At 43.1% G+C, this 144179-nt stretch overlaps 1 protein-coding gene and 1 pseudogene across 1 annotated transcript; both read left to right on the forward strand.

The window, feature by feature from the left end:
• The first annotated feature begins 533 nt into the window (after positions 1 to 533).
• LOC148540814 (calcium-activated chloride channel regulator 1-like) lies at positions 534 to 66985 on the forward strand. The gene is made up of 15 exons (XM_088482193.1): positions 534 to 620; positions 8907 to 9135; positions 9986 to 10126; positions 12725 to 12872; positions 19823 to 19931; positions 22060 to 22243; positions 25664 to 25888; positions 44083 to 44307; positions 45812 to 45989; positions 55534 to 55640; positions 57400 to 57621; positions 60415 to 60685; positions 62992 to 63156; positions 65630 to 65857; positions 66427 to 66985. The coding sequence occupies exons 2-15, from the start codon at positions 8977 to 8979 to the stop codon at positions 66783 to 66785; spliced, it is 2721 nt and encodes a 906-aa protein (XP_088338319.1). The 5' UTR covers positions 534 to 620; positions 8907 to 8976; the 3' UTR covers positions 66786 to 66985.
• Positions 53519 to 53637, forward strand: LOC148540815 (5S ribosomal RNA; annotated as a pseudogene).
• Positions 66986 to 144179: the final 77194 nt, after the last annotated feature.

Raw genomic sequence — 144179 nt, forward strand, 5'->3', positions numbered from 1 at the left:
GTCCAGTGAGTACCAAGCTTTAAACTCTACGGGGGAAGGAACACTGTAAATGATTTGATGTACTGCAAATCTCTGTATAGTATTTTGGTTCTTCCATATAAATGTTTTAAAATGTTAAAAACAACAATAACAAATCCCTTACAAATAACATCCTTAATTGGCTTTATGTCACCTAAAATCCAAACACACATATATTTATATAAATTTTTTTTTTATTCTTTCTTTCTTTTTTGGGGGGGGGGGCAGTGGACAGACATACTTTTTTGTCTCATTACAGACAAACTTTTTTTTTTAACTTATATTAAAATTACAACACATAAGTTCAGTTTTCTATCTTTTTTTTTTTTTTTTTTGCTCTTATAGCTCCTCAGGAATTAACCTTAACTTGAGATAATCTTGTTTTAGTGAATGTTATTTTCATTTTCATTTTCACAGAGGAGTTATTTTCACAGAGGAGTTACCCTCACCCCACAGGCAGGATGGAGATACAGAGGGGGGCGTGTACTTTAGGAATGCATGCTGCCTGGTTGTAACTTGTATCAAGTCAGATATATAACCCATTTCATGACTGAGAGCAGCTCTGTACCCTACACAGCAGCTTCAGAAGAAGACTTGTTGAGGTAAGAATAAAATGTTTTACCTTAGATCACTTTATTATTGGTATTATTATTATTATTATTATTATTATTATTATTATCATCATCATCACCTAAACATTTTAAAACTTGTTTACATTAAAGTTATACATTGTTTAAGAACTGCACGTACCCTATCACAGTAATTAGTACAGTTTACAATGATCTCCACAGATCTTTATACTAATGAACAGTGCTGAGAGAGAGGGAGAGGGAGAGGGAGAGGGAGAGGGAGAGAGAGAGAGAGAGAGAGAGAGAGAGAGAGAGAGAGAGAGAGAGAGGAGAGAGAGAGAGAGAGAGAGAGAGAGAGAATGCAATTTGCCAGCAGCACTCTGAATAACATCCAACAGCGTTTGGGTCGGGAGACCTCTTTTTACAACTACTTTGTTTACTGCAGAGGGCACCCATGATATTGTTATCAAGAGGAGGAGTGCATAGTCTGTGCTAATCCATATATATATATAAATATATATATATATTTATACACATATATAAAAACGCAAGCAGAACTCATATGGAAATTAGTGGAATTCAAAAATATATGGCATATGAGGACATTCAATGTGAACTTGAAATAATAGAGAATGATATTAATTTAACAACATGACTTGCAAATAGCAAACAGTGCTTATTGGTACCCCCCTTCCCTCCTCTATAGCAAGAATGCTGAAAGGGTGGTTTGATTTATTTCTAAAATAAAACACCCCCTGATCAGCCTCAGTGCTGGCAGTAGCAGGGCAATTTGTACCATTTTGCTTCTCCTGCTGGAAAAGTGCTGGTATCCAAAGAGCTCATTCACTACAGTGCTGACACATGGAAAGTGCAAGCGCTCATCACAGAGGTGTAATTACACTACTGTAAGAGAAATTTGAATGTAATGGGATGAGTATTCCTCCTTTAATACATTGTTCTAGCATGAGACCAACTCTGCCCCCTTTTAAAGTCAGTATCTTCATTTCCAGAATACGTGTGGGATATACCCCAATCTGTATTCCATTCTAAGACAACATGCAAAGTATTGTACAATGCATGTAAAGGTGCGGTGCCCCCTTGTACATGTAGAGGTGCTCCTATTACAATTTGTGTAATTTAATGTACAGAAGTTAGTAAATGTCATACAAATGTTAATTTCATTCAATGCATATTTTTGTGGTTTATTTATACATTGTAGCAATTAAAGATGCTGCAAATTTAAGTGTGGAGATTTCATAGAGGTGATGGACCTATCACCATTACATTTCACCATATTTGTCACCTGTGTGTATACAATTTAATAAAGGTTTCAGACAAACATACAGTATGGACTCCATGTGTGTGCTTTTTGTCATGTCTAATTCTGAATTTGTTAACGTATGACAAGCAATGAGTTCTGATAATTGCATTTATCCTTATGTTCAATTGTACCCGTGTACCTGCCATGATTATTGTTATTATTCTGGGGCCGTTGTATCATTTACCCCTGATAAGCATGATTTCTTATGGATGTTTTCAGGGGAATTGACCACAAAACTGCTTTGAGACATTGGACATGCTACTGTAGAATAAGAAAGGAGGGCATCACAGAAACTGCACGAGCCCCCTCCTCACTTAATCTGCCCCTCATTTGAGGAGAGCAGGGTCTTTCTTCTGCTACCCTTCCATGAAGCCATAGTTGTTCAGTTTTTTCTGGTCACATTTCCCTGTTGTCAGAGGCAAGTATCCTTTTATACCTTTCCAGGATCCATTGTTCCTCTGAAATCATTGAGTAAATACTTTACATTGTGTGTTAATATAAGCCTCAAATGACCTTCTTTATTGGTATTGAAGCAGTAAAGTTATACCTATATTTTAACAGACGGCTTCCTAGTGTTGGCTTATTTTTGTTTCAATACAAATTCATTAAGAGTGATAGCTGAATTTTGCTGGTTGTTTTAACAGGATTATGGCAAAATTATATAATAAGCTATTTGTTACCTCTATAATACCATAATACTATAATATTTATTACCTCTATAATACCAGAGATATCACAGATATTTCCACCACTGACTAAAGTACTTCATCCTTGCCGACATTCTAGCTCCCCCCTTCGGGAGGGGGCAGCCAGGTCAGCATAACAGGTGTATGTGTGTAGGGGGGGGGGTGATGTGGCATAGGAGGCATGACCGGGAGATTACTCAAAATTAAGGGTGGAGCAGGTGGCCTTACCGAGTGATCACATCCTTTTGGCCCTGCGCCCTGCTACACCATGCAGGGATTACCGGCATTGTGAAGCAGGGCCAAGATGATGCAATTCAGGGCAAATCACGTTATCGCCCCCTGCTTTTCCAGGGGGGCTGGGAACGTCACCTGATTTTTGAGAGGCTCCCAGCTGTCCCGGGAGAGTGGGCAAATGTGAAGTAGTGCGAGCCCCATAGTTGTTTATGGGACTAGCGATACAGGGGTATTTAAGCTAGCTTGTGTCCAATAACATGTTTTCTCTATAGTTAAAATAGATCTGACCCCCCTGGTCAGGCTGTACGCTCTTCCCCTACCTCCTCTGACTAATTATTATTATTATTATTATTATCCTTTATTTATATGGCGCCACAAGTGTTCCGCAGCGCCTTACATAGTACATAGAACTAATAAGTGAACAAGAAACAAGTAACTTACAGTACATTACAGTGCAGGACAAGGACACAACTTATATACATTGCTGAAATAGTGATTAAAGCACTCACAATAAGCTGCCGGGAGTTGGCGGTCCCGTGTTAGGTGCCCTAATGGGGAGTAGAGAGTAGAAGAAAATGTAAAGAGAAGCACATGAGGGAAGAGGTCCCTGCTCATGAGAGCTTACATTCTAAGGAGAGGGGCATACAGACAGGCGTGACACAGAAGGGGAAGATAGGAAGGAAAGAGCATGAGGTGGGTTAGGAGGAGTGCTGGAAGGCCTTGATGAAGTAGTGGGTCTTGAGAGCCCGTTTGAAGATTTGTACTAATGCTACTGCATGATGGCTGCACATACACCGAGTTATGACCAGAAGTATAGTGATAGCGATAGTGATAGCTATCACTATACTGTACTTAACTCTTCGCCGGCATCACATCTTATTGGACGCACTACTGTCCTGGCACGAGTTCAAGGATAGCTTTGCCCAGAAGGTTCCCTCTTATTGCTGCGAATCATGCCGACAGCAGATGATACTTAGGGCACAAATGCAGGTAATGGCAAATAGGCCCCTTGGTGAAGACACGAGGATTGACATATTACATACCTCCCAACATGACCCTCTCCAGGAGGGACACAATGCTCTTGTCCTGGACTTCCCTGGCAAGAGGTGGGGCTGCAGCGCAGTTCAAAATTCAAATAGGGGAGCCACACCAACTGCCATTTCAACCGCTGCGACTCACTGGCAGTTGGTGTGACTCCCCTATTTGAATTTTGGACTGTACTGCAGCCCCACCCTTGGAGCCTCCACCAATCATAAATTACCAGGGAAGTCCAGGACCAGAGCATTGTGTCCCTCCTGGAGAGGGTCATGTTGGGAGGTATGTAATATGTAAAAGCACTGGTCTAGTAGAGGTACTCACATTACAGAAAATGTATTGCTAGACAGCCATTATTTATATAGCGCACACATATATTCCGCAGCGCTTTACAGAGAATATTTGGCCCTTCACATCAGTCCCTGCCCCAGCGGAGCTTACACTCTATGTTCCTTATCACCTGCTCACACACATACATATACACTAGGGTTTAATTTGTGTTGGGAGCCAATTAACCTACAAGTATATTTTTGGAGTGTGGGAGGAAACTGGAGTATCCGGAGAACTCCCACGCAAGCACAGGGAGAATATACAAACTCCGCACAGATAGGGCCGTGGTGGGAATCGAACCCATGACCTCAGTGCTGTGAGGCAGTAATGCTAACCATTACACCATCTGTGCTGCCCTCATTCACAGGTTCCAACACTGGCTCACATAGACCTCTTTAGTTATTTTTTAAGCTGATCTGGGAACATTTTTATGTAGATACCGTAAGATCTCCTTTTTTCTTGAGCTACACTTTACATTCTACTTTGTGAAAAGGTTCATTCATTATGTTCAATGTTCACTGGAGGAGACATATTTCACTAGAAAAAAGTACAAACAGGATGTCTGTAATAATCCGCAGGGCTAGAAAATACGTGTCCATAGCTATTTCTCAATATTTATTGCTTTAATACAGTGGGGTTAGGCAACATGAAGAATAGTATGTGGTTGTTATACTAATTTACTGTGGCACAATACCTTTAACTGTAAAGTGAAGTAATCACGCAGAAAGATGAATTGTTACAGAATGATTATTGCAACATTTCTTAAATTAGTATAGAAATCCGCAATCTAAAGGTACCTATGCATTAGGCGACCAGAAAGTCTGAACGTCTAGCGTTCAGACCTTCAGGTTGCCAAGGTGTGGTGCCCGCACTGAACGGCGTTCACTGAACATCATTCAGTGAAGGAGCCCGACCTCCTATCTCTGTACATGCCGAACCTGACGACCATCGTCAGGTTGATGGGCATGGTAAGAAGACAGTCGGGGTCGGCAAGGATCCAGCGTGCACGCACATCGCTGGTCCTTGTCAGCTACCCATTACCCGTCTTTGTGAACGATGATACCAAAACCTCCTGGTTTTGATCGGATTGTTCACAAAGTCGGGTAATGGATAGGCCCCTTTATGCTGGGCATATACTATACAATTATCTGTCAGATATTGTCCAATCTGGCTGGTTGGAATGAAAACCTGGTAATGTGTGGGAGCAAATAACAGTCGACCATATGGTTTTAATAACTGGAAAACTAACTAAAATCATTGTTCAAATTGGTTACATTTGTTTGTTTTAACCAATTTGTCTGAACAACCATTTTTGACTGTTTTCCGGTGTTTGTGAGCAAATGGTCGATTGTCATTTGCTCCCATACATTACCAAATTTTTATTTCAACCAGCCAGATTGGACAGATATCTGACAGCTAATTGTTTAGTGTATGCCCAGCATAAGACAGAAAACAACTTTAAATATTTTAAATAGTCAAAGAACAACACTTAGAGGAAATAAACTGCAAATAACATCATTTCATAAATATGGTTATTCATGTTTTTGCTATCTTAAGACAATGGGCCTGATTCAGACCCACTCGCGAGCGGCTGTCCGCTCGCAAGTGGGTCAATGGTCTGCACTGAGCATGCGCACGACGGAGGGAGCTCTGTCGTGCGCATGCACCAGACACGACGAGCGAAGGACTTTCCTTCGCTCGTTGTGTCCGATCAAAGGGGGCGTGCTGTCAATGTTGATTGACAGCACGCCCCCTTTGGTGGGCGTGCCGGGGGCGTGCCCACGGGAATGCCTCCCGTCAGAAGCCGGCCCACTGACATCACTAGTGATGTCAGTGGGAGTGATTTTGGCTCTGATAGAGCCAAAATCACTCCGGAGTTTGCGGTTGAAAACCTCAACCGCAGGCTCCGGCTCGCAATTTCGATGGTCGCGATGGTCTCGACCATCGCGGCCATCAAAAAGCACGCTCGTATAGCCTGTGGGTGGTGACCCACAGCTATACGAGCGTCCAGGAGGACGCTCCATGAAAATGGAGCCCGGCCCTCATTCAGAGCGTGCGCTCTGCTCAGAGCGTACGGCTCTGAATGAGGGCCAATATTTATTAATATGCGGCGATAGGATGGTGCCACCACCCAGGGTGGAATCCGTAATGATCACCGCAAAAAGATAAAGGCGACCCGATCCCAGACTCAATAATCACACAGATTTTTAAATAAATTCAGATATTTTGAGCTAGATCGCTTCCTCAGTCGTAAACTCTGTATGGCTTTAATCACCATATATTTGTAAAACAAAATAACACAATTTTACCATACAATAAGTAAGCATACATCACTGTTTCCTTTTGTGATATGTATAATAATCATTCTCCAAATATCCTATACACTAGGGGGTAAATTTACTAAGGTGCCGATTTCTATGTCATCCGAGATCAATCTTGGATAACATCGTCTGTATTCATGTGTTTCATTTTTCGAACAGGTGACTGAATATACTAAGCTACCGATTTGTTGTCATTCGTGTTGATTGATGGTGTATTCATTCGTAACCATTCGTAATTTTCATTCGCATTTTGTATTCGATTTTGATCATCTTGGCCGAACATGGCAGGATTTTGCATCCGTTTCTTATTGTGCCAATGCGAACACAATCACTCTAACTCGGCCGATTTTGCAAGTTTCGAAAGAGACCGTGTGTGATTGGTTTAAAGTGTCATACGTGGGGGTGGCACACATTAATGTATGATGTTAGTTTGCTATTGTATAATGTAATGTTTTGTTTTGTTGTTAAATTAAAAACTGTGGGTACTTACAGATGTGTCCATATACATCTATCATCTGTGCACTACAATTTACGCTACACATAATGCGGGAGCTCCGTGTGCTTCGGTAGTGCTGAGCGTCTTCTTGTACGACATTTTACCTTCAAATGCATAATAGGTAGCACAAGCAGCTTCTGCTGATTAAAATGATATGCAGCATGCCTATGTTCTGTGTCGCTCACCTATTATGCATTTGAAGGTAAAAAAAGACGCACGGCACTACCGAGTCACGCCACCGCATGTATGACTTTGCCATCAGCCAATGCTGACCATGCTCAGTTTCATGACCTGGTTTCTTCCAGCCTGGTGGCAGAGCCTCAGGTATCTCTCAGGCCCCCACAAAGATCTCCATCCAGCACAGAAAACTCTGCCATGCTTTGTTTCTCTTTGTAACAGGAGTGAAGTGTGTGCATATGCTTAACCCCCTTTTAGTGACCACAGATTTGAGTTGTCAGTGATGGTTTAGTATGTTCAGATGTCAAACTCGAATTGAAAAAGGTGTTCTATTTGAGATTTCTATTTGGGTTTATTTTAGCGTCTTTTGCGGCCTATTTGCACTATATTTCGGCCGTGATGACAAATTCTAATCCTTAGTAAATTTCCAGCTCCTATTGATGTCTATGGCAAAAGGCTGCCGAGTTGGATCGATGATCTATTTGTCCGAAAATATGTTACCATCCGAGTTTCAGGTGTTCTCGACCGATTTTTCCCTTTAGAATGGAACAAACACGGTCGATTTTAGCATTTAGTAAATTGCGAATATGCATTTAATGTGCGATTTAGCCACATTCGAATTCATTCAAGCTTTGTAAATTTACCCCTAGTAATGGTATACTCAAATAAAGTGAAATACAAAGGAGAGTGTTTTTTTTTTTACAGAGGAATGGTGCTGTCAGTGAATTAACCATCCAACCTGGCCTCTAAAAGTTATAAGATCCTTACAGTTTTGCTATAGAGTACTGATGATAACAGCATCATATATGAGATTGTACAATCTCGTACAATTTGTATTAGGCCCAATACTTAAACCCTCTTTTGGGGGTATCACATCTCCAGCACCAAAAAGTCTATTTATCAAACAGTGAAGATCTTTTTTGCAGCTGAAAACGTGTTTTTGCTAGCAATAGAGATTTTTATCACCCTATACATCAAAGAGATTACCGCCAGCTACAACAACACTTTCGCCACCAATATCCTTGCCAGCTTATCAGTTTCATTAGCCTTTGCAAGGGGAAGGCTACTCACTATATATTGCAAGTGATACATGCTTTAGCACAAACAATACCTATTCATGCCAGCAGAAGGTCTAAAGGTACGTAGACAATAGAACACGTGCTCACATGCTCACAATGCAATATAGTGAACGATTTCCCATGAACTCTCACCAGCAGCTCCCCGACACTCCAGGACACTATATGGTGCTAAACAGTGTCCAGTCTGACCAATGATCTAATGTTCTATCGTGCATCATTAATGATTTGGAAATTGTTAGATCGTACACGATATATCGTTAGCTTACCAAACACTTGACGATGATATTCAAGATTTCAGCAAAATGTAAATACTGCAAAATATTATCTAGTGTGTACGCACCTTAAGTGAGATGGGGTTAGGAAGTGCTATCCCTCCTCCTCAAATAATAGATAGATAAATATGATTGTGAGGGGTATTACATTTCCATGCTATGCCCGTCTGTAGCTACACCTTTTTCGTTTCCTTTTACACATCAGGCAACAGTTTACATAAGCCATATCATAGCAAACTGTAACTGATTCATAGTTTGGTTGTGCACAGACAGACAATATACAGTATTATTGAGAAATTTGTATCAGTACCAGTTGCGAAATTGTTGACCAATTACATCATGATAACATTGTATGCACAATTCAACAGGGTTCGGCTGTACAGAAACTTATATTAAGAAAGGCAACCATAAGAAACTGGCAATCCGAGAGAGTCAACAATGAAGATTATTGGTGTATTCATATTCATTTCCATACTTCAATTGACACTTTCAGCAAGAGACTCATTGGTGAAAGTCAAAGATAATGGATATGAAGACATTATTATTGCAATAAGCCCAAAGATTCCTGAAAATCCAAAGTTAATTCAAAGAATAAAGGTATGTTATTTTTATTATAATTTATAGTACGTGAATGGACAAAGTGGACATATTCGTTGATGGGATTTAGTCGACATCCTGGCGTGCGGGATGCCGACGATCTTAATACCGGCACCAAAATCCCGACAGGTCAGGATCTCGACACCAGTATCTCCACCGTTGGCACCCCGAAGGTAAGTATCGGGGTGCAGGGGGAGGGTAGCGTTAGCTAGCGGAGTTAGGGTTAGGAACTAGGGGGAGGGTTAGGGTTAGGCACCGGGGAGGGAGGGTTAGTATTAGGGTGCAGGGAGGGGGATGTTAGGTTTAGGCACTAGGGGGGGAGGGTTAGGCACTGGGATGGGTGGGTTAAGGTTAGGGTAGGGGATAGAAAATGACTTACCATTCACTACTATGGGTGTCGGGATGCCGCTGTCGGTATTCTGACTAGTGGCATCCCGACAGCAGGGATATCATACCCAACCCCTCTCAGAAGGCTGATCCTGGTCGCAGCCTATGGAGGTATGAGCAGAATCAGCCAACTGTACTGCAACTGCGCAATGCATGTCATCAAATCTGCCCCTAATTGCACATTTATAAATGATACTGAAAAAGTAAAACGTATAAAGAATGATATATTTAAAACACATGTCGTCAAAAGCCGTTCCAGCACTTGCACTTTTAATTGAATCTTCCCTTTAGTGTGTGTGGCTTTGAGTCACACAAATCAAAATCTATATGATTAAAGGGAAGAATATTTTATTATGTTTAACTGACCTGACAGTCCTCATATATCACTGATCAAACTTCTTCCATTTGTTACATGTTTTATACTGAAAAACAGGATATATTTTGTTTTCAAATGTGTCAACAGAAAATGGTGACAGACGCTTCTACCTACATGCTGCAAGCTACGGGAAACAGAGTTTTTATTAGAAGTGCAAAAATTTTAATTCCCAACACTTGGTCAAGCAACAGCACGTATGGAAGGCCAAAGGCAGAGTCCTATGACAAGGTAAGTTATATGTCTCTCTCTCTCTCTCTCTCTATATATATATATATATATTATATATATATATATATATAATATATATATATATATATATATATATATATATAAATTATATAGTAGAATGCTATTTAATTTACATAGAAAAGTATGATTCCCAAACTTCACAGGACAAGGGCGGTACATAACATTTATATGTTGATACTAGAGGTAGCAGAATTACTGGAACAAACACAAGACAAATTTTTGTACAGACAAAAAAAATTGGAAACAGGTTCTGAAAGAGCGTATCTGCATGCAAAAGGTTACGTTACAGTGTCAGCGGCTGTAACACTATAACGTAGCGTTTCCCATGCAGATACACCCGCAGTCGCACACAAAATATAGACATGTCACATAATCATTTTAAAGTCGTACAAAAAGACGCTCGGCGCTATGGAGTCACGGCACGGCATGACGCGACTAGAAGGGCTGTTAAGCGTACAAGGAGGCAAGATGTATGAGGACACATCTGTACATTCAGCTATGCATCCGCCCCCACAATAAATTGTTTTAATGCTACATAGGATAATTTAAGTGTACTGCAATAAAAACATATTGTAAACAGGGTAATAGCAACAGCACCAAAGATGAGGCGCAGTGCAGGAACCAGGGACATAAAAGTATCTCACACACTATACCTGTCCTGCACCCACCCCATATGTGTGTTTTCAGGTACATTTTGTACTACAATTAGTTCGAAAGACACTCTTGTCATCAGTGGCATAAATTCATCCCAGACGCCCGGAGGCAAGTTACAATTTTGTGCCCCGCCCGTCACAACCGCTAACACTGTAATGTAACAATTCGCATGCACACAGGCTATAGATAGATGAAGGCAGCAGCTGATTGTCTGACATTGCGCTCTCCACTAGCTTATGGTGGCTTCTCAGGTGACGGGAAGGGGTGCCATGTATTGGGCGGCCGTGACGATACACTCCGGGTAGGTGCAAGGTTTACGGGCGCCCTAGGCAACATTTCATTAACCACCCCTGCTCCCTCCAATTCAAAATATGCCATTCATCAGTCTCCCCAGTTAAATAACATGCCCCACTGCAGTGTCCCAAATTCATAATATACTATATAGAATATTACACACAGCAGAGCGAAAAAATCATAATGTACCTGATAACACTGCCGTAAATTCATAATATGCCACAAAGCTGTGCCACAAATTCATTATATGCCACTCAGCCATGAATTATGCCATTAATTTTTTTTTTTGTGGACTCAGTGGCACCCTCCAGTGGCCGACGCCCTTAGGCGGCTGCCTAAGGTTGCCTAATGGTAGCACCGGCTCTGCTCCGGGTACATAGTTACAGTTCTAAGTGAGGCGAATATGTTGTGGACAATGGAGGAGGTGCCCCTTCAGAGCTGGAGCCTGGCGGCAGGCGCCTCCATTGTCTCCCATAGCTCTGCCCCTGCTTGTCATTGAGACCTAAGGAAATCACCTGTATCCAATGCTATTGTTTTACATTTCTATTTTCTACATTTGGGCCCTTAAAGCAAATACTGTAAACCTCATAAAATAATACAGCAACACGGCAAGCAGTTAAAATGTAAATTAAGGTTAATGCAACAAACTAATATAAACTCCCATTCTCAAGACAAACTGAAAAAGTTCTGCCGCCCTTCTCTCCTTGCCTCATGCATACCTCTCCAACATTGTGACTGTCCATTTAGTGACAGGAGGGTTACATTGGTTGTAGGACACTGGGAGCGTGACAGCATTAGATTGTGCGGAGACACCTTGCAAATCACAGAAGGTTGGGAGACATTCTCACAGTCAACACATCCCTATTTGTAGCCAGGGGTGCCGAGAGGGGGGGGGAGCGGGTACTAATTACCCAGGCCCGGGCTTGCTGGAGGGGCCCAGCACCGCCCCTTACATCAAAGCAGCCCAGCACACGCTGCTGTGTGCTGGGCTGCACTGGGAGACTGCAACCACAGCAGTCTCCAATGCCTGTGGGGAGAGCGATCACACTGATGGCGCCCCCCACTGTCTATGAGAAGGTCGTTATAGTCGTTGGTGAGTTGGTGGTGTGCTGGATGATAGATATCAATCATCCAGCACACCAGGAGGGTGCAGGACAATCAGACAGCGATATCGTTATTGCTGCCTGATCGCTCCGTGTGTATATGCACCATTAGACATATGTGTGTGCTGCACATCATCTTTGCCCCAATTCTGTTATAGGAATGTAACGTTCGTATGCACTACGTATCTATTAAATGAAAGGCATTTTTTTTATGAATGCTTGGAGAAAAGCGCTATATAAATAAACTTTTATTATTATTACTATTAGTATTACTACTACTATAATAATTTGTCGCTCAATATGTGCTTTTAACTGGCTTGATATTGCAGAAATTATTTCGGTGTATTGAGATAGCATAAACCTTTGTGTAGTAAAAGAATAATATGATAAGTAGTATACATTTTGCACCATTAATGGTTTAGGCTCCTTCACCAGTATGAGATCCAGGGGCTCCAGCTGATATGTACACTGGAATTTGCAGTCGGGGAACAATGACTTACAGTACTGTTTTACTTTTTCCCCTTAGGCTGATGTTATCATAGCTGATCCTTTAATTGACAGAGATTTCCCATACACTTTGCAATATGGTGGCTGTGGGGAAACAGGGAAATACATACATCTGACACCTAATTTCATACTAAATGACAACTTGCTGAGAATATTTGGACCCAGAGGTAAAGTCAATTATATATATGTATATTTCAACCATGTAATTCAATGAAACATTCTTGACATTTAAAGGAAATTTACATTTGTAAACCAGTTACTGCCAAAAAGTACTCGCAAATCATATTTGAAAAACTACATATTGTAATTGAACATATATTATATTAATATTAGTCTAGACTAGCTCAAAATTGCAATATCTCTGGCTTTTGTCTGCTATGGGGTCCAATTTAGTCATACTTGCCTACCCTTCCGATTTGGTCGGGAGCCTCCCGAAAATCAGGTGCAGCTCCCGACCTCCCGGGAAGCACAGGCAAGCCTCCCGGCTGCCGGCGACCCCTCCTATCCCCCCGCAATTACATGTAAAGCCCCCGCAACGGGGGACGGCAGTGACGCGATTCACGTGGAATCACGTCATTTTGGCCCCGCCCCCTGCTTCACACTGCCTGTAATATCGGCAGTGTGTAGCGGGGGCAGGGCCAAAATTACGTGATTGTGTGGCTCCGCCCCCCGTCCCACCCGCAAACACTCGTCGTCTGTCCGCCCCCGCCCCAGTTTGCTGGCCACGCCCCCCCTTCTCGGAAGGGGCAGCTAGATAGTTGGCAAGTATGACTTTAGTGACCCGGTGGACACACATGCTGACATTTGTTGATGAGCCTGAATGTTCAGAATGTAAAGGGGAGCTCCTCCTTCAAATAAATCAGTAGTTCAGTTTGATCTGTAGCTTTTTTTACCACCCTTAGCTACAACTACAGATCTGCACTGTATATACTGTAAGCAGAAAACAAATTGTACATTTGCCTGGCAAATCAGGTCTTTACATATGGCAACAAAGACACTTTTGTTTTTTTGTTTCTGAATAAATGCATTTATGTACAGTCACATCAGTATATAAGCAAGATGCTACATTACATTCTCCTTCTGTTTTTAGTCTGTTCATTTTGAAACAGGGTATAAATAAAAGACTGGTCACTTTATAACCCAAAGAACAGTTTTGATATAAGCAGCAAGACAGTGCATGTATGTTGTATGACCATTACGTTTTATTTGTACAGTTATAATATCAACACTTTAACCAGATTCAGTCTGACCTTTTTGAATGAAACACCTAATCCAATTGGATTATCAAGTGATTTGGCTATATACATTTTATTGTAATTAATCTGTGACTGCCTAGGTGTTGAACATTTAACAATTCAAATAGAAAGCTTTTGGATTGAATAGGATATTCTCAAAAAGATTCTGTATACTTGTATTCATTTCTACATCAATTAGTCTATTTAGTATAGGGAGAAAACCCTTTTCTCATTTTCTCAGACGCAAATGGATTTTTTTGCACTTTACAATTTATTATAACCACCTGGCTGCTGATTATTATTATTATTATTTTTCTTAAATATGTATGTCTTCTTAATTCTTTTATTTTTCGTTGGGGGGGGGGGTATTGAGTAAGATGTCTAAATCCGAGCTCTCAGTCCACCAAACCGGCAGAGGGTCATGCATGTGTAAAATGTTTCCGGGACAGATTGCCAAAGTAGTAACAGCTGCTGGGGAAAAAAAAAAATCTATACAGTAACTGTGACAAGCAGAGACAGAGAAAACTTTTGTTTTCACCAGAAACTAGAGATATTTTTTGGGTGTGGTGATCGGGTGGGATAAGTAAAGAATTCCTCAACTCTTGCTTCTCAAATTTCCAACTCAAAGACTTGCAGCTAATCCCTATAAGGTATTGTGGGGGAAGAGGGGGAGTGGGAAAAAGAATAGAAGTAGCAGTAAATACATACTAATGTAACACTACACCCTTTTAGCCTTTTAACAACACTACATCCTTTTACCTTGACACCATTGGTTCCAACTAGCGTTTGACAAAATGCAGATGTTAGAGATGTCAGATAGGAATCTACTGGATCTAGTAACGTAATGCGTTTAATATACAGTAATGGTGTTAGCTTGTGGATTATGTTTGTGCAGTTGAGCAATGTTTTGTCTGGACGCACAAACTAATATCTGTTATGGTGTATACACTTGTGTACGACATCGCTATGACTTGAGACATAAATTGCGATCCATGGGTGTTTCAGGGTGGAGACTAAAAGGTGAGCAAATGTGATCACAAAAAGAGGAGGTGGCAAGAGCGTGTTATGGCATGTGGCTGCTTTCTCTTTCATAGCACCGCACACACAGAGGCCATGTTCTGTTACAAGGGAGGCTGTTCACCAGACAGGGGCCGCTCAGGGAGTCGATGTTGTGGCCGATGGTGCATCGATGTTGGAGATATTAGAACCACCATTGCAAAGATACGAGAGAAAAAAATAGAATCTATTATCTTGTACGCCTTGCTGTGGCTAGTGGCTTACCATATATTTGCAAATGTATGCAACTGAGATCTCTGCATTACTATTATCATGTTGGATGTAAATCACTTTTGCTGACCTATTTGCTATGTGCTGGGGGTATCTGTTTTTTTTTCCTGTCTAGAGTGGGGTTACTCCTTTCATGCACCTGGTGTGGGCTTATAAATTGATTTGAACATTATGTGTGTCATTGCTCAGATATGCAAAGTGGGCCTTGCAGGATCTGCTCAGTCTGTCGCACAGTCTGTGTAGACAAAGTACACAAGATAAATGCTCAAGCTGACATTTGCATATTTTCACACTTGTGAATCCGTGAGAGCATCCGCACATGAACTGCACCTCTGAATTAGGGTTACCACCTCATTGCTTTAATAAGGAACACGTGAATTACACAGATTCTGTGGCTGGCTGACTTCAATGGGAGAATTTACAATGCAGCGGCTTCTGTAAACCGCTGCTTCCCGGCGGGTTTCAGTTACATATTTAAAACGGCACCCCGGAGTCAGTGTAAAGCCCAGCATGCTTTACACTGACTCCGGGTGCAGTTTAAAATATTCACCTGCAACACGCGAGGAAACAGCGGCTTACGGAAGCCACTGCTTCATAAATCTCCCCAAGTCTCTATTCCACCTGTTTTTTTTGATCAACCACAGAACTTGTGTATTTAAGTTGTGTCCCTTTTTATGGTTATGTTCTAGCAATCCTTCTCCGAATCAAGCCCATTATTAGCAGCAAAAAACATACCTATTTTGTACTACAATTATAATTAAGTTATAGTGCAGCATGTAGTGTTTCTATAGCTTAAGGGGCCTATCCATTAGCAGATCTTTCTCTACGATGAAAGACAAAAGATTTATCCCTTGAAAATTCCTGGGGCTGCGGTGACGGATATCTGTCATGTACATGACAGATTTTTGCAAACGACGAACGATGAACGATATTGCATGACATCATTCAGGGAGTGGATTTTTTTTTATGTTTCAATTAATTTTCATTAAAAATATCGTTCGTCATTCGTCATTTACCGCTTATAAACTGACAGATATTTCTAATATCTGTCAGCGATAAGCGATAATTGACCAACATGTTGGAGAGACAAAAGACAATTTATCGGCCGCGGGAGTGTGCATCTGTCATCGTTCAGGGCCTATCCATGACAGATAAATTGAACGACTGAACGATATATCGCTCATCGTTCAAATTTATCTGCTAATGGATAGGCCTCTTTATTTATTTGTTTTAGTGGCCTTTAGTTAGTTTAACGATAACACACAGGAATGGGAGTAACCCTTCTTGCACATGTAGTTTATTCTGAACTAAGTCAAAAAGATTTGAAGAAAAATAAAATCTGATTATCCTGCAGCGCCCTCTAATGAACACTTAATAAACAGCAGCCAGTGTATTTATTGTATTTCCAAGAACAAAAATCATATACAGAGAGACTAAGACCGGGTACTCATCTAAACCACAGGCAATCTTGCCAATGGTTGGGACAAATTCCCTTTGCCCCGGACCGTCCAAGATAGCCCATACACACTATGCACTTTAATAAATGACATAACTATACCTTGTTCCATCCTTCATTAAACTGCACAACCCTGCATGGCCAACCACAAGATCTCTTATGTGACCCACGGGAGCAAGCCATTGCATGTACACACTAAGCGATCTTCATGATTTGTAATTTCAATATGGCAAATCGTGAAGATATCTTTCTAGTGTGTAACCGGCCTAACACAGTTCCACTAGATTTTTTTGTTCAAAAGTAAACATAAATTTCTTTCCCTAGGCTATAATAGTGTAGGCATTAGATTGTAGATTGACAACATGAGTATAGGTTTCTTTTAGTCGTTTGGTACGAAACCCTTTAATTTTCTTAAAATGAACTTTCCAAGATTGTTTGTCAGTTGCGTTTTTCATTTAGCATTTTCTATATTTCTGTACAAGAAATAGTGGACTTTCATCAATACCTTTTGTTTGAGCTTGTTTTGACATAATTGAAGTTTCCCATCAATGAACTCAAATCTCCCGACTTTAAAACTCTATGGGGCAGATTCAGTCAGCCCTGCGCTATTCAAATAAGCACCTTATCCCTGCACATTAAGCCCCAGTGGGTGCTCTTACTGTGATCTTTTTCTTGCAACCTAAGGACATACAAGCCTACCCTCCCTCATTGTCAGGGAGACTCCCTGAAATAGCAGCAATCTCCCTGTCTCCCTGAAGAGTCTAGTAATCTCCCTGATTGCACCTTACCCCCATTATGAAGCTGTTATATTAAAAAAAACACAGATATATACATTCAAATGGGATGATTAGTATGATTTCCCTGCATTGGTTATAAGGCACAATGGGGTAGATGTATTATAGCGGCATGTACCGTGCCGCTATAAAGCTTCCCGCTTCGCCTCTTTACCGAGGCGAAGCAGGAAGCACTACCGATGAGATGTATAAACATCTCATCGGCCGGAGAGGGGGAGCGTTAACTCCCCCCTCCGGCGCTACCCGTTAGAGACAGCAGTGCATCAGCTTACTGCTGATGCGCTGTGTCTCTTCCCGGCCGGCTCCACTGAGCATGCGCGGGATCTCGCAAGTATCGCGAGATCCCCGCGTGGAGCCGGCAGCCGCCGCAGCAGGGACAGCACTGTCCCTGCTGTGGGGATAGGCTAACGCCAGGCTGTAGCTGTCGGTACATAGCCCAGGCTATCGGTGCTGCTATCTTGTAGATAGCAGCGCCGATAATGACAGGGGCGCATAGCGCCCCTGTCATTTACCGCCCAGACCCCCGATCATACATCGGGGAGAAGAGGTATCAGCGCACATAATGTGCGCTGATACCGTTTCTGGGCTTCGTACATCTCCCCCAATGATCCCTATGGCTACATGCATTCTATGAGAAGTATCAGTGTGTTTTCATCAACAAATAGATCTTACAAACTGCTTTGGGCTCATTTACATTTGGATGATAGTCAACTTTATGACACGCCTCTCAGATGTAGCAGTACACGTCCACTGTAACGCGCGCTCATAGGTGGTGCTTTCACAATCTCCCTGAAATGCTTCTTCAAAAGTAGGCAAGTATGCCTAAGGAGCTGTGAGGAAAAATCTGCATTAAATGCACCCTCTGGGGCTTAACACACAGAAAAACCCATAGATTCCAGAACTTAATGTGGAATCTATAGATTAACACATGCTACCTGCGTGTTTACCGCGTAGGCAAATTGACTAATAATTGAATAGCTCTGGGCGTTAAACCCGGACCTTTACTCGTGTGGTATACACCGTGGGTGATTGAATCAGAAAACCCCCACAGAGGTACCCTGGCATGGTAAATACAAGCACAACTTTAATCTATATCTCTGTGATAAGTGGTGATACAGATTGTTAGTTAGCACTTCATATTGTTTAATAGACCCCCTGGATTTTAAATGTATCTCAGTGTTTATTATTGTGAGTGTGCTTTCAGTTCTAAATAGGAAACCAATAATAATTCTTTAAAATAGGTAACATTTTATTAAGAATATGTAAACACATTTCTGCATTAAAAAATACTTTATGCAAAGATACGAGATAATTATGTAAACACAATGTTATCTCCAGTGGTAACCTCATTCATGTATTGTAAAACAGAGCAATGTCATACAGACTGATAGAGGAGTAGAAGGGGCACAGTTGTCGGTATTCTCATTTGACAATACATTGAAACGCATCCTACTGTCTAATGATGTCAAAGAATGTTCCTTAAGAGCACAGTGAGCATTCTCCTGCCTGTACCCGGAGTGTACAAACTCTCCTTAAGGGTCCTATTTACTAAGACTGTGTGATAGAGATTTTTTTTTGCCACTTGCTGCAGTGGTAGAAAATCTTTTTTCATCCAAGTTAGCAATAAGCCGAAGCCTTTGTGCATCCATGTCCCAGCTCTGCTAGTTCATGCACATGGCACTGGAAACCAGGACTTTCTCTTTCATTCAAAAAAAGCTAAATAAAGTAAGAAATATATAAAAAAAAATAACTTATCAATTATAATAAAAACAATTATATATTTGCTGTAAATATATATATATTGTTTAAATAATAAACAATTTTTTATTTGTCCTGATTCTCTGGTGGTAAATAGTATGCATGCAGAAAGCCTTAGCCAGAGCAGACAGGTGGAAGCAGCCATCGGCTGTGGAGCATGGTAAATAGGGAAAACCCCTATTTAATAGGTGTTCTCTCTATAATAAATAGACCAGTTATGCTTAGAAATATCTTTATCCTTACCCAAAAGCTGTCTAGCTTCACACAAGCATGTAACACGATGGAATTTAAAATGAGCTATGTACCTGCAATACACAGTAAATGTAACATGTTGCCTACATATGTGACAGATGCACTAAGAATTGTGTCATACTGTAAGTACAGCTGGTGTGCTGCTCTGTATGACCTAATACAACCATGAAAATGTGTTTTCTAGGGAATGGAATCTCATTTCACATTTATGTGAATAGCAAAATGCAAATGTATGGCAATTACAAGGCAATCATAAATGAAGATGCAATAGTGGGACATGAAATAATTGTTTATATGAATTGATGTTCTTGTAAACGTGTTATTTCTATTTGCAGGAAGAGTGTTTGTCCATGAATGGGCTCACCTGAGATGGGGAGTTTTTGATGAATACAATGAAGAGATTCCCTTCTACCACAGTAAAGTAGGCAAAGTGGAGGCAACCAGGTAAATCTGAGATCTGTGAAACTTATATTCAGTGTCTCCTGTATAGTAATAAGTGGCTAGAAAATTATAGATAAAAACTAATACATCTCCATACTAAGGAACTGTATTTAGAGTCAGTTATTCAGTTCAACCCTGCACAATGATACTTTCCCAACAGGGTATGTTTTTTTCAGACGTCATCATTTCATCACGTCATCATTTCATCATTAGTATAGAGGCGTCATATTATTGGGGGAGGGATCAGTCACAAAGGTGTCATTGGAGACCATATGATCATGAAAAGGTTTAAACTTAGCGTTATAGTCCTTACATTCTTTGGTTTAGTGAGAGGTGGTCCAATCACGCATGAACACTTTTGATATCTTCCAAAACAGTATAGGTGTATCTCAATACTCAAGTTTATCATCCACAAATTCATTCCATTTGTATTTGTTATACAATTTAAAATCATCATTTTGGAACAAATGATACTGGAAGGACTAAAAGTGGTTGAAACATCTAAGCAAAATATGCAGATCTAACTGTTTGGATGCATGGTCAGAAATCACAATAGGACTGACAGAGGTGCAACAGATCCTGGGGAAAGAGACTACTTGCAGCAAGGAAATAGTCAATATGTGAGAATGTTTGATGTACATTGGAGTACAACATATATTCATGGCTATTTGCATGTGTAAGCCTCCAAGGGACAATCAAACACATCCTATTTTTTAGGAGGTGTATCCCACCCATGGCATGCGGCACAGAACATGAGGAGGTAGAGAAATCCAGATTGGGCTGACCCACCACTTAAATTCTCCCACAATTATTAGGTTTCCAGTAAAGGGGGTAGTTTGGGGATATTGGGAGCATAAGTAAATCCCCCCCTCCTGAATAGTAAGATGTAATAACATATCTACTTTCTGGGTTGAATACTATTGTTTTGATATCCTAGCGTTTGCTATAGATTGCAGATTACATAACGACTGAAAGATTGTAGATAACAAATATGAGAATGTTGGGTGAGGACATGGCGTGAGCCCTGCCAACCCTTAGCACTGAGTGGCATAGTTTGATGATTCAATTGTTTCATCATTGTCACTGCCACTCTGTGTATTACTGAGGAGGACAGGACTTAATTTCATACAGTAACTGAGCCACTCACTTGACAAGTCATCCCCTGCCCACATTTTCTTTCCTGTCTCACCTCCACATCTCCTAGAAGTGAAGAAGAAATATTAGGCACACATAGGGAGACCATATGTAGTGGCCAAACCCATTGAAATAAAGGACAATTAGATGAAAGTTAGTTAATAAGCCACTGACATGAGTGGGAAAAAAACAGTTTACCACTGGTGTAATCACTATTGTTGTTACTCATAGAGGGTAATAGAGGAGAAGGAGGTTTATTTTTATATCCGGTTGAATAGTTTACACAAGCATTATAAATGGTAGTCAGGCTCAACAATTAAACATCAGTGGATGAGGTCCCTTATTCTTTATTGCTGCCTAGAGAAATGTAGAATTATTGTGACTGCTTTACAGGAAGGCAGAAATTAGATGGATGGGACTACATACCCATCCAGTTGTTTATCACTATTCTGTGAGGCACGCCCAACAAATTCGAACGTTGTTAATACAGCTGTGCCCTTGAAAATGCAAAGTTACACAGAGAACAGGTAATTCTGTAATTGTTGTTATGCAGGTGAGGCCATAGTGGCGGATTCAGAGGTGGATCCTAATGTATGCGCAGAAGTGATTTTGTGCAGAGACGCATCGGCGGTAATATGCAAAAGCTAGTTTCAGCCTTCCCTTGTGTTCTAGTATGCGCCAGACAGTGTAAGCCTTGAGACGCCCTCTTTCATTGCCCAAATCCACTGGTGGTTCCAAACACTCCACCATCAGTGCACCATCGTGTTCACTATCGGCACTTGCACCAGCTTAAGCCCTTGTATTTGTCTCACTGGTTCTAATGCCAGCACCTACGTATGCCACAGTGGTCTCTGTGTACACTCAGGGGAATGCATGCGCATATCGCTAATTAAAATATAGATACCTTTCAAAAGTGTTTCTACTGCAACTTAGTGAGTTCTGTAAAGGAGAAAATACAAATTGTACTATGTAACATTTGTTTCTCCTTCCATTACAGGTGTCCTCTGAGCTTAGGTGGACTAACTAAGATTGATGAATACAAACCTCTAGAGAACGAATATGTTAAAGTAGATTGTGAGATTGACCCTGTCACTGGCCTCTATGAGGAGTACTGTCAGTTTTATCCAAATATGGACCCGAATGTGCATGAATCTGTTATGTATGGACAAGCACTGGAACCTGTAAGTATCAAAAGTAAAATGGTTCACTTTGCTGTAAATCCTAAGGAACCTTCTGTTATACAAATAGGAATATATTCATCTGTATAAGTATCTTCCCTTACATTTTGTTATGCTTTCATTTATATTATTATCATTGACTTGTAAGGTAGAGAGCAAAATGGGATGTATACCAAACAGAGACAGACAAGACAGACAAATCAGTTCAAATATAATTTTCAATCATTTTGCAGCAAATTCCCATTACATGTTTGTATTTAATTGAACCTACAGTAAGTAGTACTTTTGTATTTGGTTATTTACTGTAGAGCCTGATTCAGAGATCTATGCTAATGCCACCGATATTGTGAATTTGTACGCAGAGGCTGTGCGAAAATATGCAAATGTCGCAGCCTCCAGGATTTATATTGAGATGCCCACCAATGGCTTCGCAAATACAAGTGACTGCATACAAAGATGCAGCATCGGTCGCAGATCAGTCGATTATCAGAATTCTGAGTAACTCTATGGTCAAATAACACTCCTAATAAGTAACTACCAGAATACTCTCCTATAGTTAACGTCACTGCAAGCTAGTAACAAACAAGGTTTCAATTTATCTAATAATATTAAGCAGCTAACAAAATGCAATGCAGTTAAATTTTCAGTACATTGATAATATATGCAATCTTAAGCAATAGTAACAATTCCAGAATGATAATTCAATAAACATGAGAGAAATTGCAAAACTCAGTAATTTCTGTAGATATACAGCAAACTGCAAAATAAGACATTTCAGAACACATGGACTATCCAGAGTAGTATATAAGCCAGGTGTACATCTGCTAACAATAATATGTAATAGAATGTATCCAAGATACTTAGTAGATGAAGAAATGAGCAGTCCTTCATTGGCAGCTTTCAACAGCTAGAACCAGGGACCAGGCAGGACATGGAATCCTGTGGGAGACTCAGCCAGAACAGAACTACCCACACAGGCCAAAGAGCCAACTCCTGATTAAAACTGATGGCAAACAAATCACAATCAACCAGGTCAATGCCCAGGCTGACATCATCATAACAGCTGAACAAGTCAGCAGCCATTCCAATGATTCAGTCTAGTTTTAACACAGAGAACAAAAGGGAACTTCAGAATGGGCATATAGGCAGATAAAAAAATTATAGAGAAACCAGATAGGAATCAGAGAACTGTGGCAAGTCAATCATCAGGGTCAGTAGTAGGTGATTAATACAAGTTAAATGGAGGAGAAGGGGTCACTGCAGCAGAGTCCTTAGGAGGAGCACCTTTATCCTCTTTCACATATATGTGCCACGAATACCATTTCACGATAAGGGAGGAGGGGGCGGTGGAGTATGGGACCTCCCATTTGTACATGTCAAAATGGAAGTGGATAACTTTACCGAATGGAGGGGGGGAGAGGATTTACAATGTGAAGCGATACTAGCTTTGGCAGATAGTAAAATATGGACGAGTACATAACGGTCAGACTTAGGAGTTTGAAGCACGTGGGCCATATCCTATGTACAGAAGGAGTCAGGTAAAGTCTATTTAAAAGTTTAATGTGCATCTCAGTGTGGTTACTGAATTTAGATAGGAAAAAAGAGGAAAGAGTAACAGATTCTACCTAACATTTAACTAGCACCTTCTAGAAGATAATGGTTGCTATGGCCAACATCTCCACTTCTAAAACTCTCACTTTAGTAAATATACCCCTAAGAGTTGACAGGGAATTACATAAGAAATAGCACAAAATAACTATATCAACTTTGATAATATCATAATTTAGAATGTCGCCAGGTGGCATAACCAAGAGACCTTGTGATTCATCCAAGCAGTAGCCAAAGTTGTCAGCTGAACCAGTGAGGGGATATAGTTAATATCATGAGCATTCTTAATAAAAGAGGAAATATACATTTCCAGGTGGGTTAGAGAGGATTCCTTCCAAATTAATGGAAAATGTTTCTTCAAGCATTGAAGGACTAGGGAGGAAGAAGGGATGTTAGTAGGGAGAGCCTCAGTTTTGGTAGTATTGAGTTTGTAATATGAGGCAGCACTATAGAAGTCCAAGATAGACTGGAAAGTGGTCAACGAGCTCTCTGGGTCAGGTTTATAAGAAGTGTTATATATTGAGAGCCCAGGGAAGTCAGGAGATATATGAAGTGTTTGGTCTAGATGCTCAATTATCAATACAAAAATCAAAGGGGAAAGAGGTTACCCCTGTCTGGTGCCATTGGAGATTGGGAAAGGAGAGGAAAGGAAACCATTGCTAAGTATTCATGCTTTGGGACTATCATAGAGGGTAGAAATGGAGCATATTATATCCCTGTGAAAGCCAAATTTAGAGAGTACTTTCCTCATATATCCTCAGTGTAGCCTATAGAACGCTTTTTCAGCATCAAAAGAAAGAAGCAGTAATTCTTTGTATGTGAGCAACACCCTCTCAATCGATCTAAGACTCTGAGTGTTTTTGGGGTTTTGAAGTCCAAGAACCAAGTCCACTTTGTTGGGTATTATTTGTCTTTTAAATGTTAAAAAAGTATTTATCAATAATACTGTCCAAAGTCAGACTGTCTTATATTTACGATACGTCATTAAAGTAACATACAGTATTGTGTGTGAATTGGGCACTGTACCATTACCATTACAGTGCTACTATCACTGTCAAGACATATTGTGTGGCATACACCAAGTGCATTTACTACAGGTTTTTCCTGGTGTAAAACTAGCGCATAAAACTAGCATTTAAGCTACCCTTGCAGAGTATGATACATTGCATCCTGAGATTCATGAAAATCTGCAACATGAACTTAATGTGTTTGTTTTGTTGTTGTTGTTATTTTTTAATATACTCATTCCCTGCCTGCAATTTTGACGCAAAATGCGTCCAACTTCACATCAGCCCCATGTTCAGCAGGCTATATCCTTTGTATTTTTATTAATTGTACTGCATTTTCCTGTAACAAGGCCTGGATTTGTGTATGTAGGCCATATTTTCCTTATGAACGCCTGCCTTAAAAATCTTTTTAATTACTAGTAGAATGCATATCTTTGTTTTGTACAGTTACTAAGAGGTTGTGGTTTGCGGCATGGAGCTGGGGTGGCAAATGTGTCCTAGCTGGGTATAATGCTGGTGAGCAGGATGGCATGTGGGTGGTACAGTAAATATCAGACACTGGAGAGACTACACTGTCACATATGCACACTGCTATTACCTTGCTATTACCTTGTGTCTTTGAGAGATGTCGGGAGAAGCAAGCAAAACACGATTATAGACCCTGGTCTCGTAATGCTGAAGTTCTCCAATAATCCTTCTTTAGAAGAGACCACTTCCCAATACAATAATACTAGTAACCTAGAATAGGGAGGGCATTCTCTAAGCAGCAATCATTTAAAATAATGAACTAATAAGACCATTTCTCCAGGTGCATGCATTCTGCAACGAAAAGACCCATAACAAAGAAGCTCCAAACCAACATAACAGATTATGTAACCAGCAGAGCACATGGGAAGTGATTATGCAATCTCTGGACATATCACAGAGCGCTCCTCTACCTGACACCAATATCTCCCCACCTACTATCAGCCTGCTGCAGTATAAAGACAGAGTGGTCACCTTGGTTCTTGATATTTCAGGAAGCATGAATGGGGTAAGTTCTTTTTCCATTTACTAATTTCTTTATGGGACACTTGTGCATATTTACAACCACACATGATGAACAATGGTCTATTTTAAATTTTAAAAAGTATTTTTAGCCACTTTTATTACATGGTGCAAGTACGACTAATTATTAATACCCTCAACAGCTCAAAAAATAATAATTTGATTACATGTGAGTGGTGTGAAATTTGTATAAACAGTTGTGAAATATATACTTATTTTGACCTACCTCTGGCACACTAATCAAAGATAATATGATATCTTTCTCTATTTTGACAATATTAGGACATCCTACATGCATGCTAGACAGTCACAAAGATTTATAGACTTTACATTTGTCAATACACTGAATAATGTGTACCCTTCATTTCTATCTTTGTTCTTTATATTTACATTTTTTATTCATGTTTTTATATTATTATTTTTCGAGGGTGGTTCAGTAAGTAAGGTAAAAAGACATCTCATGTGTGTAATGTTCTCTATTTCATTCTGAATTCCCACCAGGCCAGAGCCGGTATGTCACTGCTTCCCCTCACGGCCATTAGACTGCACCTCATATCAGTCACACTGTCTCAACATCAGTAGATGTGGGATGGTGGGGCTGGTGGAAACATGGTCAAACATTGAGGTACGCATTGTGATCAGATTTCTGTGTCTAAAGGGCACATTAGCAGCTGAAATTCATTACCAGCTTGTCGAGGTGTACGGTGATAATGTCATGTAACAAAACAGGTTTGGTGCACTGCTTTTGATAAAGGCAGGATAGATGCACAGCGATCCGGCAGGACAAGCACATCCAATGACAATTTGTGCCTCAGTGAAGGTTTGATTCAGGAGGCGTGATACTGCTGATTTACTTAACATCTCAGTGGGTACTGTGCAGAACATCGTTTATGAGCAACTGGGGTACAGGAAAAAGTGTTCACCCTGGGTACAAAAGCAACTCACAGGAGTTCACAAAACCAATAGGATGGGATTGTCTCTTGTGTACTTGATGTGGTACCATGAGGAGGGAGTGCAGTTCCTGTAGCTTATTATTACAGGTGATGAAATGTGGGTGAATCATGTGATACTGGAGATAAAACAAGCATCCATGACATGGAAACACGCATCATCCCCACTTTTCAAAGAAATTCGACACAATTCCATCAGCAAAAAAGGTCATTGTGACCGTGTTTTGGGACCACAAGGTGCATGCTTCTTGTTGATTTCTCACCAAAGAGCTCTCTTTATTATCATTTAATTTCTACAAAAGAAGATGAAAATGTACAGTTTTCAGGCCTTTCATTTAAAATGTAATGCACTTACCTTTCTCCCCCAAAATGGCCCACTGTCCCCATACACTAGTATGGGGGCAGAAATTCATCAAGCTCTGAAAATACAATACTTTCAGAACTTGACTGCAGGAGCTTTCGCCATCCCGCAACCTGCTCCTTCCCTATGGATCCCCCCGCCCATTTCCAGCTCCTTCCACCGGACGCCATAGCTTTTGTGTGCCTGCATGAACTCTAGTTCTAGTGCAATAGTTTCACTGCTCCAAAAAGACTTGGAGATAGCTGATTTTCAGATGGTGTTAGTCTGCACATTTCAGACACTAGATTTTCGGATCAGCTGTCTCCACGATGGAGCAATGATGAATTGCTCCGGCGCTCCCCACAAGTTGAAATGTTAAGTATCGGGGTCCGAGCTCGGACCCCCGATAATTAACATAATGAATAGAGCCCCAAGGGAGATATTGTGAACGCTGTTCGCTATCGGACCCCCGATAAATAACATAATGAATAAAGTCCCAAGGAAGATATCTTGAATGCTGGCTGCTATTGTGACACGTTGAACTGGTTGCAGATTGTAATTTGTCAAAAACGACATGGGTTGCTGCAAAGAAGCTTTTTACTGCTGCATGAAAATGCCAGGCCACACTCAGCCAGCACATGCGTGAGTTGTTATGGCGCTACCATTGGGATGTACTTGACCATCCTCCCTACAGCCCTGACCTGGCTCAGAGAGATTTAGATCTCTTTGGACCATTGAAGAAGCACCTGGGTGGAAGGCGATTCACAACAGTCGGTGAAGTTCAGCAAGACATCATGTCCTGGCTTCATGCACTTGACACTGATTTCCTCTATGCCGGGAGAGATGCCTTGGAGTACTGTTGGAACAAATGCTTACAAAAGTAAGGGGACTATGTGGAAAAATAATCTGTACCAAGGCCATACTATTGATTATTCAAAGATGGACAGGTTGAATAAATTTACACAATGAGAGGTCTTATTACCTTATCCATTAAACCACCCTCGTATTATACACATCCACTATACTGGGAAAGGAGTGTGACTGTAACCTCTGTATATTAAGGGTCGTATATAACTTTCCCACTGCTATTTCATATATGGATAACAATGCTACTTGGATAATTACATGAAAGGGGTATATAATATATGTACATTATATGACCATTTCTTTATTACCTGTCACTCTATGAATACGGTGTTAGTCTGCACATTTTTTGAGGCACTGGAGCTGCAGTTCATGGCAGTCTGTGTGGCCATACATGCTTTTCTGCATATATACGGCCTCATTTATCAACGAGTTTTATCATTCACAACAAGAGATAAATCTCATTGCGTATGATAAATGGTGCTCCATCCAATCAGCTCCCAAATGTCAGTTTTCAAACAGATGACAGTAGGGAGCTGATTGGCTGAAGCACCATTATCGTATGCAATGAGTTTTATCTCTTGTTGTGAATGATAAAACTCGTTGATAAATGATGCCCATAGATTTTTATTTGGGAAAAAACAGTGAATAAAAGGTGAATATGCCTCATACTATAACAGATTTTTTTCTGTATAATAAGGTAAATAAAAAAATGATCCATTACAAATGTCGCCATTACCTTAAACACTAACAATATTGGTATGCCATGATTATTTTAGTGTGATATTACACACTGTTAGTACGCACATGCAGGTTAGGTGCAGTGAGTTATTTTTGCTCTCTCTGGTCCCCAATATCATAAGAAACATACCACTTTACAGGAAGGGATACTTCAGTTAGATTGAATGACATCTTATGGGATGTTTTGATAATATTATTTTGTGGACTTCAATAGGAGGATAGTAGATGGTTGTTATCTCCCTAGAAGCAATCATCATTCATACAAAAATTTGTAATGGGAGAACATAATCAGAGACTCATTTATTTAACACAATTTATGAGCATTTATTAGAGATGTGCACGGACCCCGTATTTTGGTTTCGACAAAACTATCCTCAGGTGTTTTGGTTCAGATTTGGTTTTGGACTTCTTTAAAATTGATAAAAACAGCTAAAATCATGTAATTTGGACCTGTTTACATGCAGTTCAAAACCTAGATATGTTTTTTAAATCCGAGTACTGAATTTACAGCTGACCAGAGCTGGGTTTCGGTTTTACTCGGAACCCCAAAGGTGATCCGAGCTGGGACTTGATTTGGGATGGTAGTCATGTGACCGGCAGCCAGAAGGCTGCTGGTCACAATCCCGACAGCGGAATGCCAGCTACGGATTATGATAGGCATCGAAATACCAATGCCTATCATAATCCCGATGCCGGAACGCCGAGGACGCCATCCAGAAACGAAGGTAAGTCTGGGGTGCCCTTAGCGTTAGCCGTGGGAGGAGGGTTAGTATTAGGGAGTCTAGCGAGGTCAGTGTTAGATTTGGGGGGCGAGATTAGGGTTAGGTACCCCTAGGGGGGAGGGTTAGCGTTAGGCACCCCCGGGGGTAGGTTAGGGTTAGGCACTGAGGGGAGGTTAGGGTTAGGCATCACTAAGGAAGGGTTAGGTTTAGGGGGGACAGGGGATGGTTAGGGTACTTACCTGCCCTAGTCAGGATCTTGAGCCTGTCGGGCATCCGCTGTCGAGATTGAACCAGTGGCTAAACAGCTGCCCGCATTTCAATCCCATTTCCTCGATTTGACTAGGAACCCCAAATTTTGCGTGTGTTCCTTTTTCAGGAAAACTGAACCGCACATTTCTAGAATTTATACTAGAGTCTGTGCTCAAACTGCATCTATTATAAAGCCCCCAAAATTAGCTTACCTTAGTACTACATATTGCAGTGATCTGGAAAGCTTTTTCAGCGTCATTTATTAGGGTAATGTGCTGGGACACAGGCTCAGAAAGGAGCCTTCTCCAAGGCTGAATGGTAAAGTGACAGATAATACAATCACTATCACTTTACTTCCAGGTTTGTACCCCCATTGCCTAATGCACATGCACAGTGAGAGATCCAAAGTTGAGCTTTGTTGCAGGCTCCATAGCTGCAATCGTTAAGAAGGGATCTCAGCAGTTATCTTTGAGTGATGTTATTTGATATTTGCTATAAATTAGTACAAATAATGCAAGTTGAGACACAATTCCAAACACCTCCAGCGATTATAATCAAAAATGCAAATATCAGCCCATTTTCAGAGTTTTATGTATCTATTAGGGGTGAGCGGGTTCGGATTTCTGAAATCCGAACCCCCCCGAGCCCCCCCGATCCGAGTCCGATCCGAGTCAGGCTCGACTTTTCCCGCCTGACTCGGATCTGAAATCGAGGCAAAACGTCATCATCCCGCCTTCCGAGTCTCGCAGGTTTTGGATCCTATATAAGGTACCCGCGTCGGCGCCATTTTCTCACTCGGCTGTGGACAGTGAAGAGGGAGGGTGGGAGTTAGGGCTGGCTGGGCTGTGTAGTGTAGTGTAGTGCAGAGTAGTGTTGTGCTGTGCTGCTGTTGTCCACTACTTCAAAGTCCATAGGGGCTGGCTGTGTTGTGCTGTGCTGCTGTTGTTAATAGGGGCTGTGTCCACTACTTCAAAGTCCTTAGGGGCTGGCTGGACTGTGTTGTGCAGTCAGTTCTCCATAGGGGCTGTGTCCACTCCAAAGTCCTGTGCAGTGTCCCAGTCCTAAAGGGGTGCTGTAGTGTTGTCCAGGGGGTGCTCTGTCCATCAGGGGTGCTCCCCCCAAGTGCTAAAAAAATATTATATTTCTGTGTTTGTGAATTGTGTGTGCAGTAGCCGCACGTGCATCAACAAAGTAGTGCCAAGCGTGCGTCTGTGTCATAAGTAAAGGACCGGCTGGCTTGACCGATAAAGGGTGCTGTAACCCCCAAAGTACACTCCAGTCCAAACAAAAAAAAAAATTCTTTTCTGTGTTTGTGAATTGTGTGCGCAGTAGCCGCACGTGCATCAACAAAGTAGTGCCTAGCGTGCGCCTGTGTCATAAGTAAAGGGCCGGCTGGCTTGACCGTTAAAGGGTGCTGTAACCCCCAAAGTACACTCCAGTCCAAACCAAAAAAAAAATTATTTTCTGTGTTTGTGAATTGTGTGCGCAGTAGCCGCACGTGCATCAACAAAGTAGTGCCAAGCGTGCGCCTGTGTCATAAGTAAAGGGCCGGCTGGCTTGACCGTTAAAGGGTGCTGTAACCCCCAAAGTACACTCCAGACCAAACCAAAAAAAAAATTATTTTCTGTGTTTGTGAATTGTGTGCGCAGTAGCCGCACGTGCATCAACAAAGTAGTGCCAAGCGTGCGCCTGTGTCATAAGTAGGGGTGTGCACCGGCCACTTTTCGTGTTTTGTGTTTTGGTTTTGGATCTGGATCTTTCTTCGTGTTTTGGATCTGGATTGGTTTTGCCAAAACCACCCTTCCGTGTTTTGGGTTCTGGGTTTTGTGTTTTGGATCTGTATTTTTTTTTAAAAAAGCATAAAAACAGCTAAAATCACAGAATTTGTAGGTTTTTCTGCTCCTATGCTATTATTAACCTCAATAACCTTAATTTCCACTCATTTCCAGTCTATTCTGAACACCTCACACCTCACAATAGTGTTTTTATGTCCAAAACGTTGCACCGAGGTAGCTGGATGACTATGCTAAGCGACACGAGTGGGCGGCACAAACACGTGACCCATCTAGGCGTGAAACTGCAGTGGCAGACAGGATGGCAGTTTGAAAAACTAGGCCCCAAACTGTACATAATGCAAAGAAAAAAAAGAGGTGCAAGATGGGATTGTCCTTGGGCCCTCCCACCCACCCTTATGTTGTATAAACAGGACATGCACACTTTAACAAACCAATAATTTCAGCGCCAGGGTCTGCCACACAACTGTGGCTGAAATGATTGGTTCGTTTGGGCCCCCACAAAACAAGCTGGCAATTAATGTGTCCCTGCACAAACTGGCTCTATGGAGGCAAGATGTCATCCTCATCCTCCTCATCCACCGATTCCTCACCCTCTTCAGTGTGTACATCCTCATCCTCACAAAGTATTAACTCGTCCCCACTTGAATCCACCACCACAGGTCCCTCTGTACCTTCTGGAGGCTGGTCTCCCTGGAAGAGCTGATAATTCATTTTGATGAACATCATCTTCTCCACATTCTGTGGAAGCAACCTCCTACGCCTTTCGCTGACAAGGTTCCCGGCTGCACTAAACACTCTTTCGGAGTACACACTGGAGGGGGGGCAACTCAGGTAAAATAGAGCCAGTTTGTACAGGGGCCTCCAAATTGCCTCTTTTTCCTGCCAGTACAGGTATGGACTGTCTGCCATGCCTACTTGGATGCTGTCACCGATGTAATCCTCCACCATTCTGTCAATGGTGACAGTATCATATGCAGTGACAGTAGACATGTCAGAAATTGTTGCCAGGTCCTTCAGTCCGGACCAGATGTCCAAACTTGGTCCTGCCTGCCCTGCATCACCGCCAGCGGGTTGCTTAGGATACCTAAGTTTTTTCCTGGCAGCCCCAGTTGCAGGAGAAAATGAAGAAGGAGCCGTTGACGTGTCACGTTCCGCTTCAGCTGACAGTGTGTTCACCAGCAGGTCTTTGCACCTCTGCAGGCTTGTGTCGGCCGGAAAGAGAGACACCACATAGGCTTTAAACCTAGGATCGAGCACGGTGGCCAAAACGTAGTGGTCTGATTTCAACAGATTGACCACCCTGGAATCCTGGCAAAGCGAATGAAGGGCTTCATCCACAAGTCCCACATGCCGAGCGGAATCGCTCCGTCTTAGCTCCTCCTTCACTTTCTCCAGCTGCTTCTGCAAAAGCCTGATGAGGGGAATGACCTGACTCAAGCTGGCAGTGTCTGAACTGACTTCACGTGTGGCAAGTTCGAAGGGCTGGAGAACCTTGCACAACACGGAAATCATTCTCCACTGCGCTTGAGTCAGGTGCATACCCCCTCCTTTGCCTATGTCATAGGTGGATGTATAGGCTTGTATGGCCTTTTGCTGCTCCTCCATCCTCTGAAGCATATAGAGGGTTGAGTTCCACCGCGTCACAACCTCTTGCTTCAGGTGATGGCGGGGCAGGTTCAAGAGTGTTTGCTGGCGCTCCAGTCTTCGGCACGCAGTCGCTGAATGGCGAAAGTGGCCAGAAATTTTTCGGGCCACCCAAAGCGTCTCCTGCACGCCCCTGTCGCTTTTCAGAAAATTCTGCACCACCAAGTTTATTGTGTGAGCAAAACATGGGACGTGCTGGAATTTGCCCAGATGTAATGCCCGCACAATATTGGTGGCGTTGTCAGATATCACAAATCCTCAGGAGAGTCTAAGTGGGGTAAGCCACTGGGCGATGATTTCCCTCAGTTTCTCTAAGAGGTTGTCGGCGGTGTGCCTCTTACTGAAACCGGTGATACACAGCGTAGCCTGCCTTGTAACGAGCTGGCATTTCTGAGATGCTGCTACTGGTGACGCTGCTGCTGTTGCTTCGTAAGGTGATACATCTACCCAGTGGGCTGTCACAGTCATATAGTCCTTAGTCTGCCCTGTTCCACTTGTCCACATGTCCGTGGTTAAGTGGACATTGTGTACAACGGCATTTTTCAGGACACTGAGGACACTTTTTCTGACGTTTCTGTACAGTCTCGGTATCGCCTGCCTAGTGAAGTGGAATCTAGACGGGATTTGGAACCGGGGACACACTACCTCCATCAATTGTCTAAATCCCACTGCACTAATGGCGGATACCGGACGCACGTCTAACACCAACATAGCAGTCAAGGCCTCAGTTAGACGTTTTGCTTCAGGATGACTGCTGTCGTACTTCATCCTCCTCGCTAAGGACTGTTGGATGGTCAATTGTTTAGTAAAAGTAGTGGTGTTCCTACTTCCTCTCTGGGATGATGAACGACTCCCAGCAGCAGCAACAGCAGCAGCGGCAGCAGTAGGCGTAGCAATGCAGGATCCTCCAGAGGAATCCCAGATAGGAGAGTCAGTCATGCCAGTGACATGGCCTGCAGGACTACTTCCGATCCTGACTAAGGAGGAAATTGACGAGGAGGGAGTTGACGGTGTGGTTTGCAGGCGCTTGGATACAACAGGACAAAAGGATTTAGGTGTCCCTGGACTGCTTACGGTCTTAGCCAAAGTTTCTGAACTTGACAGTAACTTTTTATGAACGCGCTGCAGGTGCCGTATAAGGGAGGATGTTCCTAGGTGGTTGACGTCCCTACCCCTACTTATTTCACCTTTACATATGGTACATATGGCAAGACAGTTGTTGTCCGGATTTGGATAGAAATATTGCCAGACCAAAGAGGTGGAATGTTTGGTCTTCTGCCCAGGCATGACCGTGATGGGCTTTTTCATCCCACGGACAACAACTGTCTCCCCCGGAGACTGATTTAAACAAACCACATCACCATCAGAATCCTCCTCGCCAACTTCCTCCTCAGCGCCAGCTACACCAGTATCCTCATCCTGTTGTACTTCAACAGTGACATCTTCAATTTGCATATCAGCAAGTGGACTGTGGGTGCTCCTTTCAGCACTTGCAGGGGGCGTGCAAATGGTGGAAAGAGCCACCTCTTCCCGTCCAGTGCTGGGAAGGTCAGGCATCGCAACCACCACCACACTTGGACTCTCCTTGGGAATTTGTGATATCTTCTTAGAAAGCACAGTTCTTCGCTGTGCTTTTGCCAGCTTAACTCTTTTGATTTTTTTAGTGGGAGGAGGGCTTCCATCGTCATGTGAAGCTGAACCACTAGTCATGAACATACTAGGGATCGACCTTAGCCGTTCCTTGCCACTCCGTGTCGTAAATGGCATATTGGCAAGTTTACGTTTCTCTTCAGCTGATTTAAATGTCTTTTTCAAGGTCATTTTCCTGAACTTTGCCATTTGGGATTGTATGTGCCCTCTACTATGACATTGGGCATCGGCCTTGGCAGACGACGTTGATGGCATGTTATCGTCTATGTCATGACTAGTGGCAGCAGCTTCAGCACTAGGAGGAAGTGGTTCTTGATCTTTCTCTATTTTATTTTTATCGGAGAAAGTTTGGTCCTCCATTTATGTTATATCGATTTGATATATACGTGCGGCTAAACACAGAAAATAATTTTTTTTTTGGTTTGGACTGGAGTGTACTTTGTGGGTTACAGCACCCTTTAACGGTCAAGCCAGCCGGCCCTTTACTTATGACACAGGCGCACGCTTGGCACTACTTTGTTGATGCACGTGCGGCTACTGCGCACACAATTCACAAACACAGAAAATAATTTTTTTTTGGTTTGGACTGGAGTGTACTTTCGGGGGTTACAGCACCCTTTAACGGTCAAGCCAGCCAGCCCTTTACTTATGACACAGGCGCACGCTTGGCACTACTTTGTTGATGCACGTGCGGCTACTGCGCACACAATTCACAAACACAGAAAATAATTTTTTTTTGGTTTGGACTGGAGTGTACTTTCGGGGGTTACAGCACCCTTTAACGGTCAAGCCAGCCGGCCCTTTACTTATGACACAGGCGCACGCTTGGCACTACTTTGTTGATGCACGTGCGGCTACTGCGCACACAATTCACAAACACAGAAAATAATTTTTTTTGGGTTTGGACTGGAGTGTACTTTCGGGGGTTACAGCACCCTTTAACGGTCAAGCCAGCCGGCCCTTTACTTATGACACAGGCGCACGCTTGGCACTACTTTGTTGATGCACGTGCGGCTACTGCGCACACAATTCACAAACACAGAAAATAATTTTTTTTTTGGTTTGGACTGGAGTGTACTTTGGGGGTTACAGCACCCTTTAACGGTCAAGCCAGCCGGCCCTTTACTTATGACACAGGTGCACGCTTGGCACTACTTTGTTGATGCACGTGCGGCTACTGCGCACACAATTCACAAACACAGAAAATAATTTTTTTTTTGGTTTGGACTGGAGTGTACTTTCGGGGGTTACAGCACCCTTAACGGTCAAGCCAGCCGGCCCTTTACTTATGACACAGGTGCACGCTTGGCACTACTTTGTTGATGCACGTGCGGCTACTGCGCACACAATTCACAAACACAGAAAATAATTTTTTTTTGGTTTAGACTGGAGTGTACTTTCGGGGGTTACAGCACCCTTTAACGGTCAAGCCAGCCGGCCCTTTACTTATGACACAGGCGCACGCTTGGCACTACTTTGTTGATGCACGTGCGGCTACTGCGCACACAATTCACAAACACAAAAAAAAAATTTTTTTTTTGGTTTGGACTGGAGTGTACTTTCGGGGGTTACAGCACCCTTAACGGTCAAGCCAGCCGGCCCTTTACTTATGACACAGGCGCACGCTTGGCACTACTTTGTTGATGCACGTGCGGCTACTGCGCACACAATTCACAAACACAGAAAATAATTTTTTTTTTGGTTTGGACTGGAGTGTACTTTCGGGGGTTACAGCACCCTTAACGGTCAAGCCAGCCGGCCCTTTACTTATGACACAGGCGCACGCTTGGCACTACTTTGTTGATGCACGTGCGGCTACTGCGCACACAATTCACAAACACAGAAAATAATTTTTTTTTTGGTTTGGACTGGAGTGTACTTTCGGGGGTTACAGCACCCTTAACGGTCAAGCCAGCCGGCCCTTTACTTATGACACAGGCGCACGCTTGGCACTACTTTGTTGATGCACGTGCGGCTACTGCGCACACAATTCACAAACACAGAAAATAATTTTTTTTTTGGTTTGGACTGGAGTGTACTTTCGGGGGTTACAGCACCCTTAACGGTCAAGCCAGCCGGCCCTTTACTTATGACACAGGCGCACGCTTGGCACTACTTTGTTGATGCACGTGCGGCTACTGCGCACACAATTCACAAACACAGAAAATAATTTTTTTTTTGGTTTGGACTGGAGTGTACTTTCGGGGGTTACAGCACCCTTAACGGTCAAGCCAGCCGGCCCTTTACTTATGACACAGGCGCACGCTTGGCACTACTTTGTTGATGCACGTGCGGCTACGGCGCACACAATTCACAAACACAGAAAATAATTTTTTTTTTGGTTTGGACTGGAGTGTACTTTCGGGGGTTACAGCACCCTTAACGGTCAAGCCAGCCGGCCCTTTACTTATGACACAGGCGCACGCTTGGCACTACTTTGTTGATGCACGTGCGGCTACTGCGCACACAATTCACAAACACAGAAAATAATTTTTTTTTTGGTTTGGACTGGAGTGTACTTTCGGGGGTTACAGCACCCTTAACGGTCAAGCCAGCCGGCCCTTTACTTATGACACAGGCGCACGCTTGGCACTACTTTGTTGATGCACGTGCGGCTACTGCGCACACAATTCACAAACACAGAAAATAATTTTTTTTTTGGTTTGGACTGGAGTGTACTTTCGGGGGTTACAGCACCCTTAACGGTCAAGCCAGCCGGCCCTTTACTTATGACACAGGCGCACGCTTGGCACTACTTTGTTGATGCACGTGCGGCTACTGCGCACACAATTCACAAACACAGAAAATAATTTTTTTTTTGGTTTGGACTGGAGTGTACTTTCGGGGGTTACAGCACCCTTAACAGTCAAGCCAGCCGGCCCTTTACTTATGACACAGGCGCACGCTTGGCACTACTTTGTTGATGCACGTGCGGCTACTGCGCACACAATTCACAAACACAGAAAATATATTATTTTTTTAGCACTTGGGGGGAGCACCCCTGATGGACAGAGCACCCCCTGGACAACACTGCAGCACTCCTTTAGGACTGGGACACTGCACAGGACATTGGAGTGGACACAGCCCCTATGGAGAACTGACTGCACAACACAGTCCAGCCAGCCCCTATGGACTTTGAAGTAGTGGACACAGCCCCTATTAACAACAGCAGCACAGCACAACACAGCCAGCCCCTATGGACTTTGAAGTAGTGGACAACAGCAGCACTACACTACACTACACTACACAGCCCTAACTCTCACCCTCCCTCTTCACTGTACACAGCCGAGTGAGAAAATGGCGCCGACGTGGGTACCTTATATAGGATCCAAAACCCGCGAGACTCGGAAGGCGGGATGATGACGTTTTGCCTCGATTTCAAATCCGAGTCAGGTGGGAAAAGTCGAGCCTGATTCGGATCGGACTCGGATCGGGGGGGCTCGGGTGGGTTCGGATTTCAGAAATCCGAACCCGCTCACCCCTAGTCATAAGTAAAGGGCCGGTTGGCTTGACCGTTAAAGGGTGCTGTAACCCCCAAAGTACACTCCAGTCCAAACCAAAAAAAAAATATTTTTTGTGTTTGTGAATTGTGTGCGCAGTAGCCGCACGTGCATCAACAAAGTAGTGCCAAGCGTGCGCCTGTGTCATAAGTAAAGGGCCGGCTGGCTTGACCGTTAAAGGGTGCTGTAACCCCCAAAGTACACTCCAGTCCAAATCAAAAAAATTATTATTTTCTGTGTTTGTGAATTGTGTGCGCAGTAGCCGCACGTGCATCAACAAAGTAGTGCCAAGCGTGCGCCTGTGTCATAAGTAAAGGGCCGGCTGGCTTGACCGTTAAAGGGTGCTGTAACCCCCAAAGTACACTCCAGTCCGAACCAAAAAAAAAAAAAATATTTTCTGTGTTTGTGAATTGTGTGCGCAGTAGCCGCACGTGCATCAACAAAGTAGTGCCAAGCGTGCGCCTGTGTCATAAGTAAAGGGCCGGCTGGCTTGACCGTTAAAGGGTGCTGTAACCCCCAAAGTACACTCCAGTCCAAACCAAAAAAATATATATTTTCTGTGTTTGTGAATTGTGTGCGCAGTAGCGGCACGTGCATCAACAAAGTAGTGCCAAGCGTGCGCCTGTGTCATAAGTAAAGGGCCGGCTGGCTTGACCGTTAAAGGGTGCTGTAACCCCCAAAGTACACTCCAGTCCAAACCAAAAAAATGTATATTTTCTGTGTTTGTGAATTGTGTGCGCAGTAGCCGCACGTGCATCAACAAAGTAGTGCCAAGCGTGCGCCTGTGTCATAAGTAAAGGGCCGGCTGGCTTGACCGTTAAAGGGTGCAGTAACCCCCAAAGTACACTCCAGTCCAAACCAAAAAAAAAATTATTTTCTGTGTTTGTGAATTGTGTGCGCAGTAGCCGCACGTGCATCAACAAAGTAGTGCCAAGCGTGCGCCTGTGTCCCATAAGTAAAGAGCCGGCTGGCTCATTTCTTAAAGGCTGGTGTAACCCCCAAAGTGCACTACTCTCCAGCAAAAGTAAAAAAATATTTTCTGTGTTTAGCCGCACGTATATATCAAATCGATATAACATAAATGGAGGACCAAACTTTCTCCGATAAAAATAAAATAGAGAAAGATCAAGAACCACTTCCTCCTAGTGCTGAAGCTGCTGCCACTAGTCTTGACATAGACGATAACATGCCATCAACGTCATCTGCCAAGGCCGATGCCCAATGTCATAATAGAGGGCACATACAATCCCAAATGACAAAGTTCAGGAAAATGACCTTGAAAAAAACATTTAAATCAGCTGAAGAGAAATGTAAACTTGCCAATATGCCATTTACGACACGGAGTGGCAAGGAATGGCTAAGGTCGATCCCTAGTATGTTCATGACTAGTGGTTCAGCTTCACATGACGATGGAAGCCCTCCTCCCACTAAAAAAATCAAAAGAGCTAAGCTGGCAAAAGCACAGCGAAGAACTGTGCTTTCTAAGAAGATATCACAAATCCCCAAGGAGAGTCCAAGTGTGGTGGTGGTTGCGATGCCTGACCTTCCCAGCACTGGACGGGAAGAGGTGGCTCTTTCCACCATTTGCACGCCCCCTACAAGTGCTGAAAGGAGCACCCACAGTCCACTTGCTGATATGCAAATTGAAGATGTCACTGTTGAAGTACAACAGGATGAGGATACTGGTGTAGCTGGCGCTGAGGAGGAAGTTGGCGAGGAGGATTCTGATGGTGATGTGGTTTGTTTAAATCAGGCTCCGGAGGAGACAGTTGTTGTCCGTGGGATGAAAAAGCCCATCACCGTCATGCCTGGGCAGAAGACCAAACATTCCACCTCTTTTGTCTGGCAATATTTCTATCCAAATCCAGACAACAACTGTCTTGCCATATGTACCTTATGTAAAGGTGGAATAAGTAGGGGTAGGGACGTTAACCACCTAGGAACATTCTCCCTTATACGGCACCTGCAGCGCGTTCATAATAAGTTACTGTCAAGTTCAGAAACTTTGGCTAAGACCGTAAGCAGTCCAGGGACACCTAAATCCCGTTGTCCTGTTGTATCCAAGCGCCCGCAAACCACACCGTCAACTCCCTCCTCGTCAATTTCCTCCTTAGTCAGGATCGGAAGTAGTCCTGCAGGCCATGTCACAGGCATGACTGACTCTCCTATCCGGGATTCCTCCGGAGGATCCTGCATTGCTACGCCTCCTGCTGCCGCTGCTGCTGTTGCTGCTGCTGGGAGTCGTTCATCATCCCAGAGAGGAAGTAGGAACACCACTACTTTTACTAAACAATTGACCCTCCAACAGTCCTTAGCGAGGAGGATGAAGTACGACAGCAGTCATCCTGAAGCAAAACGTATAACTGAGGCCTTGACTGCTATGTTGGAGTTAGACGTGCGTCCGGTATCCGCCATTAGTGCAGTGGGATTTAGACAATTGCTGGAGGTAGTGTGTCCCCGGTTCCAAATCCCGTCTAGATTCCACTTCACTAGGCAGGCAATACCGAGACTGTACAGAAACGTCAGAAAAAGTGTCCTCAGTGTCCTGAAAAATGCCATTGTACCCAATGTCCACTTAACCACGGACATGTGGACAAGTGGAACAGGGCAGACTAAGGACTATATGACTGTGACAGCCCACTGGGTAGATGTATCACCTTACGCAGCAACAGCAGCAGCATCACCAGTCGCAGCATCTCAGAAACGCCAGCTCGTTCCAAGGCAGGCTACGCTGTGTATCACCGGTTTCAGTAAGAGGCACACCGCCGACAACCTCTTAGAGAAACTGAGGGAAATCATTGCCCAGTGGCTTACCCCACTTAGACTCTCCTGGGGATTTGTGATATCTGACAACACCACCAATATTGTGCGGGCATTACATCTGGGCAAATTCCAGCACGTCCCATGTTTTGCTCACACAATAAACTTGGTGGTGCAGAATTTTCTGAAAAGCGACAGGGGTGTGCAGGAGACGCTTTGGGTGGCCCAAAAAATTTCAGGCCACTTTCGCCATTCAGCGACTGCGTGCCGAAGACTGGAGCGCCAGCAAACACTCTTGAACTTGCCCCGCCATCACCTGAAGCAAGAGGTTGTGACGCGGTGGAACTCAACCCTCTATATGCTTCAGAGGATGGAGGAGCAGCAAAAGGCCATACAAGCCTATACATCCACCTATGACATAGGCAAAGGAGGGGGTATGCACCTGACTCAAGCGCAGTGGAGAATGATTTCCGTGTTGTGCAAGGTTCTCCAGCCCTTCGAACTTGCCACACGTGAAGTCAGTTCAGACACTGCCAGCTTGAGTCAGGTCATTCCCCTCATCAGGCTTTTGCAGAAGCAGCTGGAGAAAGTGAAGGAGGAGCTAAGACGGAGCGATTCCGCTCGGCATGTGGGACTTGTGGATGAAGCCCTTCATTCACTTTGCCAGGATTCCAGGGTGGTCAATCTGTTGAAATCAGACCACTACATTTTGGCCACCGTGCTCGATCCTAGGTTTAAAGCCTATGTGGTGTCTCTCTTTCTGGCTGACACAAGCCTGCAGAGGTGCAAAGACCTGCTGGTGAACACACTGTCAGCTGAAGCGGAACGTGACACGTCAACAGCTCCTTCTTCATTTTCTCCCGCAACTGGGGCTGCCAGGAAAAAACTTAGGTATCCTAAGCAACCCGCTGGCGGTGATGCAGGGCAGGCAGGACCAAGTTTGGACATCAGGTCCGGACTGAAGGACCTGGCAACAATTTCTGACATGTCTACTGTCACTGCATATGATACTGTCACCATTGACAGAATGGTGGAGGATTACATCGGTGACAGCATCCAAGTAGGCATGTCAGACAGTCCATACCTGTACTGGCAGGAAAAAGAGGCAATTTGGAGGCCCCTGTACAAACTGGCTCTATTTTACCTGAGTTGCCCCCCCTCCAGTGTGTACTACGAAAGAGTGTTTAGTGCAGCCGGGAACCTTGTCAGCGAAAGTGTAGGAGGTTGCTTCCACAGAATGTGGAGAAGATGATGTTCATCAAAATGAATTATCAGCTCTTCCAGGGAGACCAGCCTCCAGAACATACAGAGGGACCTGTGGTGGTGGATTCAAGTGGGGACGAGTTAATACTTTGTGAGGATGAGGATGTACACACTGAAGAGAGTGAGGAATTGGTGGATGAGGAGGATGAGGATGACATCTTGCCTCCGTAGAGCCAGTTTGTGCAGGGACCAATTAATTGCCAGCTTGTTTTGTGGGGGCCCAAACGAACCAATCATTTCAGCCACAGTTGTGTGGCAGACCCTGGCGCTGAAATGATTGGTTTGTTAAAGTGTGCATGTCCTTTTTATACAACATAAGGGTAGGTGGGAGGGCCCAAGGACAATTCCATCTTGCACCTCTTTTTTTTCTTTGCATTATGTACAGTTTTGGTTCCTAGTTTTTCAAACTGCCATCCTGTCTGCCACTGCAGTATCACGCCTAGATGGGTCACGTGTTTGTGCCGCCCACTCCTGTCGCTTAGCATTGTCATCCAGCTACCTCGGTGCAACCTTTTGGACATAAAAACACTATTGTGAGGTGTGAGGTGTTCAGAATAGACTGGAAATGAGTGGAAGTTAAGGTTATTGAGGTTAATAATAGCATAGGAGCAGAAAAACCTACAAATTCTGTGATTTTAGCTGTTTTTATGCTTTTTTTCAAAAAAATACAGATCCAAAACACAAAACCCAGAACCCAAAACACGAAAGGGTGGTTTTGGCAAAACCAATCCAGATCCAAAACACGAAGAAAGATCCAGATCCAAAACCAAAACACAAAACACGAAAAGTGGCCGGTGCACACCCCTAGTATCTATGTGACAGTACTTCACACAGCACTCCGGCTGCGAAATCAGTTGTCATCACTATTAATGTCACTTACACATACCCCATGCTTAGTGCAGAAGATGCCACTGACATTGTCGTGCAACTCTGTAAACCAGTGGTTCCCAAACTGGGTACCGTGGCACCCTGGGGTGCCTCAGGACATTTCCAGGGGTCCAAATCCAAATCAAATTATTTATGGTCAATGTGATAGGCAAAACCAGTTCTGCTAGCTTCCAATCATAAAATATATTACCAAAGGGAGGACAGCCCTTTACCATCACATTACTGAACCTAAGGAAGACCTAAGCACAATTAGATTAAAAAATGTTGCTAAATTTCTCAGTGAAAAAAACTTTGGGCCTAGGGATGCCATGAAAAAAATATTGATACTCTAGGGTGCCGTGATTCAAGAAAGTTTGGGAACCACTGCTGTAAAGTTGTAAACACATAACTCTAGAATAGGTCGCAATTCTAACTACACACCCATGAAACACTCACAGGATGTTTCTCCTCTGTGCAAACACCCCGTTACCACCCATTCTCTGTTGCTGAGAAGCTTCTAAGATGTTTTCGACTCAGAATCATTCGTAGCTGCTCTAAGTTGCTTATGTTGGAGGCAGAACATGCACAGTTTGATCAAAATTGCAAGATTTGGCCACATCCAGGATCAGGGCCAGTGATTTAACAACGTAATTCATGTTCCATATTTCATCTTCTTAAGATTTTTTTTTACTGTATAAAACATTATTTCAACAAACTGCTTTACGCTTAGTATAATGCAAGTATATCCCATGCTAAAAACATTGTGAAATTTATATAGTCATTATTTTTTTTCTTATTTACAGAACATTTAAAACTGTCCCTTTTACTTTGCAGTTCGATCGAATCTCCCGTATGTACCAGGCATCTGAAGTGTACATCATGCAAATCATTGAATCTGGATCATATGTTGGAATTGTTACTTTCTCCAGTGATGCCACAATTATGACCAACCTAGTTAAGATTGTTGACACCTTCCAGCGTGAACAGCTTAAAAAGTATCTTCCAAAGACTGCTACTGGTGGTACAAACATATGTGCTGGAGTTCGCAAAGGATTTGAGGTATTTCCTTTATCAGTAGATATTGTTAGGGAAAATGTTTATGCCGTACCTTAGTGCCTTAGTGCCAATACCTGTATCTGACAGTACTTGCAAAAGGCTTTCTAATAGCATTTGCTCAAAAGGTCCACTAAGCAGATAGTGAGGGGGATGTAGACGTTGAAGGCATTAAATGCAAGTGGGGTAGCTAAAAGGCGTGGATGTGTTGCGGACGTGTTGGTGTCTTGTCTTTGTACGCACATCGACTGAATCAAACTAAAGCCAGTGGGCATTCTCAATAGGATACCCCTTGGCTGTGCCATTAAGATAAAGGTGCAGTAGCGGCTATGCCAAAAGATGCATCCGCAAGACGCATCCGCTACTGCAACTTTTTCTACCTCTGAATCCCCCCAGAATGATTCATATAACTCTAAACAGAATGATACAGTTCCAAAATTCAAAAGCCCATCAGCAGGACCAGAACAGCTGCATAAATACAATGAGAGACATTTAAAAAAAAAATAAGAAAAATTCTATGCCCTGTATGATGGTCATATAAATGTTGCTGTTATTGAGTTATAAGTACTAATGCATCTACTCAATACTAGACCTGAAATGGATTTAGCTGTGTGCTTTATCACAGGGGGAGGGTCCAAAAAGTAGGCAAGTCTGAAATTAATATCTACCAAGTTATACCGGATATTATGATCAACACCAATAGAGAGAAAATGAGCAACCTAAAATCACTTTGAGATATCTTCACCTATGGAGCCACCTTTTTTATAAAGCTGGATATGCTTACTAGGACTTGGATGCCCCAGGTCTTCAACTCCAATTATAACAACTCATAAGCCCAGGGTAATGGCTACTGAGTTATATATTAGACAGAACACTAGACAGTGGTCTATGTGGTGATCAAAGGACAAGGTTTGGTGGAGGATACTGCTGGACTGAGGACAAAGGGTAGAATGGTGCATACTGAGGTTATATTCTAATAGCAGACTAGAATAATGAGTACTCAGCCAGAGGTCAGGGTTGGCGACAGATAAGCAAAGTCAAAGTACAATCCAGGGTCAGGGCAGAAACAAAGCAAGGGAGATCCAAAACTAGCCAAGATCAAGACATGAGAAAACAATGAAATTCAAGAATAATAATCAACTGGAACACAGATACAGTATACAGCATCTGGGTATAATAATAAACTATAAGGAAGGGAGGTTATTTATACTTGAACTACCCAATGGAGAGATGTCTGAAAGATCAGCCTCCCCCTACTGAACAACTGACTTGTATAAAGTGAGCATCCTAGCTAGTGGTAAATATAATTCAGTGGAGAGGTGGATCTGGAGGAAGCTGACGGCCACTTCTACAGTAAGTGGCAGCTGGATCTTCAGTTGATGCGTAGCGCTTACAGAGATCAAGTTCTAACATCAGAACACCCCAAACCCGGTGTATTCTTTGCAGTAAGGCCTAAAAGCAAAAATATTATATTGGATAATGAATGTTTCTATTTATGTTGTTTGTGCAGGTAAACAGAGGTACAGATGGAAACACATATGGCACAGAAATTGTATTGTTAACAGATGGTGAGGACCCTGGTATTAGTAACTGTTTAAATGAAGCAAAGAACAGTGGAGTGATTATTCACACTGTCGCTCTTGGAGACAAAGCAGATCCAGGACTAGAACAGTTATCTAGCATGACAGGTGGGTTATGCTTAACTAAGTACTTCTTTATCCATAATGACAGCTGATTGAATCATTGTGAATGTATTACATTGTATGCGATAATCTCTGTTTGTTGCATTATTATTAGCCCATTAAGAGCAATCCACTCCCAGGAGAGCAGGTCGCCCTCCCATATCTAGCCCATTTCCTAGCAAAATGGGTGGGAGGGAACGTGATGCTGTGATTCCTAGTAAATTGCGTCATCTTGGCCCCACCCTACAATGACAGCATTGAGCTAAGGGAGTTTGGCCTAGATGGTGCAATTCGCTCCATCACCCACAGAGGCCACCAACAGAAAAATAAGAATGAAAATGAAATCATAACAATCTGTATCAAATACAATTGGGAATTACTAACAATGAGGAAATTAAGTGGTTTAATTGGGTTAATAATACATAACATGAATGCACAATAGGGCTTATGGGTTTTTAAGTACATTGTAATATATATATATATATATATATATATATATATTTATATTAGAAAAAGGAAAATACTGGCACCAACTTAGAGATATTAAGAGGATTCTTAAAAGTTGTGTCAGTATAAGTACTCCCCAAATAAAAGGGTGTCTGCTATACACAGAGTATTAGGATTTTTTGGTGAAACCCTTGCGTGTAAATGTTTCAAGTGTACCAGGTAATTTAAGCGACTGACGTATATATAATGCAATTGTGATATAATTGTGAAATGTGCACTATTAGTTGTAAGTATGCTACATAGAAAAACATGTTTTAACAAATAAGTAACACAGTTTAATATTTAAAACAATACAGACAATGAATAGGTCTGATGAAGTACAGTAAGTGCAAATGGTGACGCTACACAAAGTGCAAAAGTGCTAATAAATAATTAAATATACAAATAAATAAATGGCCTTGGATGGAATTCATACATTCATATGAATATATAAAAATAGGAGGAATCTATAAAAATATATATATGCACAGAAGAATCAAGACAAATCAACAATTTAAAACTAATATTAAAAGAGTTCTTAAATTGTTAAAAAGAGATGTAAATAAATAGTCCAAGAAGTTGCTTTAAAATGTATAGCTTATCTGTGGCAGTTCATTCAGGCAAGGCAGCTCTCCAAACGCGTTTCGTCTACATGGGGACTTCATCAAGGGGTACAGATAGTCAGGGGTTGCTGCTTTATATACCCACTGTTAAACAGGACTGTTGAGCTCATTTGTGATGTCACTTCCGGTTAACTGAGACCGGAATCATGATCCTTCCTTTATATTACATTTACTAGTATTAGTAGTAAGAGCTTAAGGAGCGACTCATATTCATATCCAAGTATTATAAAATAATTATAAAAGTAAGTCCGTTTCCTGGCCGTTTGCCAGCTTCCATTCTACCCTGTTACTGCTTCTGCCCACCGATGTTGTCACTTCCGGTTTCGGTGCGTGCATCGGTGGTAAATGGAGTTGCAGGGATGCGTTGCGACGTCTCTCCTATTGTCCGCATCTGTGGCTACTAGGGTGATATGGCCGCCATTTTGTTGTAGTCCATCTGGAGCCTGATCCAAGGTGTTTCAGGTTAAACCTCCCGGCATTAACGTCTTCTGCCCTTTCTCCCACGGCTTCCGCCCGGGCTGACATCATGTTTCCTTATCATATGACACTGTATCACATGACTAGTTCTCAGCATCATCGTTGCTATGGTTACCCGGCTGTCACCATTTTCAGGTCCATCCACAGCTAATAGTGATTAAAAAAGAGGGAAAATGATTTAAGCAATATAATTTATTTTGAGTGCCGGACTTCCTAGTACAAGGATCAGATTAATATCAAGTAGGATATGAGTATGAAATACGTGAGCGGACTTCAGTAATCTTCTAAAATCATATTTGTATCAGGATGATTAGTATGAAATGGCTTCAATATGTTGTGAGAGGAAGTGCTAATTATGTAAATGTATAGCCCATAAGGGGGTAATAGTCCATAGTAGGAAATAAGTTCAGAACAGTAGTCAAATTCTTCTTAAATATCTAGGGAGTGAGTTGGATGTAAAGGTATCTCTAACATAGTTTATGATTCTTAGGCTCATAATTCTCTTCATCCTCTGTAGCTCATCTGCGCCCTGCTGTGGATATCATCAACTACAACACTGAGTATTCCCAGGAGGTCTCCCATCCAAGTACTGACCCAGCCCAATTGTGCTTAGCTTTCAAGAGCAGACGAGACTGGGCATCAGTACAATGGTAAGGTTGTAGGTGATACAAGATATCCACAGCTACCAACTCATCCATCATAGGAATGGGGCAATCTCGTAACTTTCGTTAAAGCCGTTTGGAGCCATCTTGTTCAATTGAAAAATCCAAAACATATCACGCTATGAAAGTTTCTTGCCCAGGTCTCTTCTTCTTTCTCCCAAGTATACTTGTTCTATAGCTTTGAAAGTGCATTCTTCAGGATTGGATCCGTGATGACTGATGAAGTGTTCTAGAGACTGCATGTCCTTCTACTTTATTCTTGATATGTTCTTGAATTCTTAATTTTAGGGGTCTTTTGGTTTTTCCTACGTACTTCAAACTGCATTGGCATTCTAATAAGTAGATGATTGATGTTGAATTGCAGTTCATGAAGTGTTTTATCTTGAATTCTTTGGAGTTCTCATAATTGTAAAAGACCTTTCTTCATGGATGAAGGTATCTACAGATATTGCAGCAGCCACATTTGTAGCATCCCAGACATGGAGGAAGAATATCATTTCTTAGTTGATTACAGTATCTAATCATACTTGGCACCAAGGTATCTTTTAGGTTTTTGCCTTTTTTAAAAGGAACAGTTGGTTTAGGAGGAAGAATGTCCTTAAATATTGGGTCCATGAGCAACAGATTCCAATGTTTCTGGAAACTCCCCTTAATTTTATTCTCATGTCCATTATATCTGGTCACAAAAGGTACAAAGTTCTTTATATTTGTAGTTTCCTTATATTTCAATAAATCTTCTCTCTTCAAACTTTTTTTTCTTTCAGCTGCCTTATTTAGGAGTACCACCAGGTATTCTTTCTGCGTGAACCTTTCAGTGTAGATTTGGATCTGGTCTTCACAGTCACTTTCTCTGGTACAGTTCCACTTGACTTTGTGAAATTGGGAGTAAGGAATTTTGTTTTTCCATTTCCTTAGGTGTCCACTCTTATAATGTAAATAGCTGTTAGTATCCACCTCTTTGATGTTGGTTTTGGTAGTCACTCTCTCTTCTTCTTGTTTAAGAACCAAATCCAGAAATTCTACTGAAGTATCACTAAAATGAGACGTAAATCTTAAAATCATGTCGTTGGTTTCAATATGTGTTAAAAACTGTTTAAAATCTTCCTCTGTTCCATTCCAGATGATGAGGATATCATCGATGTACCTTTTGTACATGATTATTCTGACTTTATAATGATTGTTGGTATACACATATTCTTTTTCCCAGTACCCCATAAAAATATTGGCAAAACTTGGCGCAAAAATAATGCCCATAGCTGTGCCACACACTTGACGATAGAACAGATCTAAAAATTTTAAATAGATGTGGTTAAGTATAAAAGTCATAAGGTCACATAAAAATTTGCAATGTGTGGTGACCATATGTTCATCCTCCTCCATCGCTGCCCTGCATGCATCTACACCTTTTGTATGTTCAATGCAGGTGTACAAAGCTTGTACATCAATGGTGATCCATTTATAGGTATGTTTCCATTCAAATCCTTCCATATTTTATAGTAGATTCATGGTATCTTTTAAATAGGAGTCTAGTTTAACCACATATTTCTGCAAGAATACATCCACATATTCTGAAAGGTGTGAAGTTAATGAATCGATGCCTGCCACAATAGGTCTTCCTGGTGAATCATTGACTTATGAGTCTTCGGTAAAAAATAAAAGATGGGGGTGGTGGGATTGGTTTTCATCAGGTATTCTTCTTTACAGAGGGTTCCATTATGGAGACCCCGTAGAAGTAATGTTCTGAGTTCTTCTGTATATTTATCTAGATGATCCTGTTGCAGTGTTACATTTGTTAAAACATGTTTTTGTATGTAGCATACTTACAACTAATAGTGCACATTTCACAATTATATCACAATTGCATTATATGTACATCAGTCGCATAAATTACCTGGTACACTTGAAACATTTATATGCAAGGGTTTCACCAAAAAAATCCTAATACTCTGGGTATAGCAGACACCCTTTTATTTGAAGGGAGTACGTATCTTTTAAGAATCCTCTTAATATCTCTAAGTTGGCGCCAATATTTTCCGTTTTATAAAAAGCATTCACTTTGGTTTACTGTACCTCGGCAGCCTCCTTAGGCAACAGTCAAAACACACAAGAATGTTCTGAATTAATGAGAGAGCCAATAGAAGGAATTACTTATGCTAGAGGATTTTCAATGAGACTAGCACAACCCCTGTCCCAGAAATTCCAACAGAGAATTTGGATAATCACTTCTGGGATATGGAAAAACTGTTAAGTAAAGAAATTAAAGCATGGTGGGACATAAAAGGCTTGAGCACTACATATCCGTTAACAGGGTCCCTAGAGGGCTAAGAATTTTGAAGAATCCAACATTTGGGCTCGACAAAGAGAGCTTTATTGAGAAATGGGACAAAATTCTACATAAATGTTCCATAGATCTCATGCAGTTAATTATTAGTGAGAAGAATGCTGTGATGACACAGCTGGAACAGGAGATCAAAAACAAAGAAATAATCATGGAAGAATACAAACTGGAGGAGACTTATAAGGAGAATGAAAAAGTGCTCACAAAGAAGTTAGAGAAAATAGAGGAAACAGTCATTAAAGGCAAAGAGAAGAAATTCTTAAGAGACAAACAGGACTACGCCACAAACAAAATTAAGCAATGGAGCAGAGTCAATACCACAAATCATATGCAACAAACAGACCAGAGCAGGAATGAACAGTATTGGAAACAATTACCACAGAGGAATTTGAGCACTTTTAGTGGTAAAAATTCCAGAAAATCACCAAGATATAGAACAAATGGAAGGAATAGATTTTCCGCATTACAGAGACTTGATTCAAACAGTGATAATGAACACCATTTTTTATCACCAGGCCCAAGCACACAGCACGACCCATTAAACCCCTCCTTGAGAGAAACAGCTACAGTAGCATCACCACTAAAAAGAAGAATAAGAGAAGGAGCGGAAAACGGGGCAGTGGGAGGAAGAGTTTTCAAAAGGAGGACCCTCCAGTAGACCTCAAAAGTAAGGGTATTTTCAATCTTTCCTCACATACCCTCATGAAACCAGAAATAACTTTACTCCGTAAAGGACTGAATTATGCACCAACCACAAACATGAATAAGTTGAAGTTTTCATAGACTTGAACAAGTATGTGAGAAATCTGACCTTGAAAAGGCATTTCTTAAGGAAAGAGACTGCACCAGTCAAGAATTTTGAATCAATGTCCAAATCTGGATTGAAAGGAAAATCGACCAACTACCCCTTGGAGTCTAAATGCAGCCACATAGAGATTTTTTTATGAAAAAGTAAAAAAGGACTTGTGTGAACCAGACGTAAAAAGGTATCTAGGCAGAACCTTAAGAATGATTTAAAACTTGCCCTCAAAGAACTACAAAAGAACAAGGGGATTGTTATCAAACAAGCTGACAAAGGGGGGGGATTGGTAATTATGGACAGACAAGCTTATCTGAAGGAAGCAAATAGATTGCTGGGGGACAAGGCCTCATACGTAACACTGCAACAGGATCATCTAGATAAATATACAGAAGAACTCAGAACATTACTTCTACGGGGTCTCCATAATGGAACCCTCTGTAAAGAAGAATACCTGATGACAACCAATCCCACCACCCCCATCTTCTATTCTTTACCGAAGATTCATAAGTCATTGATTGATCCACCAGGAAGACCTATTGTGGCAGGCATCGATTCATTAAATTCACACCTTTCGGAATATGTGGATGTATTCTTGCAGAAATATGTGGTTAAACTAGACTCCTATTTAAAAGATACCATGAATCTACTACAAAATCTGGATGGATTTGAATGGAAACATACCTATAAATGGATCACCATTGATGTACAAGCTTTGTACACCTGCATTGAACATACAAAAGGTGTAGATGCATGCAGGGCAGCGATGGAGGAGGAATGAACATATGGACAACACACATTGCAAATTTTTATGTGATCTTATGACTTTTATACTTAACCACAACTATTTTAAATTTTTAGATGTGTTCTATCGTCAAGTGTGTGGCACAGCTATGGGCACTATTTTTGCGCAAAGTTTTGCCAATATTTTTATGGGGTACTGGGAAAAAGAATATGTGTATACCAACAATCCTTATAAAGACAGAATAATCATGTACAAAAGGTACATCGATGATATCCTCATCATCTGGAATGGAACAGAGGAAGATTTTAAACAGTTTTTAACACATATTGAAACCAACAACATGAATTTAAGATTTACGTCTCATTTTAGTGATACTTCAGTAGAATTTCTGGATTTGGTTCTTAAACAAGAAGAAGGGAGAGTGACTACCAAAACCCACATCAAAGAGGTGGATACTAACAGCTATTTACATTATAAGAGTGGACACCTAAGGAAATGGAAAAACAACATTCCTTACTCCCAATTTCACAGAGTCAAGAGGAACTGTACCAGAGAAAGTGACTGTGAAGACCAGATCCAAATCTACACTGAAAGGTTCACGCAGAAAGAATACCCGGTGGTACTCCTAAATAAGGCAGCTGAATGAAAAAAAGTTTGAAGAGAGAAGATTTATTGAAATATAAGGAAACTACAAATGTAAAGAAATTTGTACCTTTTGTGACCAGATATAATGGACATGAGAATAAAATTAAGGGGAGTTTCCAGAAACATTGGAATCTATTGCTCATGGACCCAATATTATAGGACATTCTTCCTCCTAAACCAGCTTTTCTTTTTAAAAAAGGCAAAAACTTAAAAGATACCTTGGCGCCAAGTATGCTTAGAGAGTGTAATCAACTAAGAAATGATATTCTTCCTCCATGTCTGGGATGCTACAAATGTGGCTGCTGCAATATCTGGAGATACCTTCATCCACGAAGAAAGGTCTTTTACAATTATGAGAACTCCGAAAGAATTCAAGATAAAACTTCATGAACTGCAATTCAACATCAATCATCTACTTATTAGAATGCCAATGCGGTTTGAAGTACGTAGGAAAACCAAAAGACCCCTAAAATGAAGAATTCAAGAACATGTCCATAATATCAAGAATAAAGTAGAAGGACATGCAGTCTCTAGACACTTCATCAATCATCACGGATCCAATCCTGAAGAATGCACTTTCAAAGCCATAGAACAAGTAACCCTGGGAGAAAGAGGAGGAGACCTGGGCAAGAAACTTTCACAGCGTGAAATGTTTTGGATTTTTCAATTGAACACGATGGCTCCAAACGGCTTTAATGAAAATTACGAGATTGCCCCATTCCTATGATGGATGAGTTGGTAGCTGTGGATATCTTGTTTCACCTACAACCTTACCATTGTACTGATGCCCAATCTCATCTGATCTTGGAAGCTAAGCACAATTGGGCTGGGTCAGTACTTGGATGGGAGACCTCCTGGGAGTACTCAGTGTTGTAGTTGATGATATCCACAGCAGGTCGCAGATGAGCCACTCAGTCCCCACAGAGGATGAAGAGACTTATGAGCCTAAGAATCATAAACTATGTTAGAGATACCTTTACATCCAACTCACTCCCTGGATATTTAAGAAGAATTGGACTACCGATCTGAACTTATTTCCTACTTTGGACTATGGACTTTTACCCCCTTATGGGCTATACATTTACATAATTAGCACTTCCTCTCACAACATATTGAAGCCATTTCATACTAATCATCCTGATACAAATATGATTTTAGAAGATTATTGACGTTCCCTCACATATTTCATACTCATATCCTACTTGATATTAATCTGATCCTTGTACTAGGAAGTCCGGCACTCAAAATAAATTATATTGCTTAAATATTTTTCACCCCTTTTTTAATCACTATTAGCTGCGTATGGACCTGAAAATGGTGACAGCCGGGTAACCATAGCAATGATGATGTGGAAAACTAGTCATGTGATACAGTGTCATATGATAAGGAAACACGATGTCAGCACCGGGTGGAAGCTGTGGGAGAATGGGCAGAAGAAGTTAACGACAGGAGGTTTAACCTGAAACACCTTGGATCAGGCTCCAGATGGACTACAACAAAATGGCGGCCATATCACCCTAGTAACCACGGATGTGGACGATAGGAGAGACGTCCCAATACATCCTGCAACTCCATTCACCACCCATGCACGCACCGAAACCGGAAGTGATGAAATCGGCGTGCGGAAGCAGCAACAGGGTAGAACGGAAGCTGGCAAATGGCCGGGAAATGGACTTACTTTTATAATTATTTTATAATACTTGGATATGAATATGAATCGCTCCTTAAGCTCTTACTACTAATACTAGTAAATGTAATATAAAGGAAGGATCATGATTCCGGTCTCAGTTAACCGGAAGTGAAATCACAAACGAGCTCAACAGTCCTGTTTAACAGTGGGTATATAAAGCAGCAACCCCTGACTATCTGTACCCCTTGATGAAGTCCCCATGTGGACGAAATGTGTTGGGAGAGCTGCCTTGTCTAAATGAACTGCCACAGATAAGCTATACATTTTAAAGCAACTTCTTGGACTATTTATTTACATCTCTTTTTAACAATTTAAGAACTCTTTTAATATTAGTTTTAAATTGTTGATTTGTCTTGATTCTTCTGTGCATATATATATATTTTTATAGATTCCTCCTATTTTTATATATTTATATTTATATACTGTATGAATGTATGAATTCCATTTAAGGCCATTTATTTATTTGTATATTTAATTATTTACTTTGTGTAGCTTCACCATTTGCTCTTACTGTGCTTACTTCATCAGACCTATTCATTGTCTGCATTGTTTTAAATATTAAACTGTGTTATTTATAGTGCACATTTCACAATTATATCACAATTGCATTATATATACGTCAGTCGCTTAAATTACCTCGTACACTTGAAACACACACACATATATATATACTTATTATACACAAATATAGTGAGACCCTTCTGGTCCATTATACAATCTGACATAAATATATGTTTAAAGCTGCACAACTACTGTACCTGTGCATTTTGGTTTTTAATAATGTGCTAGTGAGAGCTTCATGGAGCTACAGTACAGCATACATATAGCTGGTATCCAGAGCTCTGCAGTTCTGTAATATAGAACCATCAATTTAATTTAGTTCATCAATTTCAAATGGTGGCAGAGGGGATGTGTGAGTAGGAGAACCAATCATAAGCCACAAATCATCTTGCCATCTCCCATATAAAGCATTGTTCATTGCACTTTTCCCCATATATTCATTATGCTGTACCAGCATACTATTTACAATTTTGTTATTTCTTTCACCATGATTTTCAATTGAATTAATTTAATTTTGTGCACAGGTGGTTTACAGCTTTTTGCATCAGATAAAGTTGATGCAAATGGTTTGATTGACTCCTTCAGTGGGATCAAATCCAGCAGTGGAGATGATATACAGCAGTCTGTTCAGGTATGTTATAACATGTAATTAAAACATATCAATAAAAAAATATAGCTGTTAGGATAATTTAGGGTGAGAACCAAGTCCCATTTTGAACACAAAGGGCCAAATGTAATAAGGTGTCTGTTTTGGTAAATTGCGAGTTTTGTGGTAAACTTGCACTTTTTTCACAACTCTCCAATGTAATAGGGTGTCAGTTCAATAGAACTCGCATTTTTTCAGAGTTACTAAAATTCGCCATTTTTAAATTTGCATCCAGATGTTTTCCCATTTAAAACATTCAACTCACCCAATGTAATAGGGTGAGAGTTTCAAACTCGCAAAAAAACATTTACTAAAATAAACCAAGTAATAGACAAGCTTCAGGATAGCGAGTATATCCTGAGCAGATCACAGTAACACAGAAACATGCACATATCCATGTGATACGTGCATGTTTCTGTGTGTACTTTTCCCAGGGATCCCTGGCCTTGGTTGACTAGCGGTCAGGGTTAATGCTTTGGCTGGGAAAACCTGTGAAAGGTTTTCCCTGGCTGTGGCATTACCCCCCAGCTAGAAAGAGTCCGGTGCTGGTTATGGAAATTACAAGGGACCCCCTACTCATTTTGTCACCTGTTTTTCCAAAACCAGGACCGGCTCAGCAAAGCCCTGTGCTGATTCTTAAAATACAGGGGCCCCCTATGCATTTTGGCCCCTGTATTTTTAGAACCAGGACAGGCTGGACAGAGTCCGGGGCTGGTTGTGCATTTGGGGAGGGGCTGCACGTCTTTTTTTTTTTGTTAGCACAGACAGAAACCGTCACGGATCTCACTGATCTATGATGGCTTCTGTATAACTCGCACCTTTTAATTCTAGTCACAATTAAAGGTGTCAGTCCAAAACTCGCCTAGATTCGCATAGTGTGGTAGCCTTGAGCTGAAAAGTTTGCAGGTCATTACATTTGCAAGTCTCAACACAAACACGCACCTTTAAAAAATGCGAGAAGGTGCGAGTTTGTGCTGTTACTAAATCAGACACCCTATTACATTTGGCCCATTATGTGCTTTTACGTACTTGGCATGCCCATTAAAAATGTCCTTGTTAAGCTTTTATGTATCTATGATTTGTCCCTCTGGGCCTGATTATGAGATAGGCAGAATTGCAGAGCCGCACACAAGCGGTTGTGCAATTCTGTCCATCTAAAATGCTAATACTGCAAGAGGCGCCTGAAGAGAAGATACTCCTCCTGTCAGCATCTGCGATCCCAGCGCTGCGACGTTAGCACATACTTTACAATGGAAAGAGAATCCAAAATTTGAAGTGGGATCCATTTACATTCCTCTGTCTGTGTTGCATATGCAATGATATTAGTGTTTATAGGGCTAACGTAGAGATGTGCGCTGACCCCCAGGTTTTGGTTTTGGATCTGGATTCATCTTCATGTTTTGATTTTGGTTTTGCAAAACCATCCTCAAGTATTTCGGTTTTATATCTTTAAAAAAAAAAATTATAAAAGATTTTAAAAAACAGCTAAAATCTTGTAATTTTTGCAATCCAAATCCCGAAATTTGGATTTAAAATTCGAATTCCGAACTGCTGGAAGATTAGAACCGCGACTCAGATCTACCTGTATTCACGAAATTCAGGTATATTCGGATTTCTGTAGAACCAAACCGCACATCTCTATGCTAAAGAGATACAAAACTGCCTTTCTGTACTTTTTTTTGCCTTTACAGGGATGGGGTTATATTTTTACATAATGTTAAACTTGTTTCTCTTCCTTGAACAGATTGAGAGTACTGCAACATCAATACAACAAAATCAATGTCTGACTGGCAAAGTTACCATCGACAATTCCGTAGGGAATGACACTTTCTTTTTAGTGACATGGACCAGCGCAATTCCAAATATCAAGCTAACAGATCCAAATGGGAAAGTCTATATAAATGACCAGTTTGCCAGTGATGCGATCTCAAAGTCGGCTCGTCTAACGATCCCAGGTACCGCAGAGGTATGGTACCAAATTTTAAATGACAATAAAATAATTAGCAAAAAACCTTTATGTTTCTTCAACTAAACATATAAGCATAGTTCCTTCTACCCAGGCGTCTTGTCTTCCCTTCATATTTTGATTTACAAATTATTTGGAGCTGCCATATTTTTTACTTTATCCATGTTAATATGTACACATATAGGGCCTGATTATGATTCGGACACATCAGCAAAAACGTATGCATCTCCTGTTTCTGAGCCGACTGTTTATGTGTCTATATCACAAACAGTGTCCAAAGTCACAAATAGGTGCATGAGTGCAGTGTTTGGTGCAAACAGAGACCAGCGTGAAGTAGGCGTTTCTGAGTGGTAACTTGGTGTCGAGTAGTAGGACACGTGGAGAGGCTACTTCTGATGGGAGTGTCCTGGGATTGTTGTGGGTGTGTATGTGCAGCTCTGTGTGCTTCTCATACATACAGAAAAGGGAAACCAGTTTCTGATGGATCTCATGCACCTCTCATAGGGCTGGAGCAAGTGCCGGTACTAATGATGATGGCTGCATCTGCAGATGCTAGGAAAGTGAGCGGGATAGAATTGCATATTCAGATCATACCTGCCGACTTTCTGGCTGCTCCTTCCGGGAGGGAGCAGCCAGATCGGCAGGCCGGGGGGCGTGGCCGGGACAAGGGGGAGTGGCTGGGCGGGTGACAGCACTTGTGGGCGTGGCAGGGGCGGGGGTCACGCGACCGTGTCAGTTTGGCCCCGACCCCGCTACACAATGCAGATAAAATAGGCATTGTGAAGCAGGGGGCGAGGCCAAAATGACGCGAATCGCGTCACGGGCCCCCCCGCTGCAGGGGTTATTGCGGGGGGGATACGAGGGGTGGGCGGCAGCCGGAAGAATTGCTTGCCTTCCCGGGAGGTTGGGAGCGGCACCCGATTTTCGGGAAGCTCCCGACTAAATCGGGAGGGTAGGCAAGTATGATTCAGATGTACAAATTTGCAAATTAATTCAGCCTATTATCACATTAGCATATGAATGTCAGTACAGTAAACGCTGCAGCCATAGGGTAAAGCGGCCACAGAAACATGCAACTCAGATACAGGCCTAGAAGACCTTATTCAGAGTTAAGAGTAAAGCCGCATACACACTAGAAGATTTTTCTGAACGATATGAACGATAACGATATTGTTCAACAATATATCGTTCATATCGTTCAGTGTGTATGCAGTGAACGACCAGCGATGCGCGCTCCCGCGGGTCTTTAACCATATCTTTGGTTGTCCAAACATGCAGGCCAATCTGACGATATCGTCAAGAATTGCCTGATCAGAGATGTGGCAGGATGACTTCACTGAAAGATATCGTTAAAGACATTTTTCAGTGTGTACACACAATATTGCTTGTCCTGCGCTACAGAAAGTTCAAGGGAAATCTTTCACCAATATCGTTCATACAGCACATCGTCTAGTGTGTATGAGCCTTCAGAGCAAAAAAGGAGCATTTTGCTCCTGGAATAGACAATGTTGCAGTGCAAGGGGTGCAAATGTATTTATATTTATTTTTTTGCATGCAGGGAAAATACTGATTTTGCATTTAGCAAATAAATACTGAGCAGCTTTGTTTTACACTGAAATGTAGTATTAAGCTAGGACATGCCCTTCCTAACTATAAATTTCTTTGCACATTTTATCTGTCTCACCAGCAGTGAAGCATGGTTTTACCAAGATGCAAATAGCTCAGGGGCGTATTTATAACAGAAGCAGGGTGTGCTGTGCACACAGGCCCCTGGGTCCAGGGGGGACCCGCACCGCACACCCTGCACCCACATTATACTTACCTCTCCGAAGTACCACATCGATGCCGGTGTCTGGGCTGTAAAAAATGGCTGGAAAATGGGCACCGCTGCAATTTTCCCATCGTTTTGCGCATGCGCAGTACAGGGAAAATGGCCGCCTCACCCATTTTCCAGGTGACCTGCGCATGCGCTATAGACTCTGGCCACACTCTACTGCCCAGAGTCTATAAGTGTGGTGCTGGCCACGCTGTGCTCAGTGCGCTGCCAGCCCCGGACTGAGAGGAGGGGGCCTGTGACAGAGACTGCACACGGACCCCCTCCTCTCTAGAAATGCCCCTGCAATAGCTCCTTGTTTTTCTATTACTCCTAACTCTGAATGAGGCCAGCAGGGACCATAGTGCAAACTTGCCTATTCTCCAGGAAGTAAGAGGTTTGATTGTGTGATTCATGGTGAGTCACATCGCTGTGGGCCTGTTCCTCATTGCACAATACCACAAATTTCAGCATTATGAAGAACTTACAGGTCAAGGTAGGAAAGGCAGGGGCATGGCGCTATAAATCATGTCATTGCAATGTCACAATACATTGCAGGGAGAGGAGCTGCTATGACATGATTCATAGTAAGAGAGGTGTCTTCTCCTGCGAGTAGGAAGAACTCCGCCAAGTTTGTGAGTTCCCTGGAAATTTGGAAAAGTAGGCAATTACAGTTATACATTTTATAGCGGTTAAGCGTAATAGGGCTTAATAAAATATGAAGTTGGTCTATAGTACTACAATAAAAGATGATCAAATGTATTAACTGCTGCTTAAAAAATGTAAAACAAATATTATCTGACATATAGACTACTTCCAATTATTTTTGAAAAAGACTCTTTTGGAAACAGGTCTGGGTGACATCAGTTGCTAATTTCTTTAGCATAAAACAATACAATATTTTTTTAGAATCTTATAGTTATGCTTCTAAATTTTCTATCACCTTAAACTATAACCACAATGTGTGCATTTCATTACAGAGAGGTGCTTGGGAATACAGCTTATGTAATGCTCAACCAGCAGAGCAAGTTCTTGGTTTAACAGTGAATTCCAGAGCAGCCAATACAAATGTGTCGCCAATTGTAGCTGAAGCATACATGAACAGTGACACAAGCCGGTACCCCAGTCCACTGATTGTGTATGTGACGGTAACCCAGGGGTTTGCTCCAGTTACAGGAGTAAAGGTTACTGCTTTTATTGAAGCACAGAATGGAAATGTTGTTACACTGCAGCTTTTGGACAATGGAGCAGGTGAGGATTTATTATTTTTAGTGGGGTATTTGAAAATACAATGGGGGAGATGTATTACACATTGCAGAAAGATAGAGTGGAGTAGTTGCCCAAAGCAAACAATCAGCGTTTAACGGTATTTTCAAAAACTGTGCTAGATAAATCACAGTTAGAAGCTGGTTGGTGGATTTGGGCAACTTCTCCATCTTTATCACTCTCCACGGCTTGATACATCTCCCCTAAAGAGACATGAAACTGTTTATTCTTTCAAAAGGGGTTCTTTCATCTGCAGCAGAATGCAATTTTAGACTTGCTCATAAATTATATTGGTTTCTATCAGTTTATTATCTGACCCTGAGCTTATATTGACACCACACAGTCATGTTGCAGACAGTGGACTTGATTCATAAGGATCGCAATTGTGATCCTTACTGAATCAGGCCCACTGTCTGACTGCGATGATATGCTAATGATTGCAATCGCAGTGCCATACGCAGCCTAACATAAGGACGCCCCCCTTATTTTATATACATCCGTAATAATTAGAAAGACTGCAAAACCATTGGTAACATAGAGTACAATCTGAGCCTCACACACACACTTACACAAGGTCTCACCTTAATCAGGAATTGCTAACCTCAGCGCACGCAGTGCAAGCCCAAGATGCGTATGGCATCGCAGTGGTTAATTTATGCATGCCCCTGCACCGGCGTTCAAATGCACTAGCACGCCTGCGTTTTGCCGCCCCCCCCATCACCACCCCTAAACGGTGCTTCCTGTCAATCACTCTCCATTGGGTCTGCGTAGTCACTGCGTTTGCAGTTCCGATTGCAGTGGAGTGTTCGTGCATGTGCACTGCGATGCATACACATGCGCAGAATGCAACAATCGGCCGACTGCGTGTGTAATCGCAGATGCGATCTTTAGTGAATCAGGCCCAGTATCAGCAAATTGGCCAGATATGACTTATAATGTGTCTGCATGTGTGACCATTATTAAACTACACACAGTCACATTCACATTTTTAGATAAAGGGGCTTATGTAATAGGGTGCGAGCTGAGGCCATTGCGGGAAGTCTTGCGAGTCTTCCCGTATTTTTAAATCAGCAGTCATTTTAAATGCAAAACCAACTTGGTTTTGCCTTTAAAATGATTGCCTCTTTAAAAGTATGGGAAGACTCGCAGAAGTTCCAGCAGCGGCTGCAGCTCGCACCCTATTACATAAGCCGCAAAATGTTATTAGAATTTATCCTGCCAGCCAAGGACCACATTAATGTGTTTGTCCAGTCATTGGGTAACATGGGTTTTCTTAAGATATCTTTGTGCAGCCCACCTACTAAACAATTAGATCTTCATAATTAGATACTCTTGTATTAAAATTTACCCTCTGATTATTACAACTTTTTGTTTATATAGTTGCAGTATATTATGCAGCATTTTATATAGTGTATATTCATTCACTTCAGTCCTAGAACTAATGGAGGTTAATCTACTTTCCCTATTAGAGATACACAAACACACACCTACAGCTGCATGGACAACTACAGCAGCGCCTAATACAGTTCTATACAGTAGGGGTTAGAGTTCCTCCTTAAGATATTGAGACAATCAAATTATTGTTCACTCATTAATTCAAACATTATAGGGCCTGATTTTGAGTCAGACGCAGCTGCTCCCCCATGTCTGTTTTTTTTTGCCGCAGTCACGTCTGCAACTTTATGCTAATGCCGCTACAAAGCCCTTCCCTGGTGTACATCCGTGTGCCTGAATATGCCAGGACTGAGATGCCCACTGTCAGTGTCCTTAGACACTCAAAACATCTTAGTGCGACTTTAGATACATCAGTTGCACCATTGAAACTTGCTCCAGCCCTTTGGCAGATACAGATTATCCGTCTGGGCACCTCATTTATCAACGAGTTTTATCATTCACGAGTGATAAAACTCATTGCGTATGATAATGGTGCTCCAGCCAATCAGTTCCCAACTGTCATCTGCTTGAATAATGACAGTTGGGAGCTGATTGGCTGGAGCACCATTTATCATACGCAACAAGTTTTATCACTCGTTGTGAATGATAAAAATTCATTGATAAATGAGGCCCTGAATGTGGCCTCCTATGTGAATGGTTCTGCATCTCTGAAGGCAACCACTATCATCGACACCCCCGCTACACTCCCATAAGACGCAACATCTCTGTGCGTCTGATTAGCCACCATCGTTACCTTGCAGTCACTGCCCAGGAACGCCCCCTGCATTAACGCCCCATTACTGCTGTGAGCAGTGTAACAATTCATGTGTTTGCTTTACATTTTGCTTTCCTTTAAGGTGCCGATATTTTCAAGAATGACGGAATTTATTCCAGATACTTCACTAAATACCAAGGAAATGGAAGATACAACCTGAAAGCGCGTGTTGAGAATCAAGACAAAGGTGGAAAAGTTGCCTTACCAAATAGTCGAGCACTATACCTGCCTGGTTATGTTGAGAATGGTAATAATATTTTACAATAATGAAATACCAATATTTATAACATTTCTTTTGGTTTGTTATTTTTTCAAATGCATACTATATTCAGAGTTGCCTACCCTCCCGACTTTAGCGGGAGGCTCCCGGTTTTTAATGAAGCCTCCCACTCCCCCGCAAACTTTACTTAAACTCCCGTTTTTTAGAAGCAATGGGACTGCGCATGCACGATTCCTCAATGTCGGGGTCAGGGCCTGCGGATGAGACCTCATGACATCACAACGGCCACCACGGGGTTGCGGGTACCAGTGGCCGGCGCTAGTCAGCAGGGTGCACTGTGCACACGGAGTGTGATTGTGCGCGGCAGCATCAGGAGGAACGGACCCTGGTAACAGCAGCACTGCACTGATCAGTAGCGCTGCACTGTTTGGGACAGCAGCGCAGGTGTCGGGCATCAGTGAGTGGTGTGTGGTGGCCTTTTCTCCCCCCCACGTTGGCCTCACTAAAATGTAAGTCAAACAGAACTGTGTCATATATATGTACAGTACATGATGGGAGCTTGGTGCTGAGTGTCACAGGTATTATTAACTCCACTTCGAAAGAACACTCGCTGACAACCAATAAATGGATGGCTGTCAGTGAGTGCCCTTTCAGAGTGCAGTTAATAATGCCTGTGACTGACTGGATATATCACAATAAGGAAGCTCTAAAAATACAGCTGGCCCCTTTGAGCACATTTATTCAAACAGTAAACATTGACTACTATTACTAACTTCTTTGGGGCTCATTTACATATGAATATAAGTGATTTTTATGGCACGCCCCTCAGATGTAGCAGGACACACCCACTTTACCACCGCGCTCATAGGTGCTGCTTGCACAATCTCCCTGATATGCTTTTTCAAAAGTAGGCAAGTATGACTATATTACTTGTCTGTCTTTTTCTTTATTAACTAACTGTAGATGTCACTTGATAAGTGTAGTCAGGTCCGCAGAGAGTAAATGGGTCTCCAGTGCAGGGGCTTCTTGGACTAATTAGTGGTGTATAACCTCACAGACCTATAGGAAGCTATTGGTATTTGCAGATACCTGTCCTCAATCTTCCCCTGTGCCAATTGGCTGACACAGGACATCCCTAGGGTGGATGAGGCCAGAGCTGAGTACTAAGGTAGGCCCAGGGACATTGGTCCACCTTCACCCTCTGTTGGCTACCTGATGGTATAAGAGTGTTTTAAAAATAAAAACATAACACAATCATAAAATATGTCAATGCCAATCATTCTTTCCTTAATATTTGTATTTCATGCTATTTATGTTTTTTGGTTTTATGAACATTTTATGGAGCATTCCCTACATTATTAGGTGAACTCCAAATCTTTATCCTATGCTTGTGTTACCCATAGCACAGTAGTTACCAAACTGGGTGCCGTGGCCACAGGACACTTGCAAGGATGCTACATGTTGGTGGTCCAGTATTAAATCAAATTATTTTTGGTCAATGTTATGGGCAAAACCAATGCTGGTGACTGCCAATCACAAACAGAAGCACAACCCTGTGCACCACCACATAACTGAACCTAAGGGTGACATATAAACACAATTTACTTAATTTAATAAATTTTGCTGAGTTTCACAACAAGAAACTTTTGGCCTAGGGGTGCCATGGGAAATAAATACTGATACTATTGGGTGCCATGATTCAGGAAACTTTGGGAACCACTGTCCTAGCATATTGCTATTGTCAAGTATTATTTATTCTACAAATTACTAGATATTTGTTCTCCGAAATATACTATAACATTGTAAATTAATCTACTGTAATTTAGCCTTCAGTGGTCCTATGTATTGAGAGAGAGAAAAAGTTCTGGAAATATTAATATTTTTACAGTAGTGAATGAAAACATTCCTTTCCATCGAACAACTTGGACAGTCTGACATTTCATTTACAATTATTATATGAATAAATGTAAGCCATTGTTCTCTGTCTGCCTGTAGTGTATTTCATTATTATTTAAATCAGGAAATCTAGAGGAATTAATTTTTTCTTAATTATCTCAACTTTTTATGAGATATGGTAATATTCAAAACTTTTACTAGTTTAGCAGAAATTGTTGAAAAATAAATAAAGTACAGAGAAATTCCAAAAAGTTGTGGAGTGGTACACTAAGTTTATTTGCCATGTTCAAAATGGTTATTCACAATCCACAGAGAAATGTCATTTTGATTTAAATAGCATCTTATTGTGTAATCATTTAAATATCAAAAATGGTATCATTTACATATAACATTTATATAAACTACAGTTGATCAGAAAGAAAAGGAAAGCAGAAATTTGTAACTTTGAAATGGCCTTTAGGGCTTCCTTATTAACAAATTTGAATAGTGAAACATTTAAATTTTTAAGTGGATTTGTCTTTTACTCATCTTACAACCTACAGCTTATATATTCTACCACACTTCATCATCTAAATAATCACAATTGACTCATTTCTCTTGATAGGTACTATAATCAGCAACCCACCAAAGCCAAAATCTACCTCTGAACCTCAGAATTTGGGAAATTTCAGCCGTACATCTTCAGGCGGTGCTTTTGTCATATCAGATGTACCGGAAACTAAAACAGATGTCTTTAAGCCAAGTAAAATCATTGACTTGACTGCAGTTATTGAAGGCCAACAAGTCATATTGTCTTGGACAGCAACTGGCGATGACCTGGATCAGGGAAATGGTATGTGCTATATTTAATTATTTACCTGGGTGAAACTAACACTAACATTCTGCTTGATTAAACTCAAAACCCTAAAAATTTATTTAAGCACCATAGGCTGTGAAAATATGAAAGCTCTAACTAACCTGGAACCTGGAGAGGGCCCAAGAGGGTAACTTGGTCTTTTGGGCCATCTACTGCCCAAAATCTGTTTGGAATCATTCATAATCTGGGTAGAATGATTGTAACTGCGATGTGTTAGCTATGCTGGCTATCAAGAGATGCCCAATATCACAGTGTGTGGTACCAAATACTAGCGCAATATCAGAAAACCACATAAAAACTGATCAGATGGCTAGTTGGATAATGCATTTGGAAGATGACCATTGGTCATCTGTTAGTACGGTAATTCTTTAGCCACAATAACAGGCCAGAAATGATCCACCCTCTTGACCTGAGTAACAGATCCAATTTGGCTGGCCATGTGTGGGGAGGTGAATGTGGGAATGAAAGTAGAATTTAATGAACTACTGTATATATGCTTTGGTAAATTATATGACCACTTATGTTTTATATTTTTCAAATTTCAGCTTCAAGTTATGATTTACGAATGGGTTTCAACAGCCAGGCATTAATAGACAACTTTGAGAATGGCACAGCTATCAATGTCTCCAGTCTTATACCACTAGAAGCCGGCTCCAAAGAACAGTTTAGCTTTACTCCCAAAAATATTGCTATTCAAAATGGGACAGTCTTTTATTTTACATTGGTTGCTATAGACAAGAGCAATCAAAAGTCAGAACCATCTAATTTGGCACGGGCAGCACTGTTCTTACCACCACCACCTCCCACACAAAAGCCAGGCAATTCAGGCATTGGCATATCAATAACAATGAGCACACTGCTTCTGACTCTTGTGGCAACATTATCTACTGCTTTCTATGTTTGAGACACAGCTGGAAAGTAATCAAACAAGGATTTGGAAAACAAAAAGATAATGCTACTTGAGGTCAACTAAGATGCATGCATAGTGGGAAAAATAGCAGTGTCAGTCATTTTGCACTATAGTAATTGATGGCAATATATAATCGTGCTTGTGAAAGGCTAATACTGTAGCTATGCAAGTACTTAAAAAAAAAAAAAAAACAAGATTGCAAACAAACAACAACAAAAAAACCCATAGGAAATGTAGTACAACCACTGGCTCATCTCACAAAACTTGTGAGTTATTAAAAATGTAACTATTTAAAAAGGGAGGGACAAATGTTTTAGCAGGAGGACTTGCTGGAAAAGTGGGAGGAGTTAACACTGAAACTCAGGTATACAGCTACTAATTATTGTCAGTGACAATATCTTTAAAGACTACATTGCTTCATAGCCGGTAATGGAGCTCCACACAGATATAGTTTTGTTATAATTGACTATTAATTACATTATTCATTGTGAAAACTAGTTGTAATTTAAGAATCACTGGTCATGATCAAGTCTCTAGTCACATCATTTATAAAAGACTGATGGCAAATGCCAACTAATACCACGTTCTGTGGCCTTCATTTCCACAGTGACTTTCAATACACTTCACAATATTTTCTTGTCTTAACACAATGCATTCTGTAAATGTGAAAATAAAACATAGTAGGGACCCTCATTATGGAAGGCTTGAGCTGTGCTGATTTAAAACATATTTCCAACAGGCATGGGTAGCCATCATCAATATCCCTGTCTTTGTTGCCAGCTCATCCATGACCAATTGCTAGCTAATCATCATCGGAAAAGGGGTTCAGTCACACTTTTATAACCGGGGTGTAGTCAGCATCCCTGGATGCGGGATGCCAATGGTCGAAATACCAAGGCGCGAATCCTGATCACCGGCATCCCGAAGGTAAGTATCAGGGGTTAGGGGAGGGTTAGGTTTAGGATTAGGGATTAGGCATTAGGGTGATGGTTAGGCCCTAAAGGGGGAGAGTTAGGTTTAGGGTGTGGGGAGGGGGAGGTTAGGTTTAGGCACTAGGGGGGAGAAGATGTAGTCAGGATACCGGCGGCCGCTATCCCGGCCACCAAAATCCCGACACTGAAAACTCAACATGGGACTAAAGATAGACATCGAAATCCTGACACCCGGCATACCAAACGAAGGTAAGCTGGGTGTCTTAGGTTCTAGCCGTGGGGGGGAGGGTTAGTTTTAGGAGCCACCGGGGGTACTTAGGGTTAGGCACCTCCCCGGGAGGGTTAGGGTTAGGCTAGAGGAAGGGAGGGTTAGGGTTAGGCACCTCTGGGAGGAGGTTAGGGTTAGGCACTAAAGGGGGAGGTTAGGATTAGGTACCAGTAAAGGAGGGTTAGGGTTACAGTAGGGTTAGGTTACTTACCAGCCCCCCGTTGGAATTTCGAACCATGGGTCTTCTGCTGTTGATATTTGATCATTCCGGGGAGAAGTTAGGTTTAGGGTCTGGGGAGGGGGAGGTTAGGTATAGACATTAGGGGGGGAGATTAGGGTTAGGCACCAAAAAGGGAGGGTTAGGTTTAGGGTAGGGAGAGGGGGGGGTTAGCATACTGACCAACAAATGTCGGTATGTTAACCCTGTTGGGATCCCAGCATCAAGATTCTGACCATTGGGATCCCGAATGCCGGTAACCCATACCTAACCCTTTATAACCAAGCATTGGCCATTGTATGTCTACTCTATATATTTACATAGACATTATAAGCAATTTAATAACCATTACATCTACTGTATAATGTTAAATTATTGATTAAGCACATGGATCAGTCTGGGTTTTTTTGTTTACAGACATCTTTATTTTGTTTTCTGTGACATCTCAGCACAGTAATCCAATGGACAGATAGATAAAGCATTTATCGAAACACAAATGTGCATTTATTGAGTATATAACTGTTATGACTCTGAACTAAAAAAGTACTGGAACATCTCCAATAAGTCTGAAGGTACTGTACTGTACTATATAAATGGTAAAAAATAATAAAGGTGGCTTGTGTTCTCTGACTAATTAGAACTAGCTTAATTTAGCAGTGACCAGATGAGATCAGTTCATCAAACAATAACAAAAATTAAGCAACACAAAGATGCTTGTTGTGTGATGTCAAGTAGATGACCACATATAAAATTACATTATTAGTACTATTTCATTAAATTGTCAGTATAGTACTATTACATTAAATTGTCAGTATAGTTCTATTGCATTAAATTGTCAGTACTAGTACTATTGCATTGAATTATCAGTATAGTACTATTACATTAAATTGTCAGTATTAGTACTATTACATTAAATTGTCAGTATAGTACTATTACATTAAATTGTCAGTATAGTACTATTACATTAAATTTTCAGTATTAGTACTATTACATTAAATTGTCAGTATAGTACTATTACATTGAATTGTCAGTATAGTACTATTACATTGAATTGTCAGTATAGTACTATTACATTAAATTGTCAGTATAGTACTATTACATTAAATTGTCAGTATAGTACTATTACATTAAATTGTCAGTATTAGTACTATTACATTAAATTGTCAGTATAGTACTATTGCACAAAATTTAAAATATGGGAAGCAGATACACAGACTGTTAAACTTAAAGTTATTTTGCAAAACATACACTTCAGAGTAAACTTACCAAAGTGCGGCTTTACAAAAGTGGAGATGTTGCCCATAGCAACAATTTAGATGTGAGCCATTTTTCTAGAATGGACCAAATAAATGATAACACGTAAGTTTACACCTTTATGTACATTCACCACTAGCACAATTAGCTCTAACTAGTGGATTGGGCTGATCGTGTTCACTAATGTAAACCGCAAATATGATATATATTTTGTTGCAGTAAATTAATGAATTATAAAGAAAATAAAGGTATGGAAGACAAAGAAAATATGTATATTTTTGTATTTTAGGTTTTTGTTAAATCTCTGTTTCATAATGTCAGTTCGTAAAAATCTGTTTCAAAATGTCTGTTCATATAAATCTTAATAAAAGAAAAAAAGAGAACAAATACTGTATATGATTCTTTAATTACCTTATTTGGCACACTTTCGGAAATGGCACAAGTGCATAATAAGTACTTGTCCCTACTGTATTTGATAAATATTTATATCATGTGATTGTGGCAAAACTCCTGCTGTAAGTTGTGAATAAAGCAATGATAGCCAATACTGTATATTAATTGTGACTTGGAGTTCTCCACCACCTGCCAAAAAACTTAATTCCAGTTTATTCAATCTTCTGCTATAAAAAACAGAATTCCAATGGACTGATGAAGATTAAAGATGAGCAGTTCCACAGAGGTTAAATTCACTCAAGCTGGCCACACACTAGACCAACTTTCATCCAACCATCCAACTAGTTGATTGGTTGTAATGAAAATCTGGTAAGGAATGGGAGTAACTGATGATCAGCAATTTGCTCCTAAATGCCAGAAAACAGATGGAAATGGAAGTCAGACAAGTTTATTAAATGTTTGATCTAAACAATTTGTTCAAACAACTGTTTTTGTCCATTTTCCGGCGTTTGGGAGAAAATTGCTGATTGTCATTTGCTTTCATACCTTACCAGATTTTCATTCCAACCAATCAACTAGTTGGACAGACAATCTTTAGATGTGTGGCCAGCTTAACTCATGATGAGGTGGTAAACTCTGGATACTGAGACACATTGAATTGCAGTGAGCTGGAACACACTGAAGACTTGGAAATCACAGAGAGCTGGAATAGCACTGGAGACTTGGAAATTGCAGTGAGCTCAAACAATACTGGAGACTTGGAAAACAGTGAGCTGGAATACACTGGAGACTTGGAAATCGCAGTCAGCTGTAACACACTAGAGATTTGGAATTCATAATATGCATGAATCATAAGAGCCAGGGAAATATACAAAATTGATTCAAACCAATGGCGCTGCACTCAGAGCCTCAGAGGTAGTAAGATGATAAGTCACCACACTTATGACAAATAATTTGAACAAATAAAAAAACAAACGACCTCTCTTGCGCTCCAAACTTGTTCAACTCCAATTAAATGGCAATTTCTTTCTCCAATGATGGAACCGCTCTCACATGTAAATAAAAAATGAAATTGCCCCAATAGTGTAATACAGTTACTGATATAAAAGTTAAATCCTTATCAAGGTGCTGGAAATAGGAATGGGTGCAGGCAACAAATCCTCTCCACACTCATGATACTTTAGAAAGGTTTCCCAGCAGATCTTCAAATCCCAAAACAGAACACCATAATCGTGAAGATATAGGACTTAGCAGATGCTTACATGTGTGCTTACTTCAAATAAACTGGGATGAATCACATAACGGTTTCTTTAAGTCCCCAATATATCCAACAGGTACAGTAGACAAATGGTTTTCATAAAATCTCAAAGAACCAGAGAGATATATACTTGTATTAAAAACATTTATTAAATTATATTAAAACAGAAGTTTGTATGCAGCCGTACCATAAGATGTATTTTTGACTATTGGATGTAGAGTGGGAAGACAATTATTTTCTTATTACTGCAGATGTATCATTACTCTATACCATTATTTCTCATGAAGATGGTACAAATGCTATAAAAAGTACATTGCAATATAGGAATGTGGATGATCTTTTAAGTAAATTCATTTTGGAGGGTATTTCCTTCATACTTAAGAATTATTATTTTAACTTTGATGGTGTATATTACAGGCAACTCGTCGGGACCGCCATGGGCACCAGGTTCACACCCAGCTATATACACAAAGAAGAAATACAGGTGCACAACTCCAAATTAACTGATTATATATAAATAAATACATTTTGCAGTAAATACAATAGAGGTATTTGGCATAATCTTGGCCAAGCTTATGGGCCTGCCCACCATATCCGGGTAACCTCTTGTCGGGCAGGACAAGAGGTTTTCTTCTTTGTGTATATATCAATGGTCTCCACAGGTAGCACCTCCAATTATATATATATGTCCAGAATGTGCAGTCTGAGATCTATTTTCTTCACACCCAGCTATGCCAATTTGTTCATGTCCAGATGGGAGGAGTCCCATGTCTGGGCAGGACATGGCTGGAGTGCAAACCTGGTGCATTGGTGGCGGTATATAGACGACATCTTGTTTATATGGAGAGGTGATGAGACCAATTTGAACCAATTTTGTGAATACTTGAATTCAAATTCAAATTGAATTTGCAGTAGCAAAATATCAGTTAATTTTTTAGACCTCAATATAGAAGTTATAAATAACAAGATTGTCACTAGTAATTTTAAAAAATCTACAGATTGCAATACATACATTAATTTGGATAGCAGTCATCCTCCCCTTTGGCTTAATAATGTTCCAAAGGGTCAAATATTACGTTTAAGACGAAATTGTTCCAATGATGACAAATTTAGGGAACAAGCACAGTGTATGAAAAACATTTTGTTAGTAAAGGGTACCCACCTATGCAGTTACAAAGGATTATAGAGGATGTAGAGAAAACTGATAGAAGAGATCTATTAAAATCAAACAATGTTGAGACAAAAAAAGATACGAATTTTGGAAAATGTTTTAATACACAGTTCAACCGGAGATATAAAAGAATTGAAGGGATCATCAAATGAAATTGGAATATTTTATTGAAAGATGATGTTTTAAAAAATATTTTACCTGTAAAACCTAAATTCATACACAGAAAAGCCCCGACTATTAAAGATAAAATCATTTCCAGTGCCCTTCATATGGATGGTACATGATTTTTACCCAGAAATAAAGGCTTCTTTAGATGTGGCGATTGCAAAATGTGTAGGGCATGTTATAATTGTAACTCAAAAATAACTGAATTCATTATCCAAGATCACACAGTTCAAATCAAAGATTTTATCACATGCAATACAGATTATTTAGTCTATGGCATTATATGCACATGTGATCTGATGTACGTTGGAAAAACTAAGAGACAAGTTAAAATTAGATGGGCAGATCATGTCCGCAATATCATTAAGGGTAATGACAATCATCCCCTTTCGTCACATTTTAAAGATAAACATGATAAATCAGTTAAGGGGTTAAAATGTTTTTTTGGGATAGCTTGGGTCAAAAACCATTGGAGAACTAAAGATAGAGAGATGAAGTATATTTATGATCTCAATACTTTGAAACCTAGAGGTCTCAATCATGATTTTGAGGTCAGATGGTTTCTTTAATCCAGTTTTTTAATATTCTCTTATATATATATATATATATATATATATATTTTTTTTTTATACAATATATTTTTATATATTCCTATGTATATTCATATATTTATTATGACTATATAGGATCTAGAGTTAGGCTAGGGGGAGGGAGGGTTAGGGTTAGGCTTCCCCCCGGGGGACTTAGGTTTAGGCAGCGGGGAAGGGGGGGGTTAGGTTTAGGCACTTAGAGGGGGGATTAGGGTTAGGCACTTGGGGGGGAGGTTAGGGTTAGGCACCCCTAAGGAGGGTTAGGATTAGGGGGTTAGGTTAGGTTAGTTAGTACTTACCTATCTACGATCAGGATTTCCAGCGCTGTTGGTCTTCCGCTGCCGGGAACTCTGCTGTTGTCGGCCAGGTGCTGCCGGGAATCGAACCGCCGGCCACACGGCCAGTGGTATTTCATACCGATTCCGCTGGTAATGGCGCCACAATGGTTCCCTTATTACTTCTGGGGTGATATTTAAAAAAAGTGCCTGCACATTATTAAGACCAGTGGTGCAAATCTTCCTATGTCACTTTTGCTCTTCCCCTCACCTCTACCACTCCATGAGTACACTACTCTCTTATTGTATTTCCTCTGAATCTCTGCACAGTGGCGTAAGTTCATTCCAGACGCCCGGAGGCAAGTTACAATTTGGTGCACCCCGTCACAGCCACTGACACTGTAATGTAGCAATTTGCATGCAGACAGGCTATAGATAGATGAAGGCAACAGCTGATCATCTGACATGGAGCTCTTCACTAGTGTATGGTTGCTTCTCAGGTGCCGGGAATGGGTGCCATGTATTGGGCGGCCGTCACGGTACACTCCGGGTATACAGTTACAGCCCTAAGTGGGATGAATATGTTGTGGACAATGTAGGAGGTGCCTCTTCAGAGCTGGAGCCTGGTGGCAGGCTCCACCATTGTCTCCCACAGTTCTGCCCCTGTCTCTACAGTTGCTCCCCTCTCTGCTGTCATGGCTCAGGCATGTTCCACCTGAGCGGCTGCACGAGTGCGCCACTTACAGTGGGCATGCTGATTTTCAGTCACCATTTTCCCTGGCTGGCCCGGCCCTGTCACTGTCATGCCATGCTCTGCCCAGCCCATCCACCCCGCTGCTGCACTTTCACCCAGCGTGTCTGCAGACTCTGCACCCTGGTCCCTGAGGCTGAGCACTGGGTGGACATGGAGGCCTCTATGAGGCGACGAGGGTATCCATGCGGAGGAAAGATGGTAAGTGAATGGGCTCATCTTATCACATCATCATGGGCTTAGGCTGGCTGCTGGCACTGGCAGGGCAGGCTGTGTGTGTGTGACTATGTGCCGGCATGCCACACCCCACCACATACAGCCTGCCTGTCAGTGCCAGCAGCCAGCCCATGAATAAAAAAACGGTGCTGGAGCTGAATGGATGGTGATCGCATGCGTGTGGCATCCATTCAGTGACAGGAGAGGGCTGGGAGAAGCCCAGCTTGTGAGGCTCCCCCCAGCCTGACATTATTTGGAGGCATGCCGTGCGGGTACGCCTCCAAATAACGTCACATAAGGGGTGTGGCCAATGGCAATTAGGCCACCCCCCATTTTCGGCCACGCGTGGTGAAAGGGCACCCTCTAAGCAACCAGCACCGGGTGCTCCGACCCCTGGAACCGGCCCTGGTCATAGTAGAGGAGCACACAAGCTGATGCTAGAAGTAGGCTGGCTGCTTCTAACATTGGAAAGTGTTGCTGGTGCAACCAGGTTCTTTGGATACACAGGTGTTAATGAGACACTCAAGGAAGCACTAGTCCAAACAATTAAATTTTATTGAGAAAAGTATTCATTGAATGTACTTAGCGTGGTATGAGTGGCAGTGTAATTTTCAGTCTGATATTCCAGGAAGCCCCTGCCACTTGCTTCAGTGTCTGGAATCAGTTAGGTCTTCTTAGTGTGAACACACTGCAGGCTATTGTCTCAACAATGCGGCTGCTGTTAACTTGCAAATGGCACCTTATATATCCTGCTCTTTGGAATAACTCCTGAAAAAGCATTTCAAAGGTACAAAGTTCAACTAGAAAATATACAAGAATATTAATAGACAATAGGGGGCAGTGTTGCCTCAATGATAGGCATAAGCAGTAATTTAATCTACAATTATTTACCTGGGTTAATAACAGGGCTATTCAATATTGACTATGCTTGCAATTTTGAATGCAAAACCCCGATTATCGGGAATCTGCGCATGCATAGGACCGATTCTGCGAGTGTGCAGAATGGGTCCTGTGTAATCACATACAGCCCCTTCGATGCCTCTGCCTGATTGACGGGCAGAGGCATTTAAGAGGTGGGGCGGGGTGGGATCAGCCAGTGTTCCCAGAAATGCAGTTTCCTGGCCTTACAAGCTGGCCAGTCTGAGTAAGCTGAAGTTGCAATGGTGATCCCAGGTGTCATATACCTCCTGCTGCTTTTCCATAATAGGAAGAACGGAATTGTAAAGCCGTCTTTGCGTGTAGCTTTGCAATTCCATCTGATGCTGTATCACCCCCTTTTTCCTTTCTTGTGAAACACACTTTTGAATCAGCCTTTGGTATATAAGCATCAAACTCTAGCTGTACCATAAAAACACCATTGTGTATCCATATGACAGTAAATTAAGCCAGCAGTATTTTTCTTAAATTTAGATTCAGTGGACATTTGACTTGTTTTTCTATTTTAAGGAATGCATGTTTTATCATATTGCAGCAGCAGGTGGATTTCTCTTGATTGTGTGAAGTATTAGCTTTATATAACCATTCCCTTACTCCTTCCCCATATGTATATGCATAGGCAAACACAGGGGGGGTTTCCATCTGCCTGGAAAACTCCCTCCCCAGCCCACACCATGACTACAATAGAAATAATAATATAATAGAATTTGACAAGTGCTGCGTGTTATTCTCACTATCACAAATGAAATAATTAGCACTACCTGTGGACCTTTTAACATGTATCAGCTAGTAATAAATAACCTGTGCATCAACTAGGAGATCTGGAAAACATTCACTGTTAGGGATGTGCTGCTATAAAGCCCAATATGTACATATATGTCCAGGGCAGTGCTAGGTTATTCTGCTGCTCCCCCAGACTCACGTTTTGCTCTAATGCTCTGGAATGGTGCCCGCATCTAAAATAAAAACATCCAGCTCAGGCAGGATAGCCATACTGCCGCATTTAATGGCTTATTGTGATCGCTGGTCCTGTACATGCTGGAATTATGACACACACTACACTTTGTATGACGTATATTAAAGCTGAATAAGTACTAATTATGCCCTCTTCATGGACTGGCCACACTCACTCTAAAATCAAGCATTTGGAAACCCCCCTCTAGAAATCCTGCGTTTGCCACTGATATGTCTCTATGAACCCCCTCTTTTTGCCCATTTTTGTTTATGTACGGGCACATCAGCGTGTGTCCATGTCTTTCTCCCTCTATAAGTCTTTCTCTAATTTGATGTGTTTTTATTAGGGGTGAGCGGGTTCGGATTTCTGAAATCCGAACCCCCCCGAGCCCCCCCGATCTGAGTCAGATCCGAGTCAGGCTCGACTTTTCCCGCCTGACTCGGATCTGAAATCGAGGCAAAATGTCATCATCCCGCCTTCCGGGTCTCGCGGGTTTTGGATCCTATATAAGGTACCCGCGTCGGCACCATTTTCTCACTCGGCTGTGGACAGTGAAGAGGGAGGGTGGGAGTTAGGGCTGGCTGGGCTGTGTAGTGTAGTGTAGTGCAGAGTAGTGTTGTGCTGTGCTGTGCTGCGCTGTGCTGCTGTTGTCCACTACTTCAAAGTCCATAGGGGCTGGCTGTGTTGTGCTGTGCTGCTGTTGTTAATAGGGGCTGTGTCCACTACTTCAAAGTCCATAGGGGCTGGCTGGACTGTGTTGTGCAGTCAGTTCTCCATAGGGGCTGTGTCCACTCCAAAGTCCTGTGCAGTGTCCCAGTCCTAAAGGGGTGCTGTAGTGTTGTCCAGGGGGTGCTCTGTCCATCAGGGGTGCTCCCCCCAAGTGCTAAAAAAAAATATTTTTTCTGTGTTTGTGAATTGTGTGCGCAGTAGCCGCACGTGCATCAACAAAGTAGTGCCAAGCGTGCGCCTGTGTCATAAGTAAAGGGCCGGCTGGCTTGACAGTTAAAGGGTGCTGTAACCCCCAAAGTACACTCCAGTCCAAACCAAAAAAAAATATATTTTTTCTGTGTTTGTGAATTGTGTGCGCAGTAGCCGCACGTGCATCAACAAAGTAGTGCCAAGCGTGCGCCTGTGTCATAAGTAAAGGGCCGGCTGGCTTGACCGTTAAAGGGTGCTGTAACCCCCAAAGTACACTCCAAACCAAATAACAAAATATTTTTTCTGTGTTTGTGAATTGTGTGCGCAGTAGCCGCATGTGCATCAACAAAATAGTGCCAAGCGTGCGCCTGTGTCATAAGTAAAGGGCCGGCTGGCTTGACCATTAAAGGGTGCTGTAACCCCCAAAGTACACTCCAGTCCAAACCAAAAAACAAAATACTTTTTCTGTGTTTGTGAATTGTGTGCGTAGTAGCCGCACGTGCATCAACAAAGTAGTGCCAAGCGTGCGCCTGTGTCATAAGTAAAGGACCGGCTGGCATGACCGTTAAAGGGTGCTGTAACCCCCCAAAGTACACTCCAAACCAAATAACCAAAATATTTTTTTCTGTGTTTATGAATTGTGTGTGCAGTAGCCGCATGTGCATCAACAAAGTAGTGCCAAGCGTGCGCCTGTGTCATAAGTAAAGGGCCGGCTGGCTTGACCGTTAAAGGGTGCTGTAACCCCCAAAGTACACCTCCAGTCCAAACCAAAAAACAAATTTTTTTTTCTGTGTTTGTGAATTGTGTGCGTAAGTAGCTGCACGTGCATCAACAAAGTAATGCCAAGCGTGCCCTTGTGTCATAAGTAAAGGGCCGGCTGGCTTGACCGTTAAAGGGTGCTGTAACCCCCAAAGTACACTCCAAACCAAATAACAAAATATTTTTTTCTGTGTTTGTGAATTGTGTGCGCAGTAGCCGCACGTGCATCAACAAAGTAGTGCCAAGCGAGCGCCTGTGTCATAAGTAAAGGCCGGCTGGCTTGACCGTTAAAGGGTGCTGTAACCCCCAAAGTTACACTCCAAACCAAATAACAAAATATTTTTTTCTGTGTTTGTGAATTGTGTGTGCAGTAGCCGCATGTGCATCAACAAAGTAGTGCCAAGCGTGCGCCTGTGTCATAAGTAAAGGGCCAGCTGGCTTGGACCGTTTAAAGGGTGCTGTAACCCCCAAAGTAAACTCCAGTCCAAGCCAAAAAAAACAAAATTTTTTTTTTCTGTGTTTGTGAATTGTGTGCGCAGTAGCCGCACGTGCATCAACAAAGTTAGTGCCAAGCGTGCCCCTGTGTCATAAGTAATGGGCCGGCTGGCTTGGACAGTTAAAGGGTGCTGTAACCCCCAAAGTACACTCCAGTCCAAACCAAAAAAATATATTTTTTTTCTGTGTTTGTGAATTGTCGTGCGCAGTAGCCCGCACGTGCATCAACAAAGTAGTGCCAAGCGTGCGCCTGTGTCATAAGTAAAGGGCCGGCTGGCTTGACCATTAAAGGGTGCTGTAACCCCCGAAGTACACTACAAAACCAAATAACAAAATATTTTTTCTGTGTTTGTGAATTGTGTGCGCAGTAGCCGCACGTGCATCAACAAACTAGTGCCAAGCGTGCGCCTGTGTCATAAGTAAAGGGCCGGCTGGCTTGACCGTTAAAGGGTGCTGTAACCCCCAAAGTACACTCCAGTCCAAACCAAAAAACAAAATACTTTTTCTGTGGTTTGTGAATTGTGTGCGTAGTAGCCGCACGTGCATCAACAAAGTAGTGCCAAGCGTGCGCCTGTGTCATAAGTAAAGGGCCGGCTGGCTTGACCGTTAAAGGGCGCTGTAACCCCCAAAGTACACTCCAAACCAAATAACAAAATATTTTTTCTGTGTTTGTGAATTGTGTGCGCAGTAGCCGCACGTGCATCAACAAAATAGTGCCAAGCGTGCGCCTGTGTCATAAGTAAAGGGCCGGCTGGCTTGACCATTAAAGGGTGCTGTAACCCCCAAAGTACACTCCAGTCCAAACCAAAAAACAAAATACTTTTTCTGTGTTTGTGAATTGTGTGCGTAGTAGCCGCACGTGCATCAACAAAGTAGTGCCAAGCGTGCGCCTGTGTCATAAGTAAAGGCCGGCTGGCTTGACCATTAAAGGGTGCTGTAACCCCCCAAAGTACACTCCAGTCCAAACCAAAAAACAAAATACTTTTTCTGTGTTTGTGAATTGTGTGCGTAGTAGCCGCACGTGCATCAACAAAGTAGTGCCAAGCGTGCGCCTGTGTCATAATTAAAGGGCCGGCTGGCTTGGACCGTTAAAGGGTGCTGTAACCCCCAAAGTACACTCCAAAACCAAATAACAAAATATTTTTTCTGTGTTTGTGAATTGTGTGTGCAGTAGCCGCACGTGCATCAACAAAGTAGTGCCAAGCGTGCGCCTGTGTCATAAGTAAAGGGCCGGCTGGCTTGACCGTTAAAGGGTGCTGTAACCCCCGAAGTACACTACAAACCAAATAACAAAATATTTTTTCTGTGTTTGTGAATTGTGTGCGCAGTAGCCGCACGTGCATCAACAAAATAGTGCCAAGCGTGCGCCTGTGTCATAAGTAAAGGGCCGGCTGGCTTGACCGTTTAAAGGGTGCTGTAACCCCCAAAGTACACTCCAGTCCAAACCAAAAAACAAAAAAAAATTTCTGTGTTTGTGAATTGTGTGCGCAGTAGCCGCACGTGCATCAACAAAGTAGTGCCAAGCGTGCGCCTGTGTCATAAGTAAAGGGCCGGCTGGCTTGGACCGTTAAAGGGTGCTGTAACCCCCCGAAGAACACTACAAACCAAATAACAAAATATTTTTTCTGTGTTTGTGAATTGGTGTGCGCAGTAAGCCGCACGTGCATCAACAAAAATAGTGCCAAGCGTTGCGCCTGTGTCATAAGTAAAGGGCCGGCTTGGCTTGACCGTTAAAGGGTGCTGTAACCCCCAAAGTACACTCCAGTCCAAACCAAAAAACAAAATACTTTTTTCTGTGTTTGTGAATTGTGTGCGTAGTAGCCGCACGTGCATCAACAAAGTAGTGCCAAGCGTGCGGCCTGTGTCATAAGTAAAGGGCCGGCTGGCTTGACCGTTAAAGGGTGCTGTAACCCCCAAAAGTACACTCCAAACCAAATAACAAAATTATTTTTTTCTGTGTTTGTGAATTGTGTGCGCAGTAGCCGCACGTGCATCAACAAAATAGTGCCAAGCGTGCGCCTGTGTCATAAGTAAAGGGCCGGCTGGCTTGACCATTAAAAGGGTGCTGTAACCCCCAAAGTACACTCCAGTCCAAACCAAAAAACAAAATACTTTTTCTGTGTTTTGTGAATTGTGTGCGTAGTAGCTGCACGTGCATCAACAAAGTAGTGCCAAGCGTGCGCCTGAGTCATAAGTAAAGGACCGGCTGGCTTGACCATTAAAGGGTGCTGTAACCCCCAAAGTACACTCCAAACCAAATAACAAAAATATTTTTTCTGTGTTTGTGAATTGTGTGCGCAGTAGCCGCACGTGCATCAACAAAGTAGTGCCAAGCGAGCGCCTGTGTCATAAGTAAAGGGCCGGCTGGCTTGACCGTTAAAGGGTGCTGTAACCCCCCAAAGTACACTCCAAACCAATAACAAAATATTTTTTCTGTGTTTGTGAATTGTGTGTGCAGTAGCCGCATGTGCATCAACAAAGTAGTTGCCAAGCGTGCGCCTGTGTCATAAGTAAAGGGCCGGCTGGCTTGGACCGTTAAATGGTTGCTGTAAACCCCCAAAGTACACTCCAGTCCAAACCAAAAAACAAAAAAAAAATTTCTGTGTTTGTGAATTGTGGTGCGCCAGTAGCCGCACGTGCATCAACAAAGTAGTGCCAAGCGTGCGCCTGTGTCATAAGTAAAGGGCCGGTTGGCTTGACCGTTAAAGGGTGCTGTAACCCCCAAAGTACACTCCAGTCCAAACCAAAAAACAATTTTTTTTTTCTGTGTTTGTGAATTGTGTGCGCAGTAGACGCACGTGCATCAACAATGTAATGCCAAGCGTGCGCCTGTGTCATAAGTAAAGGGCCGGCTGGCTTGACCGGTAAAGGGTGCTGTAACCCCCAAAGTGCACTCCAAACCAAATAACAAAATATTTTTTCTGTGTTTGTGAATTGTGTGCACAGTAGCCGCACGTGCATCAACAAAGTAGTGCCAAGCGTGCACCTGTGTCATAAGTAAAGGGCTGGCTGGCTTGACCGTTAAAGGGTGCTGTAACCCCCAAAGTACACTCCAAACCAAATAACAAAATATTTTTTCTGTGTTTGTGAATTGTGTGCTCTGTAGCCGCACGTGCATCAACAAAGTAGTGCCAAGCGTGCGCCTGTGTCATAAGTAAAGGGCCGGCTGGCTTGACCGTTAAAGGGTGCTGTAACCCCCAAAGTATACTCCTAACCAAATAACAAAATATTTTTTCTGTGTTTGTGAATTGTGTGCGCAGTAGCCGCATGTGCATCAACAAAGTAGTGCCAAGCGTGCGCCTGTGTCATAAGTAAAGGGCCGGCTGGCTTGACCGTTAAATGGTGCTGTAACCCCCAAAGTACACTCCAGTCCAAACCAAAAAACAAAAATTTTTTTCTATGTTTGTGAATTGCGTGCGCAGTAGCCGCACGTGCATCAACAAAGTAGTGCCAAGCGTGCGCCTGTGTCATAAGTAAAGGGCCGGTTGGCTTGACCGTTAAAGGGTGCTGTAACCCCCAAAGTACACTCCAGTCCAAACCAAAAAACAAAATTTTTTTTCTGTGTTTGTGAATTGTGTGCGCAGTAGCCGCACGTGCATCAACAAAGTAATGCCAAGCGTGCGCCTGTGTCATAAGTAAAGGGCCGGCTGGCTTGACCGTTAAAGGGTGCTGTAACCCCCAAAGTGCACTCCAAACCAAATAACAAAATATTTTTTCTGTGTTTGTGCATTGTGTACGCAGTAGCCGCACGTGCATCAACAAAGTAGTGCCAAGCGAGCGCCTGTGTCATAAGTAAAGGGGCCGGCTGGCTTGACCGTTAAATGGTGCTGTAATCCCCAAAGTACACTCCAGTCCAAACCAAAAAACAAAAATTTTTTTCTGTGTTTGTGAATTGTGTGCGCAGTAGCCTCACGTGCATCAACAAAGTAGTGCCAAGCGTGCGCCTGTGTCATAAGTAAAGGGGCCGGTTGGCTTGACCGTTAAAGGGTGCTGTAACCCCCAAAGTACACTCCAGTCCAAACCAAAAAACAAAATTTTTTTCTGTGTTTGTGAATTGTGGTGCGCAGTAGCCGCACGTGCATCAACAAAGTAGTGCCAAGCGTGCGCCTGTGTCATAAGTAAAGGGCCGGTTGGCTTGACCGTTAAAGGGTGCTGTAACCCCCAAAGTACACTCCAGTCCAAACCAAAAAACAAAATTTTTTTTCTGTGTTTGTGAATTGTGTGCGCAGTAGCCGCATGTGCATCAACAAAGTAGTGCCAAGCGTGCGCCTGTGTCATAAGTAATGGGCCGGCTGGCTTGACAGTTAAAGGGTGCTGTAACCCCCAAAGTACACTCCAGTCCAAACCAAAAAATATATATTTTTTCTGTGTTTGTGAATTGTGTGCGCAGTAGCCGCACGTGCATCAACAAAGTAGTGCCAAGCATGCGCCTGTGTCATAAGTAAAGGGCCGGCTGGCTTGACCGTTAAAGGGTGCTGTAACCCCCGAAGTACACTACAAACCAAATAACAAAATATTTTTTCTGTGTTTGTGAATTGTGTGCGCAGTAGCCGCACGTGCATCAACAAAATAGTGCCAAGCGTGCGCCTGTGTCATAAGTAAAGGGCCGGCTGGCTTGACCGTTAAAGGGTGCTGTAACCCCCAAAGTACACTCCAGTCCAAACCAAAAAACAAAATACTTTTTCTGTGTTTGTGAATAGTGTGCGTAGTAGCCGCACGTGCATCAACAAAGTAGTGCCAAGCGTGCGCCTGTGTCATAAGTAAAGGGCCGGCTGGCTTGACCGTTAAAGGGTGCTGTAACCCCCAAAGTACACTCCAAACCAAATAACAAAATATTTTTTCTGTGTTTGTGAATTGTGTGCGCAGTAGCCGCACTTGCATCAACAAAATAGTGCCAAGCGTGCGCCTGTGTCATAAGTAAAGGGCCGGCTGGCTTGACCATTAAAGGGTGCTGTAACCCCCAAAGTACACTCCAGTCCAAACCAAAAAACAAAATACTTTTTCTGTGTTTGTGAATTGTGTGCGTAGTAGCCGCACGTGCATCAACAAAGTAGTGCCAAGCGTGCGCCTGTGTCATAAGTAAAGGGCCGGCTGGCTTGACCGTTAAAGGGTGCTGTAACCCCCAAAGTACACTCCAAACCAAATAACAAAATATTTTTTCTGTGTTTGTGAATTGTGTGTGCAGTAGCCGCATGTGCATCAACAAAGTAGTGCCAAGCGTGCGCTTGTGTCATAAGTAAAGGGCCGGCTGGCTTGACCGTTAAATGGTGCTGTAACCCCCAAAGTACACTCCAGTCCAAACCAAAAAACAAAACATTTTTTCTGTGTTTGTGAATTGTGTGCGCAGTAGCCGCACGTGCATCAACAAAGTAGTGGCAAGCGTGCGCCTGTGTCATAAGTAAAGGGCTGGTTGGCTTGACCGTTAAAGGGTGCTGTAACCCCCAAAGTACACTCCAGTCCAAACCAAAAACAAATTTTTTTTTCTGTGTTTGTGAATTGTGTGCGCAGTAGCCGCACGTGCATCAACAATGTAATGCCAAGCGTGCGCCTGTGTCATAAGTAAAGGGCCGGCTGGCTTGACCATTAAAGGGTGCTGTAACCCCCAAAGTACACTCCAGTCCAAACCAAAAAACAAAATACTTTTTCTGTGTTTGTGAATTGTGTGCGTAGTAGCCGCACGTGCATCAACAAAGTAGTGCCAAGCGTGCGCCTGAGTCATAAGTAAAGGACCGGCTGGCTTGACCATTAAAGGGTGCTGTAACCCCCAAAGTACACTCCAAACCAAATAACAAAATATTTTTTCTGTGTTTGTGAATTGTGTGCGCAGTAGCCGCACGTGCATCAACAAAGTAGTGCCAAGCGAGCGCCTGTGTCATAAGTAAAGGGCCGGCTGGCTTGACCGTTAAAGGGTGCTGTAACCCCCAAAGTACACTCCAAACCAAATAACAAAATATTTTTTCTGTGTTTGTGAATTGTGTGTGCAGTAGCCGCATGTGCATCAACAAAGTAGTGCCAAGCGTGCGCCTGTGTCATAAGTAAAGGGCCGGCTGGCTTGACCGTTAAATGGTGCTGTAACCCCCAAAGTACACTCCAGTCCAAACCAAAAAACAAAAAAAAATTTCTGTGTTTTTGAATTGTGTGCGCAGTAGCCGCACGTGCATCAACAATGTAGTGCCAAGCGTGCGCCTGTGTCATAAGTAAAGGGCCGGTTGGCTTGACCGTTAAAGGGTGCTGTAACCCCCAAAGTACACTCCAGTCCAAACCAAAAAACAATTTTTTTTTTCTGTGTTTGTGAATTGTGTGCGCAGTAGACGCACGTGCATCAACAATGTAATGCCAAGCGTGCGCCTGTGTCATAAGTAAAGGGCCGGCTGGCTTGACCGGTAAAGGGTGCTGTAACCCCCAAAGTGCACTCCAAACCAAATAACAAAATATTTTTTCTGTGTTTGTGAATTGTGTGCACAGTAGCCGCACGTGCATCAACAAAGTAGTGCCAAGCGTGCACCTGTGTCATAAGTAAAGGGCTGGCTGGCTTGACCGTTAAAGGGTGCTGTAACCCCCAAAGTACACTCCAAACCAAATAACAAAATATTTTTTCTGTGTTTGTGAATTGTGTGCTCTGTAGCCGCACGTGCATCAACAAAGTAGTGCCAAGCGTGCGCCTGTGTCATAAGTAAAGGGCCGGCTGGCTTGACCGTTAAAGGGTGCTGTAACCCCCAAAGTACACTCCTAACCAAATAACAAAATATTTTTTCTGTGTTTGTGAATTGTGTGCGCAGTAGCCGCACGTGCATCAACAAAGTAGTGCCAAGCCTGCGCCTGTGTCATAAGTAAAGGGCCAGCTGGCTTGACCATTAAAGGGTGCTGTAACCCCCAAAGTACACTCCAGTCCAAACCAAAAAACAAAATACTTTTTCTGTGTTTGTGAATTGTGTGTGCAGTAGCCGCATGTGCATCAACAAAGTAGTGCCAAGCGTGCGCCTGTGTCATAAGTAAAGGGCCGGCTGGCTTGACCGTTAAATGGTGCTGTAACCCCCAAAGTACACTCCAGTCCAAACCAAAAAACAAAAATTTTTTTCTATGTTTGTGAATTCTGTGCGCAGTAGCCGCACGTGCATCAACAAAGTAGTGCCAAGCGTGCGCCTGTGTCATAAGTAAAGGGCCGGTTGGCTTGACCGTTAAAGGGTGCTGTAACCCCCAAAGTACACTCCAGTCCAAACCAAAAAACAAAATACTTTTTCTGTGTTTGTGAATTGTGTGCGTAGTAGCCGCACGTGCATCAACAAAGTAGTGCCAAGCGTGCGCCTGTGTCATAAGTAAAGGGCCGGCTGGCTTGACCGTTAAAGGGTGCTGTAACCCCCAAAGTACACTCCAAACCAAATAACAAAATATTTTTTCTGTGTTTGTGAATTGTGTGCGCAGTAGCCGCACGTGCATCAACAAAATAGTGCCAAGCGTGCGCCTGTGTCATAAGTAAAGGGCCGGCTGGCTTGACCATTAAAGGGTGCTGTAACCCCCAAAGTACACTCCAGTCCAAACCAAAAAACAAAATACTTTTTCTGTGTTTGTGAATTGTGTGCGTAGTAGCCGCACGTGCATCAACAAAGTAGTGCCAAGCGTGCGCCTGTGTCATAAGTAAAGGGCCTGCTGGCTTGACCGTTAAAGGGTGCTGTAACCCCCAAAGTACACTCCAAACCAAATAACAAAATATTTTTTCTGTGTTTGTGAATTGTGTGCTCTGTAGCCGCATGTGCATCAACAAAGTAGTGCCAAGCGTGCGCCTGTGTCATAAGTAAAGGGCCGGCTGGCTTGACCGTTAAATGGTGCTGTAACCCCCAAAGTACACTCCAGTCCAAACCAAAAAACAAAACATTTTTTCTGTGTTTGTGAATTGTGTGCGCAGTAGCCGCACGTGCATCAACAAAGTAGTGGCAAGCGTGCGCCTGTGTCATAAGTAAAGGGCCGGTTGGCTTGACCGTTAAAGGGTGCTGTAACCCCCAAAGTACACTCCAGTCCAAACCAAAAAACAAATTTTTTTTTCTGTGTTTGTGAATTGTGTGCGCAGTAGCCGCACGTGCATCAACAATGTAATGCCAAGCGTGCGCCTGTGTCATAAGTAAAGGGCCGGCTGGCTTGACCGGTAAAGGGTGCTGTAACCCCCAAAGTGCACTCCAAACCAAATAACAAAATATTTTTTCTGTGTTTGTGAATTGTGTGCGCAGTAGCCGCACGTGCATCAACAAAGTAGTGCCAAGCGAGCGCCTGTGTCATAAGTAAAGGGCCGGCTGGCTTGACCGTTAAATGGTGCTGTAATCCCCAAAGTACACTCCAGTCCAAACCAAAAAACAAAAATTTTTTTCTGTGTTTGTGAATTGTGTGCGCAGTAGCCGCACGTGCATCAACAAAGTAGTGCCAAGCGTGCGCCTGTGTCATAAGTAAAGGGCCGGTTGGCTTGACCGTTAAAGGGTGCTGTAACCCCCAAAGTACACTCCAGTCCAAACCAAAAAACAAAATTTTTTTCCTGTGTTTGTGAATTGTGTGCGCAGTAGCCGCACGTGCATCAACAAAGTAGTGCCAAGCGTGCGCCTTTGTCATAAGTAATGGGCCGGCTGGCTTGACAGTTAAAGGGTGCTGTAACCCCCAAAGTACACTCCAGTCCAAATCAAAAAAATATATATTTTTTCTGTGTTTGTGAATTGTGTGCGCAGTAGCCGCACGTGCATCAACAAAGTAGTGCCAAGCATGCGCCTGTGTCATAAGTAAAGGGCCGGCTGGCTTGACCGTTAAAGGGTGCTGTAACCCCCGAAGTACACTACAAACCAAATAACAAAATTTTTTTTCTGTGTTTGTGAATTGTGTGCGCAGTAGCCGCACGTGCATCAACAAACTAGTGCCAAGCGTGCGCCTGTGTCATAAGTAAAGGGCCGGCTGGCTTGACCGTTAGAGGGTGCTGTAACCCCCAAAGTACACTCCAGTCCAAACCAAAAAACAAAATACTTTTTCTGTGTTTGTGAATTGTGTGCGTAGTAGCCGCACGTGCATCAACAAAGTAGTGCCAAGCGTGCGCCTGTGTCATAAGTAAAGGGCCGGCTGGCTTGACCGTTAAAGGGTGCTGTAACCCCCAAAGTACACTCCAAACCAAATAACAGAATATTTTTTCTGTGTTTGTGAATTGTGTGCGCAGTAGCCGCACGTGCATCAACAAAATAGTGCCAAGCGTGCGCCTGTGTCATAAGTAAAGGGCCGGCTGGCTTGACCATTAAAGGGTGCTGTAACCCCCAAAGTACACTCCAGTCCAAACCAAAAAACAAAATACTTTTTCTGTGTTTGTGAATTGTGTGCGTAGTAGCCGCACGTGCATCAACAAAGTAGTGCCAAGCGTGCACCTGTGTCATAAGTAAAGGGCCGGCTGGCTTGACCGTTAAAGGGTGCTGTAACCCCCAAAGTACACTCCAAACCAAATAACAAAATATTTTTTCTGTGTTTGTGAATTGTGTGTGCAGTAGCCGCATGTGCATCAACAAAGTAGTGCCAAGCGTGCGCCTGTGTCATAAGTAAAGGGCCGGCTGGCTTGACCGTTAAATGGTGCTGTAACCCCCAAAGTACACTCCAGTCCAAACCAAAAAACAAAAATTTTTTTCTGTGTTTGTGAATTGTGTGCGCAGTAGCCGCACGTGCATCAACAAAGTAGTGGCAAGCGTGCGCCTGTGTCATAAGTAAAGGGCCGGTTGGCTTGACCGTTAAAGGGTGCTGTAACCCCCAAAGTACACTCCAGTCCAAACCAAAAAACAAATTTTTTTTTCTGTGTTTGTGAATTGTGTGCGCAGTAGCCGCACGTGCATCAACAATGTAATGCCAAGCGTGCGCCTGTGTCATAAGTAAAGGGCCGGCTGGCTTGACCGGTAAAGGGTGCTGTAACCCCCAAAGTGCACTCCAAACCAAATAACAAAATATTTTTTCTGTGTTTGTGAATTGTGTGCACAGTATCTGCACGTGCATCAACAAAGTAGTGCCAAGCGTGCACCTGTGTCATAAGTAAAGGGCCGGCTGGCTTGACCGTTAAAGGGTGCTGTAACCCCCAAAGTGCACTCCAAACCAAATAACAAATTTTTTTTTCTATGTTTGTGAATTCTGTGCGCAGTAGCCGCACGTGCATCAACAAAGTAGTGCCAAGCGTGCGCCTGTGTCATAAGTAAAGGGCCGGCTGGCTTGACCGTTAAAGGGTGCTGTAACCCCCAAAGTACACGCCTAACCAAATAACAAAATATTTTTTCTGTGTTTGTGAATTGTGTGCGCAGTAGCCGCATGTGCATCAACAAAGTAGTGCCAAGCCTGCGCCTGTGTCATAAGTAAAGGGCCAGCTGGCTTGACCATTAAAGGGTGCTGTAACCCCCAAAGTACACTCCAGTCCAAACCAAAAAACAATTTTTTTTTTCTGTGTTTGTGAATTGTGTGCGCAGTAGCCGCACGTGCATCAACAAAGTAATGCCAAGCGTGCGCCTGTGTCATAAGTAAAGGGCCGGCTGGCTTGACCGTTAAAGGGTGCTGTAACCCCCAAAGTGCACTCCAAACCAAATAACAAAATATTTTTTCTGTATTTGTGAATTGTGTGCACAGTAGCCGCACGTGCATCAACAAAGTAGTGCCAAGCGTGCACCTGTGTCATAAGTAAAGGGCTGGCTGGCTTGACTGTTAAAGGGTGCTGTAACCCCCAAAGTACACTCCAGTCCAAACCAAAAAACAAAAAATGTTTTCTGTGTTTGTGAATTGTGTGCGCAGTAGCTGCACGTGCATCAACAAAGTAGTGCCAAGCGTGCGCCTGTGTCATAAGAAAAGGGCCAGCTGGCTTGACCGTTAAAGGGTGCTGTAACCCCCAAAGTACACTCCAAACCAAATAACAAAATATTTTTTCTGTGTTTGTGAATTGTGTGCTCTGTAGCCGCACGTGCATCAACAAAGTAGTGCCAAGCGTGCGCCTGTGTCATAAGTAAAGGGCCAGCTGGCTTGACCGTTAAAGTGTGCTGTAACCCCCAAAGTACACTCCTAACCAAATAACAAAATATTTTTTCTGTGTTTGTGAATTGTGTGCGCAGTAGCTGCTCGTGCATCAACAAAGTAGTGCTAAGCCTGCGCCTGTGTCATAAGTAAAGGGCCAGCTGGCTTGACCATTAAAGGGTGCTGTAACCCCCAAAGTACACTCCAGTCCAAACCAAAAAACAAAATATTTTTTCAGTGTTTGTGAATTGTGTGCGCAGTAGCCGCACGTGCATCAACAAGCTGCTGCCACTAGTCATGACATAGACGATAACATGCCATCAACGTTGTCTGCCAAGGCCGATGCCCAATGTCATAATAGAGGGCACATACAATCCCAAATGACAAAATTCAGGAAAATGACCTTGAAAAAAACATTTAAATCATCTGAAGAGAAACGTAAACTTGCCAATATGCCATTTACGACACGGAGTGGCAAGGAACGGCTAAGGTCGATCCCTAGTATGTTCATGACTAGTGGTTCAGCTTCACATGACGATGGAAGCCCTCCTCCCACTAAAAAAATCAAAAGAGTTAAGCTGGCAAAAGCACAGCGAAGAACTGTGCTTTCAAAGAAGATATCACAAATCCCCAAGGAGAGTCCAAGTGTGGTGGTGGTTGCGATGCCTGACCTTCCCAGCACTGGACGGGAAAAGGTGGCTCTTTCCACCATTTGCACACCCCCTGCAAGTGCTGAAAGGAGCACCCACAGTCCACTTGCTGATATGCAAATTGAAGATGTCACTGTTGAAGTACAACAGGATGAGGATACTGGTGTAGTTGGCGCTGAGGAGGAAGTTGGTGAGGAGGATTCTGATGTTGATGTGGTTTGTTTAAATCAGGCTCCGGGGGAGACAGTTGTTGTCCGTGGGATGAAAAAGCCCATCACGGTCATGCCTGGGCAGAAGACCAAACATTCCACCTCTTTGGTCTGGCAATATTTCTATCCAAATCTGGACAACAACTGTCTTGCCATATGTACCATATGTAAAGGTGGAATAAGTAGGGGTAGGGACGTTAACCACCTAGGAACATCCTCCCTTATACGGCACCTGCTGTGTGTTCATAATAAGTTACTGTCAAGTTCAGAAACTTTGGCTAAGACCGTAAGCAGTCCATGGACACCTAAATCCCGTTGTCCTGTTGTATCCAAGCGCCTGCAAACCACACCATCAACTCCCTCCTCGTCAATTTCCTCCTTAGTCAGGATCAGAAGTAGTCCTGCAGGCCATGTCACTGGCATGACTGACTCTCCTATCCGGGATTCCTCCGGAGGATCCTGCATTGCTACGCCTCCTGCTGCCGCTGCTGCTGTTGCTGCTGCTGGGAGTCGTTCATCATCCCAGAGAGGAAGTAGGAACACCACTACTTTTACTAAACAATTGACCCTCCAACAGTCCTTAGCGAGGAGGATGAAGTACGACAGCAGTCATCCTGAAGCAAAACGTATAACTGAGGCCTTGACTGCTATGTTGGTGTTAGACGTGCGTCCAGTATCCGCCATTAGTGCAGTGGGATTTAGACAATTGATGGAGGTAGTGTGTCCCCGGTTCCAAATCCCATCTAGATTCCACTTCACTAGGCAGGCGATACCGAGACTGTACAGAAACGTCAGAAAAAGTGTCCTCAGTGTCCTGAAAAATGCCGTTGTACCCAATGTCCACTTAACCACGGACATGTGGACAAGTGGAACAGGGCAGACTAAGGACTATATGACTGTGACAGCCCACTGGGTAGATGTATCACCTTACGCAGCAACAGCTGCAGCGTCACCAGTAGCAGCATCTCAGAAACGCCAGCTCGTTCCAAGGCAGGCTATGCTGTGTATCACCGGTTTCAGTAAGAGGCACACCGCCGACAACCTCTTAGAGAAACTGAGGGAAATCATCGCCCAGTGGTTTACCCCACTTAGACTCTCCTGGGGATTTGTGATATCTGACAAGGCCACCAATATTGTGCGGGCATTACATCTGGGTAAATTCCAGCACGCCCCATGTTTTGCTCACACAATAAACTTGGTGGTGCAGAATTTTCTGAAAAGTGACATGGGCGTGCAGGAGATGCTTTGGGTGGCCCTAAAAATTTCAGGCCACTTTCGCCATTCAGCGACTGCGTGCTGAAGATTGGAGCGCCAGCAAACACTCTTGAACCTGCCCCGCCATCACCTGAAGCAAGAGGTTGTGACGTGGTGGAACTCAACCCTCTATATGCTTCAGAGGACGGAGGAGCAGCAAAAGGCCATACAAGCCTATACGTCCACCTATGACATAGGCAAAGGAGGGGGTATGCACCTGACTCAAGCGCAGTGCAGAATGATTTCCGTGTTGTGCAAGGTTCTCCAGCCCTTCGAACTTGCCACACGTGAAGTCAGTTCAGACACTGCCAGCTTGAGTCAGGTCATTCCCCTCATCAGGCTTTTGCAGAAGCAGCTGGAGAAAGTGAAGGAGGAGCTAAGACGGAGCGATTCCGCTCGGCATGTGGGACTTGTGGATGAAGCCCTTCATTCGCTTTGCCAGGATTCCAGGGTGGTCAATCTGTTGAAATCAGACCACTACATTTTGGCCACCGTGCTCGATCCTAGGTTTAAAGCCTATGTGGTGTCTTTCTTTCCGGCCGACACAAGCCTGCAGAGGTGCAAAGACCTGCTGGTGAACACACTGTCAGCTGAAGCGGAACGTGACACGTCAACAGCTCCTTCTTCATTTTCTCCCGCAACTGGGGCTGCCAGGAAAAAACTTAGGTATCCTAAGCAACCCGCTGGCGGTGATGCAGGGCAGGCAGGACCATGTTTGGACATCTGGTCCGGACTGAAGGACCTGGCAACAATTTCTGACATGTCTACTGTCACTGCATATGATACTGTCACCATTGACAGAATGGTGGAGGATTACATCAGTGACAGCATCCAAGTAGGCATGTCAGACAAGTCCGTACCTGTACTGGCAGGAAAAAGAGGCAATTTGGAGGCCCCTGTACAAACTGGCTCTATTTTACCTGAGTTGCCCCCCCTCCAGTGTGTACTCCGAAAGAGTGTTTAGTGCAGCCTGGAACCTTGTCAGCGAAAGGCGTAGGAGGTTGCTTCCACAAAATGTGGAGAAGATGATGTTCATAAAAATGAATTATCAACTCTTCCAGGGAGACCAGCCTCCAGAACGTACAGAGAGACCTGTGGTGGTGGATTCCAGCGGGGACGAGTTAATACTCTGTGAGGATGAGGATGTACACAACACTGAAGAGGGTGAGGAATCGGTGGATGAGGATGAGGACGACATCTTGCCTCCGTAGAGCCAGTTTGTGCAGGGACAGATTAATTGCCAGCTTGTTTTGTGGGGTCCCAAACGAACCAATCATTTCAGCCACAGTTGTGTGGCAGACCCTGGCGCTGAAATGATTGGTTTGTTAAAGTGTGCATGTCCTGTTTATACAACATAAGGGTGGGTGGGAGGACCCAAGGACAATTCCATCTTGCACCTCTTTTTTTTCTTTGAGTTATATACTGTTTGGGGCCTAGTTTTTCAAACTGCCATCCTGTCTGACACTGCAGTGTCACTCCTAGATGGGCCACGTGTTTGTGCCGCCCACTCGTGTCGCTTAGCATAGTCATCCATCTACCTCGGTGCAACCTTTTGGACATAAAAACACTATTGTGAGGTGTGAGGTGTTCAGAATAGACTGGAAATGAGTGGACATTAAGGTTTTTGAGGTTAATAATAGCATAGGAGCAGAAAAATCAACACATTCTGTGATTTTAGCTGTTTTTATGCTTTTTTTAAAAAAAATACAGATCCAAAACACAAAACCCAGAACCCAAAACACCGAAGGGTGGTTTTGGCAAAACCAATCCAGATCCAAAACACGAAGAAAGATCCAGATCCAAAACCAAAACACAAAACACGAAAAGTGGCCGGTGCACACCCCTAGTTTTTATACTGTATCTCTTCATCGTGCATGTCTTTTATTTCTCTCCATCTGTGTGTCTGTCTGACTCATTTTACCTCTTTTATATCTTAAATCGCTTATAAAGAGAAAACAAGAGTGAGAAAAAAGGGGTCTGGTGCACTAATCACAGTTTCAGAGTATACTCTAGTGGCTATACTCTGAAACTGTGATTAGTGCACCAGACCCCTTTTTTCTCACTCTTCTTTTCTCTTTATAAGCGATTTATGATATTTTTGTGAGAAGGTCCAGTGGCACCTCCATTTATATACATCTACCTAGATGTTTTTGCTGATAATTTTGAGAGGAGTATCACAGTAATAAGATAATAATCTATTTCTTTCCTATGATAAGAACACAGTAAGCACTCAAATGAAATAATTATATTTAATAAATTTATATTGGTGCGGTATCATTACAACTTTTTCCTCTTTTATATCTTGTTTCACCTTCTTCTGGGGCTGATTTAGGGGTTTAGGCTGCACGTAGGCACAGTATTACTGCCCATGCATGGACAGACTCCTCCCTGTCCAGTTACCTTTTTTTTTTTTTGGTCCAAGAACCTCTACTTCCAGGCTTCAAGACTGCACATGCAAATGTTCCCGAGACTCCCCCTGATATGAACCTAATCTCCAGGACAGCACATGCGCCTGCTTCTGAGACTCTCTCTGATGCACCATGGTGGGGACGGAGTCTGTGTTCTGTATACGGTTCATTTGGGGACCTGGAAAGCTCTGATGCGTGTGACTGCTGTGCCTAGTAGGAACTCCAGCACTGGCCTTCTATCATTAGCCACACAGCTAACTTTTCTCCTGTGCCCCTCTGAGCTCATTTTTTCTCTTGCCCTTTTCACCCCACACCACACTTTCTTTAACTTCTGCCCTCGGAAGTCAATGACTTCTCACAGGCTGCCAATCAGAATTGACATATACAAAATTTGATTTTAATAATTGTTGCCTCCAATACCCACATTTCAGCCCCTCAGGTAAAAGTATGCAGGTGGCATCTTAGAATTCCTCAGCTGCCATTGTCATATAGCGAAATGATCCCTGCAAAATATAAAAAACCCACTATGCACGACATTTGCGGGGACCCCAAGACCGGCTGTAGTGTAGGGTAGGACACAGGCAGAAGATATATATTTGGTACCCCGCCAGGAGTTGTAGGGTGGTGTTGCAGTGAGGTTCAGATATCTTACCTGAAGGAAAAAATGGTTAATAGCTTTCTGTGTTGACCCCTCTGAAAATATCTTCACCGTGGAGTATTAAAAGTTTTACTTTTCATACAATTAATCATACCAAGTAGTGTCAAGAAATCTTCCATTTATCGACAGTACTAATTCATTAAACCAGTTAACATTATGTCAGATGTATGACATCAATATATTTTAACAGCAAGGTAAATGCATAAACATTTTGCAGGTAAGTGATCCACACAAAACAATGTTATCATTTATTGCATTTGAACTAGTGTTGTTGTGTGCTTGGCCATTTTTGCTGGTTTTGGATCTGTATTTCCTTCGTGCTTTGGATTTGGATTTGGTTTTGCAAAACCACCCTTGAGTGTTTTGGTTTTGGATCTGTATTTTTTCTAAGAAAATTGTAAAAACAACTGAAATCATATAATGTGGGCCTGTCTTTGTTCGTACAACATTATTAACCTCAATAACATTTATTTCCAGTCAGTTTTGACCATCTCACAGCTCACAAGATTGATTCAATCCAGTTTAGGCCAAAAGGTTGCATCGAGCTAGCTGGCTGACTAAGCTAAGTCACAGTGGGTGTCACAAACATGTGGCAGTTCAGATTCCAACATGGCACATCTAGGCAACAGAGTGGCACTGCAGTGGCAGACAGTATGGCAGTTTAATAAATTATATGACCCCATAGAGAAACCAAGAATATTTTCATTAATCAAGAACTCGATCAGAGGCCCGAAGGAGATGGAGTATGTTCAAGCAGTAGTTGAAGGAAAGAAAGGAAGGAAGGATCAATTAGTTTGTAAATTTACTAAAAAGTTTTGATTCTGAAGAACATTTATGAGAGAGTATCAATGTAGGATCAAGATCTTCAGTTCCTGAAAGCCCACTTGTGTCCAATCCTATGTGAACCAACCACCTAAAACCTGATCACCTGAGTGACATCTGCAGAGCACCTGTCACTAACACACAGTGAGGGCAGACATTTTATGCCACATCCTGATTGAATATTGATTCAGCCCATATGCGCTGTATATTTTTTATACATCTAAGAGAAATGCGGTGGCCCTGCTTGCGACAGTGCTAAATAGTACACACTGTAAACAGACATTTACTTGTGCTCAGGGAGGTTGTTGGGGATAGTGGGACCAAGACTTGCTGTCATCAGAGGAAAGCAGCCTGTAGCTCTCCGGCTGAACTACAACTCCCAGCATTTGTGCTGTTTGCCAGGCCTGCTGGAGGTTGTTTGTCAACAATGGGTGGAGTGCCTCAGGTTACCTCAGCCTGCTTTACGCAAGGTATGTACCATGTATATATGTATGTACTGTAGGTGACCAATATACACAACTAATTTTTTTATTAAACATATTTCCACTTCATTGCACACATCCTGGCAGGAAGATGCTCTGTGCAGCTGCTCATATTTCTGGTCTCTCGCATGACACCCACCATCTACATTATCCAGTTATTCCGCTTAGAGTCACCTACATACAAAGGAAGAAGGCATTTATTGAGCTGAACCATTATTTATACCAGCCTATCAATTCACCAGGGTCCTCGGGTAACCAGATAGGGTGAGACCAATGAAAAAAAAAATGGATACATTTGAAAATCTACCATGTTTTGCTTACCCCATCAACTTGGTGGTTCAGAATATTATATAAAAATGAAAAGGGCATGCAGAGAAGCTGCCATAACAATTTCTGGTCATTTTTGGTATTCATCAACCACATGTAGAAGATTTCAGCGGCTATGGCAGTGCAACTTCCAACATGGCACATCTAGGAAACAAGAGTGGCACTGCAGTGGAAGACAGAATGGGATACGGCATGCAGCATCACAGTACCTATATGGATACACTGGGGTATGGCCAGGGCCGGTGCAAGGCTTCTTGGCACCCTAGGCATTTCTTCAGCCTTATGCCCCCCCCTGCCCCCAGCAGTGCCCCTAGTAGTTGTCCCCCCCAGCAGTAATCCCTCCTTATGCAGTGCCCCCAATAGTGGTCTCACCAGTGCAGTGCCTCCAGTAGCAGTGCCCCTAGTAGTAGCCCCCCAGCAGTGCCCCCAGCAGCAATCCCCCTATGTAGTGCCCTCAGTAGCAGTTCCCCCCACCAGTAGTCCCCCCAGCAGTACCCCAAGTTGTAATCTCCCTCTATGCACTATCCCCAAGTAGTGGTCCAATCAGTGTCCAGTGCCCCTAGTAGTACCCCCAGCAGTGCCCCTAGTAGGACTGGGGGGCAGCAGTGCTCCTAGTAGTCCCTCTAGTAGGACCACCAGCAGTGCCCTTAGTAGTACTCCCAGTAGTGCCCCGAGTAGTACCCCCAGCAGTGCCCCTAGTAGTACCCCCATCAGTGCCCCAACAGTGCCTCTAGTAGTACCCCCAACAGTGCCTCTAGTAGTACCCCCATCAGTGCCCCTAGTAGTACCCCATCAGTGCCCCTAGTAGTACCCCCAACAGTGCCTCTAGTAGTAGTGGTCCCCCCCCCACCAGACACACACACAAGAGAAAAAAAGCCCTCCACTTACCTTAATCCACGCTCCAGCATGCTCCTCCGTTCGGCGTCCTCCTGGGCCGGCCCGCTCTGCATGATGGGAGAGACATCATGACGTCTCTACCATCAGCCACTGTGGGAGCCGGAAGATGGATCTCGTGAGTGAGCTCCAGCCCGGCTCCGGGAGTGGGCGCAGCAGCCGATGAAAGTCTGTCTGACTCTCATCGGCTGCTAAAACTAACACATTGCTGCCGGCGCCGGCGGCTGTGTGTTTGTTCCTAGTAGTGTAGTGCGGACAGCACTTATGTGCCATCCACACTACCGCCCTGCAGTGGCCTGCAGCGTCACAGTAATGAGTTGTTAGGGAAACACACTGGGGTATGGCCTGTAGCGTCACAGTGCTTGTACGGATACACTGGGATACAGTATTTTCTTTCAACTTTTCTTTAATTTTTTTTATAGCGCCTGGATGGATAGCACAGCCCCTGGATGGATAGCACAGCCCCTGGATGGACAGCACACTGAATGGACAGCTCACCCCTGGATGGACAGGACACCTCTGCACACCGCCGATCACCTCTCCTTGGGTTTACCTGGCTTCAAGAACACCCGATTAAACAATGCAAAGATAATTAACCAAACAATACACTTTTACACTATAAGCATTTAGATAACTTGAGAAGTTATTTTATAAGACAGTTTAACAAAACACAAATAAATTCACTATGGGGCCTATTCATCAAACCATAATTATCACATCTGATAATTATGGTTTGAACTTGCTGCGAGCTCAAACACAGTTTAGGAGGTATTCATTATGCCTCCTGCCCTAAAATATAATTTCTATGAAGCAGTTTTTCAGAAATAAAAGACTTTTCTCCTAGTTTTCACTGCCTGTTTTCAAGCTGGAAGACAGGCTGTGGACTTCACTGCCCCCTCCCCCCCCTGCCTGGCAGGTGTGCGATCCAGCCCTTCCCCTCCTTCCCTTGCGGGTGTACAATCCGCTCCCCCACGGGTGTACGATCAGGCCCGCCCCTCCCCCGTCCCCCACAGATTGTCCAACCCAACCCTCCCGTGGGTGAATGATCCAGAACCCCCCCTCCCCCACGTGGATTTCCAACCCCGCCCCCCTCCTTCCCGCCACCGCATCACCTTAGCCAGGCTTACCTGTCTTATTTTGGTGAGTCCGCGCCACATGTCTGCTGATCTCCAGGACTTGGCAGTGCAGACACAGAATGGAGGGATCTGAATAAATCCCTGTGCTGTAGCTGCCATGTAAATCCTCATAGGCTTCCGTGTAAACAGCAGCCTGTGAAGGTTATCAGGGGCTGAATGCCATCTCAGAATGGCGTTCAGTAACATCATCAAGTTCCCAAAAAAATGCTTTTACAGAACTTGATGTACGGCCTTGAAACTTGTCTTTTACAAAGGTATGTGAAATTTGTAATTTTCACATGCTTTTGTGAAAAATAATTGATGATGAATAGGCCCCTATATATTTAAAATTTCCCTTGGCCTAAACTATGAGTTCTGGTAGCAAATAAGTTCACCTTAATATTGCTGGCCAGCTGACAGTAGCGCTGTAGTGAAGAAACAAATCAGCTTTAGGAGCTGTAGCAATTATATTTGCTGGTATCTGTCCTAAGTCTCAGCTTTGAAAGCTGTAGCAATTACTGACACACTGACAGATACTGTACATTGGCCGATCAATTTATCGGCCAATATATCTGCTGCACGTCGGCCAGTGTGTACCAGCGATATTTCATTGAACGTCGTCATTCACCGACACATCACATTGTCTACAGAAATATCTGTCCATCAGCAGGTGTGTACGGGCCATGACCCGAGGGCAGAAGTAGATGATGGCCGTTCAGTGTGTATGAACGACCATCATCTGCAGATATATCTGTCAGGTGTGTACCCACCTTAAGTCTCAGCTTTGGAAGCTGTAGAAATTATATATGCTGGTATTATCTGCCCTTAAGGTGCATACACACGGGACAATTCGCTCCATGAACGAAATTGTCCTGTGTGTTCCCGGCAGGGGCGTGCTCAGTGTCGTTAATGACACTGTACAGAAACACTGAACGAAATCAAGAATGATTTTAATCAGTGCCTGCCACCCTCCCTTATCCCCGAACATGTTCAACCTGACATTATCGTCAGGTTGGACGGGAGGTTCGGGCGATGAACAATAACTACCAACTACAAATGGGAGTGCGCATTGGTAGTTATTGTTCATCGTTTTGTAGCAGAACTGAATAATTTTTTGGACAACTGAACGATAACTATATCATTATCGCTCAGTCGTCCAAAAAATTTGCTGTGTGTGTACGCACCTTTAGTCAGCTTTGGGAACTGGCTTGCTCTAACCCTCTTAGCCTGCTTGGTAGCTGATGAGACAAACATCTGGCAGTATAGAGTTGCCTATTATCACACTGTGGGGGGAATTCAATTGTTTTATCACAGTGTTTTTTCCCATGGTAAACATGTGTTTAGGTGTATTTCAAATTTATTCGATATTCAATTGTACATATCATGCCTAAATTTCACCCTATCTGTAACAAGGGCAGGGCTATTCAAGTGTTGTAAATTAGGCGTGATAAAAAATATTTGTCGACCTATTTTTCACTTTATCACCTGTCAGTTCTCAACACCCCGAAGGAGTGTGAGTTTTCAATAAAAATTATTTTAATATTTGAATTTTGTTAATAATTAACTGGTATGTTATTTTGAAGGGTTAATATAAATTATTTAATCAAATATTTCAATAAAATGACTTTTTTTGTAGGGACAAAGTACAGGGAAAAAATAAGCTGCGTGGGGAGTGGGAAGGTGATCAGGATGTAGCCGATGGGTTGCGTATGAAATCCCGGCTGTCAGGATGCCGCTGGTCAGAATACCGACAGCGGCATCCCGACACCATAAGGAATTAAGGTAAATCTAACCCTAACCTCTACCGCTCCCTCCCCGGTGCATAACCCAAACTCCCTCCCTAGTGCCTAAGCCTAACCTCCCCCTCCTCACAATTTAACACTCCCTCCCCGATGCCTAAACCTAACACCCCCCTCCAAAAACACTAATCCTAACTCTCCCTCCCCGGTGCCTATCCCTAACTCTGCCCCTAGTGCCTAATCCTAACCCTGCAGCCTAACCTCCCCCTAACACCCCGATACTTGAAATATACCAGATGGTGAAAGCCCACAAGCATACTTTAATGCTTTGTGTATACGTTGTTCAAGTAATACCAATGTAACCTTATTTGTTTTCATGAAAATCTAGCAGCATTGCTTTAGTTATTATTTCTATTTTCACATGTAGCAGAAAGGATATGTTACAGGCTGTAGACAGGCTTTTGTATATTCAAACAAGTTTGGATGAACATTAGCCATCATGTACCAAAGCATGAGAGGAGCTTCTTCATGCAGAACAACCTATGGACGATCAGTGCTTTGGGTACATAAGAAATTATATGAATATAATTATAACCTATGTGGCAATTGATCAGGAGCCATCTCTAATCTATAGAAGACGTTGTGAGAAATTCGAACCCAGACAACTGTAACTATTCTGAGCAGCAGCTTCATAGTCACACAACAACAAATATAAGGGAAATCAAGGCACGGGTTATGGTGGGGAATACATAACCAGCGCTGGCTATACTGGAGGATGCCTCTCTCTGCTCCTCTGATCGCAGTGATTACACGCCATCTCCTGGCTGCTGCACGGGGCTTGGAGGGGAAGGGTCTCCCGTGGATCCTCGCACATCCCCGTGCTGCGCCCAGTTGGTGTGGCAGGCAAGGCCATAGAGAGCACTGCCAGGTCCAGGGTAAAGAGGGGGTGTGGCCTAATTGTGAGAGGCATGACCACGCCCCCTTAAGAAAAAAAAACCTTTTGCGGTGCCACTGCACGCTGGGAAGAGGGGGCGCTGTGAGCCCCTCAGCCCGGCATAAAGCCAGGAGGGGTGCGATCAGTGTGATCGCTCCCCCCCACAGGCATAGGAGACAGCTATGGCTGCTGCTTAGCAGCCATGAGCAGTCTCACACTGCAGCTCAGCACACACTGTGTGCTGGGCTGCTGTGAGGGAGAGAGAATGAAGGGGGGGGGCAGCCTGGGCCCCTCAGGAAGCCAAGACCCGGGTAAATAGTACCCACTCCCTCCCTCTTGTCACCCCTGGTGGCAGGTCAGGAGATGGCACATGATCATTGCAGGGATTGGGGACCCGCCGCCACCACAACCAGGCTCTCAGGTGTACTCTGAGTGGATCTGTCCAGCCTGGTCCCTCCCAGTCAACTCGGGTTCTGCTGCGACGCATCCCAGCCACCACCCTCTTCCATGCTCACTCCGAGCAGTGTGTGCCGCCTTGTGTTACATTACGGCAGCTGCTCCTGTGAGCCAGGGAGAGGAGGCACACACAGGCATGGCGTGGAGGAGGCGGAGAGGGTCTCTGCATGCAGCCAGGAACTGGTCCTGCGATCCCCTTGTGCCCTCGACGTGCTGCTGCTGTGCAGGGTGTGCGGTGAGTGAAGGAGAGGGGGCGGGGTTGCTGATTCACTGCTGGGTCTTCATCACTGGTTAAGGCAGTCGGAGGGACGCTGGGTCTGGGTGCACAAGACAAGCAGGCGTGCAGAAAAGCTCATCGCTGCCCACCTGTTTTACACACCCACATCCTAAACAATTGAATTACGACCTAACCAGCAGGCTGGCTAGCCACGATGATGACAAAGAAACAGGTCAGTGAAATAGCACGCCCCCAAAAAAAACAATTGAATCGCCCCCTGTAAGTCTATAGTGGTGTGGATCTCAGTCACTTGAATCCTGTTAGTTGTCACACTGAGGTACAGTATCTGATGCAACCTCCTCACATAAAAGGCTCCCTCAGTACTTCTCCTCACACAGAGGGCCTAATTCAGACCCGCTCGCGAGCGCTGAGCGCCCGCAAGCGGGTCGATGTTGGCCAAGTGCGCTTGCGCACGACGGAGGCGGCTCCGTCGTGTGCATGCGTGAGACCCGAATAACGATGTCCAAGCCATCGTTATGGGTCTCGCACCAAAGGGAGTATGCTATCGATGGTGAGTGACAGCACACCCCTTTGGTGGGCGTGCCGGGGGGCGTAGCTGCCCAGACATGCATTCCCATGGGAACGCCTACCGTCTGGGGCCGGCCCCACTGATATCACTAGTGATGTCAGTGGGAGTGCTTTTGGCTCTGATAGAGCCAAAAGCACTCCAGGGCTTGCGGCAGCGAGACCCTACCGCAAGGGTCTCATTACATAGCTGCCATGTAAATCCTCATAGGCTTCCGTGTAAACAGCAGCCTGTGAAGGTTATCAGGGGCTGAATGCCATCTCAGAATGGCGTTCAGTAACATCATCAAGTTCCCAAAAAAATGCTTTTACAGAACTTGATGTACGGCCTTGAAACTTGTCTTTTACAAAGGTATGTGAAAATTGTAATTTTCACATGCTTTTGTGAAAAATAATTGATGATGAATGTACAGTATCTGATGCAACCTCCTCACATAAAAGGCTCCCTCAGTACTTCTCCTCACACAGAGGGCCTAATTCAGACCCGCTCGCGAGCGCTGAGCGCCCGCAAGCGGGTCGATGTTGGCCAAGTGCGCTTGCGCACGACGGAGGCGGCTCCGTCGTGTGCATGCGTGAGACCCGAATAACGATGTCCAAGCCATCGTTATGGGTCTCGCACCAAAGGGAGTATGCTATCGATGGTGAGTGACAGCACACCCCTTTGGTGGGCGTGCCGGGGGGCGTAGCTGCCCAGACATGCATTCCCATGGGAACGCCTACCGTCTGGGGCCGGCCCCACTGATATCACTAGTGATGTCAGTGGGAGTGCTTTTGGCTCTGATAGAGCCAAAAGCACTCCAGGGCTTGCGGCAGCGAGACCCTACCGCAAGGGTCTCATTGCAAGCCCGATAGTCGCGATGGTCTTGACCATCACAACCACCATTTTGGCTGCTTGCTATAGCTGTGGGTGGTCACCGACAGCTATGCGAGCGGCCAGGAGGCCGCTCTTAAATTCAGAGGGACGGCCCTGATTCAGAGCGAGCGCTCTGTCAGAGCATCCGGCTCTGAATCAGGGCCAGAGCCTCATACAGCGTCTCACACAGCACCTCACACAGAGCCTCACACAGCGCCTCACACAGAGCCTCACACAGCGCCTCACACAGAGCAGGTCTGCTCTCTGACTGCTCTCTCAGGGCTCCCTGTAACTGTCTTAACTGTCCATCTCAGCCACCTGCTGCTGGTTCAGGCCAGTTCGATATCCCATCTGACCTGCTGCTGCTCACCACTCCACTCTTCCCCAATTGGTTCTGGGTTACCTTTGTGGGGTCCAGATCCCCAACATAGACAATAAAGAACAATATAAATGTTGACTCATTATAGACAGTGGCAAATGCAGGAATTTGAAAGGGGGGTTTCCAAATCCTTGGTTACCGAACCAATGAAAAAACATCTAGCCACAAATAAATAACTATATAGAGCGAGAAAGAGAGAGAGAGAGAGAAAGAGAGACAGCTTACACAGGATTTAGGACCACTACAGTAAAATATACCACTCAGCCTATGACAGGGTACACACACAATGACTGACACAGTCACACAAAGAAAGACTCACACACCCCTATCACTAAAAAAACATGAATGCAGCAGGCAAATAAATACAGCCAGCATGATTTATTAAAGACCCCGCTCCCCCCAGTAGTGCCCCTTATACAGTGCCCCCTTATACAGTGCCCCCGGTAGTGCCTCTTATACAGAGTCCCCAGTAGTGCCAGTGCCCTCAGTAGTGTCCCTTATGCAGTGCCCCCAGTAGTGCCCCATATACAGTGCCCCCAGTAGTGGTCCTCCTATGCAGTGCTCTCAGTAGAGCCCTTATACAGTGCCCTCAGTAGTGTCCCTTATACAGTGCCCCCAGTAGTGGTCCCCCTATGCAGTGCCCCCAGTAGGACCCATGATACAGTGCCCCCAGTAGTGCCAGTGCCCCCAGTAGTGCCCCTTATGCAGTGCCCTATATACAGTGCCCCCAGAAGTGCCCCTTATACAGTGTCCCCAGTAGTGCCAGTGCCCCCAGCAGTGCCCCGTATACAGTGCCCCCATATGTAGTGCTCCCAGAAGTGGTTCCCCTATGCTGTGTCCCATATAGAGTGCCCTCCTATGTAGTGACCCCAGTAGTGGTCCGCACTATGCAGTGATCCTCATATAAATATATTTATATATATATTAGACACACACAATTTACACACACAATATACTTACCTGAATCCATGCTCCTTCGCCCGCCTCCGTCCCTGCTCCTGCGCCTGCCTCCGTTGTCTCGCTCAGCACTATGGGAGAGACGTCATGACATCTCTCCCATCACCCACTACCCTAGCCAGAAGGTGGAGCTCATGAGTGAACTCCAGCCTGGCTCCCTCTGTGGATGCAACAGCCATTAAGAGTCTGTCTAACTCTCATTGGCTGCTAAAAGAAACACACTGCTGCCAGGTAGTACAAGTGTACTACCCGCACCGGCAGTGGCGTGCTTGTTACTGTGTAGTGCGGAATGCACTCACTGTGGTCTGCACTACAATTACTTATCGGCGGACAGGGAGGTTTCTGTGCGTATGATAGCAGCCATAGTGTTACGAATCCCGATGCCTACTTCATGTGAGACAACTAGAACCCAGCTAGTGAGATCTTCACCAATAACAGCCACCCGTTGTTCCCTTAGAACTGGGAAATGTTCACCGGTACATAGGCAGCCACCTGGATATATGCTCGGGGTAGTAGCGGCTCACTTGGAGGTACAAGGGAATTCAATAGATAAAATGTTCACTTAGAATTGATACCGATGATGATGATAAGAATATCGATGGTGCGGCTATAGTGCCGATGGTGCAGCAATAGCCTTTAGTAAACTGTATAGGTTTAAACAATGGCTTGGGAGCCGATGGTACAGCAATTGTGTCGATGGTGCGGCAGTTGAGCCGATGGTGCTGCAATAGCTGTTAGTATACAGTATGGTTTTGACAATGGCTTGGGAGCCGATGGTGCGGCAATTGTGCCGATGGTGCGGAAGTTGTGCCAATGGTGCGACAATAGCCGTTAGAATACTGTTTGGTTTTGACAATGGTTTGGGAGCCGATGGTGCCGATGTTGTGGCAATTGCCATTAGGAAGCTGATGAACTGATGGCTGCACAGGAGCTGCTTGGTGTGGCTGAGAAGCCGTATGGAGGTTTGATGAACAGATGATGGCAGCACGGGGGTTGCTTGGTGTGGCTGGGAAGCCGTATGGAGATTTGATGAACAGATGGCAGCATGGGGAGCTGCTTGGAGCGGCAGTTGTGCCGATGGAGCAGCAGTAGTCATTAGAATACTGTTTGGTTTTGACAATGGTTTGGGGGACGATGGTGCGGCTTGTGTGCTGATGGTGCGGCAATAGTGCCAATGTTGTGGAAATTGCCATTAGGAAGCTGATGAACTGATGGCAGCACAGGAGCTGCTTGGTGCAGCTGGGAAGCTGTATGGAGGTTTGATGAACAGATGGCAGCACGGGGGGCTGCTTGGAGCTGCAGTTGTGCAGATGGTGTGGCAATAGTCATTAGAATACTGTTTGGTTTTGACAATGGTTTGGGAGCCGATGGTGCAGCATGTGTGCCAATGGTGCTGCAATAGTGCCGATTTTGTGGCAATTGCCATTAGGAAGCTGATGAACTGATAGCAGCACAGGAGCTGCTTGGTGTGGCTGAGAAGCCGTATGGAGGATTGATGAACAGATGGCAGCACGGGGGCTGCTTGGAGCGGCTGGGACACCGTATGGAGGTTTGATGAACAGATGACAGCACGCGGGCTGCTTGGTATGGTCGGCAAGCCGTATGGAAGAAGTATCACGAAGAAAAAACAGGAACAACCTGACTATGCAGCCAAGCCTAGGGAACTCACAGATACTCTATAGTCGGCACAGCTGCACTAGTCCAGTGAGTACAAATAGGTTGACGCCCCAATCAGGTTTGCACTGTGGATAACACATAACTCCCTGAGGCATGCTGATCGCCTAGCAATAGGAAGAACTGAAGTAACTCTGTCCTGTCTGGGCAACCTGTCAGAAGAATTCAAGTCATGACTGTGACTTGTAACACATAGTACCCTACTTATATACAATTCTGATATATGTTTATTGTTTATACATCAATACAAGAGCACACTACTATAAATGCTACTCCCAGTCACTGGGGTACAACATACAGTATATGTTGGAAATGATGTGTGTACTTACCATAATCAGAGGGATAACTGTTAGAATGTGTTATTGCATTACACAATAATCAGTTTTCCTCCCCAAAGGGATGTAGTTATGAGACTAGTGGCCGCGATGCTGCCGGCCTAAATCCCGACGGGGGTAGCCCAACAAGGCACTCAAGATAGGTGTCGAAATACCTACACCTATCTTAATCCTGATGCCAGAATCCAGAAGGATGCCAGCCCAAATATGGTAAGCCCTTAGTGTTCGCAGTGGTTGGGGGGGGAGGGTTAGGTTTAGGTAGCATGGTGGGGTTATAGTTAGGTTTTGGGGGGAAGTTAGGGCTAGGCACTAAAGGAGCAGGTTAGTTTTAGGCACAGAGGGGGGAAACTTAGATTTAGGCACTAATGGGGAGGGTTAGGGTATGGAGTGGGGAGGGTTTAGGTTAGGCTACAAAAAGGAAGGGTTAGGGGAAGAAGGGGGAAGGATAAGTATACTTACCCATTGCCTGTCGGAATACCAACCATCGGGATGCCACTGTCTGTATTTTGACTGGAGGCATCCCAACAGCTGGCATTACATACCTATTCCTCACCAACATATTATTTAAAAATTGTGTACGGATATTTATATACAGTATTTTGTTTTACTGATTGTACTATTTAAGAGCTAAATGTGCAATAATCTCTGCATTTGCACTTTAAACAAAATATTTGCATTTATACAAATGAAGTTCTGTATAATTTTTCCTCTGAGTAATACATGCACTTCTAGTGACATCTAGTGGCGAATTTTGGTTATTGCACAGTTGGTAACCTCTGGTTGAATATTATGGGTTCTATTCATGTAAAGCATGAAGTGGCTACTTAAAAATATCACTATATATAGCATCACATCGAGGCGATAAATAGTGATGTTTAGTAGCCATTCATGTAGACTTACCTGTCCAGCATCTTAGGCGGTAGCCGTCCCCTCCACAATCCTAGAAAACAGTGAGAAGACAGATATATTCAGGAGCCTGATATATCTGTTTCTCACTGTGCATGCGCCGGCATCCGAGAGCAGCAGGTCAGGTTAGATCTGCTGTAAAGGACGCTGGGCAAAAGGGCTGAGCTTTCAGTTCCTTTATGAATTGAAATCACCATACAATGGTGATGCAATTAATACACAAAACGGGGGTGCCGCTGGAGAAGGAAGAACCTTCTTCATGGTAAGCGGCCTCTATGAATCACCAAAAGCAGTGAAAAGCCCTGTTTTCAGCTAAATAGGACTTTTCACTGCTTTATGAATAGACTTCTATATATGTTGCCTGGTTACCCAAGGTGATAATGAGAGTGCTAGGAAGCACGCATTGCAGCTCTGTGATGTCACATGGACTCGCTGGGTGGAACATGGAGGCGCCATTCTAGACACTGGGTGACTTAATGGTATAAAGGTATGATATTTGCCCATGTTATTTGTCCTGACGAAAGATTATTAATAATAAAACTGACATTTTTACAGAGTAGATGGTTTTCCATCCTATTTTGTGGAACTACAAGTAATTAGTATGCCACAACTGATTGACTACTGCATTACCTATTTATGCTGAAGGCACCTAGGTAAATTGGACTTACTATTGGTATAGAGTGCCAGCCAGTACAAATATGATAGATAGATAGATAGATAGATAGATAGATAGATAGATAGAAAGTAGGGGGTATATAAATATATATGTGTGTATATGTGTTTTTAGGGTATGTCAGTATGGCAGCCATCTTGAAGTCGGCCATCTTGGATGCAACTCTATTTTTTTAAATGGGAAGTTAGTCATGTGACATATCAAATAGATGCAGAATTGCATAAGAAAAACAATATATCCTTATTCATTCTCAAGAGGTTATAGGATATGTTCGAAATGCTGCTAACCATGTTGCAGTGTTAATGTTATTCTCTTTTCCCATTCCTGATGAACCTTGACCAACATGTCTGGCTGAATCTGAGCACAAGCATCAATAAATAATTGTTGCAGATGATAACTATCTTGTATCTTTACAGCATAAAAACATTCCTTCAGGTGAAAAAAGGGTGGGTCAGGTGCTCTCCCTAGATATGTGGGAGAAGAAGGTTGTGTGTACGTATTATGTAGTGATTGCATGGAAATAAGAGATGGACAAGGAGGTACAAGGCCAAACCATTTAATGAGTAGGCACAGGCATTGCCCCTTCACACAACACCCCATCCACCACGCCACCTCCAAGGCACCCTACCGGTAGGTAAATTACATGCATGCTAAACCGTGCGGGATGCCACCACAGCAACCTATACGGACCAGGGACCATTCTGGAGCAGCACTGTGCCTACTCATTAAACGGTTTGGCCCTGCACATCCTTGTCTGTACATATCTAGAGAGCGTACCTGACCCACCCTTCTTTCAGTTTGTATTATTAGTAGGACCAGGTACCCCTACAACAGGTGCAGCACTCTCACCTCCCCCTCCCCTACTTCCCGCACCACCACAGATACCCAAACACAGATTAACTACCCTCGTTCCCCCCCACATCATCTACCCTCCCCCCGTTCCACCCCACCCCCCACTCACTTCACCCCTGCTTCCCACCCAACACCCACCTTGAGCACACCGCACCCTACAGCCCCCTCCCTACCTCTTCTGCCACCCATCACCACCTCCATCACCCTACTACCATCCCCCCACCAGCAGTACCCCCACCCCACCCAACCACCATCTACACAAACACTTAATGAGCGCGGTACACAACTATTTCCTGTAACCACGTTCCTTCAGGTAATTCCATGGAATGAAATCCAGCCAATGTAAATCTGGGGATCTTGGTGGCGACTGGACCTCTACAGCCAATCCACCATTGGGGAAACTGCACATCAAGATATTCCCTTACAATGAGTCCATAATGAGGTGGGGCACCATCTTGCTGGAAGAAATTAGGATATGACCCATCCTGTGATAACAATGAGGGAACAATCTCTTAATCTAACAACCTCTTGTAAAGTGCTGCTGTTAATTTTCCATCAACGAAGAATGGTCCCACAATACTGGTACCCCACAAATCAAACCAAAACCAACAGTAACCGACAGATACAGACATCATGTTGCTGTCTAAAAAACTATTATTTAGCATCCGTCAGGTTTCAACTGAAATCAATTGAAACCCAACATCAATCTCTGTCATCTTTGGCATCTTTAAAGTCTGTGAGCTTTGACCTTTCCAATCAAAACTGACAGCAAACAGAAGTTCAAAAACAACTGCAAAATTATGGGAAACCTCCTAAGCAATAGACCTGCTTGCTGCAGGCATGTTTGGGAGAAGCGCTGCATAGCTTACTATCATCTGTGCAGGCTCCGTTAGATATAGAAAGCGTTTAAAAAATGAAAACATGCATGGGGTCACCTTCCCAAATCCATTACTAGTCTCAGACCTCACAGCCTGGGATGGAATGGGAAACTAGGGGGAAAATTGGTGTGAGGTTTCTCCTATTTTCCTATAACCAGCACCAGGCTGAACCAGCTGGAGGGCTGACATTATAGCAGGGGGAAACCAGCACCAAACTGGTCAGTCCATGGCTGGGATTCCCTGGAAAGTCTCACCCCACCCCCCCAAAAAAAGGGATACCCCCTCCAGAGGAACAACCATCCCTAGGTGGTGTGTGCGGGGTTAATGGTAAAAGAAAAAATAATAATACTGTTTGTTAAGACCTAGCAAGTTTCCCAGCATGATAGTACTTATGAAATAACAAGTGTCAGTATGCCCAGATATTAATGGCCCACTGGCACCTGTAGTCAGCCTGAAAAGAAAATATTAAAAAGACCATAGTACTCGCATACCGCATGTTGTAATATTTTTTCAAAGTGATCTGTGCAGTGATTTTACCAAACATGCCAGACACAGTCAGGTCTATTGTTTTGGTGGGTTTGCCATAGTTTTACGGTCAGTTGTTTGTTGTTTAAAAAATTGACCATTGGTAAATCTGCATAACCTATTTTTGCCTATGTTAAAAAATTGATTGTTGGTCTAATGTTCTAGATCATTTTGCCTTCAGTTTTTACTATAGTAAATGTTCGGTTTGCAAAACTTACCGAAAAATTACCAAAAACCCAAAAATGTCCATTAGTAAATATAACCCTAGAACTCTATTTACTATGTGCCAGCTATACCTAGGATTTTCTATTTCCACTGTATCATAATATGAAGGATACAGGGGCGGATTGGGATGGAAAAGCAACCCTGGAATTTCCTGGAAGCAGCCTTACTGACGGTTAGTAAATTTAGGGTCTACTGTCTATCTCTTTTTCTCATAGCAACCAATCAGATTCTAGCTATTATCTTCTAGAAGGTGTTAGATAAATGATAAGTATAATTGTATTGGTTGCTGTGGGCTACAACTCCACTTCTAAAAACCCTCACTTTAGAAAGTATACCCTTTGTTCTTTCTTCTTTCCCTCTCGCTCCCTCTCTCCCTCCCTCCCTCCCATAACTCTCATTCTACATTCTCTCTTTCTGTCTCAGATATTACATTATGGTACTTTCCTAAACCCTTTTTTTTGTGTTATTATATAACAGGAAATGTTTGTCAATTTGGCTGATTTTCAATTTCTCCAGTTATGTAAGGTTCAGGACACGATCACAAGCAGGGGAAATCCCAGGGAATTAGTTCTGCCAAGGAAAGATTTAAAATTCCTTGGGAAGTCCAGGACTTGATACATCATGCTGAGTTCTAAATAAAAGAAATGACCATAAGCAAGTGACCTACATATTAATATTATATTAAGAAATTAATAAAACAATATATCACTTTTGTGTATAAGTTTTTTCGTTTCAAGAACTTGTTGGGTCTACGGGTGAAAAGGCCAACTGACTACACAGTAATGTGTTTCTCCAACTTTCCCAGGATTGTGTTAACAGAACAAAATCATTATAACATTATTCATTCTGAGAAAGCCTCTTTATACAGCAATGTATAAGGAAATTTATTTTATTATCAAAGTTAATCAAATAATAAATAAAATACATTAATAAAATAAATTATTTATTTTAATTATAAATGCACTAAGCAGTAAGCCAGCTGATGTGTACAAATACAGAGACTGGTCTGTTGAAGCGATAAGTTAAGTCTACTCTGGACCTGCATCACTGGCAATATTTTCTATATGTATTTTTATTTATTTTTGATAAAAGAGGAGATAAATCATACTGATCGCTACAATAAGGTTGATAATAATAAATTAGATCCTGTTTCTGGGTTTTGATATACTTTAACAAAAGTGTAGTTCTTATGTATAAAGGTTAATGCATGCTGCAAATCAAATTGGATTTGCATCACTGTATCTGTGTGGTCCGGTATAAAGGGATACAGATGTAAGTGGCTGGCGCTACGTTCCCTATGAAGTTTAACGACAGACTCAGTATGCAGCCAGTAACAGCAGGAGCTTTCAACAAGGCCCCTCAAAAGGGTAATTGTATTGTGAAGTGGTTCCGGCGCGTCCTGTGATCTAATGAAAAGCTTTTCTTTTCGTAATTTTTCTCCAAAAAATATATATGAAAGAAAAAGATAATATATAGTGTAAAACCGTAACAATGTTTTATAAATCATGAAAGATTGATATACCCTTTAGAAGTGAGTTATAGACATTGGAACCAATTTTCACCGTGGTCTTGCGGTGGTTGCAAAATGCAATGCTGGTCTTAAAGATGGGGTCTTCAATTCCTCCCACACGTTCCTCAGCCTGAGGAAGCAGATGTAGGATCTGAGAAACGCGTAGCTAGGCATTCATTATTAGAACCCTCCCCTCATTAATTTCTCCTTTATCTACTTTTAAGATTTTGAATTACCTTTGCTTTATTTATTTTCTGATTTTTGCATTTTTTTCTATGTATTTTTTTTTTTATTTAAACAGAAATTGTTGTATGTTTTTTGAGGTCTGGTTACATTAAAAACATACCGCTAAGACCTTTTTATGATAAACAGACTAAGAAATAAAATTGCTGTTTTATAAAAAAATAAGTCTATATCCACAATTATTTTTGGACTGGGTATAAAGACCATTGTAATATACTGATGGATATCGGGATGAGAAAATGAATGTACAAGGCATATAATATATCCCACTCAAGGTGAGCACACTGCATATTGTGTAAATTCTTGATTGGGTAAATTGATGTGTACTATGGAGGCTTGTTGTATTTACTTCCCCATTTACAACACTACTTGTGGGAGGAATTGAAGACCTCACCTTAAAGACCAGCATTGCATTTTGCAAGCTCTGCAGGACCACGGTGAAAATTGAGTCCCATGTCTATAACTCATTTCTAAAAGGTGAGTATAATCACAATTTAAAACATTGTTACGGTTTTACACAATATATTATCTTATCTTTTTTTCTCACATATATTTTTTGTAGAAAAAGACCAAAAGAAAAGACTTTCATTAGATCACAGAAAGCGCCTGAATCACTTCACAATACAATGGTCCGGTATATAGTCTATCCTGGCTGTCAGGATACCAGCGCTTAGAATGCCGGCGCCGGAATCCAGACATCAGTAAGAATCCCGGCACCAGAATCCCGACCTTCGTCATCCTGACGGTAAGTAATAGGGTTAAGTGGCGGGTTAGGGGCTAAGGTTAGGCACAAGGGGGAGGGTTAAGGTTAGGCACTGGGGATGAAGGTTAGGTTTAGGCTATGGGGGAGAGGTTAGGTTTAGGCACTAGGGGGATGGTTAGGCTTAAGGAGTGGGGAGGGAAAGTTAGGGTTAGGAGTAGGGGTATAGTTAGAAATGGATACCTACCAACAGGTGTTGGTATCCTAACCCTGTCATGTTGCTGGCATCATGATTCTGACTGCTGGGATCCTGAGCGGCAGGATCCCATACCTAACCCGTGTGGTCCATAAAGCACATATGCATTATTCTGCCCAGTCACTGCTATCAGAAGGCATCCAAAATCTAGCAGTGCTTCTTTTATGCAGAGAATTGGAAAAATATTAAGTGGCACACATTACACATGAACCAATTAATATTAAGCATTATAGTAAGTGGATGGAAGGACTGTTTTTATTACACATATAATTTTTGTTTCTGTGTAGAATCCTATTACATTGCTTATTGACCACATGGCTTCTATTAAAAGTGCATTGCTTCTATTAAAGTATATTATGTGACTGCTGGGAGCTGGTGCATTGCTAATCCCCTTTGACATTGATAGCCAGACCTGATTTGTTCAACATTCTGTTACCAGCCCCTACCATGCTAGGTACCTGTTTAGAGCGCTGCGGCCTTGCTAAAGGGAACAGCGAAGCTCATATCTCAACTTCATATGGCGTAAGTCTACAAGGCCAAGCTTTGAAAGATTTGCTTTTCAGAGTTTGGTACATAGGGGTCAGTTTGCAGTCCCCATGAAAATGTGGACTGTGATCTGTAGTGCTAATTAGCCCTCTGCGGGAGATTTCTGTGAAATCTCCAGCATTTTGCTATTAGTAGATAGTGATGATACATAATTTTATGAAAAAAGCACAATTGATAATTAGGCCCCTTAATGAAGATGTTAATACATATTTTAGCCATCCAGGCTGAAGTACAAAATTAATGTATGCATCAAAACAATGATTAGGACCAGGGCCGGCAACAGAAAGTTCGGGGCCCGGTACAGTGATATCAATGGGGCCCACTCGTCCACGAATACCACCCCTCCTCTCACAAGCCTTGCGTGAACCAGTACATGAATCACTAAATGTAAAACACTGATTTACACACACATATTATGTGTGTATATATTATATATATATATATATATATATATATATATATTGGCTTTAAAAAAGTGTGTGTTTTTTATATATATATATATATATATATATATATGACATAAACTTTGTTAAAGCCACTATATACATATATATATATATATATACATATATATATATATATATATATACGTACACACACAGATAGATATATACACATACACACGCAGGGATACATACACAAATATATATATATATATATATATGTAATGTTAAATAAAGTAAAAACAAACTGTCACTTACCACACAGTCTCTTGTGGCTCAGGCTACTACGCTGCCCAGTCAATGTCACTCACTCTGGGCTGGCTCTTGAGTGGGACTGCCAGCCAGGGAAGGAATGGAAAGGTATAGAAGCGGTGGTGCAGTGATGTGGTGTCACTGTGCCCGGTGGGCGGCTGGCGGCGGGTGGCAGGTACTTCATGCTGCCTGTAGTACACCGCAGTGGCACCGCACTTCTTAATTTTACCGGGCAGTGCAGCGGCAGTAGAAAGGGGCCGGCACAGCATCGTGCATAATGACGTCGCACATCACGCATAATGATTTCATTATGCACAGACCGGACCAACTGATGGGAATAACCAGGGGGGGGGGTGTTGGGACTCCTTAATCATCTATTTATTGCCTATTTGTGCTGGAAGGGCAATGGGTCCGCTCTTTGAACAAATATCAGCTGCCATGGCCCACTCTTGTGGTCCTGATCCTCGGGGCCCCTCTGAACCTCAGGGCTCGGGCAGGGTGTACCCTTTGACTTACTTTAAGCTGTAACCCAGAGATGACACTCTGCAGTTAGGGTATGCAATAATGACTCCTCTGTCCAGGTGTTGCTTTCAGAATAAATGCCCGTACTACATGAGGTGCTGACAGGGACAATGAATTTACGCCAGCTGTGCCGCTTTCAGATTGCAAACTTAATTTAAAAAATCCCCCGCAGGTCCCCCACAGTGGCTGAAGAACGCAGCTATTGAGGGGGTTGTCTGAGTGGCTCCTCTCTTTCTCACATTGCGTTTTTCCAGAATGCTGCACGAAATGACACATGGTGTGCCATCATCACGCCCGGTATGCTGGGAGAGAGGACTAGGAGGATCTGGAGTCGGCCCAGACTTATATCTCGGCAGCGGGCAGGCGTGACTTAGTGGGGTACACTCCCAAACTAAGTGGCACCAGTGGGATGACTATGGCTGCACCCCTCAGGCCCCAGCACCCCAGGAAATAGCCTGCCAGTCTGCCCCTTGAATCACCCCTGATCACAGAGGTGGACACAAACATGAATGATCTTACCAGTGATTTCCTGTTCATTAGGATTGAGCGCTCATCAATTATGAAGGGTGTTCAATGAGTATCTGGATGTGCAGAGCTTAGGTACGGTTGACACAATCTGACTGTCTTGTTGTGAACTGTAATCTCTGAGTAAAGTTCTTTCAGGGCACACACACTTTCTTCACAAATGACTTATGGAGCTCAACAGAGGCCACTGGAGAGCCATGATCTTCTATGGTTACAATACAGCAGAAGATTTTTGACTGACTTCAAGCTGCTTTAATGCATTATTTATTTATTACCAATTAACCTACCAGTATATTTTTGGAGTGTGGGAGGAAACCGGAGCACCTGTAGGAAACCCATGCAAGCACAGGGAGAATATACAAACTCCACACAGTTAGGCCTAACCATTACACTGTCTATGCTGCAAGCACCGTCCTGAATCACTGTGTTTGAGCGGTTTGGAGAATTTCGGCATGGGAGATGGTACCTGGAAGATGAGTAACGTTGCGCCCTACCTTTCTCCACCATCACTGAGTACAACGTTGCTGCTGTGTGGGCCATAGTTAAGGTGGACTCCAAGGTGATCGTGGACCAGTTAGAGAAGTAGATAGTCATCTCATCAGGATCCATACACGTGAAAAGCTTGGCCTGAGCAAGGTTTCTGCACGCTGGGTTCACAATCAGCTGACTCGCAAGTAGAAAGAGGCTCGGGTGACTTGGAGCCGCAACATGCTGGACAGGTTTAATGACGGTGGCTCAAACTCTGTCTGGGAAATCATTAGTGGCGATATATACTGGATCTACAGTTTCGACCACGAAACTAAACAACAGTTGGCCTAGTGGACCCCAATTGAATGTGTGCCACCATAGTAGTTCCAGAGTGAGCACACTGTGGCCAAGCAGTTGGTGGCTGTTTTTGTGGCCAATACTGGTCATGTAGCTACCATACCACTCATGGAGCAGCACACAGTCACTGGGGACTGGTACATTAACCAATGCTTGCTGCAAGTTCTGGAAGCCATTTCCAGGGGTCGTTCAATAACTTGCACTCATGGTGCCCTTCTCCATCACAACAATGCACCTGGCCACAAGTGGTGGATTTCTGGCCCACGAATCAGGCATCCAGCAGCTGGGTCATTCACCATACAATACAGACTCGGCCCCCTGCGACTTCTTTGTGTACCCACAAATGAAGCGCAAGATGCGTGGGACTTCATAGGCACTGGTCCAGCTGCTTCAATAAGTGGTTTGAGTGCAGGCAACTTTGCATAGACTCCTGTGGTGAATACTTTGAAAAAAATGTAATGTTCACTTTGTTTGTAAATATAATACTTTTTATGCAACTGGAAACGTATTTCACAACTCCTGTATGGTACTGGTGTCAAAAGAAGGTTGGAAACAATTATTGCAATATGCTTTATAGAGCCACAAAGCACGGAATACATTGCAGGACGACATATTACAGGTGGATGCATACCTATCCTTAACACTTTTAAGAAATTTGGGCATAGTGACCTTTCCTGTCTGACACAAAGAACTAAAATTGCGGATGTTCAGCTAGGGAATTTTGGAAACATCAGAAGCAGGTCCTATCCATTCTTTTAGCTGGTCGTAAGTATACTTTACATTAATTATGTAAAACAGATGTCATTGAATCACAATGTTGAGTACATGAATTCTTAGTTTACAAAAAAACTACAGTATACAAGTCTGTGATGTGACTATTAGTGAACTGAAGAATCCTGACAACAATCTAACTAGCTAGTATTTGTTTATAGAAGGAAATAAGAGGTAATAGATACTGCCTGTGAGTTGAAAAGCTGTGATTAATTATACTATCTACAATTCGCGTTGTGCTGTTCAATACCCTCTCCATTGTTGTAAACAGGATGAATGGTTTTCCATTTAATTTCCCCAGATGGAAATCAAGGACCAGTCCAAATGCTGAGTAATTTTATGTATGCAGGTATAAATTTATGCAGGCAGCATTATTGACAAAGAAACTGTGATAGATAGCAACTTCATACATAAAAATACAATAGGAAATGAGCATTTGCTCTGCAGTGCTTACAATATACAGTATTTAAGGGTCTATTTAATTCACTATTTGTGTCATAACCCCTGAAAATACACATTTTGAGGGATAATCATTAATATTAAGTATCACCTGAGAATATGAAATAGGTACCTCAGCAGATATCTCCTTATTTCCTACAGCAGCTTGGCACCTCGTTTAATGTCTCCCCCTCAGGGGCAGCTGGAGTAACCCGCCACACCACCTACCTGATGACAGATCAGTAAGTCTGAGGGGTCTTTGCTGATTTGACTTCTGTAAGCGGACATCACTGCTCTCTCTTTTTGGGGGAGATGCACTAAGCCTTGGAGAGTGATAAACTGGAGAGTGATAAAGTGCCAACCAATCAGCTCATAACTAGCATTTTTCAAGCACATCCTGTAAAGTTACTGACACAACACTGACCCATCTTTACCACACAGCTCCGGGAACACATGCAGCCAATAGAGGGGGAGAGGAGGGGGAGATAGAAATCATTGCATCAGAAACTTCAATGTTTGGCTACAGAAGTGGTGTTATGAGGAGTGATTTGGATTGACAGACGATAGCCATGCCATCTGGTAAGATAAAAGCTTATACAAATATGATGGCCTGCACCCATCTTCAAAAGGAACTAGAATACTGAGTGAACAGTTTAAAAGTTTCACCAAGAACTATTTAAACTAAAAGAGAAGGACAGTGAACCAAAAGAGAAAAAAGAAATCTGCTCCCCCAATAAAGAGGTATTATTTCTGCTGGCAAATGGAATAGGAAGCATATCCACAGCAACAGAAGATAATTCAAAATAAAACTAAATAAACATAGGCAGAGAGATGAACATACTGTACCTAGGAACAGGAGAAATAAGCAAACAAATAAAATTATAAGAGCAATGTGTGCAAATGCTAGGAGCTTAGGAAATAAACTCCCTGAACGAATTGCAATAATGACAAGGGATGATCTGGATATTGTGGCTATTACGGAGTCTTGGTGCAATGAAAATCATGATTGGGACATAGCTATATCGGGATATATTTTATTTAGGAAGGACAGAATGGGAAGAATAGGAGGAGTAGCAATGTATGTCAAGGAAAGCATAAATACTACGTTGATACATAGTATTGAAGACACTGTTCCACATCGCAGACTGTTAAATAAATTGGTAAGCATGGGATTGGATACAAAGATATGGAATGGATAAGATCATGGCTGCAGGATAGGAAACAGAGAGTTGTAGCAAACGGGGTGCAGTATCAAGAGTGAAATATTACCTGGTGGAGTACCTCAGGGATCTGTACTTGGACCAGTGCTTTTTAATATCTTTATTTGTGACATTGCAAATGGTATTGAATGGAACCTATGCCTTTTTGCAGATGACACAAAGGTATGCAACAGAGTAGACACATCAGGAGGGGTAAAACAAATGATTGATGATCTAGGTAGACTAGAGGAATGATCAAGAACGTGGCAACTACAGTTTAATGCCAAAAAATGCAAGATCATGCACTTGTGTCTAAAATTCCAAAGGCTAAATATAGTATTAATGGCACTATACAGGAAACTACTGAAGAGGAACGGATCTAGGAGTCACTATTTCAGGTGACTTAAAGGCAAGCAAACAGTGTAACAAAGCAATGAGGAAGGCAAGTCAGAAGCTTGGTTGCATAGGGAGTGGAATCAGTAGTAGAAAGAAAGAAGTGATAATACCACTGTATAGGTCATTGGTACAATCCTCATTTCGAATACTGTGTTCAATTCTGGACAAGGATATTAATACATTAGAAACTGTACAAAGAAGGGCAACTAAAATGGTGCAAGATCTACACCACAGAACGTACCAGGAAAGACTAAAATAACTTAATGTATATAGTTTGGAGCAGAGAAGGGAAAGGGGGGACATGATAGAAATGTTCAAATATATAAAGGGTTTTAACAAGGTAAGGAAAGGAGACATTCTTCAAAGAAAGAGAAGTATTAGAACAAGAGGACATGTTCTGAAACTGGAGGGAGGTAGGTTCAGGGGAAATTTGCGGAAAAATTACTTCACAAAAAGGGTAGTGGACAAGTGGAATAGCCTTCCATCAGAGGTGGTAGAGGTTAAGACAGTAGAGCAATTTAAACATGCATGGGATATACATAAAGATATCCTTCAGAATAATTAAGGATCAATAAGGGTTGAGCTAACAATATGTTTAAAAATGGGGCAGATTAGATGGGCCAAGTGGTTCTTATCTGCCATCAAATTCTATGTTTCAATAGTGAGTCCCTGTTGTCTACCCTCCAACATGACCCCTTCCATCAGGTACAAAATGCTCTGCTCCTGGATTTCCCAACTAAATTATGATTGCAGTCACCTGTAATGAACTAGTTAATTGATGAGAATGGCATTTCAATACAGGTGGCTGCAATCATTAATGAAGAAGGAAGTCTTGGAACAGAGCATTTTGTACCAAATGGAACGGGTCTTGTTGGAGAGTCTGCTGCTGTCACAAACTGCATTATCTACTGCAGCCACCACATGACTTCCTTGCTTCCCCGCTCCATGCTCCAGCTCTGTGACAGACCTTCTGTGACTCACTGCGGCATGCGTCCAGCTGCGGCAGCTACTTTTTCTCCCTGCTGCTTCTGACTCACTAGCTTCCACATGCAGCCATGACAGTCTAAATCAGGTGGCTGGATCTCCACCAACAGGAGACCAGCATGTGGTCACATGATACCTGCAGCCAACCTCTTACAAGCCAGGGGTATATAAGGATTCTCCTTGCACACAGCACTTGCCAGTGCAAACTATCAGGAACTGATTTGTTTGTAAATCCAGACTTGTGTTTTGAACCGGACTGGAGTCAGACTGAGTGAAGCTGGCTGACATGAGTTGTGATCTGTGCAAGTGCATACCTCCCAACATGACCCATTCCAGCAATTTATGATTGCTGTCACCTGAGGTGAACTAGTAAAGATGTTTTACTTTAAACACAGGTGATGGCAATCATAAATTAAGAGAGAACTCCAGGAACAGAGCATTGTGTCCCTCCTGGAATGCGTCATGTAGGGAGGTATGAAAGTGCAAGAGTCTCTGGTGATTGAACAACAGGGAGAATGGATATGATGGTGTGCTTTGTGTTTACTTGTTGCTGGAAGATAGAGGGTCTGATTCATCAAGGAACGCAGTTTCTTATACGCATGCAATCAGCCGATTGTTGCGTCCTGTGCATGCGAATGCATCGCAGTGAAAGTGCGCAAACTGGCCACTGCGATCGGTACTATGATCACAGTGACCACGCAGACCCATCGCAGAGTGATTGACAGGAAGTGCCATTTTTGGGTGGTGACGGGGGAGTGGTCGGGCAAAAGCAGACATGCCAGTGCGTTTCAATGCCATTGCAGGGGCGTGCATAAATTATCCACTGCGATACCAGATGCAGCCTGAGGCCTCATAGCATGCACTGAAGTAAGCAATTCCTGAGTGAGGTCTGACCTGCCTTAACTGTGCGTATGGGTCCGATGTTACCGATTATTTTGCGATGTTGCCAAAGTATATGGATGTGTCTAAGGGGAAGTGGTCATCCTTATGTTAGGCTGCGATCGCAATGCGAATACAAATATTTGCATATCACCGCTGATATTAGCAACTGCATTACGTGCATAAAAGCAGAATAGTGATCCTTGCTAAATCAGGCCCACAGTGTGCTGGAGATGCAACCAGGATGGAAGTCTGGGCCTAATTCAGACCCGCTAGCGTGCGCTGAGCACTCGAAGCGGGTCGATGTTGGCCAAGTGTGCATGCGCAAGACGGAGGCGGCTCCGTCGTGTGCATGCGCGAGACCCGAATAACGATGGCCAAGCTGTCGTTATGGGTCTCGCACCAAAGGGGGTGTGCTGTCGATGGTGAGTGACAGCACGCCCCCTTTGGTGGGCGTGCCGGGGGCGTGGCTGCCCAGACAGAGGCGTTCCCATGGGAACACAAACCGTCTGGGGCCGGCCCCACTGGCATCACTAGTGATGTCAGTGAGGCCGGACCCAGATGGTAGGCGTTCCCATGGGAATGCCTCCATCTGGGCAGCCACGCCCCCGGCACGCCCACCAAAGGGGACATGCTGTCACTCACCATCGACAGCACGCCCCCTTTGGTGCGAGACCCATAACGACGGCTACCCCGTTGTTATTCGAGTCTCGCGCATGCACACGATGGACTCGCCTCCATCATGCGCATGCGCATTTGGGCAACATCGACCCGTTTGCGAGCGCTCATCGCTCGCGAGAGGGTCTGAATCAGGCCCACAGTCTCTTTGCAAATGCTAGAATCCTGCAGACTTGTAACCAAATAGTTAAAGCAATAGCAGAACTGCAATGACACAAGGAATGTAGAGGCTGATAGACAAGATACAAGTAACACTCTGAGGTCTTATGTATTCTGGAGTCAGAGATTTGTAAAGACAAAAGTACTGTTACTGCAACCTGGATACTGTATTTAGTACTGCAGTCAGATGGAACTGCTACACTGATGATCAGGAGAAGCACTAGCTTGAAAACTAGGTACAAAGCTCGGGAATACCTGCCACAGTGGTAACTGTGTTAGACGTTGCACTGGCAAGTGCTGTGTGCAGTAAGAATTCTTATAAACCCCTATCTTGTCAAAGATTAGCTGCAGGTGTCATGTTAACACATAGTGGTCTCCTGTTGGTGGAGATCTGGTGACCTGATCCAGACTTTTATGGTTGTGCCCAGCAGCCAGCACTGGAGGGAATGCTGCATGTGGAAGCCAGTGAGTATGTCGGAAGCAGCAGGAAGAAGAAGTAGCTGCCACAGCTGGACAGATGCTGCACTGAGTCACAGAAGATCTGCCATGGAGCTCAAGCTTGGAGGGAAGAAGTAGGCAAGTGATGCGGTGGCTGCAGAAGGTAGTGCAGTTTGTGATAGAACCCCCCCTTTTAGAAGTGGAATCAGGACATTTCTTGGCCTTGTGAGGGTACTTGGAATCGAAGATCTCCATCGATGATAACTGGAAGGGCGATTCTTCTTTCTACAAGAACATCTTGAACCAACCAAATGAAGTGGAATATTCTGTAAGGAGTAAACTTTGTGAGGAAACATGGGACCTCCAAGGAAGGAGAATCACTGAAATAACATGAAGCAGACTTGAAGGACCGGAGGACTTAGTATTAGAAGAACACTTGGAAGACTGGGTAGATGATGAAATTTGAGGACTTGAATACTAGGAGGAACCACTGTATGAAGATGACAGAGAAGTATAACCAAGAATACCCAATTCTCATATCCATGGATACAGATATTGTAGTGCTGCTTTTCTTGGAGGCTTGGAAGTCTTTAGCACGTTGGTACGCTAAAACTTGATTTTGATCAGACTGCAAAGGATTGGAGGACTGTACAATAGACAAATTCTTCATAGAAGGAGTTGGATGCTTGGATGACCACACATGGCTGTCTTTGAACCAAATTTCTGAATTACAGCTTCACCAACAGTTACTAAATTCTTAAGCATTGGATCATCAGACTCAGTGAGTGGATTAACCTATTTTAAAGCTTCACCTCTGAAAGACAGGAAAAGACATCTAACAATATTGGTAGGAGTAATATCAGACTCCATGATGGTAAGGTATTGATTAACCAATGCACTGTATTGTGCCAGCTCTCCATCAAAGTAGGCAGATGATAAAGCATCAGATGTGTTTGGTGAGGTTGAAGCTTGCAATGCACATACAAGCAGAAATAACATCAGTTTGAGACACTCCAGACTGGAAAGAGGATGTCATCTCCTGGACTGACTGACTGACTGAAGTCCCCAACTGGGATTGGCAGGACACTTGGAGTCCTCTCCTGGGACAGAAAGCTAAAAGCCCCCTTTGGTGTTAAGTCTTTTGCATATAATTTTGAGGTTATGATCTCAGAATTGGAATCCTTTCTTGGGGTGGCAGATTAAAGTCTACTAGAAAAGTCAGATGGAAGTTTTTCCTTGGAGTCAAATCTTTGCTTAACTTCATTACAGAAGGTTTGAAGGTTGTTAAGTACTGGATCCTTAGGGGTATTTTCACATGGCCGGCAATAAAAAACTTGGGGACCAGTACTCTGATATCACTGGGACCCCAAACTCCCGCCCCCCTCAGGATCCTGGTGGCCAGAATCCCGACACTGGCATCCTGACAGGGTTAGGATACTGACACCTGTCGGTTGGTATCCTAACCCTTCCCCATTCTCCCTACCCTTAACCCTCCCTCCTCGGTGCCTAAACCTAACTTCATTCCTTAGTGCCTAAACCATAACCTCCCCCTCCCCACACCCTAAACCTAACCCTCCCCCTTAGTGTCTAACCCTAACCCTTCTATGAGTGCCTAACCCTAACCCTCCATCTAACCTCACTACACACCTTTGGGATCTCAGCTGTCGGGATACCTGCGCAGGGATTCTGACAAGTGTCAGGATGCTGGGGTGGGCATTTTGAATGCCGGAATCCCCGCGGATGGGATTATGACTGCATCCCGTCAAAATATCATACACCTGTATGTAAACCATGAACTGGGTCACTGTATTACTGTATTTCAAATCCTGCCTCTAAATAGATTTCCTACTATGTGCTGGCTGCTCCGGTCTACACATGACTATCCATGCGCTGGCCGAAGGCAATCACTAACCTTTATGCGGCATAATTTCCAGTCCGTCACTTGTAATGTATCAGCTAGTGCTCACTGTATAAGTGCAAACGGCCGCAGTGCATCAAATTATTAAGAAGTAAGCCACTTTGGATACAATTGTTCATGGGAATATATCACAGCCAAGGGACTGCACGGGTTGCAGGCTATTATTAACCCTGCTGGATACTGCTACTAATTAACCATTGAACCGAGGGGTAGCAGTAATTATATGTATTTCATGGACTTATATTGTACATCACACAGCGATTCTTTTTTGGGGAACTGAGTTCTCCTATGGTGGACTAAAACATACCATTATACATGAATTATAAGGTGTAATATTTGATTTTATTATTAATTTGCATATGTCTTTTTATAATTTTACATAAGCTTGTTTACTATTTTATTGTCTATTACATAAACTTTTTTACTTTTAAAGGATACTCACACAGTTTTTCTTTTCTTCCTTATGTTACATTGTGTGTCCCAAATGGGGGTGATTTATATTATATAAATTGAAATATAGTGTTAAGATATACACATTTCACATGCGCTGTTTCAACAATTTTTATAGTTCTTTATGATATCATTTATGCAATAAAAAATAATTTTACTGCACCATCTTAGCTAAACTGCTAACTTTTGACCCTACCACCTTAATATTAATATATGGGAACTTTAACCTAATTTCATTATCTTATCTGGACCAATCCAATACTTCTGAGCAATCTTCTCCCCTTCCCAAATTTGGTGTTCCACTTTTAGCTAAAAGACTTCACTTTATTGATTTATGGAGAGCCCTTCATCCTACAGAAAAGGACTATACATGTCTTTCAGCGGCACATAATACATGTATTGATTATACCCTTATCTCCAGTTTTCTTTCCTCCAAAGTATTACATTCTTGTATTGAGCCAATATCTCTCTCACACCATGCATTGGTTTGGTTTGAACATCTAACTATCACTGAAACTGGCCCAAATAGACTATGGAGATTTCAGTCACACCTTTCTCAATCCATTCATTTTTGTAAAAAAAATTAAACTGCTGGGAGAAATATCGGATCACTAATCTTTCTCGTGATGAAAATGATCCTGCCTTATTTTGGCAAATGGGTAAATCAGTATTGGGGGAGTAATTATTGCTTACACGGCTAGTTTTAAAAAATAATGTACTAACTCATACACTAATTTACAACAAGTATTATCTGATGCTTATGAAAAGTTTAAAATATCTCTGAATATGGCAACAAAAACCTTATGCCAAAATGCTAAAACACATTTTGACAAATTTCTTAATATTATGGGAGATACATATTTATTTTTAGAAACAGGAAAGCTCCTTACAAATGTATTGTCAGGTAGCTGAGATAGTACATATTTATTCCAACATCATCAATTTATCGAGGAGCGTATCCTCATCATCGGGACAAACATATGTGCAAAAGTGAAAATTTAAATACCTGCAGTCCAGAGCCATTGGACCCCTGCGCCGCCGCCATGCAGACATCCGATCAGCGTCCCCTCGGTCCTCACATTATGCTTCATACCAGAAGCAACGTAGATCAGAAGGTGCATGGCGATGATGCCGAGGCCGTGGAGCACCGTCTCCAGTGGTAGCTCCAGGGGTGGGACTGTAGCACAGTACAATATTCAAATAGGGGAGTCACACCAACTGCCAGTAAGTCCCAGCCTTCTATGTTTGTGAACATTTGAAACGGCAGCTGGTGTGGGTCCTCTATTTGAATTTTGGACTGCACTGCAGCCCCACCTCTGGAGCCACCTCTGACTGTCTCCATGACAACATGTACATAATAAAAATAGTGCTACTGAAATGCAATGCAAACTAGCTAAAAGTTCAAACTTCTAAGGGTTAAAAGAACAATATTTAAACTAGGGGTGTGCACCGGCCACTTTTCGTGTTTTGTGTTTTGGTTTTGGATCTGGATCTTTCTTCGTGTTTTGGATCTGGATTGGTTTTGCCAAAACCACCCTTCCGTGTTTTGGGTTCTGGGTTTTGTGTTTTGGATCTGTATTTTTTTGAAAAAAAAGCATAAAAACAGCTAAAATCACAGAATTTGTAGGTTTTTCTGCTCCTATGCTATTATTAACCTCAATAACCTTAATTTCCACTCATTTCCAGTCTATTCTGAACACCTCACAATAGTGTTTTTATGTCCAAAAGGTTGCACCGAGGTAGCTGGATGACTATGCTAAGCGACACGAGTGGGCGGCACAAACACGTGACCCATCTAGGCGTGATACTGCAGTGGCAGACAGGATGGCAGTTTGAAAAACTAGGCCCCAAACTGTACATAATGCAAAGAAAAAAAAGAGGTGCAAGATGGAATTGTCCTTGGGACCTCCCACCCACCCTTATGTTGTATAAACAGGACATGCACACTTTAACAAACCAATCATTTCAGCGCCAGGGTCTGCCACACGACTGTGGCTGAAATGATTGGTTCGTTTGGGCCCCCTTTGTTCGTTTGGCACTACTTTGTTGATGCACGTGCGGCTACTGCGCACACAATTCACAAACACACGAAAAATATTATTTTTTTAGCACTTGGGGGGAGCACCCCTGATGGACAGAGCACCCCCTGGACAACACTACAGCACCCCTTTAGGACTGGGACACTGCACAGGACTTTGGAGTGGACACAGCCCCTATGAAGAACTGACTGCACAACACAGTCCAGCCAGCCCCTATGGACTTTGAAGTAGTGGACACAGCCCCTATTAACAACAGCAGCACAGCACAACACAGCCAGCCCCAATGGACTTTGAAGTAGTGGACAAAAGCAGCACAGCGCAGCACAGCACAGCACAGCACAACACTACTCTGCACTACACTACACTACACTACACAGCCCAGCCAGCCCTAACTCCCACCCTCCCTCTTCACTGTCCACAGCCGAGTGTGAAAATGGCGCCGACGCGGGTACCTTATATAGGATCCAAAACCCGCGAGACCCGGAAGGCGGGATGATGACGTTTTGCCTCGATTTCAGATCCGAGTCAGGCGGGAAAAGTCGAGCCTGACTCGGATCTGACTCGAATCGGGGGGGCTCGGGGGGGTTCGGATTTCAGAAATCCGAACCCGCTCACCCCTAATTTAAACATACATAGTGCATCACATATTACACCAATAATAGTTAAGAACAAGTTAGGATAAATATATCTAGTCTTGAAAGAATTATTACCCAGAAATTTAAGTAAGGTATCTAATGAGTTAGGGTCAAAGTCTGCATTGGGCTTGAAATTAAGAGAAGTTATATAATGATGGAACTGAAGGTAGATGTAGAAGTGTTGTCTTGGGAGCTCATATATAAATTGGAGGTCTGAGAAAGACAGTAAAACCCCACCCGGGTTGAAAACTTTAGATGAGCTAAAGAGGCCCTTATCATGCCAAGTCTGAAAAGCAGAATTAGTCAAAGAAGGGGGGAAGGATGGGTTCCCCCATACGGGAACATTTTGCGTAATAAAGGGGTTCTTCTCATATTTTCTATTAAGGTCAAGCCAAGCCTGGTATGTATCTTTACAGGTTATATGTGATGTTCTGGTTTGGTTGTGGGCCCGGGGTGGTGATAGAACCAGACACAGAAGCAGATTTAAAACAAAACGTGGAACTTTTAATAAGTGGTTTGGCAGACATGAACAATGGGAGAAAATAAGTCCAGGGATGGCACTAAAGTGCAAATGGGAACTGAGGTGAATGCAATGAGTAAAAGTTCAGGTAGTGGCAGATAGGAGCAGTCCAGTATCTGGGTCTTGTGAGGGTGGTGAAAAAAGACTCGTCCAGCAGTGTGAGGTTCTGGTTAATAGGGAAATGTCCAGTTAATGACAGGCAGGGGTAGGGCCGGACTGGGACAAAAAATCAGCCCTGGCATTTAGAGTACACAGGCCCACCTGCTGTGGGATCCCTTCCCTATATTCAGTGGCATCACAAGGGGGGTGCAGCCCACACCCGGGTGGTGTCACATGACGAGGGGTGACACCAAAATGCAGACCCCTTTCAGTGACAGGAGCAGAGTGCTGCACTGTAGCATTGAATGCAGCACTCTGCTCCTGACATTGTAAGGGAGCCGGCACTGACACAAGGCACCTCCTGCACGCCCCCTCCAGTAGGAAGAACGGGACCACCGGGGTTTGGGCAGCGAGGCCACGCCCCGTTTTTTGCGGCGTGCACTACGCACTTGTCCCACGAGGCCACGCCCCATTTTTGGAGTGCTGCACCACACCCCTGTCCAAGGCCATGCCCCGTTTTTGGCACCGCGCAGCGGCATCCCTCCCCGCACAAGGTAACACTGTGGGGAGGGGCTCCACTGCCTATATTGCCATGCCGATGGAGAGCTTATGGTACAGTGCAACATGGAGAAATGGCACATGCAGGGCTGCAACTAGGGGGGCTTGAGGTTCACGTGCACACTTGCGCCACCAGTATCCTCAAACCCGGTGCTGCAAGGTGGCTCCAAGCCGGACACCAGCTGAGATTTTATTACCAGCGGGAGCCCGGCTCCTGCCCTGCAGTGCCATGATAGCCGGAGGCTGGAGTTCTCCCCTGAACTCCAGCTTCCGGCTCTCCCCATGGACTCTATGGGAGAGATGTCATGACGTCTCTCCCATGGTTCCGAGGAGCAGCCGGGCGGACCGGATGGCGGCAGAGGCAGGAGCGGGGTTTAAGGCAAGTATTGTGGGGTTTTTTTGTAAGCGGCACTACAGGGGCATTACCATATGGGTAATACTACAGGGGCATTATCTCAGGGGGCATTACTATAGGTGCACTGCTGAAGGGGGCGCCAAATTACTGTCTTGCCCCAGGTGACTAAAATCCTTGTTTTGGTCCTGGCACATGCTTATTAGATCTTCTGCCCACCCCTCTCAATTCCCTTGTTATGCAGAGAACCAGGTAATAAAAATGCCTAAAACCATAATGTTCAAAGAAATTATATGTGTTTAAAACACAATGTGTAATGTTCATGTTAGTTCCCATTAAACCAAATAACAGTACAATTTTAGATTTAATTACAATAGTAATTTATGGAATCATATACTATATGTAAATACGTATACAGCATAAATTTTTTTTTAAATAATATAAAATACTTAAGTTAACATGTAAACAAACATTACACACAACTGCCTAAAGCACCAATTTACTGCAATGTAAACAAACCATACGTCAGCAGGCCCTCAAATATAACCCCTTCCACCAGGTACAAGAGGCTCTGCTCCTGGACTTCCCAAATAATTTATGATTGCAGCCACCTGTAGTTGACTAAAAATGGTGTTTAACAGTGGTGACTGCAATCAAATTATGTGAGAAATTCAGAACCAGACCATTATGTACCTGGTGGGAGGGGTCATGTTAGTGGCTATGAGCCAGTAATTAATGGGATGTTAAGTTGGCCACTGGTCCCTATTAGAAATACAAATTGAATGAGGCAAAACTGTAGATCTGGGTTTATTTATAAACCATTGGAAGAACTGGGCAGTATTCAGCCACATTTTACTTGCAAATTATTTTTTAGAGGTAAAAGGTTGTCATAGTGACTTATTTAAACATGATAAATTGACTAAGCCACAGTACCAAACCATAATTTTAATTATATAAAAATACTTAAGATAACATGTAAACAAACAGACAAGTTGGACAAGTACTGTATATTGATAAGAAGAGTGTTTAACAGTGGTGACTGCAATAAAAAAATGAAGTTAGACATACAGGACCATACCATTGTGTTTTTGTGAGAGTGGTCATGTTGGAGGCAATGAGCAAATAAATAGGGTATTTATAGCCCTTGGAAGAACTGGTCAACAATTAACAGAAACATAGGATTGTGCAGAACAGCACACGCCTGCCGGCATCGCAATGTCATTTTTTTTTTTAAATATAAATTTAAACCAATTACAATACATCTATGAATATCCACATGTGGTACATATTACATAAATACATTGAATCTAAAAAATATATAAACACTATCCATAAAAGGAATAAGTTACAAAAACTCTTCAAAAATAAAATAAAAAATGACACTTTATACAAAATCTAGTAGCTAGATGCTCATGTGTCTGTTTCAAACTCTATCAATATAGGGGGAGATTTAATAAAGCTTGGAGAGAGATAAAATTGGAGATAAATAGCACCAACCAATCAGCTCCTAACTGTCACTATACAGGCTGTGTTTGAAAAATGACAGTTAGGAGCTGATTGGTTGGTGCTATTTATCTCCAATTTTCTCTCTCTCCAAGCTTTATCAAATCTCCCCCATAGTGTCAAATAGAATTCACTTATGCTGCAAAGAGAGGATAATCAACTCCAGTTTGGAAAGTGCAGTATGAGCAGTTCCTTAGTATTTAGCAAACCAAGGCCCTCATTCAGAGCCGTACGCTCTGAGCAGAGCGCACGTTCTGAATGAGGGCCGCCCTCCATAAAAATGGAGCGTCCTCCTGGACGCTCGTATAGCTGTGGGTCACCACCCACAGCCTATACGAGCGTGCAGTTTGATGGCCGCGATGGTCGTGACCATCGCGACCATCAAAACTGCGAGCCGGAGCCTGCGGTTGAGGTTTTCAACCGCAAGCTCCGGAGTGATTTTGGCTCTATCAGAGCCAAAATCACTCCCACTGACATCACTAGTGATGTCAGTGGGCCGGCTTCTGACGGGAGGCGTTCCCTTGGGAACGCCCCCGTCAGGGAGGCACGCCCCGCTGCACGCCCACCAAAGGGGGCGTGCTGTCAATCAACATCGACAGCACGCCTCCTTTGATCAGACACAACGAGCGAAGGACTTTCCTTCGCTCGTCGCGTCTGGCGCATGCGCCCGACGGAGCTCCCTCCGTCGTGCGCATGCTCAGTGCAGAACATCGACCCACTTGCGAGAGGATAGCCGCTCGCGAGTGGGTCTGAATCAGGGCCCAAAACATATCTAAAAATGATTGATAATGCAGTAGAAAATCGGGAGCAAATCAGATATGGGTCAGTGCAGGAAAAAGTGCAAGTTGACTCCCTTACTTTTTCCTGCACTGACCCATATCTGATTTGCTCCCGATTTTCTACTGCATTATCAATCATTTTTAGATATGTTTGGATTCCTGCATTTTTATTTCTCAATTGTTTTAGAGCATTAAAATGACTATAGATTTTTCTCAGTCTCTATATATTTTACATCAAGCGTTGTGTATTATCATTGTGGCCGTTTATCCCATGTGTGGAACATATGAGGTTTGACAGACACCCCTCAACATAGGTGCTAATTAATCTATTTAGGATTTAATTATCCTGCGCCTTTCTGGGGTTCTCTTTATACAACCCAAGTAAAATATGACACACCCCTCTCCCCCCAACCTTTACAAAGGCAACGATTGGACAAAACATGCTGGCACGTGTCCCCACCATTACAGCTCCTTTCAGTGGCACTAGTTGAGCAGTGACCACAACTGATCTACCTTTCTTCTGCAGCATTTACCTAGGCAGCGGAGTCAGGGGTACCCTACAGGTATTCTCCTTGCCACCACAGAGTATACAGCAAGGATGTCCTTAAGGGATCCACTTCTGGATGTCCGAACCCTGAGAACAGCATCTGCTAGACTTACCGGTAAGCAAGCAGAGCAGAATGCCACTACTGGTTATTTAGTACTGGCAGATACTACAAAGGTTGTACATAGTTATTTACTGTAAAGAATGACGTTGCAGTGTTTATTCAGGAGTCTTATCACCATTGCACCCATTCAACACCATGTTTAGAGACACATACGCACACTGACTACATACAGTCAGTCAAACACTCTAAAAAAGGTTCTCACATGCCAGAAGGCATCCAGTTGTCATACCATAGGTGTATTAGGGATAGATATATTATATACACATACATACATACACAAACACACACGCACACACACACACACACACACACACACATAATATGGCAAGAGGCGCCATCTTATCTCAGAGTCCCAGACAACTATACCTAAATATCCTTGGAGTCACATACTGGATAACTAAGAATGCATTAAGGATCAGTGTGTCTCCAAATAGTATTAACTTCAAACAGACTTAAGAGGCCCATTTATTAAGGAGCTGTATTGTACTCAATTATTTTTAAAGCTGGTTGCATATGATAAATGGTGCTCCCAACTGTAGTTTCAAACAGATGAGTTATGAGATGATAGGCTGGAGCACCATCATACGCAATGGGGGGAATTCAACTCAACGCGATGTATAATAGCCGCCTGGAGGGAGCTGCCGAGCTATTCAATACACCTCGCTGTTTGGGCACACTAAGGATTTCTTCTCGCACCCCCCTGGGGATGCGTGGAGAAATCCGACCAAAGTACCAGGCGTGCAGCTGTTTTAATGCTTAGCGCGGCGCTAACAGTGCCCGGCACTTTGGTCAGAGAATGCCAGTTAACGCGACTTAACATCCTTGATAAGACGCGAAAACCAGCAATTCTCCTAAAACACAGCGCACTGAATTGAATTCCCCCCAATGATTTTTAAAAATCATTGCGTATGATACAACTCCTTGGTAAATGGGCCTCTTGTTTTGTGTTCTCCACATAACCACCAGACCCAATACTGCTCTGTTGGAACTATCACTCACACAACTAATACCACCAAAACACACAAAAAAGGTGTAGAACTGTGTACAAACAAAATTTTATCTAGCACCATGCTAGACTGGACTACTCAGTACCCAGCTGCTCTGAATCACACTTAAAAGTCAAGCAGAGCGCTGCTACCAACACCACATTTCCTTTTATGTTTAGTGTTTATATTCAATTCAATTCAATTCAATTCTTTGTGCTGTTAGGTCAGGGAATGCCCGCTCTCCCACCCCCTTATAAAGGGTGTTTAGTCGCTAGAATGGGCATTTTCCAACTAAACTTCCTGGCGTAATGCTGTTTTTGCTGCGGTAAGGGCAGAAAACAGCATTGTGCCTGTACTTTTTGCAGATTTCTGATAACACCCCAGGAGGGATGTGAAAAGAAATCTGTGTTTAACAGCGAACTGAATTGAATAGTTCCCGGAGCTCATTACTGGTGCTATTCAATTCAAGTTGAATTGAATCACACCCATTGTATTTTGGTTTTAATTAATATTTTAATAAAATATGTTATATTGACAAGTGCATAGGTACTTTATAGGGTAACCAACCAGTTCTAGTGTTTACTTTGAACCCTGCAAAAACTCTGGACATGTTGAGCTTTCAAGGAATAAGAAGACTTTGTAAGGATTCACTCTTCTCTGCAACTCTGTTAATTATGGCATCCACATCAAGACTCATGAGAATTTCTTTTTCTGTAGCCATCAGCATGAAGGAATCTAAATGGTCCTGGGATACTGCATTTCTTAGTTGATTCTTAATGAACTTCAACGTGGAGAAGCTTCTCTCGCAAGCAACTTGTGTGAATGATAGAGTCAGTATGAATTTGCAGGCCAGGCCAATAACCTTATAGGCATCTGTTAATAGAATTTGATAGCAACAAATAGCACAGTTCTTACATGTTGCACATTGCTTATTCACAAGCTCCATTTCATCAAATTGCTGACTTAGGTCTTCCATAGGCATTTCTCTCGACACCCTCACAGAGTATTCTTCTAATGCCGATGACTTCAATTTTTCCCAGTGCAAAGCTAGACTAGTTAATTCACACCGCAAATTTTCAGCTGTGGCATCATCATCAAATTTGATCAACAGTTTACTAAAATCTTCCATTGCTGGTATCTGAAGCCCTTGTTCTCTTATGCTGGAGAAATTCCTAGGGTCTAGGCAAGCATATTCTGCGTATAGTGTTCCACTGGAGAGAAAACGTCGGGTTATGCTCTCTTTGATTACGTCAAGGATCACATTGTGTACTTGTATCTTATATGCTGTCATGGCATCAGATATTACCTCATCTTGAGCAGACTCTCCAGCCATTGATTTCTTCTTCCTTAACCTTTTATGAGGCAGGGTGGTCTGTACTTCAAGTTCACAATCTTCAAGTTCTTGGATTTTGTCATTTGCCCAAATTACAAAATTATCTGCAGTGTTCTTAACCGCTTCAAAATCTCTAGCAAGCTTTTTGAGATTTTATTGTGTCCCAGAGACCATGTGATGAGCTTTTAATATATCCAATCCACTGGTTTGTAGATATTTTCACAACGGTGATGTCAGCTCAAAAATACAAAGAAATATATGAGCTGTGAGAACGGTCTCATATTTAAGCAGAGACTCTACGTATGTTTTTGCTTTTATGCGCACTTCCGGTTTAGATCTTGGGTTCTCTTCAATCTTTGCCAATGTGACAATAAGGTCAATGTACAAAGCAGAATCTGGTTGTGAAAATGATCCAAATATTTTTCTAAGTGCTGCATCTTTAGACCACCAGTGAGTTTCACCGATCACAGAGAGTCTTCGATAGTGAGGGCCCTGACTGACATTTAGCGTTGATAAGACTCCCGAACAAATACTGCAACATCATTCATTAAAGTAAATAACGATGCACTTGCAATAACAACTTTTGTGGTATCTGCCAGTACTAAATTCAGAACATGCGCATAACACCAGACATGAATTTGGTCTGGAGATTCTGTCGACAACCATCTAGAGAAACCTCTATACTGTCCTTGCATGTTTGCTGCTCCATCAGTAGAACTGCCAGTGCAATTTTTTATGTTAATTTTGCAGTACTGTAGAACTTGCATTAGCAAGTTAAGGAAGTATTTTCCAGACGAAGATTCACAATCGACCACTGCAAGAAGCTTCTAATGAATGCAATCTGTCACGTACCGAACAATTACAGAGCACTGATCTTTTGAGGTGATATCTTGAGTTGTATCAATTTGTACTGAGAACATCCCAGCTTCTCTAACATCGCTAGCTACTGCCTCCTGAATAAGCTGTCGTATTGTTTCTATAACTTTATTTAGTGTTGTTTTGGATAGCAAAGTTAAAAATGAGCCTCTGCCTTTTCCTCTTGAATGCACCTTTTTGCTTTTTATTATGCAGTCATTGACATGTTCCTGAAGACAAACATCGTACTTGCTAACCAGTAAAGCAAACTCTAAAAAATTGCTATGATCTTGAGAATGGTCCTCTAGAGTGTACGCAGCCTCAAATTTATTTCCTCGATAGCTAAGTCCACGCTTACCAATCACTTTCACAATGTCTATGACACTCTCCAATATCTGACGTCTTTTTCTAACTTGTTCTCTGTGTACGGACATTTGATGCAAAGCAGCAAGTTATTGATATCTGCACTGCTGGCATTCAAGAAATAAGCTTCAGCGCAGGATCTGTGCAAGACACTTTTTTCATGTTCTTCAATACTGTGATGAATATGTCTTCTGTCTGTCATTCCTTCAATGAATGGATTTGATGAAGAACTCTGAAAATGCCAGACAGACAGAGCAAAATACAGCATTTTTTTCTTCATAGTAGGTCAGCCACTTGCGGTTTGAGCCATCTTTGCGAAGAAGCACTTTCTTTATGACAGGATCACTGATGTTTTGTTTTGGGTGGCAATTAACAAATAAGGCTAATTGAGTTGTTTTAGGCCGAACAAAGCAATTGAATGGAGACTCGTACTCTGAACCTTGTCTACTTGAATCATTTAAATCTTGCCTTTTATCACACTCTTGTTCTGGCAAGAAATCCTTCAGGACACTGACATCTTGTCTTGGTATTAGATCATCTGTTACTGCCGAACTCTGATGCTCACACACAGCTATAATGGTCTGATGTTCCTTCTGTTGACTTGGGCTTGCAAAATCCAGAATACTTGTGGTTTGTTCAATCTGTATTTCAGAAACCTCTTCACTGGATGTTTTCCCAGGAATTTTGTAACCTTCTTGATGGCGACTGAACATATCAGTTATTTTGACACATTTTTCAGCATCAGCTTCAAGAATCTTCTTTTTCTTCTCCCTTATTTTTTTGGCTCCACCTTTTCGTTTTGTTTGGAGTCCATATTTTCTTCCAACAGGTTACAAAAACCTTTCAAGGAAGATATTTGAGGATTATCCAACATATATTAAACAATAAATTTTGTAATTTGATACATTTGAAAACACAAAAAAAAATTATATTATATAAATATACACACATACACACACCTTATCCATCTCACCTGAAAAAGGAGTAAAGGCCACTAATTCTGTAAGATGCTCTTCAGTATTCGTCCCACTTTCAGCTCAATGCCTCGTCTCATTGCACTGCTGTGTCTTTTGACAGGTATATTCACAGTCTGTCACTTGGTGACGGCATCCTTCTCTTTGCTCCTGGAGCAGTTTACAGCCTCTCCAGAGGAGTGGATTGAGGGTTTCCTTGATGAATACAGGTTAGGTGTGTCAGTGAGTCAACTTTTGTATTAACACGCCAACATAACTTTTTGTGGAACATTTAAATTAAATAAAGTCATGGAATTAAAGGTGCATTTCCTGCTTTCAGAGAGGGCACTACACTTTTATTGGGACTCATCCTTCATTTTTTTGTTGCACTTCTTTCCAAAAACTACATTTATATGCGACATGTAATAAAAATAGAAAAACCACAGGTTTCTGGTAAATAAAGCAGTATGGAGTGTGGGTGGGGTTGGACTGTAGGACAAGACAAAATTCATCTGTTTTTGCACTATTCAGCATGTTGGAGCATCTGTTTTACATTTTGGTTGAAACGCCTTCATCAACATACTGCCAGTGCGAATGTCCCTATTCTCCACCAAGAACTTCATAACTGAAAAAAAATAGATATACCCACGTGCTTCACCATATGAAGAGACAATTACACACAAACAGGTAAATGAAAAAACAAGCATAACTACACCTGTAGCCCTACTGTGCAAAAGACAAACATATAAAGCCTTGTGCTAGTGTTTTGCTCATTAATAATGTCAGCAACATTTACAGTAGTGGAAATTTAAAGCTTTAATAAAAATATTTCAAGACTACCTGATGCCTTGATCCATGCAACTTCATGTCAATAGCCTGAATATGCATCATTCCATATGCTTCCTTGTACCAAAAAGCTGCAATATAGATATCTGCGGGGGAACAGACAGAAAGATGGTAGTGTACTGAAACAGTCAATGCCAGTATTACTCAGGTGAATTTATTCTATCCTGAGATTTGGGGGACATGCATACAACCAGGTATAACATTAAAACCGATGACATGTGAAAGGAACAACAGTGATTATATAATTACAATGGCACCTGCCAAGGGATGGGACATATTAAGCAGCAAGTGAACACTGAGTTCTTCAGTTTGATGTGTCGAAATCAGGGAAATTGGGCAAGCGTAAGGATCTAAAAGACTATAACAAAGGCCAAAGTGAAGATAAAGTCTATATAATTAAACTATAAACTTAACAAGCACTTCACACTGGTAAAGACATTGTAAATAAATGAGACAAGGGTTTGTTAGCCAGACCATATAAAACAGTTTTAACAAGAAAACCATAAAATCAGACAGAAGAGACAAGAACAAACAATTCTATTTCTATTTCCCTATCCCTACACTATTCATAATTTGGACAGTATAGTACATCTACTTGCTATAATGGACCTGATGAGTTGTCCACATGTACTCACCAAATCACAAGTGCAAATTACATGCGACCTAAAAACTGAAATCAGAACCATGTGAAGGTAGCAACTTTCTTACGATGTATGCTGACCTGAACCGTAACGTATGCATCTAGTTTACACCATGCACAGATCAGACTTTTACATTACACATCACGCCCATATTTTAAGCCACTTGTTTTATATGCTACAATCAAATTCTTTATTATTCCTTAAATCAAGTATTAATAAAAAAAAAACACCCATTTAAAATTCTCATGTCCAAAAAAAAAAAATGAAAGGAAAAAGTTAACCCAAAATATATGGCTAAGCAATAAATAAAATATCCACTATCATGTGCAGTAATTTCAAACAATCACATAGTTCTGGGGACAATATTAATCATACGGTATTTACACATGCCCTTGATTACCTTGGAAATAATTGGGTTACATCATTGTGCCCGCGACCCCGCAAAACACTGCTGTGGTTAGCGGGATTGTGAACCAGGGTTCGGTGCTACAATGACATGATTCAGAGCAAATTGCATCATCGGCCAATAGGACCACCCACTTTCACTCTAAGACTCCAGGAGCCTTGACCACTCTTCCAGGCAGCTGGGTGTACAACTATGTTTTTGGGAGCCTCTAGGCCATTCTGAGAGAGTAGACAAGTATGTGTCTGCCCTTCCAGCTGTTGTGGAAGTACTCATCCCAGCATGCCCTCCCACCATTTTAGCATACACTAATAGCAAAACGGTGGTAGGGCATGCTGGGATGTGTATTTTTACAGCTGCTAGAGGGCCGCATGTTGAATACCCCTAATCAATACCAACTGATGAAGCACTCAGTTGTCAGGCCCAATGTGCCCTTTTGAGCCAAACAATAAACATAATAATATTCAAAAGTAACATAAGGTACGCATCAATTGACTTAAATGTTATTTACAGCTCATGACGCTAAACTCATCCATTTCAGCAAATCCATAGTTTCTAAAAGGCGATTACCAATTCAGATCATTAAACATTCTGCCAATAGACAGGGTTATACAGGGTGCCATAACCAGGATTTCAGATTAGATTAGCCGCTATATGCTGCTAAACCCTGTCTATTTGGGTATGTAAAGAATAATGGGTGCACGATTGGAGCAACAATTGCATTGTTCTGATGGGCGCCAAAACAAAATAATTTTGAATCACCTGGTAGTTCCGAGAGAGCTCCGCCAAGTCAAGTCAAGAGGCGACTAAGGACATTACCTTTGCGGAGGTGAGCACTGCTGTTGTTGGAGAGCCAGGTCTCTGACTTCTCAGCTGCCTGGACGTCAAGGTAATCTCAGTCCTGATGCCAACGTAGTCTCTTAGAGGAGTGGCAGAGTGGGTATTAGCGAGTTAAAGCTGAAGTAAATTCCATTCCTTGTAGTGTCCCACCCAGGGAAGAGTGGTTTTCACAGCTGGTGAGGCACTAGGTGCTGAGCGGAGCCAACAGCACTTTTCTATGCTGGAATAGAGGGAATCAAGACAATGATATTGGGATCAGGTGGAAACTTGCATTTCATTGCACCAATTGCAACTTGCAAGCAATAATCTGGTGACAAATATAAATATATATTTCTCATAAGGTGCAGTACTCAAATCATAACATTGGAATGTCTAAAGGTGCCCACACATAGCGATGTGGTCTCAATCACACGATGTGTACGATTTCCCCATGAACTCTCCCCGGGAGCTCCCTGGCAGTCCTGCACACGATTTGTTCTGAAAATGCTGCCAATCTGACACACAATCTATCGTGCCTCCTAACTACTCCAGTGCATCCTGACTTGAGATTGTCAGATCTGCCCTACTTCACGGCAGATTTGAAGATGCGATGTGCGACCTGCAAGGACGCGCATCGCATCATGATCGTGAGTGGGGACTCACGATTTGGCATATTTTACACAATCTGTCATTCCAATGTGTCGGAATCGGCCAGACTGGGTAAAATATCGCTATTTGTGTGGGCACCTTAACACAACGGCATTTTCATCAGGACATGAACACACAACGTGTCTTACCTAAGTTACCTTATATCTGTGCAAAGCACCCAGTGCTCAAAGCACAATACATTGTGATGATAGGCATGCTAGCCATCACTAAATGAAGTAGTGCAGGCAGTGAACCAGTCTCAAAATTAATCTAACCTTAGAATGATTTTTTACCCAACCCTTTAGGGAAATTGTGGCTGTAGGCAGGAATGGAGGGATCACAGCAGGAATCAGGGATATCTCTGAGTGTGCAACTGACACAATAAAATTAACTCTTATGTATTATACTATCCTCAGGGATGTATTTATAATGGGTGCAGGGTGTGCAGTGCACACAGGCCCATGAGTCCAGGGGGGCCCGCACCACACACCCATACAATCAATACTTACCTCTCCAGAGTCCAACGTCGGCACCATTGCTAGCGCTGTAAAAATGGCTGCCGGCCATTGCACCATCGTTTTGTGCATGTGCAGTACAGGGAAAGTGGTAAGCTCATGCGCTATAGACTCTGGGCACGCGCTAGTGCCCAGAGTCTATAAATGCAGCACTGGCCGTGCTGAACTCAGTGTGCTGCCAGCCTGAGGGGAAGAGGCCTGTGACGTAGACTGCACACAAGCTTCATATTCTCTAGAAACGCCCCCTGACTATCCTTACTGCACAATAAAGTTTATTAATATGGGTGTCAGAACAAGGGGGGACAAGGGTGCGGCTCACCCCCCATATCAACATTTGAAAGGTGTGGCAGCCATGGACGGTCAGGGGCTGTGCTTTATAGCAATAGGCAGCATGACTCCTGCACTGCATGGAGGAAGTGGTGTCAAGTATGGTCTTTAAGTTAAAACACAGCACATTAAACATTACACATACACCTCTGTGCAGTGCAGGGGTTGTGCAGCCTATTGCTCTAATGTGCACAGCCGGTGAGTATCCATTGTTCCAGTCCCTGCTGCGCAACTAGGCAAGAACGATGGAGGGTGAGAGGGGCACATGGGTGTCGGAATGGTTTTAAGTTGACGCACAACATAAAATCAATCCAATGCCCTTATGTATTAAAAATGTGATTTAGTTATGAGACCGACGGGCAGCCGCTATGCCGCCAGTCTCAATATGAACATCCAAATCCCAAAAAAGCAGTTGATAGGCGTTGGTATTTCAACGCCTATCTTAATCCCAACACCAGAACGCCAAACCAAACAAGGTAAGTGCAGGGCGCCCTTAGCATTTGCCATGGGGGTAGGGAGCGTAGCAGGGTTAGGTACCAAAACATACAATATTCTTCTTCTAACAATATGCATATGTTAGTAATAGATTATACCTGGAGTAAGTAACCAACAATTACACTTCCATTTAAAGAAACCAACTTCAAGGTTTAGAACTGAAATAGTGACAGAATTCTTGACAGCCTCAGTAACTACAAGACACTACTGTAGCCTACAGTACTTATAGTAGTTTACTTCCTTAGTGACCACTGATCGTTTGGCACAGAACAGCCCACCCACCACACCAATTGACTACTGCCTGGCCAGGCACTGCTAGCTTGCACAGAGCAGCCCACCCACCACACCAAGGGGAATAAAAATTGTGCACACTCACTTTGACAATGTGACTGCACACACGTTTCACTGGGCACTGGGGTCTCTGCTGCAGTCTCAGATGGCATCCGTCTCTCAGCTGGCAGCTCATGCAGTCCCAAAATGGCGTCCAGTCCACTCAGGCTTCCCGCCCACGCCGCGCTTTTTTATCCCTGAGCGCCTGGGCCAGATGCGTAATGACATCACATCACCGCCGGCGCCGCCGTGGGTGTCGCGCTGCCTGTGCACCAGTCGGTCCCCGCCTCCCTACACTCAGCTGAGCTCACAGAAGGCATGCCCCGCCCCTGCCGCGCATCAAGCCCAACACCTCATGACGCTGCCGCGTCATGATGCCGCCCGCTTACCCGGCAAGTTGACAGCTCTCGGGAGCTGGATAAAGCTTCCCAATTCACACAGCCGCCGCCAGCGCCATGACGTCATGACGTCATTACGCTATAATGCAGCCGCGGCGTATGTAAATAACGGGAAACGCTGAACACTGCAGCGCCGGCCGGGTAAGCCGGCGCTCAGCGCTTCAGCCAAAATCGGCCCATCTGCCCATCGGCCCTTCTGGCATTTGCCAGAAGTGCCCGATGGCCAGTCCGGCCCTGATTCAAAACCACAAACATCTATATTCTTGTATTTTTACCAAAAGTCTCAGCTGTAAACAGATAAAATTATTTATGCTGTGTGTTTTCATACTGTGGTTTTATTACATGATTGATTACACAGCGTCATATTGGCTATCTCTTATATTTAGTATTTTGATATAAATTTTTGTTGAATGATATACATATATTGCATGTCACATTGGCCAATGATTTATGTATTCATAATTTATTTGTTTTCATTCATTGATTAAGTAAGTTTTTGCATATTAAACTATTTTTTATTCATATATTTGGCATAGTTCATCTATACATACCATTTAGCAATAATTACTATTGCAGATATTAATTCAGGTGTTTTCACAGCGCTGTTGGTTTATTTCTTACTGTGTTGCTTTTGGTTTGCCCCAACAACAGCTGCGTCAAAACATCTCCATTGATGATATAAGATCTTTAATATACTCCATTTTTTTGCGCCAGTGGCTATAAGTTTTTTTAAAAATTTACGGCACACTTTGTGCAGTAGAGAGTCAGCTGAAACTCCTCCTGTAGGAGTCGTGGCTGTAGGAAAATATAAGTTATTTATTGAATCATGCATTTGCATATTTGCTCAGTTATGATGTCATTGTTACATGTACTTACATGTACAAAATGTTTTGTGAAGTTTTTTGGGGTATTTTTATACAAAAACATGGTTGAAATTATAAGTGGGGTTATGGCTATTTTAATATAATGGACATGTATTAGTACTAATACTATATATATTATTTTTGGTATACTTGAATTGCAATGCACTGCCTCTATCCTACAGTTTTGCAGATGGCAAATTGTTGATTTTAATTAGAGATTATTTAATGTAAGCAGTTTTGGGGTCCTTTGTAATTCTGCAGTCTCATAGCCACAACTCCTTGCAGACCCACATGCCACCGTGGGTGTCGCACTGCCTGTGCACCAGTCGGCCCCCGCCCCCCTAAACTCAGCTGAGCTCACAGCTGCCGTGCTCACAGCTGCCGTGCATCAAGCCCAGTACGTCATGACGCTGCCGCGTCATGACGCCGCCCGCTTATCCGGCAAGTTGCCAGCTCTCGGGAGCTGGATAAAGCTTCCCAATTCACACGGCCGCCGCCAGCGCAATGACGTCATGACGCTGCCGCGTCATGACGTCATTATGCTATGATGCAGCCGTGGCATATGTAAATAACGGGAAATGCTGAACACTGCAGCACCGGCCGGGTAAGCCTGTGCTCAGCGCTTCAGCCAAAATCGGCCCATCGGCCCTTCTGGCATTTGCCAGAAGTGCCCGATGGCCAGTCCGGCCCTGGGCAGGGGAAATCAGGTGTAGTGGTTGAAAAGAAAAATGCAGGCTGAGGGAAAATCATCCAGCAGAGTGTCAGTGGAGGCAAGGTGCAGGGTGAACAGCAGACTCAGGTTCTCAGGCAAGGGGAAGGTAATGGAGGATGCAGTGGGGTTGGAGAAGACAAGCAGGCAGGCAGGTAGCGTTTTCACAGGAACAGATGGTGAGCACAGGGAACTCTCTCTCAGCTATGCTGAGAAACACGTTGCACTGGCAATGAAGTGAGGCTCTGAACCTCCCTAAATACTAAGTGCTGTGCCGTGACTGTCCAGAGAGAGCATGTGACAAACCAGGATTGGGCGATTAGGTCACGTGACCGGAGGCAAGATGGCGGCGCCCATGCCGGAGTGGAACGGAAGCACCACCAGGCCTCACCAGCCCAAAGTGACAATATGCCCACACAGAACCGCAGACAGCCGACGCCCCTCGCCAACCACCCATGCCACCGCCAGATGCCCCCCGCCATATTGACCTCACAGGTAATACCCGTCGACCACCATGCCGAGAAACTCTTGTCGTGACATTATATTATTACGCTGTGAGGAATAAGAGAAGACTTCATTTGGAGAAGAGCAGCAGGAGAATAAGGAGAGAAAATAGCAATATCTAAGGCAGTAGTTCTCAAACTTGGTCCTCAGGATCCCACACAGTTCACATTTTCCAGGTCACCCAGCAGGAGCACAGGTGTATTCATTACTCACTGACACATTTTAAAAGATCCACAGATGGAGCTAATTATTTCACATGTGATTGTGAGAAGACCTGGAAAACATGCACTGTGTGGGGTCCTGAGGACCGAGTTTGAGAACCTGTGATCTAAGGCCCTCATTCAGAGCCGCACGTTAACAACAGTACGCTCATTGCGTTCCGATGTTGACTAACCGCGCATGCGTCGGTGTTACACTGCGCATGTGCGTATGGCAGATTGCGATTTTTTTTTCTCTCGTTCCTAAAATAGCGTACAGGAAGTGACATGTCAAATGTGATTGACAGAACAGGGCGTTTTTGGGTGTTGACGGGGGTGGAGATGAAAAAACGCAGGCGTGGC

The sequence above is a fragment of the Taudactylus pleione genome, unplaced genomic scaffold (genome assembly GCF_031769625.1).
Source record: "Taudactylus pleione unplaced genomic scaffold, aTauple2 ptg000017l, whole genome shotgun sequence".
Taxonomy (NCBI): domain Eukaryota; kingdom Metazoa; phylum Chordata; class Amphibia; order Anura; family Myobatrachidae; genus Taudactylus; species Taudactylus pleione.

Excerpts from the sequence above, each read along its gene's own strand:
- LOC148540814 (XM_088482193.1), top strand. The coding sequence starts at position 8,977 with ATGAAGATTATTGGTGTATTCATATTCATTTCCATACTTCAATTGACA. Across the intron at positions 22,244-25,663 it reads ATGGACAAGCACTGGAACCT|GTGCATGCATTCTGCAACGA; the intron begins GTAAGTATCAAA and ends CCATTTCTCCAG. Across the intron at positions 65,858-66,426 it reads TGACCTGGATCAGGGAAATG|CTTCAAGTTATGATTTACGA; the intron begins GTATGTGCTATA and ends TTCAAATTTCAG.